Source organism: Simochromis diagramma, unplaced genomic scaffold, assembly GCF_900408965.1.
Source record: "Simochromis diagramma unplaced genomic scaffold, fSimDia1.1 OVJJ01000371.1, whole genome shotgun sequence".
NCBI lineage: Eukaryota > Metazoa > Chordata > Actinopteri > Cichliformes > Cichlidae > Simochromis > Simochromis diagramma.
In genome coordinates, this window is record NW_024386920.1 from 2969233 (window position 1) to 3076646 (window position 107414).

At 41.6% G+C, this 107414-nt stretch overlaps 8 protein-coding genes across 15 annotated transcripts; 3 read left to right on the forward strand and 5 right to left on the reverse strand.

Moving 5' to 3' along the window:
• The first annotated feature begins 1059 nt into the window (after positions 1–1059).
• unc13d (unc-13 homolog D (C. elegans)) lies at positions 1060–18252 on the forward strand. The gene is made up of 35 exons (XM_040036729.1): positions 1060–1217; positions 2261–2451; positions 3302–3328; positions 5286–5339; positions 5453–5509; positions 5598–5705; positions 5799–5858; positions 6071–6137; positions 7404–7584; positions 7665–7709; positions 8200–8271; positions 8352–8421; positions 8510–8614; positions 8880–8972; positions 10272–10372; positions 10792–10909; positions 11190–11311; positions 11400–11490; positions 11580–11636; positions 11725–11822; positions 11920–11971; positions 12069–12199; positions 12621–12738; positions 12828–12980; positions 13069–13164; positions 13246–13452; positions 13538–13612; positions 13893–13972; positions 14090–14204; positions 14923–14994; positions 15083–15166; positions 15247–15367; positions 15456–15579; positions 15671–15891; positions 17178–18252. Exons 2-35 carry the CDS (start codon positions 2392–2394, stop codon positions 17288–17290), a joined length of 3348 nt encoding a protein of 1115 aa, XP_039892663.1. The 5' UTR covers positions 1060–1217; positions 2261–2391; the 3' UTR covers positions 17291–18252.
• unk (unk zinc finger) lies at positions 17312–27902 on the reverse strand. Of its 2 annotated transcripts, none has more exons than XM_040036731.1 (15): positions 27516–27902; positions 26785–26994; positions 25162–25338; positions 24936–25066; positions 23570–23705; positions 23340–23457; positions 23163–23247; positions 22775–23070; positions 22571–22636; positions 22272–22455; positions 22095–22196; positions 21799–21984; positions 21538–21719; positions 21144–21404; positions 17312–18828 (listed from the first exon to the last, which is right to left on the reverse strand). In XM_040036731.1, exons 1-15 carry the CDS (start codon positions 27662–27664, stop codon positions 18673–18675), a joined length of 2439 nt encoding a protein of 812 aa, XP_039892665.1. In that variant the 5' UTR covers positions 27665–27902; the 3' UTR covers positions 17312–18672. The 2 variants fall into 2 exon arrangements, with proteins under 2 accessions (XP_039892665.1, XP_039892664.1); XM_040036730.1 differs by having other exon boundaries at positions 22571–22651.
• A 142-nt stretch (positions 27903–28044) lies between these two features.
• Positions 28045–30469, forward strand: LOC120736531 (histone H3.3A). 2 transcript variants are annotated; one of them, XM_040036744.1, is made up of 4 exons: positions 28045–28159; positions 28890–29027; positions 29111–29264; positions 29353–30469. In XM_040036744.1, exons 2-4 carry the CDS (start codon positions 28900–28902, stop codon positions 29479–29481), a joined length of 411 nt encoding a protein of 136 aa, XP_039892678.1. In that variant the 5' UTR covers positions 28045–28159; positions 28890–28899; the 3' UTR covers positions 29482–30469. The 2 variants fall into 2 exon arrangements, with proteins under 2 accessions (XP_039892678.1, XP_039892679.1); XM_040036745.1 differs by having other exon boundaries at positions 28075–28164.
• On the reverse strand, positions 29571–34831 carry si:ch211-250n8.1. Of its 2 annotated transcripts, XM_040036737.1 has the most exons (16): positions 34024–34831; positions 33610–33717; positions 33448–33523; positions 33177–33333; positions 33009–33054; positions 32867–32925; positions 32755–32790; positions 32577–32629; positions 32361–32493; positions 31605–31819; positions 31464–31509; positions 31317–31382; positions 31185–31244; positions 31024–31109; positions 30694–30788; positions 29573–30607 (listed from the first exon to the last, which is right to left on the reverse strand). In XM_040036737.1, exons 1-16 carry the CDS (start codon positions 34058–34060, stop codon positions 30573–30575), a joined length of 1308 nt encoding a protein of 435 aa, XP_039892671.1. In that variant the 5' UTR covers positions 34061–34831; the 3' UTR covers positions 29573–30572. The 2 variants fall into 2 exon arrangements, with proteins under 2 accessions (XP_039892670.1, XP_039892671.1); XM_040036736.1 differs by having other exon boundaries at positions 29571–30788.
• A 148-nt stretch (positions 34832–34979) lies between these two features.
• On the forward strand, positions 34980–45310 carry LOC120736525 (E3 ubiquitin-protein ligase TRIM69-like). Its single transcript, XM_040036738.1, has 10 exons — positions 34980–35109; positions 36592–36683; positions 36780–36878; positions 36960–37067; positions 37145–37303; positions 37478–37618; positions 37897–37948; positions 41704–41730; positions 43082–43108; positions 43188–45310. Exons 2-10 carry the CDS (start codon positions 36621–36623, stop codon positions 43745–43747), a joined length of 1236 nt encoding a protein of 411 aa, XP_039892672.1. The 5' UTR covers positions 34980–35109; positions 36592–36620; the 3' UTR covers positions 43748–45310.
• itgb4 (integrin, beta 4) lies at positions 44807–68206 on the reverse strand. 5 transcript variants are annotated; one of them, XM_040036728.1, is made up of 44 exons: positions 67833–67886; positions 66920–66982; positions 65927–66009; positions 65384–65466; positions 64754–64855; positions 64433–64637; positions 64262–64358; positions 63993–64164; positions 62498–62761; positions 62307–62396; positions 62098–62220; positions 61073–61240; positions 60909–60985; positions 60581–60789; positions 60014–60117; positions 59826–59921; positions 59596–59728; positions 59375–59500; positions 58287–58405; positions 58163–58196; positions 57877–58071; positions 57670–57773; positions 57534–57592; positions 57396–57419; positions 57141–57289; positions 56854–57033; positions 56607–56755; positions 55704–55911; positions 55283–55600; positions 54958–55130; positions 54431–54611; positions 54094–54231; positions 53826–54008; positions 53614–53742; positions 52826–52981; positions 50703–50867; positions 50459–50605; positions 49938–50072; positions 48731–48880; positions 48414–48602; positions 48148–48303; positions 47890–48054; positions 46135–46254; positions 44807–46045 (listed from the first exon to the last, which is right to left on the reverse strand). In XM_040036728.1, exons 3-44 carry the CDS (start codon positions 66000–66002, stop codon positions 45915–45917), a joined length of 5982 nt encoding a protein of 1993 aa, XP_039892662.1. In that variant the 5' UTR covers positions 66003–66009; positions 66920–66982; positions 67833–67886; the 3' UTR covers positions 44807–45914. The 5 variants fall into 5 exon arrangements, with proteins under 5 accessions (XP_039892662.1, XP_039892658.1, XP_039892660.1 ...); XM_040036724.1 differs by lacking the exon at positions 66920–66982 and having other exon boundaries at positions 67833–68206; XM_040036726.1 differs by lacking the exons at positions 52826–52981; positions 66920–66982 and having other exon boundaries at positions 67833–68205.
• A 5201-nt stretch (positions 68207–73407) lies between these two features.
• Positions 73408–94478, reverse strand: LOC120736526 (SAP30 binding protein). The gene is made up of 10 exons (XM_040036739.1): positions 94315–94478; positions 92648–92757; positions 88112–88156; positions 83491–83530; positions 78231–78319; positions 75655–75746; positions 75427–75539; positions 75293–75351; positions 74533–74620; positions 73408–74139 (listed from the first exon to the last, which is right to left on the reverse strand). Exons 1-10 carry the CDS (start codon positions 94424–94426, stop codon positions 73961–73963), a joined length of 927 nt encoding a protein of 308 aa, XP_039892673.1. The 5' UTR covers positions 94427–94478; the 3' UTR covers positions 73408–73960.
• Positions 94479–96726: 2248 nt separating this feature from the next.
• smim5 (small integral membrane protein 5) lies at positions 96727–101869 on the reverse strand (the record flags this gene model as incomplete). Its single annotated transcript, XM_040036746.1, has 4 exons — positions 96727–97481; positions 99079–99198; positions 101344–101423; positions 101679–101869. Coding segments are annotated over 4 exons (492 nt in total), but the record flags the coding sequence as incomplete, so codon positions are not given.
• Between the last annotated feature and the right edge of the window lie 5545 nt (positions 101870–107414).

Below are 107414 nucleotides of genomic sequence, written 5' to 3' on the forward strand. Positions count from 1 at the left end.
TCCTTGTAAAAGATGCAACAAGTGGTGTGTGTTGGCTAACAATAGTTGACATCTATGTCTGACCCTCTAAATTCCATGCACAAAGCTATTATATGAGCCAGAAAAACAAGGAACAGATAATAGATTATACAAAGTTGTTAAATGAAACAGATGGGTCAAATGTCACTTTTCACTCCAATGTGCTAATACACGGGAGGTGATGTAACTACCCTTACTGTCAAAGTTTACTGCTATCACATGAAGCTCTAGGATGCCATCATGGAACATGTCATACCTGGATTGCAGCTCATATCACTTCAGTGCTACCATAGAGGTAAACTCTCAATGCCTACACAAGCAGCTGTGTGGAAACACCTGGCTGATGATTGAAATTTACTCTAAAATGATTGTATAAGAATTTTGAATAATTATAAGAACTCCATCACCTCAACATCAACATAAATAAGTTTTTAATTCAAATAATTTTCAACTAAAATTCCCAAATATTCATTAGCTGTGTTTTTTAATATGCTGCACACATGCTAATAGATTTGTATATTGCTTCTATATTATTAGTCTAATAAAATCAAAAGTCCTTAAGAATTTTATTTGATTGAACATTTTATAAACCAAAGATTTTGAGATTTCATTGAAAAAAGTCATCAGATGGACTGTAAAACTTGATATACTGTCACCTTAACTGGTGTGTAGAATGCAAAATTTAGCTAGTTAGCTATAAGCTAAACTCGCTTTTTTAATCTAGCTAATTTAAAAACGATGTAGCCAGTTGAAAATAGAGAATATATAATATAGTGAAAGCAATTACTGAAACAGTTTAAGAAAGGGTACCTTAAAGTAAAGACTGAGATATGGTTTTGTATAGAATGTGATGTCTTTGTGATTGATAGTGTTAGAAATAAGGTTTCTTTTTAACATTAGTTGCAATTGTATGCTCATAATAGAGTTGATACACTCTTCATTAGAAGTATACAAGCTTTACTAATCTCAAGCTGTGAAGGGTTAACAAAGAGGCATGGAAGGAGTTGAGTGTTGAAAGTAAATTGCTTCACCTTTACACAACACAGTTTCAGACAGGACAGGCTGCTTGGCTTTGGGTGTCTGACAACAGGTGGTTCTAGTCGACAAGACATGGAGACTTTATTGTGACAGGACAAGATCCCTGAGTGGAGGACAATGACCGCTGCCATCCAGAAGGACTTCAAGAAGAACAAATCAGGGTATGTTGAGTCTAAACCGTGGCATCTCTCCATCAATAGCTAATCACAAATATTTCTTGTTTCCATGTGTCTAAGTATATACTTTGAATTAGGAATTGTGCTTCACTTCTCCGTGTGCAGACTGCCCGAATAGAGGTCCACAGCTATGCAAGCCAAATCTTTAACTGCCTGATAATAAAATACTGCAAATAGTGTCTCCTGAACTTCTCTCAATTTAAAAAAAAAACACCAACTCATTAGCCAGTCTAGCATTGTGTGCTATATAGATGCGTCTGGACAGGCACCACTCTGTATTTCTTAGGGAAATGCCATTAGAGCTGTAAATGCTAGTCTGTGAACACAGATCCCACTAAATGATCTCAGGACCTTGCCCCATACTCATGGAGTCTGATCAGAAATATGTAGACCAGACAGTGTCCAGCTCTCGCTATTTAATTTTCTGGTACCTCCTCAACATTCTTCAGATTGCATTAAATGTGCCCTCCTGGAGAAACTAGATTACCTGTGCAACCAAAATAGCCTGCAGATACTGTCTTATGCTACAAGTAGTGACAAGGACACTAGCAAGAAGCAAAACAAGAGAATAATATCACAGGTTTAGTCGGCTGTACCATTTTTTGGAGCAGCATATATGAACTCATAGTGGAGTAGTATAATGGAGTAAGTCAACATCCTAAATAAACACAGGTAAAACTAACCACAGACAGGCTGCACTGTGTCATGTTACACGCAGTTTCATTATTTAATTCATCATGTGTCAAGTTATGGAAAATTTGCTCCCAGGACATAAAATTTTATTTCATAACGTGAACAGTGAATGTAACCTTTAAAGCTTGATTTACAACAAATCTCATGTTCTGAGATGTAAAACACTGTGTGTGTGTGTGTGTGTGTGTGTGTGTGTGTGTGTGTGTGTGTGTTGATGTTTGTATATGCAAAGGTGACAGGGAGCCAGACCAGTATTTTGTATTCAAACAAAATGTAGGGCACTAGATGAAGAAGAAGTCATAAGTCACAGTCATTGACGTTACCACCTTCAACAGGAAGTGATGACTTCCGGCTGCTGTGTGACAGTTCATCGAAACACACCAAAGCACTCAGCTTCCCTATATCGCGCACACTAGACTCAGCAGCTCACGAGGCAGGAGGCTGATGATCTTAGATTCGCATCAATATGTCAAGTCAAAGTGAGCCCACGAACAAAGGAGACAATCTACTGCAAACACCTGAACAGGTAAGGACTACAGTGCATTTCAATATGTTGGCATGATTGTAGGCTACACAATAATTATTTAAATTTGATTCTCCTTAAGTTATTAAGCACTTATGTTACACGGTGATCGGGCAACAAGCAAACTGATGATCCCTTCAAATATTTCTGCTCTGGGTTTGAAAGATTTTCCTGGTTTGGTTTTCAGTGGCTTGTTATACTAGCAAAGCTTTTTTGCATTTTAGGGTAATTATATAAAAATTAAAAGAAAAAAAAAACATAAAATGGCAGCTACAACAGTGTTGTTGCATCCGAAGTTGAGTCACTGTCTCCAAATGGCTATTTCGAGATGCTGTGACTATGATTCATTATTATTTTAGGGGGGGAAAAACATCAGATCATGAAGAATTAAACATATTTTTCACAAAAGTGTTTTGCAATCATTTACTTTTGAAGGGTTTGCTACATTGGTACATAATGAAAATGCTGTACTCGTGTGCATGTGCGTTTGTTGAGGTTGGGTACGTGTGTATCTGCATAATTATTTTCAGACTATGTTTATAACGATTCCCTTTCAAGTGAATTTCCTGGATTGTTGGTTTGCTTTTGCTTCCAAGTCAGTTTCATTATCAGCGACAGAGGAAGTCTCTTGCATAGGCAGGCCTTATCAGAAACTTTAAAGTAGCACTCGCATTTCTTCAGACCAGCATTGATGTACTTTTTGCACAGGAAGAACTTGTAGCGAAGGCTGTAGTGACTTGAGATCACATTTAAATTCCTGTTAGTTTCAGTTTGATTCAACTGAAGTAGTTGCTTTTTTTTTTTACATCCATTTAAATGTCCAACATAAGCACCTTTCCCCTGTTTTTTCCAGGAGCATGGCTTACCAAGACTCAAACAGGTAAAAAACACAAACAATTGGCTTGGCTGTGATGAACTAAAACAGTGTGTGTTTTTGTGTGTGTGTTCGGGGGGGGTTAAATTTAACTAAACCAAACTAGCCAAACTGAAAGACCAGAGCCTAAAGACTCTGTATCACTGTTCTCAGCATGTTGACACTGTCATATTTATAGATAGTTAGATGTGTAATGGTTAGCAGGTTTATTGCTAATTACCACTCAAGGCTAAATAATGGAATGGATTTATATAGTTCCTTTCTAGTCTGACCACTGAAAGTGCTTAGACTACATTAAGTATACACTGCAACTACACAATTTACCTTTCTGTTATACATGATCACCATTTTTAGAAGTCATGTGATGCAAGATCTATTGATCAGTAAAAAGAACAATAACTTGTTGAGTTACTATTGAGATGTCTCTCTCGCTTTCTCAAAGCTTAGCTGCTGCTTTTGTTCCAAGAGGAAAAATAATCCCATCGCAAGTCATTATGCTACACTTGGTACAAAATGTACCCAAGTTATTTTACTAGTGGAGATTTCATCCTCTTGTGACAAAAACTGTTGTACTAAATTTTAAGTTAATCCCTCTGATAGCGGTCAAGAAATTTTATTGCAGATCAGCTTGGTTGCACTGGCTGAGAAAAAGTCAGATATCCCCCCCAGAATCATTACGATAAATCCTTTAAGAATAGCCATTTCGTTCTGCTTATCCAATGCGGGAAGGGTTGGAGCATATCCCAACTCCAAGAAGGAAAAGTCAAGGAACACATGGGACAGGTTGCCAGTTTATTGCAAACTTACAAACCAGAATTGCCAAAGAGAAATTAACCCACATAAGTCTGGACTGGTGGAGGAAGCTCGAGTAGAGGCAACGTGAAGAATATGCACTTTTCACTTAACATCTGCAGACCTTGTGCAAGTCTGTCCTGTAGATATTGGGAGAAATTGCTAAATTACGTTATGGTGATACTAGAGAATAAATCTGTAAAATTCATCTTTTGAGGACCATGAACATCTGTGCACAATTTCATTTCAATCCTTCCAGTCTTTGTCAGGACAGCACCTTCAAAAGTCCTCAAAGTCATTAGCAAATGTCTTCTGTGGACAATGTCAAAATGTACAAAATCTCAGGAATTTTTATAGGGAATTTGCTCAAAGACCTGCCAATGTGACAAGTAGATATTGGACTATTTTACTGAATATGTTAAAGCCAGGAGGTCTCGTTATCAGAAGACTTTGAATATGTGGACAATCCTTCCCATAGTTATTGTACTGGCTTTGGTACAGGAAAGTCCCCTCATGAACAGGGGAACAGTTACTAGGACATATCCTCTTCGAACAATGAATGTCACAACATGGACAATCTTGTATAAGTCTGTGAATAGATGTTGGATTATTTTACTAAATAGGTTAATGCTTTGACATTGCACACAATGAATGTCTGTATAAAATTTAATCTAAATCTTTCCAACAGTTGTTGAGAACTGTGTTTCAGAATTCAACCTGGAGGTATTGCTAAAGAAAAAATCAAGTTTCAGACAAACCAGAACACGTCCTATAAGAAAAGTGAATGTCAAAATATGCAGAATCTTTGTGGTAATTAGTTATGTAGATACAAATGTATCTACATAGGATACTAAGAACTAAGGTATCTACATGAGGCTAAAAAATAAAAATTTGGAAGCTTTGATATGTTGATTCTAAAGTAATATAGAGAAAGTTGCATCGTATGAGGATAATGAATGGATTTTATATGTGTGCATAATTTCATGTCAAGACCTTCAAGTTGAATCTATATTTTTCACTGTACAGAAATGATGACGTTTTAGAACGTAGATACGATACCTTCACAAATTTGAAACTCACTGTGATCCATTGTAGTCACATATCACTGATATAGTTTTAAAATGTTCCTTTCATGTCTGCTTTTTGACGTTTTCTGTGTTTCCCTTTCCAGTTTTCACCCGTGCATACACGTAAACTGGGGTTGACAAGGAAACTGAGAGGGAGGGTCAGTCACCCTGCATGTGTTTTAAATGCTTAAATTTCAGGTTAAAATTATGCATGATTCCCATATTTATCAAACAGAATCATGGAAACATAGTTTTCCCGTGTCTCCTTTAGGATTTTAAAGAAGATGAAAATCCAGAAGAGAAAGCAAGGAGACACAAGGAGATGGAGGTATAATCACTTCCAGTGTATGACTATGTTCAGCACATAAAATGGCATTTTCAAACAACGTTCTCAATGTGATTATGTCTGTTAAAAGCTCAAGCCTCTGTATAAGGAGCTACTGTACACCATCGCACACAAAATGGGGAAACCTTCTTCAAATGAGATTTTCACAGATGACCAGCTTCGACGGTACATCCGAGAGGTAAAAACGTACACGCGTGTATAACGGCACTCATAACTTTCCAACTGCGTTGGTGTGCAACTAGATGATTGTTCAATCCATCCTATCTACCAGGCTTTCACTATGACAGAATCAGAGCACGACAGTCTGCTGGAGAAAGTACAGAGCACAGAGGTGAGAAAAGGAAGTCTGCATACTTGTTCCAATAAATGCGATGCTGAAGACCACCAACATCTATTAATAGTAGTCATAAGAATTCTATTTTCCACTGTCTTTACTGTGGCAGAAATGATGTCATCAGTATGTTTAATGCTGCAAACAGTATTACATTAAACAGTTAATGCTGTTTAATGTTGTTTTATTATCTAACCCTCTTATCCATCCAGCCCCCAGTATATTGTCTGATGGCCACTGTCAAGGAAGCCAAGGGAATTCTGGGAAAAGACATCAGTGGTGAGTTCTTGCCTTTCCCGTACAGAGAGGGGGTTATCACTTTTCCGTGATGTGATGATTGAGACTCCTTTTAATGTGTTTCTTTTTTAGCCAGAGATTCTATATCGATGTTGATTTCAGCTAGGCTAGACTTGACTAGACTGCACATCATCTTACTATTTTTTGTTTGGGGTTTTTCTTTCTTTCTTTTCTTTCTTTCTTTTTTTTAAACAAAGAAATAGAAATTATACTATGAAAGTTATTAATCAATCAAATTTACTGTGTGTGATCACCTAAAAAATCAAACACAGAAAGTGCCTAAAAAACACGATCATATACATTTAATGCAAAAGCAGACATAGCTTCCAAATGGTAATGGATGGATTGACATTAAAAAGTGCAACTTTGGGTATTTCAGATTTTCCCTTTTGAGCTGGAATGTTTTAGAAAAGCTGAACATTGTGCCTCTTTGCTGCCATCTTTCCAGTACTGTGGATTATAACTAAAAGCCCCAAAACTCTTGATATAAAATGATGATTGATGTCTAAAAATGTGATTAAATACTAGCAACTTAATGCTGAAGAATTGTCGTGTTTCCATTGTCATTGTTACCTTTTTAGCATGTTAAATTAGCATTTAGCTTGTAAGCTACAATTGAAGTTTCTTACATGATGGTGGGGGGGATTGTTGTGTGCCATGTTCTTGATACAACCATGCTAGAGAAAAACGTGTATGACCTGATTGGTTAGCGGTAGTTCCTGGAGAATTCTGGTTAATTTCGTAAATAGACTGCTATTTATATAGTATCTTTTTCCTCAGTTAAGTCTCATCCAATGGGGTTCTGCATCTTACCCAAGGAAAACTTTGGGATGTGGACTGGAAGAATCAGGGATCGATTTGATTTGATTTATTTTGTAGACAACCCTAAACTGCCAGATGATTATGCAGCAGTCTCCAGCCCTGTGTGACTGGGGTCTGATTCATTGTCGCCATGATTGTCACAAATCCGAAATGCCAGACTAGTTAATGTCGTATGGTTAGTGTTCCTCTGTTTGCAAATCCTGAATAGGTTAATAGTCTATAGTTTATAATGTGCATGTTTTCTCAAAATGATTATCCTCAGAAAAAAAGAAGTGAAGATCTTGTGCCTTCCTTCTAAGAATCTTTAGTCATTCTCCTCTGCCAAACGTGATTCATATTTGCATTTACTGAGTTTACATTTTTATGATTGGTTAATCTCTTTTTGGAGATGACTTGAGTTAATCAAAAACTGTTTGTTTTGAACAGGTTTCAGTGATCCATACTGTTTGCTCACTATAATGGAGGATGAGGAGGAGAGTCGGACTCGCCAGTCCAGAGCCAAACCCCTTAAATCTGTCGTAAAGGATGCAGTATCACATGATAAAATCTACCAAACAGACATTAAAAAGCAAACTCTTAACCCCATCTGGAACCAAACGTTCATACTGTGAGTCACAATTCTTGATCATTTCTGCTGAAGTAGATTGAAACGCCCACATTACCTTCTACTGTTTCTCTTCCTTTCAGAGAATTTGGACATTTTGCAGGTGCCAGCTTCCACCTTGAGATGTGGTGAGAAAACAGAAACCTTCACTTTGTTTGTTTTAAAGTTAATTAATTATGCTTTTCCTTATCTTCTGTCAAATATATGGAGTTACAATAATTAAATTAAATGTGGTCAAAGTCTCAAATGATGGGTGAACAAGAGATTGTGCTACAAGTGAGCCCAAAGCGCGGGCTTGAGACTACTGTCCTCTCATGCATACAGAGCTCTGGCTGTGAGAACAGATGCCCCACCCACCTGCTGTTCCTAATATTTGTTTGTGAGAGGCAGCCAATCAGAACAAAGTGTGCTTGAAGGGGGCAAGAATGAGCTAAAACAGTTTATTTCACAAAGACGGCTAGCTGAAAGGATTAATAAGGATTAGCTTGAACTGCTCATCATGCAAAGCTGCTCTAGTAGGGTGCAAAAACAATAATATGGCATTTGAGATGAGCATATTAGATTCCCTATAAAATGGTCTTTTCACTTTTCCCCTGTGCTGTGCCTTTTCTGCTACAGGGACAAAGATGAAGAGGTGTCACTCACACAGAAACTAGAGGAGTTCACAACCAACCTAAATAATTTAAGAAGGTATTCTACTTTCTCTGTGACTTACACATAAAAAGTTGATTATGCAAAACAGCTAAGTGTTTCTACTCATACCTGTTTAGGATGATCAAGGAGGCCAAAAAAGAAAAAGGAACAGACGACTTTTTGGGAAAAATCGTTATAAAACTGAAGGTATTAAATGATCTTATTTTTGTATCGTCTGTTTTTGCTCAGCGCTCTCTTTCCAGTCTAGTAACCATTTTCTATCCTCACACTACAGGAGCTCCACTGTACTGAAGACAACTGGTACACTCTGGAGCCCAGAACAGAGACTTACCCTAATCGTGGCCAGTGCCACCTTAACCTCAAGTTCATCCACAAAGGGGTAAAAAGATGCCCTCTTTGCAGTCTCCATGTAGTTTTACAGAGCGTAGTTTTACAGAGCGTCTCTGTTAGAATAAATGAAGAAATGGGCACTCATGAAACCTCTTTGATGTCTAAACTTACTCAAGAAAGAGGAAGTGGACTCAATAACAGTGAAGTTAATGACACAATACTCTAATAGGAGAGACTTGCGCTCCTTCACAACAGAGAACATAGCATTTATATGTCTAACAGAAAATACTTTCTATGTGTTGTGTGACTGACAGAGAGATGGGACCCTGAGCGCCGGCCGAAGCGCATACGTCAACTACTGTGGCATTCTGCAGCAGTTTGTCCAGGCTTACATCTCAAAGCAACAGGTTAGGCAAACATCCTCTCAGCTCTTCTCAAAATCCTTCATCAGTCTCTCATTTCTCTCTCTTCGTGCTGTCTTTTTCTTCTTTAAAGGGACAGTTCACCAGAAAATAAACGTAAAGATGTGTACTTTTGCTTAATTACGTAGTTAACCCTAACCACTTCCCCTCTAATGCTCAAAGCACGAAAAGTTAATTTGAAAAACTCAATAAGTTTCTTTTTCTGTCCATGAAGCATAATAGATAATAGAAACAAAGTTCACTTGAAAAGTTCACAAACCTTCTTATGACCGTTTCATGTAGGAACTTTTTCCTTTACACCCAACTGCATCGAATGTGGAGCTAGCTAACATTACCCATCAGCCAAGGGGGGCACCATCAGTGCTCGCATCTTGTCACAAGAGCAAGCCTCAAATTCTTTTGTAAAGTATTACGGTTGGTGGTTGTTGCGAAGAAAATAGTGCTTGCATGAAACTTCTCACTATTTGTTTCTGGATTTCTGGGTTATGCTTTCTGGAAAGACAGTGATGGTGACCTTTTTATTTATTTTGTTTTATTGGATTGGATTTAGCCATTCTGTTCAGAAGAAGACAACTAATTTTACAGCTGGGATCTCCAAAAGTCGGCAACTCACAACAAAGAATATTTAGAGGAATAAAGCTTACTGTAGTACCGGAAATGTCTGTCTGTCTGTCTGCAAACTACACGTTCAAGAGTTGCTCAACCAAACTTGGCACCCTTCATCTAAGTCCACTTAGAGATATCAGATATGTTGATACCATTATGATGTTATTATCCTTTCTGATGATGTCAATGAGCCTTTATCCACCAGCAACACCTTATAAAAGCGTTTTATCATTTTAAGAACATGACAAAAACGTCTGATTTACATCTGAAAAAAGCTGAATTACGCACGTCATATCATGATGCTATCCCATTACTCGGAAACCACTTATCAGCAGGCTAAAATGACCTGTTTTGAGTATTTATGCACCTATCACGCCTTAATAAAAGCGTCATATCATTTTAATTTGACAGGATCTCATTTATATCTACAAAAGTTGAATTATGCAGGATATGTCAGGATGCCATCACATTGCCTTTACAACCACCTTTTTAGCCCTTATGCACCTGCAACACCTTATAAAAGAATCATGACATTCATCTTTATATTTAAACAATTGCACGGATGGACAATCGAAACAATACTGAAGCACAGGCCTGTAGTAGTACTAAAAAATGTCTGGATTTGATTTTAGGGTGAACTCTGCCTTTAACCTTCTGATCTTGTTTTGTGTCTCTCAGAGTTCTGCCCCGTGGAAAGGGGAGTTGTGCGGCGAGGCCCAGACTCTGCTCGAACTGTACGCTACGCAGAACGACCTCTCACCTTTTCTTCAGGACCTGGCGTAAGCACCATATTTAACATGTTGTAAATTTCATATGAGAAGAAGATAAAACAAGCCCTGCGTTAGCTGAAGGGAATCATAAACTCTAGATCTATCGATCTATTGCTAAGTTTTTATCATTTATCAGCTTCCAGTGATATTGCATCAGAGGTATGATGAACATATTGTAAGTCAGTGTGATCCAAGTCAAAGAATCCCCACAAAATGTAACTGAAACCTAATTACATTCGTCATTTTGGGATTTTACCAATACACATCAGTTAAAGACAAAAATTAAAAGACTGTGTGTCAAAAACAAATTCACTTTAAAAATGGTCTTTCGAGTACATTAGTGCGGCTGTTAACCTTAGTTACTGTTACTGCTGTGCCAGCTTTCAGTTGTGCTTCTGAATAAATGTGGATGTGTGTGCCCCTGACAGGAAATGGGTGGCGTACAGTAAGTTGTACCAGAGCTTAGAAGTGGACTCGTCTGTGCTGTTACAGCAGCTCACGAGTATAGAATACCACTGGCACCAGCAGGAGCTGCCCTACCAACAGGTATAAGTGCTCAACTCACTGTCACACAGCTGCATAATTCAGAAGCAAATGTGCTTTACTGTGAGAATTTCTGAAAAGAGGTGAAGAGCTTTAACAGCGCAGGGACCTGCATACTTTCACTGCTAATACAACCTAACTATGTCACCTACTTTTACTCGTCATCTCGGTTTAATGATGATTTTTCTGTCCTGTGATAGTCATTAATAAAAAAGTTAAAAGAAGCCAGGAGCTGACTTTCAATGCCAGAAGTGTTGAGGAAGGTGTTGCACTCTGTTATCAGAAACAGGAACTTGGAGACTCTCTTCACGGCTTCCTACAGTACGGCCTGTGTCTGGTGGCCAAATACAGAGACATCTTCCCTCCAACACCCAGCGCTACTCCGAAACTACACAGACTGCTCAGGTACACGTGGTTATAAGTGTTTACAGACTCGGCGGCAGAGCTGCTGTAGCTGAGGACTTTGATTATGAAGTACTTGTGCTTTTTTTAGGATATTAGTCCAGATCTGTAAGACACAGGCTTTTCAGAAATTAAATCCAGCTCAGTTTGACCTGCATGATGAGGTCACCGATGCTATGCAGGTCAGTCATCATACTTGGGAGATTATTGCCATCCTAATGTTTAGTACATCATATAACTGTAAGTACTCATCACATTACTCTTATATCAGAAAGGTACAGAGGACTGGTTCGTGATCAAAAAGGGTTTGCATCAGCCGATGACTAAGGTAAAGTCATTCACATCATGAAAATCTTACCTGGCATCTCCATTTTATTGCACTACACTTACTATTTTTGCACTATGCTGTCACACAGGACCTCTCAGAGATTGGGAGCGCCCTCTCTAGGTTGATTGGGGAGGTGCAGGAAGACATAAAACACAACAAAGACGTTTGGAACAGAGTATTTGTGAGGTAAGAAGGCAATTAAATGTTATTTTTTTACTTGGCTTACAGTAGCTTGAAATGAATGAAAACCTCCCCTGTTCTCATGATGTTTTTATCACAACAGTGCTGTGCAAGTTGATGTGTTCACTGTCACCTATAAGAGGTTTGACTCCCTGGTAAGTAGAAATGGAACAGTCCCTTCAAGCCCCGTCAACCTTCTTCTTAATGAATCTGGTCATTTCTTGCCACATTGTTCTCTCCTTTCCTCCACAGATTGCAAAAGAAATGAGGGAAACCTTGTCGTTAATGGAGGATCAGATGGAGCAGAAACTAGCCAACAGCCTGTTCCCAGTTTATCTGAGCTTGCAGGCCATCTACAAAGACAAAGCTTTCTTACAGAAAAGGTCAGAAATCATCACACTCAGTGATCTGTCTTATATGGCAGCCCTTCACTTGTCCCATCGCTCCAAATGTACCACCCTGTTTCTAAAACAGCTGCTGGAAAACCTCACAATTAGTCATATAAACTGTTTCCTTATCAAAAACCGTAAAGATTTTGTCAATTACATTGTGTTGGATACAAATGATTCCAATCACTGCCTTTTAATTGTATTAACATTACACGTGTGGGCCCAAATTTGCACAGAAACCGGGTTGTATTCATGTTTTTTAAAGTGGTGCTGACACTTCAGTTAAGCGTTCGATCCATTTTTTAATCTATTTATTTTTTGTTTGTTCAGCTGAAGTTTAAATTCCTTCTGTCAGTACTTTGGAGTTTAATGCAAGTAATGTAATAGGAGCTCAAGAGCTTGTTTGCCTTTTCAGGGGAGTGCTAGAGCTGTCAGACTTTCATGAGGGTTTCCGAGAGGCTCTGCCTTACTGGCTGAACCAGGCATTCAGCACCACTCAGGACAGGGTGGAGAGGGCTGTCCAGGTGGACCAGGTAAATGACAGAAGACTCTTATTGTAATGTAAATTTCTTCCACAAAGAAAAATGTCAATATATATTTTTAAACCCTTTCTTCTTCTCAGCTCCAACCACTGCAAACTGGTGTTGTACCAATAAAACACAGCTCCTCAGCAGTGGACCTGGTGGCGTGCATCCAGCCCATCTGCCAGCTGTGGGAACAGCTGTCCTGGCCTGACCCCGAGGAGGCTTTCATGCTCATGGTCAAAATCACCGAGGTGCATATATCAGACTATAAACTGGTTACATTACGTGATTGTTGGAAAGATTGTTGGTTGTATATCCCGGCTTTCTGTGTGTTTTCAGGATGTTTGTAAGATTGTGGTGAACTATTGTAAAATCCTAAAGGAGAGAGTCAGGGTGCTGTCTAAGAACTCTGACCACGGCTCTGCTATTAACATGGTAAGAAGAAGAAAACAACAAAAATAATCTTTAGGAGCAAATTAATGCTACAACCAGATTGTCCTCCTCCTCTCTGTGCAGTTGTGCGTGGTTGTGAATGACCTGGAGCACTTGCGGACTGTGTTGACCCGACTTCCCACGCAGCTGAACTGGGCAGGGCTTCGAGACAGGACTCACGATGTGATAGGAGAAAGCCAGTTCAAAAACACGCTGCCCTCACAGCTCCAGCAGGCCCAGAGCACCTTGGGCCGAGAGATCCGATCAGCTTTAGACACTCTTGGGAAGAAGGTATCGAAGACCAGAATGGAAAACTGGACAGTTTTTTAAAAAAAAACGCTATATTTCACACATTTAAAATGAAATATCTCTTCAGTTAAACACAGACATTGAAACACACGTCAGAAACATGTCGACCAGACGGAGGATTCCTTCCAAATCCACAGAGGATGTGAGTCATGCCTGCTCTCTTCCAGTCTTTTGTCCAGTTTTCTCACCTCATCCCCAGTTGGTCACAGCAGACGGCTGCTCCTCCTCTGCCTAAGGTTTCTTCCTGTTAAAAGGGAGTTTTTCCTTCCCACAGTCACCAAGTGCTTGCTGATAGTGGGTCTGATTGTTTGGCTTTTCTCTTTAACTCACAACATAAATCACCTTGAGGGGACTGAATTGAATCGAGTCTATGTGAACTGAATTTCTGTTTGCCTAACATTTAGCCTCTTTTCTGTTCTTAGGCTGCAGCCCCTCTTATGCGCTACATAGAGCAGGAGCTGCAGTACATGAATGAAAACTTAGTTCAAGAGAACTTCAACAGGTACTGAGCCTAATGTCTGATAGCTCTGCTTGTGTTGTGTATTTTCCAGTAGTTTGTTTTCAGTGTCTCAAGAAAGTTTTCTAAAGAGTGTCAACTTATTTTATCTTCTATATCCAGTCTCCTGACTCCTCTGTGGAATAACTCAGTGAAAATCATCCACCAGGTGGCTAATCAGCATCAACTGCAAGAGGGGCTAATGGTGTTCTCCCAGAGGTTGCTATATACACTGCAGGTTGGTCCACAGCCACAGAAAACTGTCTGGCTGTCTTGTTATTTCTTTAAGCACTCTTCAGGAACAGTTCTCCAATCTTCTTAAAGGACATTCCAAGCTCCTCTTTGAATGTTGGCTCCGTTCTTCTGTGATGTTGAGACTGTTATATCTCTCATGACCTCCTCTGTATATACTGATGAGAATTTATACCAAAAATATCGAATATCGATCCATCACTCAATAAGGCCTGTTGTCACTGATTTTCAGGAAGGTTCTTATGTAGTTTGGCATACCTCAGCATTTTTTCCTACCTTGAATATGGCATCTTAACAGCTACCCTTCCACTAAGAACATTTCTCATGAGGTTTTGGTGAAGTGTATATTAACCAAGGCATTCTAAAATGATCTCTAAGCTCCTGTAAGATCTTTGCTGGATTTTGTCCTCTTTCTTAAGGACGTGGCTTTGAGATACTGTTCATCTGCTATTCTTTATCAACCTTTTTGACTTAAATGGGGACCACTATTTACCAAATGAACATCATGTTGTTTCAGTTAGACTTTAAATTAGTAATTGAAACTCATTAGTAAGGTTACTGCAGTGTACCCAGGTTACAGATCAATGAAGCAGACGAGCTGTGACTGCTGGTCATTAGAACGACCATTTTGAGCGGACGTCATCAAAATAAAAAAAAACGTAAAAAGCGTAATAATTTATTTTTGCATTTCTTGAAAATGTCAGTGCCTTGAGCAGTGCTTCCACGCAGAGGGAAACGGACTTCCTCTGAATAAACTTCACTCTGATGAGTACAAGGTGAGTCTCTGCAGAAGAAGAAACTATTCATTTCACCGAAGAGTGTAAAACGATTTGACTTTATTATTTCACTCTTGTGTCTGTCGAGGCCCTCAAAAGCCACCTCACTCACCACTCCCTGAATAGCCAGCAGCTTGTGGAAAAGTACCTTGAAGGGAAAGTGTTTGAGCAGGTGAGTTTTGCAATAAACACTTATCACACAAATTTCTTTTGCAGCTCTTTTAGACTGTCACTGTCTCTGCTGATTTACAGAAAGCATACAGTGGGGAGAAATACGGCGCTGTCACCCTCCTAGCATCCTACAGAAGATCAGACCAAAGACTCAGAATTGAAGTGCTGAATGCAGTCAACCTCCTACCAATGGATTCTAATGGTGAGAACAGTTACAAACACATCCTGTTGATACAAACAGGCGCTCTAGATCCATGATAAGTATACAGTGACGTGTGCATTGACGGCAGGTCTCAGTGATCCATTCGTGCATCTGTGTCTGGAGCCTTACCACATCTTTCCCGAGGTAGAACCTCGCTGCACTCAGATCAAAAACTGCGATCTCAATCCCCTTTTTGACGAGGCATTTGAATTGTAAGTAGTTCACTCTCATACGTGAGCCTGTGCGGCTGTCTTCTTTCTACGTGTTTCATCTCATGTATCTGCCTCCCCTCCTCTGTCGTAGTCTGGTTTCACTGGAACAGTGTCAGGCCCACAGCGCTTGCCTGGTGATCACAGTCCTGGACCACGACACCTTGAGGTCAGACGACTTTGAAGGCGAGGCCTTTCTGTCCCTCAGATCAATACCGGGAGTCGCTAAAGAATCCAAAGGAGATGAACTCAGCTTACAGCAAAATAACGTTCCTGCTCAAATCCGCCTGCCTCTGATGCATCCTAAGCCTAACGGTACGTCAGTATGTTAAAGTTACATCACAACAACAGATGCCTCAAGGCGCTTCATATTGTAAGCACTTGCCTATGCCAGAAGGTTTGGCATAGGCAGTCTCAAAAGCATGAACATGCCGTTGAACAGCCGTCCCCAGCCTTTTTTGCGCCACGGACCGGCCTTTAAGGTGTCGCAGATAAATACAACAAAATAAAACCAGTACTGGTACCAAAAAAAGAAGGTTTGTTTCCTAACACGTGAGAAAAGACCAAGGGAAACCTAACAATAAAAACGATTAAAAAATAAAGCTAAAAAACGATTAAAAACCCTGAAAACCGTAAATTTGACACTCTCGCGGCCCGGTACCAAACGACTCACGGACCTGGGCACCGCTGCCATAGAAGGTCTTTAACCTATCAGCAGGGCCAGTATCTGCTCCTTCATGGAAGGAGGAACAGGATGAGCACTGCCAGAGCTACAAAATGATCTCCAGCAGGCCACTGGTGTGAATGTTGATGACAAACAGACTTATTGAGGTTGGCATGAAGTCACCACTGGCTTTTCATAGATGAGAGCAGGTTAACCCTGAGCACATGTGACGTCCGGAGATGTCGTGGAGAATGTCTAACATTGTTAAAGGTGACCAGTTTGGTGGTGAGTCAGTGATGGTTTGGGAAGGCATATACGTGGGTAGATACATAGACCAAGCAACAGCAACCTGCCTGCCATTAGGTATCAGGATGAAATCCTTGGCTCCATTGTTAGACCCTACGCTGGTGCAGTAGGTCCTACGTTCCTCTTTGTGCACGGCTTCATAAGATAAGAGCGTGCAGGCAGTTCCTCAAGGATGATGAAATTAATTGCACTGATTGGCCCGCACACTTGCCTGATCTAAGTCCAACACAGCACCCCTGGGACGTTATGCCGCCAGGTTGCGCCTCAAACTGTCGAGGAGCTCATTGATGCTCCGGTCCAGATCTGGGAGGAGATCCCTCAGGACACCATCTGTCAGCTCATTAGGAGCATGCCCTAACTTCCGAGTATCATTTTAACTTGCTGCAATGAAATTTATACTAGCCTGCTATATCACTGTTTCACTTTGAAATCAGCCCTCTGTAGGTTTATAAGTTTCATTTCATTCTCACAATGTGGCATCCCTTTCCTCCCTAACCCATTAACCATATCACTATAGACATCACCATCACTTTTTTTTCCATTGAGATCTGACGTGTTTTTAAAGTGTTCCTTAAATTGTAAATCATCAGTGGCACTCAAGCCTAACCCGTGTTTGTGTGCACTTCTGTAGACAACAACATCCTGCGGTTACTGGAGTCCAGGAAAGGAGACCGGGAGGCGCAGGCTTTTGCAAAGAAGCGAAGACAGAGAGAGAAACAGTCACAGGAGGCCATTCAGTCATAATGAACACACAGAAACAAGCTGTTCCTCCAAAAATATACAATTTGTTTTAATGATCTGTACCAAAAACAATGAAAAAAATCCACTCAGAAGGAAACACTGGTGTTGCATGAGTTGTGTGTGGACCTTATGCTGAGCATGAGTTTACTGAAGACCATCACAGTGATCATGAACACTTTGAGCCTCACACAGCTTTACATACCTGTATGCTTCCTGATGCTTTGTCTAATCAGTGCAAGAGATAAGTATGACATCACTTAACTGTGTGTGTGTGTGTGTGTGTGTGTGTGTGTGTGTGTGTGTGTGTGTGTGTGTGTGTGTGTGTGTGTGTGTGTGTGTATATATTATATTATATAAGACTACATTTGACGCTGAAATGTCAAAGATTACTACAAATGCTAAAATATTGGCAGATAAACCTGTTGCGCGTTGATTTAAACACAGCAATGGGGCCGGTTTTAATAAAAATACTTATGTCTGAGTTAACATGAAAAAGTAAAAATTAAAAATATGTCTTTTCAAAGAGTACACAAGTTGACTATGTTTGCCTCGATTGTGTTAACATGCTTACTCTTCCAGTTTATGTAGAAGAATATTAGACCTGAGTGCTTTAAACAGAGGCCATCTGTTGTAAATTCAAACAAATATTCCTACTATTGTTTTTATATTTCTGTTAACAATGACCAGTAAATAATTTTCCTTAGCTAAAGACAGGGAGAAAAAAAAATGCAGTAAAATCTATAAATGTGATATCAGTAGACTGGGATATCCTCTTTTTGACTGTAACAATATAGACTCATTGCTAGATTAAACTAACCATGCCCTTTAAGTGTTTTCATTCAGACCTCTTGATTTTTGTTAGGATGGCTCAAAAATATTAAACAATAAATAAAAAAATAAAGTCAAATAAACTGCTGACCTGTTGCACATGGATGGAAAACACTCTGTTTAGAGTAAAAAAAAAACATAATTGAGAACTATTTGTGTAAATGTTTCATAGCTAGGGTTACACAAGAAATGACAGCAGGTCTTAAAGTGATTTTCACAACTCAGGGGCAGGTGGAAAGAACAGTGTTGCTGGTCAAAAGCATCATCTAGTTAAAAAAAAAAAAAGAAAGAAAAGAAATTGTTCCACTGGTAACACTGGAAACATCATTCAAAGTTCCACATTAAGAGCTTTTACTTAGTGACTACAGCTCACCAAGCTGGCAATTTGTGAGTAAATCTCATCTTAGAAGTACACAACTAGGTCGGTGCTTGATTTGTTACCAAATAACAAAATGACCTGTGGGTAATTCTGAACTGTTGACACAATTCGAGGCTGGTGTCTGTGGAATCAGGACTGACTGGTCTGGAATCTGTGGTGGTCCCACTGAATTGTGAGGTCAAGAGAGCTGCTGTTCCAGGCTCTGTTCAGGGCACAGTGGGCAATCTGTAGAGGTGGAGCAGCCCTCACACTGTAGTCCATGGCCACAGGGCAGCGACACCGAGCCCTGCTCTCCACACGTCACGCAGCACTGTCTCTGTTTCCTGTACACCACCTTAATAAACACAAGAGGGACATGTTAACACCTCTTAAACTTAAACTGGACAAAGACATTAATACATGGTTATGTTCATATACAGTGTTAGTGAATCATCAGGTTACTGGGTGTTTGTCAGTATTAGTCATACATACATGTAAGTTACTGTCACACGTGTCAGCCACTGCAGTACCTTACAGATATGTCGTTTGTCTTGTTGTAGTAAAATGCCTTTTATCTATAGTAATTTGTATCAGTATGAATAAAGTTAAAGACAATTCTATCATTCTTTCCTTTATTTTCTGCCATATATGGATGGTTACAATAGTGGAAACTCAGGTTAAATACAGGTAAAGGTTCAAATAATGAAGCCAGCACATATAAAACAAGTTCTATAAACAAAAGCTCATGTTTAAAACCTAAATCTCTGTATCAGACACTTATTTTTTGCTCTTGGCTCTGTAGGATGTCACACAGAGACAAGATCTCTCTAATATGGTCATGTCCAGAATTGTTTCTGAGGAGCAGCCAATCAGAAAAAAGTGGGCTTAAAGGGAAGTAAATCGAGGTTGAGCCTTACTTTCAACTATGATCATACAGTTTACTCTCACAGAGCCTAAAAACACAGAGCTGAAAGTTAGTATAATAGACCAAAAACATTTTTTTTGTCTAATTTTGAAGTTGTGGGATTTGGTTTCTCCGTTGCCATACAGGACACCGGCCTGTGACGGGAACATCAGGGCATGCTCCAATCTGTTTTAGAGAGCTCTGACTTTCCAGAGGGCTTTATTTCCCCCCCCCTTACAAGTGAGATCAACATAATTACTTTGATGGGCTGCCTAATCTTGAAGAATCTGTCTCAACGTATTGAATTGGCCATAACTAGGAATGAGTCAATTCAGATCTTAGGTTATTTACGTCACCACAGCCACACCCTATTGCTGAAAGTATTCACTCACTCATTCAAATAACTGAATTCAGGTGTTAAAATCCCTTTCATGGCCACAGGTGTATAAAATCAAGCACCTGGGCATGCAGACGGCTTCTATTAACATTTGTGAATGAATCAATTCAGAAGCGGCTCAGCCACAAAGTAGCAGAAAATCACAGAGCGGGGTCAGCTGAGGTGCATAGTGCACATTGGTGTAAAGCACATCAGCATCCACCACTGGACTCTAGAGCAGTGAGGGCGTGCTCTCTGGAGTGATTAATCGTGCTTCTCCATCTGGTAATCTAATGGGTGAGTATCCAAGGAGAACAGTACTCGTCTGACTGCGCTGTGCCAAGTGTAAAGTTTGGTGGAGGGGGGATTATGGGTAATGTTTCAGGAGTTGGACTCAGCCAGTGAAAGGAACTCTTAAAGCTTAGTATACCAACACTTTCATGGTCCTAACTTTGTGGGAACAGTTTGGGGATGGCCCCTTCCTGTTCCAACATGACTGCTCCAGTTCATAAAACAAAGCCCCCAAAGACATGGGTGAGAGAGTTTGGTGTGGAAGAACTAGACTAGTCCTGACCTCAACCTTTGACCTTTGGGATTAATTATACTGGAGACTGGAGCTGTTATAGCTGCAAAGAGTGGGACAATATAACATATGGTGAAGAATGTTTGAGTTCCAGAACGTTTTCAGTTTTGATGCTACCTTCAAAAAAATGAACATTTCCCTCTTGTTTGTGTGACTTTTTTTTCTAAAACCCGGTTGCTCGTTTTCTGGTTGTGGGTGGCACTGTCCCGTTTTCATGTTTCATGCTAAAAAAACAATTTCAACACAATTTCAGAATTATATTAACGCTGCTTTCCTCGTGTAGCCAAGATTTCTAATTAAAGTCTAAGTGTGTGGTGGAAGTTTTGATAGAAAATTAGGTTAATAAAAAACATGAGCTCACTAATTAAACTACTGCACTTCTGTTGCTAAGAAGACAAACTGGAGGAATGTGGTGTGACTGTAACCCTCACTGTGCTTCGTACCATTTCAGATACTGAACAATGACCCTTCATCTACCATCTTTGAGATAGGCTGGCCAGCTTGGTGTGTTAGCCTTCTTACATGTGCTATCAGATATGAAATATCACATAACTGGGACATTTTATTTTTTTCTTTTAAGCCAGTATCAGTATCAAAACATTGATACTACTTTTTTTGACTGGTAAGATCATTTCTGAGGATTTCTGAGTAAGCTACTGCCTACTTACTTAATTAACTAAACATCTAAACTCCTTAATGTTCTATGTGGCCAAAAAGTGTTGGTTAGCTAGAACACTAGAGTGGATGCTATTCGACTTCGAAACAAGCAGTGTGAGGCTAACAGGTCGTGGAGGTTGTGGGTATTACCTGTTCCACAGCATGTAAGCAGGTACAAAGCTGAGCCTGTAAACTGAGGACCGACTCCAACGGCAGCCGGTGTAGTAGCTGGAGTTGGTGCAGTGACAGATGAGGATTATCTCCGCTCCTTAAGCTCTCCAGCGCCTCCTGCAGGAGAGTAGCTTGTCTCTGCGCCTCCTCCTCAGCCTGCCTGGCTCTTTCTGCTTCCATGGCTAACCGCGTTGCATGGGCACGTGACTCCTCTGCATCCGCTTTCAGTGCTGCAAACGACTGAGAGAAAGCAGGCGGAACAAATGACGTGCGGTCCAAATTGGGATTTGTTTCTTCTATTTCTGCAGGTCACGGCACACAAACTGCTGTTTCAGGGACACGCTCGCATTTGCATGCCCCACTACCTACCTACCTGAGCTGTGTGTCTCCAGCTGTGACCCCACTGCTTCAGTGTCCTGTGAGCTTCCTCCAGCTCCTGTTTGAGCCTGGAGGTCTCTGCACAGGGAGCAGAGGGCAGTAGGGTAGGAGGTGTACCAGGAGACCCCTGGCCTGATGGGAAGTGCTCCCAGATATTAGTACTCATACCATTCAGACCTACAAAGAAACAAATAAATATAAGCAAACTCATGTTCTGTATGAGACTATTTGATCATTTAAACAAAAATCTACAGACCTAAAGAGCTATGAGATGGTCCCAGGAAGCTGCTCTCTGATTGGCCAGGTTGGGACAGATGAGTAGAGAAGAATGGTGAAGCATGCGGCCTGACTGGGGGAGATGGTGAAGGTGAGCTAAAAGCAGCGGAGCTGCTAAAAGAGCCTGGGATGTTCACTGGGGCAGAACTCTGAAGCTGGCTACCTCCTGTGAAGGCCAAGAGAAAAAGAAATGATTTTTACATACATGTGCATAATGTTTGATGTCAGACAGATATTCGCATGTCGATAATTCTGTGTGTTCATGCTTTCAAATACCGAGCATGACTCCCACACTGGGCAGAGCAGAGCTGCTCTCCAAGCTTCTCTCCAAAGCCGACACACCAAAGTCATTCAGGTCGAGATCATCCAGGGCTGATTCTGTAACACATAAAACACCACAACTTACATATCTACTGTCACAACTGCGAGACATGTGGATTTTCTTTTACTTACCAACAACTGATTCCACCGTTTCACTAGTCGGGTAAAAGGGCAAGGCATTAGCATTCATTCCAGAGGATATGCTGGATCCTGGGGGTCCAAGAGGAGCAGGGCTAGGTGGTGTGGCTGCCAGACTAGAGGGGATACTGGAGGACAGACTCAAAGGGCTGCCAACTGGCAAAAACACCTGAAGGTCCTTATGAAGAAAAAGTTAAAAAAAAAAAAAAAAAAAAAGGGTTTTGTTACTTTAACAAATAAATAAGCAAGAAATACATTTCAAAATGTTTGATCGTATTAGAAAACAAGAAAACCTGTTTGTTCTGAGTTGATGCTAGTTCTCTGTGCCGCTGCTCTAGAGCAAAACCCCTTTGTTTGGCCTGAAAAATAGTGACCTTAAATAAGCAGGACAAATATTTTGCAGTAATGTCGTCATTCTAGAGATTATATTTCTTCAGTATATCTTAATAGGAACTCATACGACCACGTTCCCTTTTTCTTATGCGCGTCCTTCTTACCTGATCTTCCCTCTCAAAGCCAGGTGCCCTGCCGTACCCTCCCTCTCCCGCCCACGGAGACTGAGGTTCTGCAGATCCACTCATGTCCTCACACAGAGACAAAACGCTACCAAGCAAGCCCTGCTCTGCTACACATGAGCCTGCAGAAGGAGAGAAGGGGTCCGACATAGAGCAAGACCCCATGCTGTGACAACCGGGACTGGCAGAAACCTCCTGGACAGGAATAGGGTCTGGAGGCCTAGGGGGTGGAGGGGAGCTGGGGTTGGGGAATGATGGTTCCTCTGGAACAAAGGGCTCTGGAGGAGGAAGAAAAACAAAAATTACAAGTTGACTCATCAGGCGCCTTGGGTTTCTGAGACATGATCACAGGTGTTTTGTGGGGATTTACTTTCAACATGAGCAAAGGCACAGAAGGGCCCTCTGGGACAGCTGCCACACTGCTGCATGTCATTGCACTTGGTGGATTTATAGATCTGTAACCAAAAAGAGAAAAAAAAAGACACTGCTTCACATCTTGGGTGATTTCCAGTCAAGTTCTATAAAATTTCCTCTAAAGGAGACAAACCTCTGGGTGGAACTGTTGTTCTGTTCTCGTGTGGCAGTACTGACATGACTCAGCTCCCTCACATTTACTGGGATCTCCCCACTCTTCACTTTGCTTCACCGCAGGACATGGCAACGCTCTGCGGTGGTAAGAAACAAACAATTTGCTTTAACAACTGAGCCCCAATTGAGCAACAACAATAGCCTCATGTTTTAAATGCCTTCTTTCTTTGGCACAATGAAACACAGCACCTGTATTTGTGCTTGTGTGGGCTGCGTCTCCTGTCTTTGCTGTTGTGATAATACGGACAGGCATAACCTTGACGACACAGGCGAGGTGGTTTCTTACAGAGCTCTGTCTTGTAATGGGACAGCACGTAGTCATTATCTGAGGAGACATAGAGGAGAGAGGAAAGACACAGTGAGGCAGGCAGACTGTAAGGGCAGATCAAGGGAAATTAGGTAAAAATATTTGACCTTACAGCAACTGGAAATCTATATAAACAGACAATCTCAAAATACAGCCCAATATGGATGCTGATTGGACCTGAAAAGATTCAAGACTTGTTCAAACTTGTACGTTATGACGACCTTTGAAAAACTGATATATACATTTAATTAAAGCAAAAAACATGTTTTTAAATAACATTTAAGAGGTTTTGTAAAAACACAACCTAATTTACTTCACACCTGTAAGCACTGTTTAACAAACGGCATCATATCAGATTTATAAAAGGATACAACAGAGTTTTGGAAACTGAAATCTCTGCAGAGGATTAGAAATCAGTTTGTGCTGTAACTCAGACTAACACATTAGAATAGGTTCATGCAAACATGCATAACTCCAACCAAGTTGAATTGTTGCAAAAACGCTATAGCAAACATATGTTAATAAATGTACACAAGCTAAGGTAATCCTGCATTACTGTGTTTGTCAGTGTAGGAAGACTAACAATTTTTCATGTTCTTATTAGAAAAGAAATGTAGAGATCCAGCTCCTAGTAGTCCAGTTATTTGTAACTGTTAGTCTCTCTGCTTATCACTCCGGCTTATCGGTTCCACTTGCACTGATGCTACAATCAGCTAATTTCAGTTCATGTGTTGGAGGAAAGTAGTGGCACAGTCTACAGCGTGGATATTTGCATTATGCTGCTAACACAACTTCAGCTCTTTGCAACCATCTGCACAGACAGCATGCTAACGCTAAGCTAGCTAAGAACCCACAGTGACGTTAAAGCAGAGTGAGTGCTGACCCCAGCCCACCAGCCAGACCCTAAGCTTCAACAAGTAAACTGATGAGCAGTCAGGCTACAGCCTCTGTTTCTACGTCTTCATGTTTCTAGAATCACTGTGGTGATCGCTTTAAGACTCCATGTCCTGGTTTTCATCTTTGCTTTGTGTTTTATTAAGAGAGGGTTTGTGTACTACTAAGAAAACGATCTACAGCTACTAGCTACATCTCCACACACCAACGCAATCCATATCCTAATGACTACACACATATGATCTTTCTCTTAGTACTTAGGTAGGAACACAAAGCCGATAGTACATAGCAAAGATTGAGCAGTGAGCTGTTTTTCTGCCTGAATTCCTCCTGAAGTGGTGTTCCAGATGTTACCTTGCCAGCGTGGCTCCTCACTCAAGATCTTCTCTATGAGGGCTGTACTCGCTGCCTGTCCCGACTGCCCATCTCCTCCACCTCCGTCTGTGGTCCCTGAGCCTCCTTGAGACTCCATCACCTGCATTTCCCTGTGTAGCACGTAATGAGAAAAAAACTTTGTCAACACACAGCCACACACATAGAAACTACTTCAAAGATCGCTTCCATGTTTTATTTGGTGTACCTGATGTCATAAACGGGGCTGCGTAGGTCATGTGATCCGTGAGCAAATGCACAGTGGGAGCCGTTCTTGCTGCAGTGGCCTTTTGCATCAGTTTCATGGATACACGATCCAGTTTTATAGTAGCGGAGATGGTACCTGCGCTCTGTGTCACCTGCTGTTCGATGCAGAAATGGGCACCTGGAATGTAGAAAAATAAAATTCAAAAATGTTAAATTATTTATTTAAAGGCATGCAAATCATGCATACATTTCAATGTTTTTTTTTTAATTATGAACTGTTTTGTATGAATAATATTTTAAAAAAAAACAGGTAAAGAAAAACACACTTCATAATTCTTTGTTTGTGGCAACTGCTGATGTAAATAGGACTGTGAGATGTTTTAAGCACACAACATTTAAAGGACACTTTTGTATTCTGATTTGAAGCTCAAATCACAAAATATATACCCTTTGCACCTTTATCCATAGGTGCCAACCAGGACTGTACTGGTAATCAGGCATGACATGTAAATACAATTTTTTATGTTTTTTGTGTCCATATGCACACAACTTACAGGTCAGCTTGATGGGCCGCTGTGCACTCTAACACTACCCTACAAGCACTGACAGCAGCCCATTGGTTCATTTTTATTAGAATTTGGATTGCCCCATCACTGGCTCGCCCCTACCTTCCCTGTAGAACAGAGTTTAGTGTGGAAGAAGTGGTTGATAAAGATGGCTAAACAAAAGGTAAAGCATGGAACTGAAAAGCTGAGAGAGAAAAAGAAAGAGAAACAAGAAATAAATGCAACAAAATGTGCCAAAGTAAGCAATATGTTAGCAGCTGCACCGTCAGTAGTACCAGCAAAAACTAGTAAGAAGTCGCAGTCACAAACAGTTGCTGCTGCAAGCTTTGGAGAAGTGCAGGAGGAGGGACATCAGTCCCAAAAAGAGACTTATGAAGAGCCAGAAGAAGGGGTCCGTGGTAGGAAAATAGATGGAGGGACATAATTAATTAAATAAATGGGCTACTTTGACCATAACTAACCACAACTAAGATGCCATTATATGGTGGGCTGCCTGAACCAAAAATGTCACAGAACAGGAATCATGTTGCATCCTTTAGATCTCCATTTTCTTTGTTAATATTAAAATGGGTCATTGTGAGGATTGTACAGCACATTTCACTGGAGGGAGACCCTCAGAGTGAGAGTACAGGTGCTAAAGCATCTACTAGACCTCCATCCATACAGTTTTGGCCCATTTGTGTTCCGAATTACCACTTTGATGCCTTTAATGGAGATAATAAAGGTCTATTGACATTCAGAGACCTACACAATTGCACAATACGCTTCATAAAGAACTTGAATTTGACATTCTCCTGCCAGATTAAACTTGAAAGGGCTGCTAAAACAACAACAAACCTGAAAACGTGGACATTTAGTTAAATACTATGTCTTTCTGTTTAAATTAACCTTACAGAGACTATACATACCACTAATATAGACCTTCCCAGACATGGTGTGGCCAGTTATGCCATTCAAAAACAAAACTTCCCCCTTACACAAATCCCTATTTTTGTTTCTGTTGTAAGTATAATCAAGGCAAGTATCTTGTGCTAAACTGAAGCCTTTGTTACACTCACTCATCTCCGTCGGGGCAGGTGCCTGTTCCCTCATCATATTTGGTACAGTAAACATCTGGGCTGTAGTTGAAGGTTCCGTCCCGTCTGCGTATTGGCCTGCGGCGTCGCTGGTTCAGGAAGTGCCAGTGGAAACAGGAAAAAGGACGGTGCTGTGTACATTTATGTTGCACGAACAGGGGACACTGCTCCGTTCTAAACTCCTTCAGATATCTGGGAAAGAGGTGAGCAGCCAAAGAGACTGAAATATGTTGTTGTACGGTGTCACCATATTTTGAAGTGGCCTACACAAATAGGAATATATTGATATCATTGAGTTTTTCACGAAGATAATCTCATAAAAATAATTACTGTTTTAGCGCAACACAGTCTCGGCAGCAGTGAGCAAAATTTCTCACGGAGATTTTATATATATATATATATATATATATACATACACTTTCACTACACAAAGACTTAATGAATGCTGCCGTGACACACACACAACAAAGCACTTAAACGATGCTCCACCGCACAGCCTGTAAGAAATGGCTACTGTTAATGTCCAACGTTAGGCCTCTTTATGGAGACCTACAGCGCTAAATAAGCACATTATTTGCTTTGTCCATTTTACGCAGGTTTACTATTCATGGAGTTTCCTTAAATACATTTTAACAGTTGTTTTCTGTGTTTAAGTGCACGTGAGGTTGTGTACACTTGTGTACACAAGCTAATCCCGCTAACTAGCTACGTACGTGTAATGTTGAGGTTTCTCGGGCTGCACGTTCAACACGGTTGCAGGAGATGTTGACCCCCCTGCAGGCGAAGACGAAGAGGACGAAGAGTGTCCTCCGGCACTCGTCGCTACCGAAGATGACGGGGGCTGTGGATACGTTTTAGACATTGTACCCTTCTAAACCCTAACAACAAGAAGCTTGTTTTTAGCTTACTGGCTAGCTATTCTCGTTAGCTTCGAAATCCGCATTCTGTGGCGATGTGAGCCTGCGCAGGGCAAGAGGAAGTAATAGCAAAGGGACAACTAATAACACGGAACTATGGGATTTGAAGTTCAGTTATAACGTGACTAAAGCTGTGATTCAAAACTAAAGTGAAAGTCGTAAAAGATATTAACTGTCACATTGTCACAGAGTTATGGCATTTGCACAAATGTGAAACTGAAGAAAATAAGGAATCGAGGTCACGTTTATTTTTTTTATTTGCTTGCTTCCATTGGCTGTACCTTATATCCATTGACCCAATCAGTGTGTAGCATTTTACAAGTATGACGTCACGACAAAGTATTAATAGTCGGCCTCGTTGCCCTCTATCATAGAAAACGCTTTCGGAGGTTCCGGTGTTGTCTTCGTGATTAGTTTCACGCTCAACTAAAGTCGAAAAGGTAACGTGAGTATTTCTTCTTGCTAATAATACGTCTAATGATTGTATTGTCTTTGCTGTGACATGTGTTGTGATTTTTGTTTTAGGGTTTAAGTGTCGGCTTGCTAACGATAGCCTTAGCTAAAAACAGAACAATGGAGTGTCTTGCGGTTCGTCGTTTAATGTCACCATTGACTCGATAAAGTGAAGTTACAACTCACAAACGATGCTAAAATTGTTTAAATGTTACGTGAAATTTGAGCGTGATATCTTTACGAAATGGCTAACAGCTTATATGACCGTTTGTGCTAACATTTGTAGAGTTGAGTTAAAGCAATGTTGTTTGAGGTACAACGAGAAACTGAAAATGGCGAAGTCGAAAACGAGACTGGCTGGGCTGTTTTGGGCTCCCACTGTTTTGACGCCATTGTTTGCGGCTACCTTGGGCCGTTAAAAGAATTTTAATCGTTCATGTCAGTATGTTAATAACCGCGTTAAGCGAAACGTGTTAAAGGACATAATCACTAGTTCGCTTTAGTGGAAACGGTTACATAAGCTGCGGTGGCGTATAAAAGTAGCGCTGCTTATGTTGGTGTTGGCTGCCTTGGGGGAGGGGGAACCGACGGTGCTAGCCATGTAGGCTAGGCTAACACGCTAGCTTGACTAATTGGTGTCGTACCAGTTTCTGCCGAGCTGCTTTATTGATGTAGCAGTTTCTGACCTGGACTTTTGTTTTTCGTTTATCCTAAAAGCTAGTACAACATGGCCCGTACCAAGCAGACTGCTCGTAAATCTACTGGAGGAAAAGCGCCAAGGAAGCAGCTTGCGACCAAGGCCGCCAGGAAGAGTGCGCCATCCACGGGAGGCGTGAAGAAACCCCATCGTTACAGGTGTGTGGCACTCTGGTTGCCCTTAACAGAAATAAAGACTTCCTGGCCTACAGTGTTGAATATCTGCTCGATTCATCTGCTAGGCCCGGTACTGTGGCTCTGAGGGAGATCCGTCGCTACCAGAAGTCCACTGAATTGTTGATCCGCAAACTTCCCTTTCAGCGCCTGGTGAGGGAAATTGCTCAGGATTTCAAGACTGACCTGCGCTTCCAGAGTGCTGCTATTGGCGCTCTTCAGGTAAGTGAAACATTTACATTTGACCTGCAGAGTAATAGGACTGTAACGAGAAGCTTATTTAAATTTCTTTTTCTCTCTCCTTAAACAGGAGGCCAGTGAGGCCTACCTTGTGGGTCTGTTTGAGGACACAAACCTGTGCGCAATCCATGCCAAGCGTGTCACCATCATGCCCAAAGACATCCAGCTGGCACGTAGGATAAGGGGAGAGAGGGCCTAAGTGGCTAATGACTCCATTGTCATGACAAATGATCCTATTTATCATACTTAACCATTTTGTGGACTTTTATTTTCTTGGCTTTTTTAAACAGTTTTTTTTGTTTTTGTTTTTTTGTTTTTAGGGTTGACACAAATCAATCATTCCGCAAGTGCGAGCCCCTTGCAGACATACAATTGTCTATCATTAGATATGGGCTAGGTTTGCTCTAATGTCTAAGCTTCATTAATGCAAGCAATGGTTGAGAGCAAGCTGTCATGCATATAATTGTCCTCTGAGCAAAAGGGTTGTTGCCACAAATGCAGTATGAACTATCAGCATTGACAAAAGTGTAGCTACTGTTTGAAACAAGAAGTTCTCCATTGTCACAAAGGGGCAAAGCCCAACTATATCCTCCTATAGCCAATTGCTCTGCATCCTACTTCTATTCAGTTGGAGCGCATCACTAGGAATTCTCATTGTACCTTGCTGTGGTGAGATTGGGTCGCGGCATTCTTCTCGGCAGCTGAGCAAATCACAAAGATGCACAAGCAGTTGTACTCTTGTGCGCCCATCTGATCACAAAGTTCACTTTGAGAATGAGACTTGCATGTCACTACACAAACTTGTGCTCACTCAAAGTACCATCAATGGAGACAGAGTTTGTCTGAAGGGGGCTTCAGATTATCCATTGTGGGTCATATCATAAGATGTAACATCACTTGACTTTAAACTTGTTGTGGGTGCCGGGGTCCATCTTCCATGGGGGGCAGGATTTTTAATCCATTTACCACAAAATGCCAGCGTGTCATGCTCAGTAAGGCCTAGTGTCGGGGTGTTGGCTACCTCAGTTGATTCTCTATACTTGGTAACAAAGAGCATGGCAAACCCCTGCATATATCGATGGCTTTTTAACATGTTTTTTCCAACATAAAATCTTGGCAGCTACATTTAATACTATTTATGAAATGTTGTCACATGTCTTTCTATTAAAGGTCTTTATGAGTAGTAAGAGGTGTGTCCTTTTGTTTTTTTTACTATACAGACAGTGAAGAGGTCTATATGGTCAATACACATCTTTTATTTACAACACAAAGTTGGTCACAGCTGGTTTGTCATACAAACCATTCCGTATGCTTGAACCCAGTGGCTGTAGGTGGGGAAAATACAAGTGTTTAGTGTTTGAGTGACACGCCTGTAAGCACATGACTGCCTCTGAGAGCCGTGATGCCTCACCAATCCTGCAGACGATGTCTTCGCACTCCTTGATGCTGCTGGCTCGGAGCACCACACAGCAAAAGCCTGTGGACTGAGGGGTTTCTGGGGAGTCTCTGTGAACACAGCCAATCATGTGCTTAGATGGCATGGGGGCCCAGCCAATGACTAGGCTTGTATATTGCATCATGACATCCTGTCGTAGGAGGAGTGCGATCTAAACTACAAGCAGCCTAGTTTAACAGGGATGTGTGGAAAAGCCTTTAATAATAAAATAGCTTAGATTATGGTATTTTGCCAGGATGTACTGCAATATCAGTGAAGGGCTTTCATATAAAATGTGATACTTACGCCACACAGAAGGCAAATGCTGTGTAGTCTGGCTGTGCATATCTCCCTACACATGAAATCTCGGGATAATGATGCTCAAACAACTCCTGATGAGAGAAATGAAGACAAAACTTTAGGAGAATTAAAGTACAGGCAAATCTTTGTGAGAGAGATCTACTTACCAATTTACTGTTTCTGTCTGTGCACGTCAAATGCGTTTCCTTCAAATCTAAAAGCACTTCCTGCAGGGAAAATTAAATGGGTTATGCATATATAAGTGCTTTGCAGAAAATTGGGGAAACAGCTTTCATTACCTTGCTAGGTAGGTTTTTCTGCAACACCTGTGGGATTGCATGCTGGAGCACCTCCTTTCCTCCAAACTGAGAGAGGCAGACAAATGACAGTTACAGGAGGTGTGTGCAGAATGTTTGAAAATGCTGTAAAAACAAATTGTCATTTACCATTCCAATGTTTGCCTTTCCCAAGAATTGCACTATGTAAACAATCCTGTGGAACAGAGGTTGTTCAGAATGTATTTCTCAAATGTCACATCATGACGGCAGCTTGAATACAGATCGCAGCGATGGCGTGTTAACACTTGCCTTCCCTCTTTGAGACACTGTGATGGAGGAGGCTTCTGGTCTCTGCTTGCTGTCTCCTGGGAGGGAGCAGGACCCAGCTGCAGGGTGGGGTTCTCTGTCCTCAGGGCCCGCAGGAATTTGATAAGGGGTCTATACACTGTTCCATCGTGGGCCCTCCATCTTATAACACGGATGGACAAAGGGCAGCCTTTAAACCGAGACAGAACTGCACCGGCCTGGGAGTGCAAGTAAAAAAGGTCTGGTAAAGAAGTGTATATATATGCAGCACCTTTCCATCCCGCCTGGCAGCTCAGGCTTAAATACCTGCATCTATCTATATTTATCTATCACTACTCTCTTGCTGCTATCCTGTCAAAAATCCCTCCCCGACATTCATCTCTACCCACTCCACCCTGCCTGCACTGTCTTCTTCACCTCCCTTGTGCACTATTTTTCCATCTGTCTCCCTCTCATCACATGTATGTATTCTGTTTTGCTCCCACCAACTTTCATTCCTCTATAGTGCGTACCTCCATCTTTCCAGACTCTCACTATAGATCACAATGTCATCATCTGCAAAACATAATTCACGGAGACTGCCCCACCTGGATCTAAGTCATTTATCAAAATATAGATGATCCACAAACACGAAATATCCACGGATATTGCATGATATATTTAACATGAATTCGTTTTGCTGGATAATTGTGTCATGAAAATGCAATATCACAACAGCCCTAATGCAGTACGGCACTGTATATCTGAGGGATTTCTCACATGTCCACTTTTAGAATTCCTCAGCGAGGTCCCATTGATCTCATCGAGGATGTCACCAGCACAGACGAACTTGTCGACGTCAGCCTGACTGCCGGGAATCAGGTCAAGAACAAAGACGCGCCCGCTGAGATACCTAAGAAGCAGATCCATAGATGTTTTTTTACTAGCCCACGTGCTCAGTGTAATGGAAATATTTGTAGAGTGGAACATACTAACCTCAGAACCAACCCTACCTCCCGGCAGGGCACAACTTCGTATATCTCACACACCTAAAAACAAACAGCCAGCAGTCAGTCTTTCACCTCCTTAAGATTGTACTTTTTTTTCCTTCTATGGATTTATATCATATCCAAAGACAAATAACATAATAACAGTGTTACTGTGATGCTCTTACCGGCAGGAGCCAGCTCTCATCCAGAAAACTGCAATTCTGTATACAAGAAAAGAAAATTCTTATTAGATCGGAGTTCAAAGTGATTGGAAAAAATCACAGTAGCGGCTCTGACCTCCATGTCCAGTTTGAAGTCCATGTGTGAGAGCACCAGCAGCAGCGACATGAAAGGTTCTGGAAGAGGAAGAACAGCAGCTCTTAAGATTTTGTTGTTGACAAGAACTTCCTCAGTTTTGTTCAAGCTGCTGTAACCTCACCCACAAATTCCTCATTCCTGAGAATTGATAAATCTGGGCTGTACCACTGAAGGAAAGAGAAACAATGTTAATCACAACTATGCAAGTCTGTTAGAGAAACACACTTTCTAAAATCCCATTTTTGTGTGCTCAACACTGGGGAACAATGCATCTGTCCATGTATCAGACCTCCAGGAGTCTGGCAGTGTGCAGCAGGTGTGTGAAGAACTGCGGCAGGACCTTGCGGCTGAGGGCCAGCCTGAGCAGGTAGCGCCCTCGGCCCTGAGCTGAGAGCAGCTTCCTGCAAACTCTGGTCTGCTCAACTGCCAAGGACAGAGCAGACAGACTGCACGGGAGAAGACAGACAGAGAGGTGACGGGCATTAATGAGTGAAGCTGTCACTAAAAAAAACAACAAAAAAAACCTTCCCCATCTGCTAATCTAAGCAGGATGTAGTTACCTGCCACAGGCATCTTGATGGGGTAGCTGTTCGAAGCAGTGCCAGTAATCTCTGTGCACCAGACTAAGAACGGGCTCTGGAGAGAAATGAAACACACCCTGAGTGAATACTGCAGAAGTCTCCTTCAAAATTAATTCAGCTACACAAAATAATGATACTGACGCTGGAGTCCCTTCCTGAGGACCAGCTCCAGCAGCTCACAGCAGGAGGCGAGGTGAGGGTTGGAATCTGTCACCGTCTCTCCATCTGACTGCAGGTTCAGGACACACACTGAGTGGGAAGGGAAAAAAAACACGCAACACACATTGAATCTGTTGTCATCAGCATGACATAACTGCATTTTTACAAAGCATGTGATCATCGCCATTTCACTCATCAACACTAAAACAGAGACTGTGTTGATGATAAAAAAACGTAGCGGAAGCTTTTTTGGCATAAAAAAATAGCGCGCTGCAGGGTCAGAAATGAAACCCAATTCTAGTTGTACGTTTTATTATGAGTACGTCACGATCAGCTGCTTACTGAAATTGTGATCCAATAGCATCGTACCATCACTCATCTATTATTGATGCTTACCTTTGAGGGAGCCAAGGAGAGGGTCTTTGGGTGCCATGTTGATCGTCCAGCTGTGATCAGAGCCTGTCCTTGATAAGAGACGCGCCGCTTCTATCCTCCTGTCATTTAAGCACGCTCTGGGGACGCGCGCTGTGTACACACTTCCGTGAAGCTAACATATCGAGAAACACCTTCCAGTTCCACTGTACCTGCCCGAGACCGTGATCGAGGACGGGCGATGTGTTGCTGTCATTAAGTTATTATTTTAAATAAATAGCGAAGGAATATTGAACCTGCAAACACAAGCGCCTGAAATAATAACCATGTACACCTGCGCACTGACTGACAGTAAACCTGTCGTGCTGCCTTCAGAGACCCCGCCTTGTTGACCAAACAAACTGTAGGTTCGTGTTTACAACCATTCACTTCAGTAGCTAATATTTATATTTTCAAACGTGACAGAAGCTATACAGGCTACGGGAATATAAAGGAAGAAAAGAAAACAGATAAACGGAATCTTAGTCGTTAATTTAAGATTTTTATGGACACGATAATAAAGACCCAGCGAGTTTATATAGTCAAGGTCCTTCTAGAAGCGAAGCTCACCATTTGGCAGACAAGTATTAGTTATTTGGTCGGTGATCTTGCAGCCTTATCTAAGTACTTTGCGTCTCTCGCCTATAATATCTCCGTTGGTAAACAAAGGCGTGTGTTCGAGTCCACCTCAGGCTGTTTGCTGTCGCAGTGCTCTTTCTAGACTATTTAACGATGACTTACTTAAATTGGAATAAATAAATAAAATGTATTTTCGGGCTAAAAAAAAAAAAAGTAAATTAATCTTTAAATAGAAAAAACTCTGCGACGCTTCCGTTTCTGTAAAGCTAGTTGGCGGCCTCTAGCGGCCCGCCTTTGGAACTGCCGCTCAGTGGAGGCGGTGGTTGATAAGAGCACGCGCGCTGTCTCTCGTGCCGCAGTTGTGGATGGGTGAAAGAAGCGGTGAGGCTTTGGAGTATGGCGGAGCACTAAAAAATTAAACCGAGTTTCGCGAAAGCATCACAGAAAAGCCGCGTAGAGTTTTCTTCCTGAAGGAAATTTATCCGTTACAAGGTGAGATGTTATTTATTTCCCTCTAGAGCGAGGTGATAAAAAACAACTGGTAAACTGGTTGCGTTTTGCCGGTGCACAGGGCCTAATTACATGAAATAATGTGTGCGCTTGCTTTGATTATGTCCTTTTTTGTAAACATCGCTTCATGTGCAAGAGGCCTCATTTTTTTAACCTTACAACACTGGCATTTCGAAATTCTGTTCTATTTATTATTAAGAATAATATTTTACAAATTGGGAACAAATAATTAAATTCGGTGTGTATGGATACACTGTTGTACGGTAACGTGAGCCTGTTGTTGTGCAGTGTGTTTGTTCTGATGCCAGCTTGCATGCAGTGATTTGTCACTCACTCCCAATATAGAAAGTCACTACCTGCGTTTGTACAGCACCGATAATCCCGGATTTCCTCTAATCTTGCAGCTCCTCTGTCACCTACACGCTCAGCCTCCGCTGCCAGAAATAAACCCACCATCCAAACATGAGTCAGTTACAGACAAGCAACGCTTTGACATCTGCTGCCCTCATATATAGTGAAAGAGAGATTAATAAATACTACAAATCAAGATGCATTAGTGTGGTTGGTGTTGGTATCAGACATGCGCAAACTCATGATGGTGTAAATAAATGTTTAAAAATTATAGAAGGGAGTTGATTGGAAGTTATAGCTGAATAACACTGTATAACTGATTCCAACCCCCTTTCCATAAAACCATTTCTAACAGTTCAGGGATGCGGGTGGAAGAAATTCATATGCATACTCAATAGGCAGAAAGCAGGCATACCTATGAATGTCAGAATTTGCTCTCTAAAAGGTCAACTCAGTCCTGAGTTTGTGCTCCTCAGTGTTTGTTGCCTCCTTTTTTCTTTTCTTTTTTTTTTTTTTTTTAGCTCTCCTGCTGCCTCTACATCACAGCAAGAACAGCAAATCCCCTCTGCTTGTCAGACTGACTGCTGATTCAACAGCAAACTGGTCCAAGGACCCCCCCACCCCTCCTCCTCCTCCTCCTCCACCCCCACCATGGCTCCACAGTGTTTTTATTAAAAGCGCTCTGCTGTGCTCACGTCTCCATGGGAATAAATTTCCACTTTCAGGATGCATTGATCCACACGCATGCAGGAAATCCTGTTACTGTGCAATATTTTTTTTAATGTTGCTACATCTCTGTTTGCCACCCACTGTGTGGTCTCATGGATATATATATATCTACGCGGAGTGAGTGGGCTGAGCGAGTGGGCTCAACACCTAATGATAGCTCGGTGGGGATCTTAATGAGCTCTCTGTGGACTCTGAGTGCAGAGCTGTGATAAAAGTTCTGCAGTGAGTGCTCCTCTCTCCGCCACCTCACCTTTTTGCCACCTTCTCGCGCGTTAGCCATTTCTGCACCCTCATCGATTTGTGTGGGCGACGGAGTGCAGTGAGCTCCAGCTCTTGACAGAATGAGTGCCAGCGTGCTAAAGCTTTTTTATTATCATACCACAGGGCATCGGCCCCGCACTCCAGCTGCCAGCATGATGAAAGAGTGCCTGCAGTTCCTCATCGAGCCAGCCAAAAAGCTCAAGATCCGACTCAAGGTATACAAATCCTCCCACAGTAATTGCTGCGGGGGCTAAATGTTCTGGAAGTCATGATGTTCTTTTCCCTTTTAATTTTCTGTTTCTTTGCTCCAGGAGTCTCGCAAAAAAGTGAAGCTTGAGAAGAAGGAGCCTCTGGTGGAAAGTCAGTTGTTTATTATGGAGCTGGCCCGGGAACTCAACAGAATCTGCCAGGTAAGCTCTTCTCCTCTCTCCCTTTTTGCTCTTTATTACTTAGAGTCTTCTGCATTTATTCGCATTGCCTTTGTACCTCAGAGATCAAATATCCTGTGTCACATCTGGACCGGAGAGGACATCTGGACAGCCAGCGTGTGCCGGGAGTTCATCGTGGAATGGGCTGCTGTGCTGGAGAAAAGAGTGCAGGTACGAGATAGCAGCCATTTACAGAAATAAATTGTGTTTTTTATGGATGTTCTTAAAAGTCTCTATTCTTTATTCAGCCAAGGACAATCACATCAGACTACCAGTATGAGAAGTCTGAGAAGAAGGACTGGAAGGGACACCTTCTTTGCATGCTGGAGGGAGGCGGCGAGTACGACATGGGCCCCCATAAACGGGTCATCATGGATTGGACCCGGAATATTAAAGGCAGACCTCAGGTGACTTTCTTACGGGACATGGATGGTTATTAAAGTCTGACCCAGTTCCGTCGTTGCATCTGATAAAGATGATTAGGCTTAATCGTGCCCTTGACAATGATCTCATGATAATCGGACTGTGCTTGAGCTCTGGCCATAAATTCAAAGCAACTGTTTCTAAACCTCTTTTTTCAGCCCACTGTGTGGCCAGGTGAGCCTGTGCTCATGATGCTGGATGACCTGGAGTTCCAGTGGAAGAGGGGCCGTCTGCCCAACCTGTTCCCGGCCATGGAGCTCGTCATGCTGGCCGTGCTGAACGCCGACAGCCCCATAAAGGTCTTGATATCTGTCGCTAAGTGATCGTCATTAAATGTTTTTGTACTCTGTGGTGTAATTTATGGGATAAGAAGCATGCTAACTTAGGTGATTCGAAACATGAACGACACTTGCATGACATTCTCACATTAGATATCTGGGCTAAGTGTGTCAAGCATGCTGCATATAGGCTGCACGACAATCATGCTAATCTGTTTATCTCTTTGTTCAGCTCACCTTGTCCTGAATGTGTCCACTGTCTACCTTGACATACTCTGCATGTGTGCGTGTCTTTGTAGGTGGATGTGACAAAGCAGTGGCTGGTGAAGAAGCAGAAAAGTCAGAAAATTGGTGAGTGGATCTCATCCAGTTTAACAATATAAAACAAAACATCCTGATCTTGCAAAATGGTCATGAGTCAGAAACCAACATTTGTACAATACCTGTTGCTGCTTCGCCAAAAAACTTGTTCTGCACATGTGAAAAAAGGGATTCTCCCCATCCTTGCCAATGAAAATAAAGTAGGGAATAAAATGACAATACATTTGGTTTAATTAATTAAATTATGAAGAATGGGGTCTTTATCTTGTTTTATATGTTATTCTGGAGGTATTGTAAAAGTATACCACAACTGAGTCAAGCAGAAAGTGAACAAATAGATAAATATGCTTGACAAATGTTAGATAAATCTGTTTTTGTTTTGTTTGTCTGAAAGAATAAAATATTGGGATATTTTTAGCCTCATGCACTAGCTCAGGTTCAACCCTCTCGTTACTTCCTCCTGTCCTTGGGCCAGTAAACAGGTCCTGGTTGCCTTTTGCCCACTCAGTGACACTTCAGAGTACCTAGTCTTCTTAGTGTGTCTGAGTGCCCCACCTGGAATCTCCATTGTACTACTAAGAGATATCAATGCTCACATGGGCAAGGACAGTGAGACTTGGAGGAGCATGACTGGGAGGAACCGCCTGTTCTCTGTTATGTTCTCTGGACAAACACCGTGTTCAAAAGGCGTTCACAAGTGCATGTGACACTCAAACAAACCTGGTCGCAGGTCAGTGATTGATGCTTGGTTCTCCTGCGGGACTCCAGAGGCAGCTGTCATGTAGTGGCACGCCAAGCAGAGTGTGGCTCTGGCAGCAGTTCGAGCAAACTCTCAGGTGTGGGAGGAGTCCGGCGAGGCCATGGAACAAGATTTTTGGTTGGCCTTGAAGCGATTCCGCTCTGCTCACACCGCTGCAGTTGAGGAATACTTTGAGGGTCTCCTCAGCAGGGCCGTGCAGAGAGGTTTAAAGGGGCGGGTGCTCAAAGTTAAAAAGGGGCACATTGAACCAGGCTGAATAACAACAACACACATTCATCAAGAATCTAATATGGGAAGGGAAGGGCTGTGTTGATCTGAGACTGTAGACATTAAAAAGTCCATAGAGATGGTAGCTGATTAAACAAGTGTCATCAGATAATAACAAAATGCAAAGATTGGTGACAGCACTTGGAACCATAAGGCAACAAAAAACTGTGAGAAATAATTTAGGCTCTGCCTGTGAATCACTCTTTGCTTCTCTTCTTCCTTCCATCCCATCATTTCATATATCACTCTCCACTTGCTGTCTATCTGAGAACAAGGCACAACTTGCTATTGCAATAAACTATAATCTAATTATCCACACCGAACAACTCCAGCACTTAATATAAAATAAAATGATGACAGAAACATGTTATAGCCCTGCCTTTAGTAGCCTCACACAGCTCCTACTGTTTCCTCCTCATGTCCTTACCAGGCATGTCTGGACAATGTTATATCATGAGTAATATTTTTTTTTATAAATCCATCTAAATAAAACACACACATGCACGCACACACAGGGACATTTTAGACCTTCTTCAGAATACTGTATATACTATGGGCATCACTGTGCTGATCCAGAATCCTTACATTATTATTTATTACTAGAGCTACAATAATAAAGCAATGAGGAGGGGGAAGTAATAAATATGAAATAATGTATTTATGATGATTCCATTTGTTTCACTATCCACTCTGTGCAGGGGCAAAGCTTATTACATTTTTAAACTGTAGAGATACAATCATTTTACTGCTGTAAAATCCAAATTTTGTCTTATTTAAAATATAAATCTAATATAATCTGCTTCTTAATGTATGTTCTTTAAAATACAGCGTGTGTTTTTTAATATATTATTATTATAATAATGCATAATTATGTGGACATGCATATTAGATCGTTTTTAGTGAAATATAATCCCCCCAGAAAGGCAGGGAAAGCCCTGTAACTTACTTTAAAACTAAATATGTTCCCTAAAACGGTGACAGAGCTACAGACCCATGACAGCCTTACACAGGTAGCCAGCAGCTATGACCAGCACTACTTGTGCAGTTAATAAAAGGACAGGTAATGTTTGTCGCGCTGTTGCACACACAGCACGCTCATTTGTTTCAGTTCATCAGTTGCAACAAGACAGCTTACCAACGTGTACGTAATAAGCTAATACTCCTGTGTGCTACACACTACAGTGTACGCTGTACACCTACTTACTGGTTTTGTCGCATCAGTCTGTGTCTCTGAGTTAACTTGTGTTTCTCCTACAGCTCCGGACCGCTAAAAATGCGCGTGCTCTTTGTGAGCTCGTTCCCGGCTCGTAACCAGCGCGTTCTGCCGTCAAGGGCGATCATTGGTTAAATGTGATCATGTGACTGATGCAAGCCAGATCCTTTTATTTAGCAAAACTGTGATTAATAGTTAAATATTATTGTTGAGGGGCACAGACAAGACTCCGCACGCACACACACATTTAAAAAAAAATATATATATATATTTTTAAAAGTTGCCTCAACAAAAGGGCACTTTGGGCACCCATCAGGAAAGGGGCGGGTGCTCAAGCCCCTCTAGCCCCCCCCCCCCTGCACGTGCCTGCTCCTCAGTCACACTGACATGCCTTCTGTAGAAGAAGCAGAGTCTGGGTAGGACTCAGCGTTATAGCCTCAAAGTTATATCACAAAGTTTCCAGAACATTTGTGATACCGACATTTCTGACAATACAGAAAAAATACTGAATGTTTCTTTGATGCTTGCAGCTTTGCAGCATTTATAAATATTAATAACTGAAGAACAGTTTCCAATGAGCTACTGTCACTAATGACACACTACCTAATTAGAAGTGTGAGTCTGCTGAAACACGCTGCAGCAGCAGCAGCATTGTATCCAGTTTCCTCAGTTTATCCAGTTTTTGCCTGAAGTGGTGAAAGAAGTCATCGGAGGCTACAGATATTATCAGTGTCTATATTATATATCACAGCCCAAGACCTTAGTAATTATTTTCCTAATAAATTTATGGGCTTAGTCACTTACTTCACATTTTAAAACAAGAAGTTCATCAAATAAATAAAGAATATTCTAGCTTTGCAGTAATTCTACCATTAGTCTAATGGTCAGTTTAAAGCTTAGACCAGTGTGAAGGTGTTCAGACCTGTTTATCACTAGTACACATTTATTATCATGGTGAGACATAAATCCTTGAGAGGTTCCAACAGGAAAGGGCCACCTGCCGTGTGACCCCATGTGAATAAAGGAGCAGCTGAAAGTGGCTTTTGTTAAATTACATATTAGCTCATAGGATTAGCATTTTTCCATGATGAGGCAGTGTTACTTTTCATAGGCTCAGTTGCCCGGGTTACAACCAGCTAAAACTGATGACCTTTTTATCTTTCTCTATGTAATTAAAATAATGCGAAAATAACATTTGATGATCATAGTTTGACTAACCCTGACTTCAGAGCTAAGGCCAAAATAAAACGTAGCCGACTAGGCTGAAGTGAGGCGCAGCTATAAAGCCTCACAGACGACTGAGTGGGTGACATACAAAATGTTGGTGTCAGCACAAAAACCACTTGGCAAAATCAGGATGTGAAACGAGTCACTCGGTGATGTGGCTGTTGTGTGTGGTAACAGAATACACTCCACTGAATATTTAATTAGAATTAATCTATAAAAATGTGATTGGAAGCATGTTTGGAAACAAGCTTGTAGGAGGGTTTGAGTTGTGAGTGGAACACTTGTCTGTCTGTAATCAGTCTTTGTTTGTTCTTTCAGACGCTGTGCGCTACATTCCCCACGGCGGTAAGTCCAGAAGCTCACTGTAATGAATAAATGAATGACCCCTTTAATTTTTCTGTATAGCTGTATACAGACATGTGGGGCTGGATTATATGATCTGAAATCTATAGTATGTAACGATAAACTTTAAACTCGATTATTAGCAAATGCAGTCTGTTTTTAATGGTTCACCACTGGATTATGCACTTGATCAATTTTACTATATGTCAGTACAGTCTGACTGTTGGGTGGTGACTGTGGAGGCCTTTGAGTACAGTGAAGCCATGCTCAAGACACAGTTTGAGATGATTTGAGCGTTTTGACATGGAGACAGTCGTCTGAAGATGGGTATACTGTAGTCATAGAGGAAGCCACCCGTCCTCAGGTTGGCAGGCTGCTTAGTTGGCACAAAGGGGCCCAAAGCGTGACAAGAAAACATTACACCACCAGTAACAACCTGAACTGTTGATACAAGGCAGGATTGATCCATCCTTTATGTTGCTTAACTCAAATTTGGAGACTTATCAGACAGGCAACATTTTCCCTTTCTTCTATTTTACAATTTTGAGCAGTCTGTGTGAACTGTAGCCTCAGCTCTTTCTGAAATCCTCAGACACATAAGATTAACTGAAAAAATGTTTATGCCAAATGTCATAAACTAGATCCAAAACTCTAGCTTATGTTCAGCAGGATTTTTTTCCTACAACCACCTTGGAGCACCTGTATCATAGAATATATATTAGTTTAAAAACTGCACCATTTTAATGTAAATATGGCACAGAATAACAGAAACAAATAATGAGAATAATAATGGTAAACCTAACAAAGTGCTGTGACAAGAAAGAGTTTTCCTTTTACCTCCATGTTGATATTGGGCTCATTTTCTAGCTGTTATTCTTCTTTTTGTTAAAAGAAATTGCACATATAGTCATATTTGAACACTCTTGCATACATTGGACTTTTCATGCTCTGTATAGTAGTTGGGGCCAATCACACTGAACAACTTTAAGCCGTGGACTAGTTTTCAAAATGTTTCCAGTGGGCACACAGAAGGCTGTGGATCACAGCGGCTGTGAGGGGAGTGGGCGTAAAATTCATTTGGTTGCATTTTTTTTTGTACAAAGCATTAATGTGTTTTTCAGCTCTTGAAATTACATGTAGTTATATTTATACTTATAAAGTAATACTTCACAAGTACTTCAGCCCCCTTTGTACTTCAGGGCTTTGAGTACAGTGGGGTGGGTGTAAGTTGCTTGTGTGTTTTTTCTGGACAAAGAAAACGTGTGTTATCGTGTCAAGGTAAATTTTGCATGCCTTCTTTAAACTACTGTACAAAACAATGAGCTAACGGAGTTTCTCTTCTTTTTCTTTGCAGTGTGGAACTGGATTTGTGATGCAGCAGGTATGAAAATCTCTTTTCTGTTTTTCACCTTACTGTGACATCATTTTGCAGTTTGTAATCCCGCCCTTTTATTCCACAGAGGACGTCACCCTGGACTCCGAATCGGCCCACTCAGGCCTGCTCATCTCAGATGATGAAAAACGAATGCGGTGCGGCCTGGAGCGCCGCGACATCCCACGATGCCCCCGACGCTTCGATGGCTGGTGGTGTGCTGTGGGCCAGGAGGGCTACGCCTCTGGACGCCACTACTGGGAGGTGGAGGTGGGCGAGCGGGACTGGCGGCTGGGAGTGGCCAAAGCCTCGGCCGTGAGGCAGGGCTTCCGCTCGCTGAACACAGATACGGGATACCTGACCCTCCGTCTGGAGAGAGGCACAGATTTGAAAGCCCTGACGGTGCCCGCTACGCCTTTACCTCAAAGCCTGGTGCCCAGGAAAGTCGGCATTTATCTGGACTATGAGCAGGGCCAGCTGTCCTTCTACGACGTGGAGAAGCGCTCCCACCTGTACACCTATACCGAGAAGTTCACAGAGGAACTGTACCCTGTTTTTGGGACTGTGGAGGTGGTCAAAGACCTGGTGATCAGGCCTGCTGATGCGAAACAGCGGTGCCTGTGCCCGGGGCCCTGCCTCTGGAACTGAAACGGATCAGTCCTAATCCTCGGCAGCTCACAGAGCTCACGCTTTTATTCTACTGATTTAGAATCGCGTGGCTGTTTCTGGACTAAAAGTCTTTCTGTGAGGTGCCTCGTCAAATCCCAAACAGGAACTGCTCTTCTTTCGACATGTCCATCTGCTAAACACTTTCCTGTTACTCTGCCTTCATAGAAACATACAGTATCTGATTCTTTATATTTTAAAAATGAGCATTTAAAGAATGAACAACGTTTTTCCCCATGGGTTTAAACTCCTCTCATACTTTAGTGGATAAAGTTGGGGATCAGTTTAAACCTGTAATGTTACATCCATTCATTTTTTTTTTTTTTTTACATTTTTTTTAATTGTTGATGACAAATAAACATTAAAAAGTTACAGCATGAGCGCACTGTGAATGATGATACTTTTAGCTTCAGTGCAGTGAAACAGTGCCGCTGACGAGGCAGATATTTGCAGAGCGGGCTGACGCATGCCTCTAGTTGAATTATAGATTATTTGATTCTTTGTCTCAAGCTTCCTGCAAACATTTTTCAGGCATGAGCTTGTTTTTGCAGCTGTGTTTTGTTTATTTGTGCTATATAAGACATGGCAATGCTTTTCTCTCTCTAGCTCAATAAATCTTACTATTAATTCCAGAAATCTCTGAAAGTCTGTTCTGTCTCTTCTTTGCTCGTGCGAGCAGCAGTGGATCTGATCTGCTTCAGACTTGGTGGGTGTGCTGCTGTGAATGCAAGCAAGTCTAGTGCTGATTTTGACCTAATTTGGATGAAGGGTTCTCAAATTTTGACTATAAGTTCTTCCCTGTTACCCACTGTTTCCTCTAGAGCAGGGGTGGGGGTACTCAAGGCGTTCAAGGGCCGGTGTCCTGCAGATTTTAGACACGTCACCTCGTCTTGAAGTTCTCCAGAGGCCTGGTAATGAATTAAGCATTTGATTCAGGTTGACCCAGGGTGAGATCTAAACCTGCAGGACTTGCATTTGTATTATTTTTGGTTCACTTATTTTTGCACAAGTTTGCACAAACCATCAGCCAGCACAAAATCCTTTCAAATCTTTATTATGTGCAATAAAATAGTTGAAAAATAAAATAATAAAAGTTCAACTGTTAAAAAGTAAGAGATACATAATTGATCGAAAGAACAGGAAAACTACTGAAAATGTTTTTTGGTGAGACGTTTATCCACTTATCCATTTTCCTACCAAGGAGCTTCCCTCAAAAATGTTTCACAAAAGCATTTTCAAAGAAAATATAAAGCCAAACATAGTAGCACTTGCAGTAGAAGCAAATACAATCTTTCTGTCTTTACACACATTTGTACGGGGGCCTGGAGACGCAAAATACAAAATAAAGCAAAAAACAACAGGCAACAGGCAGTATGGATAGTTAAAAATCTTTACCACTCTTAAATGCAACAAATACTATTTTACTGTTTATAGGGTGCACCTTGCTTTCTTACAAATGCAGATTTCCTCATGCCTCTATGCTCAGGCCTAATTCTTGATTTCAGGGTTTGAATGGTAAATATCCTTTGTGAAAATATTCCCTAATAACTGCAATATCTTCCGCTGTTTCAAGGACTAGGACTCCTTCCATTCAAAAAATGGTGTCCCAAAATTTTTAGGCAAAGTGAAATGGTTTTATTTTCTTGTTATTTTTTTGTGTGTGCATCTGTTTTGTAACTCAGGACCACCGTACACATATCTTACTGTCAAAAACTTCTTAAAATGCTAAACACACGGGGAGAAGAAAAACTTTAAGCATGAAAAATACCAACTTAATTCAAATGTATGAGATACAAAAACATGTTACATCCTGTATATTTTTGATCATGTGCCTGCAGTAGAGAATCAGGCTTTTTCCTCGTTAGCAGGAAATGTGCAACACAAAGTGAGTTCATAGACCTAGCTTGATATTTGATACGTATGGATATGTTAAAACAAACTGAACTTATAGAAGAAAATGACGGCAGATTGTAACAGACACGAGTTCTTATGTGGAATGTAATTTTGGTTGCAAAGTGAAAGCTACACCCCCTCGCACATATACAAAAACACTCTCAGCACTGTGAAGTCGACTCTTTTTAAAAGAGATTCTCAAATATGATTTCTCATTATGTCGAACATTTGGATGCCAGTTTGTCAAACGCGCCCTTTAAGATTCATAAAACATCTTCTTTGTGACAGTAGTTGCTCCCATGACGCCCCTCTGAACCACCTCCTTGGTGATCTGACGAGTCACCATGCCGCTAGTCTCTGTGTGCTGCGTAGTCATCATCATCCCATCTGTTGGACAGACAGTGGTACATAACAGTCAGTGAACACATCCTATTTTAAAAAGAAGAGAAAGGAAGCTTAGTTTATTATTTTTGTACCTGAGAAGAAGGGGTCGTCGAGCATGGTGTGGGAGATGTTAGTTCGTGTGCTGACTTCCGTTGGCATGTGGAAAACCTCCCGCCGTGTCATCGACTGGCTGCTGTGCTGGGACAAAGCACCTACAGGCAAGGAAGGACAAAAACAGATGGATGAGAAGTCTGTTATCTCCAAGAAGGAGTGACAGAAATGCGTTGAGCATTACATTATCATATAAGCTTAAGCTAATTTGCAATGCTTCATCCTACATGAGCTTTTAAAGGTATTTTAATCAAACCTTCACCACCAGGGGGGGCAGCATTCTACAAGTGGTGTTGAAATGTAGCTGAAATGTGCGCTGTTGTTTAATTTCTGACATATCAGGAGGTGTTATGTTTTGGCTGGCTGCCTTTATGCACAAAAATGTTATCTGAATGGCTTGCCTGGTTAAATAAAGGTTATAATAATTAACAGCACCATCTTGTGGTATAAAGTGATATTACACAAAAGCAAAGCCCAACTCTAGGTTCAACCTAGCTGATATCTCCACAACATAAGACATATTTATAACTTTTTTTGAAATACAGGTATTTACACTGTGTAAAAATTCATAAAACCCAAGAGCACACGCAAACCTCAAACCCCAGAACATTTGAGAAAAATGTAGACAGAAAAGTGTAAATGGCACCCAAACAGTAGTACAAAGAAGAGCATGTCTCATGCCTCTTTAAAAACAGTTTCAGCTTATATTTTAAAATAACCCAAATCAGGATCTACTTTTAGTTCCTCAAATAAGGACATCCACATGTTGATCGCCAAACAGGAAATGCTGATCAAATCTGACAGTTACCGCTGCTCTGCTCTGAAGAGACCGTCAGTGACTTCGAACAGCTACCAAAATAACGCTGCAACTTCAAGGTGAGCGACTAAAGCCAAAAACAATGAACACCTCAGAAAGTTATCTAGGCAATCTGACTCTACAATGTCCTCTAGCTAACCATCGAGCACAACAAGATGTGCAACTAGCCAACTGCTTCCTGTGTGGACGCCCTGTAACTCATTCCCCCATAAAGATGACATTTGGTGACCTCAACGGTACCTTTAATGATGGGAGGTTTTTTTGTAAAGCCTTCCAGTGGGCTGGATCGCGTTCCTCTTTTGGGTGTCATGTAAGGTTCCCTATCTGTAAGCGGAACCCTGAGGTCAACAAGCACCTGTCAATCTTCATATTTAACTCAATAACTTCTATTGTGCAAAGCAGCACAACAAAGGCTTTCTTTCTTAATGTTGAATCTAAGTTTTTAAAATTTAAAAATGCATATTAACTCATGGAAATGATAATTTCTGTCAATTTATGCTAAAAGAAAGAATCGCTGGACAAATTTCTATTAATTCTTGATGGATTACAGAGACCTCTGCACCTTTGCTGCGCCACAGTCATGCCAATATTTCTCCTTGACTGAGAGGATCATAAATTACCCCAGAGGTTTCCAGAAGATGGATCTTTTTTGGTACCAGCTTTAAAATTCATCGAGCATATTCCTGTTACATAACTCCAAAATGTTTGCTCTTGCATAGCCTCAGTCTAAAATGTCAACTCTGGACAGAAGCTGCCCTGCACTCCAATACAGACAAAGAGACTGACATTTACGCTCATCCCTCCGAGGGGATCAGCTTTTTGTCTATTTCAGCTTCTAGCAACAATCACTGGGAGTTTTTTTGTTGTATTTTTAAAATTAATATCAGACGCCAATCTGTCAGTACGGGCTTTATCTTACTTCCATCCTGAGATTCAATGGTGATGATGCCCTCCCTCTCCGGACCGAAGCCCTGTGTGGTTCGAGCCTGGACCTTAAACTTGTAGGGCATGTTCTCAGTCAGGTTGGGAACGGTCAGACTGGTTTCAGCGCCATCGCTGTTCACCTGGAAGGAACGCATATCACCTGCAGGAAACAGGAAACAGAGGTCAAACCAAATTCACACAATTTAAAATGTAACAGCTTTACAGCAAGTGACCTTTGTGCAGAAAGCCTCACCTCCGCCATGCAGCTGTTCGCAGGTGACTACATATCCCAGGATTTCTCCGTTGGGCTTGCGTGGTTTCTCCCAGCTGAGCTGCAGTGAATCAGGACTCAGAGCTGTGAACACCAGAGGTCCTGGAGCGCTGGGAGTGCTAAGAGTGAAAGGCGAACCTGGAGGAAGAAGTGACAAGCGACAGCATGAGGAAGGAGAAATATTAGATCGAGTGCCTTTGTTAAGATAAGCAGACGTTGTTTTTGTGGACTGATAAGTGAATGAGCACCTGGCACAGGGCTGAGGGGGCTCTTGGGGTCGACAGCAGACTCGATGGTGATGACGCCCTCTCTTTCCGGACCCCAGCCCTCCTGGCTCTGAGCCTTCACCTTAAACAGGTAGGAGTGATTTGGCAGCAGGTCCTGGATGATCACCGAGTTCTCTGCCGGGTTTGTCACGTTGATACGCTTCATCTCACCTACAGGGAGCAGAGCGTGGTCAGCATCACCATCGGAGAAGATGTCAACTGCCTCCATAAACAGGAAGTGAATACACGCACATCCTGTTCTCGCTCTTCCACATTAACGTTGTGCTCCTTGCACTTACCTCCGTTGAGGAGCTGGTAGAGGACGCAGTATGCGAGGATGTCTTTCTCACAGTGGGGCTCCTGCCAGCTGACTTTGAGGGCCGTTGGTCCCAGTGCAGAAAACACCAGTCTGCTCGGGGTGTCTGGAATGCCGGGGGCGAGTCGTGCATCTGAGAGATAACACACAAAAACATGAGCATCCTAACAGATGTGTAGTGCGTCTTCAGATCAGAGAGGGGACAGATGAGATTTAAATGACTTTTCTAATTTCACAAAGCCGTTTATCTCCATTACTCTGAGTGCTTTGCAGCGATGGAACTGATTTTAAGACGGTCACAGATTATATATTGCATTATACATTACAGCTCTTGCGTAGTCCTAATAGCACTGCGATTAAAGGCAGCAGGATAAACTGTATTTAACATCAAATTCCCTCACAGACCTTTTATGACATACGAGTTTTGGTGGTTTTGGCTACAAGAAAAATATAATAAAGACAATATTCATCTCCACCAACTCCTGAAACTAATTCAAGCACCAAATCACAACAACAGTCGCCTCAAGGTGCTTTATATTGTAAGGTAGACCCTATAATAATACACACAGAGAAAAACCCAACAGTCATATGACCCCTTATGAGCAGCACTTTGGCAAAAGTGGGAAGGAAAAACTCCCTTTTAACAGGAAGAAACCTCCAGCAGAACCAGGCTCAGGGAGGGGCGGGGCCATCTGCCGTGACAGGTTGGGGTGGGAGAAAGTGTAGCTGTTAAGCAAATGAATAAATTCAATAAAAAGCAAAACTGTAGTTCGTTTGACTATTAGCATCCCTGCTAGGTCTGAAAAAAGTGATGCCAAGGCACAATTCTTTCTAACGGCCAGCAGGAGGCGACTACTCTGATTGCAACAAGGAGTCAGTTTGTATGAAAATCTAAGCTCTCGATTCCCTTTGTCGGTGAGGCTGGTGATTGAATTTATGATATCAATTGCTAGCATCAAGTCTGTTTTATGAGTGTGTTCCCCTTGAAATAATGATGTGATATGTATACATGAATGAAATATTGTGTTAATCTAAAACAAAAGGGATTTCTAGTTGTTAGAACATCGGATCTCAGAGCGAGGCAAAGTTCCACACGTTTAAAGAAGCAGCGAAGACTGCAGAGGGGTGCTTTATGCATCACACCCAGCAAACCCTTCCAGTGCTTCCATGCTTGTATGCTGCAGACTTACCATGGAGAACCCTGTCCAGACTATACAAGGCTTCATTGACGTCTGAAGACTGATTCCTGGCCCTCGAGCCCTGAGACAGGCTGTAGCTGAAGTGACTCTGAGAGCTGCTCTGCATCCCAGTGTAGCCGAACCCACCTGATGGCGCATTGAGCAGGGGAAAGGAGGGAGGGGTAGAGGGGAGCAGGACACCAGGAGGTAAAGAAAATGATGGAAGCAAAACAGAAGGGGGAGGAAAAGCGCATAAGGAGGGAAGAAAAAAGAAGTAGAATAGAAACGAGGGGAGGGAGGGAGAAACAGCGATAGTCAGCTTAGCTCCTGCAAAGTCTGCTGTGCAGCCAACAGCCCCAACCCTGCTAACAGATGTCCAAACCAATGGGCTCATGCGCTTGCATAGTTTACCTGCCGAGGCATCTTGACTGTTGCACTCCAAAAAAATAGAAAAGCGTCTCTCGTGGCCAGAAGAACAGAAATAATTCATTCTCAATTTCTCTAAATTAATTCAAACCTCTGTGAAAACTTACCAAGATCTGGGAATTTGCTTGACAGGTCTCCCATGACGATAGAATCACGGATATTTTCTTCCATGTAGCCTCGGTTCTCCGAACGCTTCCTCAGGATAACGTCAGAGGTGTGGACACCTCCGATCAAATCCTGTCTGCGAGAGCCTCCTGCATGGAAGGAGAGACAGATGAAGGATAAAGACATGCGGCGTTATGAAGTTTTACTTTACTTTTTCTCAGCGCTGCTCCCACCCTCCCATCATACCTGGCCCAGACAAGTAGGTGGTGGTTGTTTCCGTGGTATAGGAGCCACCCGCCCCTCTGTAGTTTGAGCTCAGAGTGGACATGGGGGAGGACGATGCTGACAGGTTACGTGTTCCTGACCCTCCGGGGAAAAGGAAATTCTGTTCCCACTTCCCGTTCATATAATCTGTGATGCACGACAGCGAGAGCCGGGGTTGTTAATAACACAGTACACAATCTGCAACATTTAAAGCGTTCATTCACTCTCAGTGCCACTGATGGGAAGCAGCCTCAGCCAGAACGCGGAGAGTAAAGCAGCAACAGTTTCAGTCCCGCTTATGTGCAATAGGGCAGTGAACACTACAACCGCACTTTTTCATTCAATCAAGCTGAAATCACTTCTTTTTTATTGCTAGAAGACTGTATTTTTCTCCAAGTAAATCACATGTTATGCTTACTTGTATTGCAGCAGGTCATAGTGTCATATTTTAAAGGACGCTCACCTTAAACATGGCCAAAGTAACAAATAATGTCACAGTATGTACAAATAATCGATGTGAGCCAAACTCGGAGACGGCGCAGATTTCCTTATATGGTCATTGTATTGCAACACCAGTGAGTATCCAGGTGTACAACAACTTGGGGAAGCCAGGTAAGGAAGAGCCAGTCAGAAGATAGACGGCTCAAAGGAGGGGGAAATTTTTTTACAGCATAGAGATTTTACTGATTTTGTTTAAGCTGGTTAGTAAAAATAAAAACATAAAAATCACAGAAATAAAACAGCAAAATAGAACTCGGGTTAAAGGCTAGGAAGCTAACACACACTACCAAACACAGTTATTATATAATCTCGGCATCTTAGTACACATAACTTCTTAGTGTTACAACACTCCACTTAGGCTGATAAGAAATATTATTAAAGTCTTAAAGTTTAGCCATTCCCCTACGGAGCCCCCCAGGGGACATGGGAGAAAAAAAAATTAGGGAGGAAAAAAAAAAAATTAGGGAGAAAAAAAAAATTAAGACGGACTTTTGCGAGCTGAGATCTCGCAAAAGTATTGCGAGATCTCGCAAAAGTTTTAGCCGCATTCTTCGGAGGCCGCCAGCTCGAAGCCGACCAGGAGGTCGAGGCACGATGTGCCGGGAAAGCGGTGTTCCTCCCGGCTGTAGTAGGTCTCGACCTCCCGTTAGCTTCGAGCTAGTGGGTGTCAGATCTCCAAAAACGTTGGAGCACTTTTGCAAATATGTGATGTCTTGTAAACCGAGCAGGTATCTGACGTTTACACAACTACATTCACGCCTCAAAATATCTTAAAAGTGTATTTTGTGACCCAGAAAGAGTAATATTACAACTAAGTAGCTGCCGCCATTGTTGGAGTTTTGCGAGATCTCGCAATACTTTTGCGAGCGCTCGCAATACTTTTGCGAGATCTCGCAAAAGTCCGCCTTAATTTTTTTTTTCTCCCTCCCTAATTTTTTTTTCTCCCATGTCCCCTGGGGGGCTCCGTACATTCCAAATTAATGTAGTTAATATTGAGATATTTCATTGACCTGTGGATAAAGTATCCCATGATGAAACTAAAGTACTTTCTCTATAAGAAAGTAGAGAAGTGAGCATGTCTTCATCTACAGAAGCAAAACTGTAAATGCTGTTGCTTAATGTGCAGAAAACATATCAAATACTGGCAGCCTCCTCAATGTGAATAACCGAGCCGCGTATGTAAAAGCACATTCGAAAATAAAAGCAAAAACAGCTGCGAGAAAAGTGCCCCGCAGAGATGAAACTGTATTTCAATTAATAAACCCCCCAAAAAGCCTGTTTATTCTGTGCTTCTGCACACTAACTAAGCTTGTAATACAGCTTTATACCACAGGCAAGCTGCCTCCAGATCACAACCTCCCCAGTGGGACACAAAGAGAATAGACCCGATCATCAACTGGAGGTGCAGCAGTTGATGCCAGTGCTCGTCTCTGGGCAGGATAGATGGGGCAGGTGCCGACTAAGGGCAAGTGGTAACATTTGAGTATGAGTTAAACCACGAAAGCAGAGAGAAACGTTGTTGCCTTGCTGGGAGCATGACTGGCCGTGCGTAACAGCTGGCATGCCGGCTGCCTATCTGCGGGGTCGGATGGAGTGGTCTTCACCTGGCAGGGGTGTTTTGGTGTAGCTGGGGTTGGGGGTCTCATCTGAGCTCGTCTCTGTGTCTGTGCTGAGCCGACTGGGGATGACATCCACTCGCCTTTTCCACGACACCTTACGGAGATCCAGGTTGGACCCCACCAACTTGACATATTTCCAGCCTTGATTTGGTGGTTACAGTGGAGAAGCAAGCAGGCCAAGGGTGGGTTTGTTTGTTTTGCTATAGAGTACTTTACAAGACAAACTGCATGCATGTACTGTAGATGTGATTATATATCGCTTAAGTGCAAACTGTCTCGGAAGTGAGTAGCAACTTTAGCACTACTGGGGAAAAATGAGAGCAACACAATGGCTGCAAAAAGCAGGAGAGTGACAGCAGACTGAAGACATTTTGGTTTGTGATCACAGAGACATCTACTGCATATTTCTGCGGATGCAGTGGAAGCAGACTTTTGCTGCTGCTTGACTGGGGCGCTGCCTGTAGGAAAAGGCCGCCAGATGGAAGTGATATTAAAAAAGCATGACAGAGCCTTGAGAATAACACAGAGTCTCAGAGCTCTGGTGGGTCTTTTTTATGTTTTCAGACGTTTTATACTAAAAACCTGAAAAAATTTGAAAGAACCCAAAAAAGGAAAAGTATGTATGTTCCTTCTCTTTCAGAAGGGCCACACACGATGCCTCGGAGCATCAAGAGTATGAATTGAAATCACTGGATCCACGTTACAGTCACAGCTCGTTCTCTGACACTATCAGCTCTTAAGAGGAGTTTGTGCTTTTGGCTCTGGATACCCACCGTCACCAGACACACTGGGTGTCTTGGAGCCTACAGGTGACTTCAGCACCTCGTTGCTGTACATCAGGTAGCCGTCGTACTCATCTCCCGCCTCGGCATCCACAATGGGGACATCTGGAATGATGGGAACTGGGGGCAGAAAGAAAGAGAAAGGGGTAAATGATTTTTCATGGAGGCTGAGCGCTCTGGGGAAGTCTTTGTCACAGACTTACTGGACAGCGGTCTGGCTGGCTGCGATGCCAAGTTGATGGTTGCATCTCTGAAGGGACCCCAGCCCACGCTGTTCTTGGCACGGACCTTGTACTGATAGGTTTGTGCGTTCTGGAGGTTCTCGATCAACAGCATTCGCTTTTTAGGATTGTCGATCTTCACTTTCTTAGCTGGTCCTACTGGCTCTGCGAGAAGCAACGGGATAGAATCAAACTTTGGCGCTCCCAGCGCATATGGAGAACTTTTGTGTTTTACGAGCGGGTCTCTTACTCATATCGTCATCGATGGGCGTGTAGATGACCTCGTAAGCCGTAATGTTGCCGTTTGTCTCTGCAGGCTCTGCCCAGCTGAGCTGAGTGACAGTTGGACTGATGACATTGAAGGCCAAACGACCAGGTTCTCCGGGCACTACGGGAAAATGCCACAGCGGCCACTTGTGAGTTTAAATTTAGCCTTGAGACAGGTTGTTCCAAACAAACTAGCTCTAACGTGGGGGGTAAATTGTATTGTAACATCCTTATTAGCTATAAGCTGGAGGAATCTGGGCTTTAATGTTAAAAAAAAGAAGTTGCATTTAACAGAAATTGACTGGGTTTACAGTAATTACCATCCTCCAGTGTTTGACAGGCGACGACGTCAGTATTGTAGCCATCTCCCACTGAATTGTAGGCACACACTCGCATCTCATAGTCACAGTAGGGATACAGGTTGGTCAAGTCAGCATGTGGAGTCTTCACATCTAAGACCTGGGCATCTTTCTCTGGATCACCATAGATCCAATACTTGACCTAAAAGAAAACACTGACTTGATAAATATTCCAAAAATCTTCTTGATGGGATTCAGCTCTTAAACTAAAGCCCTCTACACACCGAGCGCGTTGCGAAAAAATGAAATCCTGAATTTTTTTGAACTTGACTGAAAGTCGTGCGTGATTTGCAGAAAATCTGTCCTAAAAAAAAGCTGCCAAATGCAGTGATGTGGTTGGTGAGACCTGTTTTTTTCGTGCATAACAATCAGAAAAATCAAGCGTGATTTAAAGAAATTTGTTCGCTTCTGCAGTGTGAACGGCCGATTAGGAGTCAGTGAGTTTGATAAATATTGTTTCAAGGCCTTATCAGCGATATTTCGCGTACCTTGTACCCCATGGGGTTACCAGGTGGAGGTTCCCAGTTGAGGCGGATGCTTCTGGGTCCAGTTGCTACAGCCTTAGGGTTTTCTGGGGAGAGGAGGTGACCACCAGGTGAGGCAGCTTTCCTGTTTATGAAGCCCATCTGTACCATCTGTGCTATTTCAGGAGATCTTGGAACTGTGGGGATTGGAAGGAATTACCAGATAAACAAACATGCAGTAATTCTGTTTCACAATGATTGAAACTTCTCAAATGCCATTCCAGTAAATCTTTGGATGAATGTGTTTGTGGAACTAACAGTTCACTCAACATCACCTCAACACACTTACCTCCATCTGTGACATTGACAATGGTGGTCTTCTTGTCTCCAATAGAAGCGTTGGTACTTGGGTCAAATAGCTCAAGCTGGAAGGTCTCAGGCTGGATGGGTCCGGGGTAGGCTTTTGGATCAATCACAATGTTCTTTTCTGTCTCTCCAGGAGAAAACTTCAGAGGGCCAGATAACTCAAAGCGCTGGGCCTTCTTGGTGCGCCATTTCACTGTGGCAGGGGTCTCGGGGCTGCGAGTGCGGACCACTGGAATGGTGTAGGTTGGATCTGTTGTGGTGAAGTTCTGGGTGCCCTTCTTGAACGCCATCACACTGGGTTCTGTGTGATAAAGAGCGATAATGTGGGAAAGAGGAGCAACTTTAGTGATCAATTCTTCTCTTAGAATCAAGGCTGTGATCAGAACACTTGTGCATCCATTTACCTGGCAGGTCTGCGATGGTAACAGTGGTTCTCGGGTAGCGTCCCAGCTTGGCACCCTGCCTTGGATTACTGAGGTCCATGACAAACTGTTTGACCTGTTTGTCTTCTAGTAGACCATCTTTCTCACTCAGCTCCAGGAGACGAACAGGAACTATCTTCTGAGTCTCACCTGGACCATAGGTCAGGTCTCCTTCTACAGTCAAGTAGTCCTGAAATACATTATGGAGGAACCGTTTGGTAATGTGGAAAACCCACTGACCTATACCACACACGCTGACTGTGATTAGAAGTTGGCACAAGCCTGTAAAGGCTCTAAAGCAGGGGTCTCCAACTCTAGTCCTCGAGAGCTGCTGTCCTGCAGCTTTTAGTGTCAGCTACTCCAGCAAGCTGAATCAAATGCTCGAATTATCTCAAGTGTGGCAAAGCCGTTCATTTGATTCAGGTGTGTTGGAACAAGGATGCATCTAAAAGCTGCAGGACAGTAGCTCTCGAGGGCTGGAGTTGGAGACCCCTGCTTTCTAAATCTGGCTGAAAATAATACATTTAGTGTTTTGGTCACGTCCTTGGATTTTTAGAGGTAATTGTGACCATATTTGGATGATGGTTAACAAGCTGCATCCACCTTTGGTATATAAATAAAATAAAATCTTTTTGAATTTGAAGTCCCAACAGCATCCAAATGGATGAGTTATAAAACACTCACCCAGTGTACAGTTGTTATTAACAAGTTGTAGAGATGATACAGTTTTCGGACTGTAAACGTGTTAATGTCTTAACATGGACGTCTGTGAGTGCTTACTCACTTTTCGGAGACACCTTAATGTGGCCATGTTGGCTTCATTTTTCAGTCCCATCCATATCATACATAAAAAGCCGCACATGCTACCAGTACGCAGCAGCTCACCTTCTTATCCTTGGCAGTGAGGTCTCGTGAGCGGTATGCGACTTGTGTGCGTCCGTCCTCAATGATCTCTCTGCTGACTGGGATGTTGGCCACTCCATCCTTCCTGCTGTAGGTGTAAGACGGCTGGAGGAATGAAAAGACACTGGTGGCTGGTGGAGGAACAGAGGAAAGAATCAGTTTATACGATCAAACATCATACACTGTTCAAACCACAGGGCCTCTCGAACTTTAACTCAACATTCCTCACCGTGCTCTTTGATAATGGTGATGTTAACCAAACGTTTTCCAATCTCTGCAATCCCCAAAGGCACATCTACAGCCTCCACCAGCAGCTGTTTCTTGTCATCGTCTTCATCTTTGACAAAGAGCGGCACATGGACGTCTACTGATTCCACACCTTCTTGGAACTCTATGGCTCCAGCAGCCTCTGCAGAAGAAGAGCAGATTTATGGCAGGCAGTAATAAGAGTATAGCTTGGCTTTGCTGCAAACAAAAGATCCATTTTAACCATTTGGGCACGCAAATAACACACACCTCTATCTGTAGCTACTGTGTAGTAGCCCGGCACCACTTTCAGGTCGTGGAAGTTTCCAGACTGGACGTTCTTTTCAGTAAGTTTGACGATATCTGGGTAGCTGCTGCGAGGAGCAGACAAGACGGTGTCCATGATGGTGTAGTCCTGCCTAAAGAGCACAGCAGGGCCAGAGAAGTTAGACATGAATCACCTTAGGTTCCCTAAGAAGACAAAACCTGTACCGTTTTCTTGCATTATTACAATATTAATGATACCTTTTTCCAGCATTTCTCTGTGTTCTGCAAGGGCAAAGAAAAAGCAACAATTACTGAGAAAATCAACCATTTGTTTCCAGCTTTGATGACAAAAAAGCACACATATTTTGGTGTTACTGGACATTTAGTCCATCTTACCTGAAGGAGGTCTTCTGCACCTTCTGCGCCCCAGGAATTTGCTTGTACAACTCATTTAGCTAAATGGAAAAACAAACAGCTAAGTGAAACTGTTCCTACACTGATACATTCCCCACAAACAGTCCAAAAGACTCACATTATCTGCAACTTCCTTGCGGAGCTGGTCACCCTCTCTGGAATCGGGGTGTGTCAGGCTCTCAGAGAACAGCCTGTTCAGTCGAAGTGAGATCGGGAATGGGACTAAAAAAATTGAAAACAAAGAAAAAATGTGTGTAAAAGTTTTTTTTACTCCAAAACTCCATTTGACTTTTTCTTCAATTTTTCTGCTTTTGAAAGAACTCACTGGTCTCTTTAGGGTTTGGCTTTATTAGAGCCTGGGGGTGATTGGGTCCACGGTGGACATTGTCTGTAACCTTCCAGCGAACCACATCGGTACCTTTGGGTGGACCGGTCCGCACCATCGGTGTGTCAAGATGGTCTGAGGTAAGCAGAGACTGACGGAGCAAATATTCATCTTCTTTGAATCCAACCATGCGGCCTGAAAATAGAATTCAACATGAGGTCGCTCACCTTCAACACAAACCCCTGCTGGAAATGATGAATAATATACAACATGATAAACATCTTACCTCTCCTACAGCAAGGCAGCAGAGCCAGACAGCTCTGTGTTGAGAAAAGACAGAAACCATTACCTCCCCTGTGACTTATATAAAAAATTAATTATTTACAGTTCCAAATGTGAGTGTTTATTACCTGAAAGCAGGCCTTGCAGCAGGCGCAATACTTCCAGCAGCAAAGCAGCAGAAGAGCCAACAGCAACAAGAGGAACAGGATGAGGGGAAGCAACCACAAGAGGCTCCCAGGGGGGCAGTCTGAAGAGTCGTCAGGAGAAATTGATAAAGTTAGAAACAAAATCATAGAAAGCACAGCTGCTAGAGCTGCAGCTTTGTTGTTCTAAAGTCTGTGTGATATCATTAAATCTTTTGTTGAAAACAGTTATGGATATCGGTTTATGAGCAGTCACAGAATACTGCTGAAAATCTTTATTTCTTAACATCAAGACTGGATTACAAAGTGTGGAGTGAAGCCATCTACTCCAGGGCTCAGAGCTCATTTGCCGTAACATACTGGAGGAAGTTCTATCCAACTGCTAACTGTGATTAACCCTCTTTTTTTTAAGAAAGGACCTTATCTGGCTCGCTGCATTGGTGGGGCCATAGTGACTGCAATCCAGGAGAGGTAAAACAGGAGTTGAAAGCAGGAGTTGCTTCCTCTGAAGGTTGTACATGGTTTTCACTTTGAGACAGGGTTAAGAGCTTGGGCAATTGGGACACGCTCAGTGCCAAAGCCACTACTTTGCTACATCAAAAGGTGCTAGTTGTCATTCAGGTAACTCACTAGCTTGCCTACTGGGGGTTTCAGGAAGGAGGCCTTTGGGGCAGATCCGGGACACTCTGGAGTTTGCGTCCTGGAGCCTCGGTGTTTTACCAGAAGAGCTGGTGTGTATGCGAGGTGGTGTGTATGAGGTTCATTTTTTCAAGCCTGATAAGATTCACTGCACTTCTTAGTGTCGTTAAATACGTTTGCATAAATAAAGAGCACATAAAGTTAAAGAACAATTAATCCTAAGGTTATTATTATTAATAAGATTACAACACACGACACACTACACCTGCAGTTAATTTTCTCCAAGCTACTCTTATCACACTCATGACAAGAACTTTTAAATTAAAGAAATTTGTGTGATCATGTAGGATTCCTCCACATTCAGCAATCACATATTATAACACATAAGCTGTTGTCACAAGAGCACAGAGCAGATGTAAAATACAAACACTCACCCTTCTTCTTGAGCACCTGAACCTCCAAATCTGTCTTTTCTGAATCTTTCGCGTTGTCAACGGTGTAGTGGTACGTGCAGTCATCGTCCTCATCACGGAAACTGCATGACTCATACACTTCCTCCTCTGAAAACGCAAATCATGATCATTAAGCGTGTGTTATTACTGCTAAAAGTGTCCTAGCTGATAATCATTGTTTAAGTTAATTTGTAGGTTTTTACTTTTTTTCAGTTCGTCCACCATGATGACTTTGAACGGACACTTGTCACACTTCTCTGTTTCCTTCATCTCTCCCGTCTTCCAGGCCTGACACTGGACACAACTCCTCGTGCCCTCACACACACCTAGCTGAGCCTAGAAAAGTTACGAACACACGAAGAGAAACTCAAGCAAGACCACTCAGATGTTAACTGAGGCTAAAAAGTATTTACATATCTACTTATCCACCCACCTGGAAATTTGGCTCACAGGTTGAAGTCAACTCCATCCCAGAGTCTGAACATTCACACCGGCCGCATACACATTTACCTCGACCACCGCAGATAACCTGGCACACACAAGGACACAGTCATGCGCTTCTTATATTTAAAGATACATGATAATTCAATATAATTAACAAATATAAATGGCTCTGCTCACCCCTTTGCTGTCCAGACAGGTCTGGCTGCTCGTAGGACACTCGCAAGCATTTCCTGTCCAGCCCTCAGTGCACGCACACTGACCCTTAACGCAAGAGCCACGGTCTGATGAGAGAGGAAAGAATGAGATGTAACATTTTTGTACATTTAGAGAGTTTTGGAAGTAACACTGCTGGAAAATAAGATCGCTATTATCAATATTATCAAGGTGACAAAGCTAACAAACCCAGCAAACAAACACAATTACAATTTACTTGAGTCTTTATCTGCTAAATGTCCCTTTGACTTCTGACTGAAAAAATAAGCTAACATGAAAGTGTCAAAAATCTGCAGTTCCCCTAGTGGCCACTTGAGGCTGTCTAAAAATGTTCAAGAAGTCTGTGTTTCAGCATTAATGAGTAAATTTCCAGTATTTTATTAGCCTGCTGCCTAGCACTAATTAGTAGCGCCAAGCCGATAATTTCTAGGGTAAAATGCACAAAATGACAATGGATGTAGTCACCGTGACTACATCCATTATTCTTAGTTTGCAGTGGCAAGAGTCACAAAACATCACAGTCTGGCGTACCATTGCAGAGGAAACCTGCATGCCTTTGGCACTGGGTCTTGTCATACTCGCAGTAGGGTCCTTCAAACTGATTTGGGTTGTAGCATATGCAGGTTCCACACTCCTGACATTCTCCGCGTCCGGAACAAGGTTCATCTGTTTCCTTTGCTTTGCACTGGTTGATGTCTGCAGCTGAACCACTCCCTGAACAATTACAGAAAGGACCCACCCTGGAGAGGAGACGTGACAGCAAACTATATTAAACCAAAAAGTCTGAAATCATTTTCATATGTGCCATCCTGGTAAGTTTTTTAAAATTATTTCTATAGAATGAATAATTAAGTCTCACCAGCCACCATGGCATCGACATTTCCCACACACCAGGTCTCCTTTTCCATTGCATCGAGGTGCATTACGAATGGGTGACTGGAGGAGAGTTAAAGATAAAGTCTTTTAAAGATGATCTGCCATAAAGAAATGTGACTTTAACTAGGCTTTTTGTGTGCTTCTAACCTTCTCACAGTCACAGGTTGGACACAAAATTGTGGCATCAACCATGACGCCGGTGCTAAAGGTGGTCGGTTTGACTCTCATTACTCCCCTTTTTTCATTCGGGTTCATTTTGCAGACGTGGATTTCATCAATCATCCGTTGAGCTTTGAGCTGCATCACGAATTTGCCCTAGAAATCACACAAACACACACACACAAAATCATGTCACCAAATCCATTTAGGTAGTTCCTCCTGTTCCTGCTTCCTGTGGTTGGCTAAAAAAGTAAATCAATCCCCACAGACTGTCATGTGAAAATATCAGACTTTACAGTATTAAAATGCATTTTTTACAACCTGATTCAAAACTGTTTTGGCCTGGTTTCCTTTTATAACTCTGATTTGGATCTGGTTACATCAGTTTCATCATTCATTACTTATTAGGTTAACTGGTGACTGGCCGTGGCATGAACATGAGCACGTTTGGTTGTCTCTCTCTTGCTTTCCTGTTAAAGACTGGTGATGTATAGCTAAGTTGGATAAGCAGGAAAATAGATCTATGGATGTTTAACAGGGCAAAAATGTGTACAAAACAGTGGTTTTCTGCCAGGGCAAGCAAAACCTAACGATTTGTAAATGATTTGTACAGTGTATCCTTTTCCACTGTAACACAAATTTTCTCTTTGTAACCACTTTGGCCAAAATGTCTGGGGCTCATTGTCTCTGCTTGCCTTTCTGTAAAAGTCACCACATGCCACTAGTGAAAAATAATTATTTACTATTTGGCAACAGAGTAAAATGGTTATTACGTTTGATAGAATAGCCTCACGTTGATTTTATGACTCTTTTGTTGTTTGCTTTATCATGCAGTTAACTTTATCATGCAGTGAGTCTTAATTATGTAGATCAGTTTTTTACAGTAAAATAGGGAGTGCGGTGTTACATCATTTACATTCTGAAAATCCCAGTTGTTGCCAACAAAAATAATAATCTATTACACAAATACATTTATTAGTAAAATAATTGTTTATATCTTTTTTGGCACATACAATTTTTCCTGGCTGGAAATTAAATTCCCCGTATTTTGCAATCTGTCCACTTTCTTTCAAGAACTTCGCCTCGAAAGCCTTGGGCCTGTCCTCTGCACGGATGCTCATCTTAGCTCGGATATTCTGAAAAGACACACAGTATAAAAACCTATCAGCATGCAGAGATTGACTGAACAGAGTACAAAGTGCTAGCAACCGTAAGCTGTTACCGTAAAGGCAGTCTCCATGACTTCAAGGATATTGGATGAGTCTTCTTGCAGCAGACCAACCTCAGCAATGGGAAAATACTCTTTGAGTTTCTGCACACAATACAAAAAAATGTCATGGCATAAAAAAGGAGTTATCTATTTATCACAGACTTTCGGTATGACTTAAGTGAAATATGAAGATCTAAACCAACCTGGTAGTGCGTGTAGGAGTGGTCAGTGACAGCAAAGATTGGGATAATGTTGTTTTTTCCCAGGAGACGGACCAGCGTTGGTATTGATGGGTAATCCTGTTTTGTAGCCTCTATGTAAGAACCGTGCTCGTTGAGATGGCATTGCTCATCATTGCGTGGCAAGACGCCTGCTAGCACATTAGCGCCATCAGCTTCATAGTGGAAGGCTGACTCCGTGGAAAAGACCAGGAGATGTGTGCTGCCTTGTCGCCAGCCAATTTTATCCTAGAATAACAAAATACAATGTAGCGCAAAAGATATGTGGTAAATAAATTACAAGGGCATTTAGGGAAAACGTGCATGTTCAACCTTTGCTGGTCAGAAGCCTTTCTTTGCAAATATTCCTCAAACAGTAACTCCTTATTTCTGCCCACTTGGAAACAGAAGAAACTAAACTGTAATGGAAATAGCATCTATTTGACAGGAAAGAGCTATTGTGTTTATAAGCTACTTGGTAAAATTACCACCAGGGTTTTCAAAATATGGCCTGAAGGACCTAAATAACCTTTTGTACATGAAAAACTAGTGTTCGTTTCATTACGTCACACTTCAGTTCATATTATGACAGAGGAATGGAGCATTGTAGACATTGTTTTTCTTTTTTTAACTGCTGGGAAAAAATATGTTTACAAAAAATTATAAACTGGCACAAAAGTATAGTTATATGTGAGAATACTGAGAGTTAGTGTGAATGACACAGTGATGTGGTTCTCTTAGTTTCATCAGGTGGTGATCTCCAGCACTGGGACAGTTGAGAGCTGAGCTGGAATGAGAATGAACACCTTCATGTCTGAGGCTATAGTTCTGAGCAGGAAGAGGGTGAAGTGCCCGCTCCAGGTTGCTGCCCCAAGCGGAGGAGTTTCAGTATCTCAGGGTCTTGCTCACAAACGAGGAGAGAGGGAAAAGAGAGGGATTGACAGACCAACTTGTATCACATCTGCAGTGATGTGATGTACAGGTCCGTCGTAGTGAAGAGAGCAGAGAGTCAAAGTGAAGCTGTCAGTCTATGAACCTACCCTCAGCTGTGATTACAAGCCCTGGGAAGTAACTAGAAGGATACAATTGTGGATACAAACAGTAGAAATTAGCTTTCTCTGACAGGTGGCTTTGCCTCTTCCTGAGGAAGAAAGGAGCTAGTTGGGCATCTGACAAAGATGCCTCCTGTTTGAGGTGTTCTGGGCATTTCCTACCAGGAGAGGTAGAACAGGAGTAGGTCCTGGGGTAGATCCAGCACACAGTGGAGAGATTACATCTCTCTGCTGTCCTGGGAATGCCTGTGTTTCGGTTGATGAGCTGGAGGAGGTGATTGTTCAACAGACTGGGCTTTTCTACTTAAGCTGCTGCCCCTGCGACCTGGCCCAGACAAGCGGCAGAAAACGGACCCGGTGACAGTCTTAGACCTGTGAATTTAACACAAATGTAGGCGTAGCAACACTGGTTTAGTATTTTTATTTACCCCGCACACTGCAGCCTGCAATATGGCATCGAAGCCTCCCTCTGGGGCATCCAGGTTGCCAGAAATTCTCTCCTTCTGAAGTTTCTCGGTGAATTCACTTACGTCGCTTGTCAATTTAATGACATTTTTGAAAGCAAACGGAGGGTCGCTGTTGGGCCATGGCTGTTTAAGTCTGACAAAGAGGATGGAAAAAAGACAAAGAGGAAATTATGTTTTGACTATGTTAATGCACGTACAGACTGTGCTCAACTTTCTTAATTTTTTCTTACTTGATGGGCCTCATGTCAGTCTGGGGCTCTATCACTTTGTCCACAAACTCTCCAAATCCAATAGTGTAGTCACTTGACAGATTCCCCACCAGCAAAGCTACAGGAAATACATTCCCAGTCAGTATAACATCGACACTCATCAGGACACATCGCCTTTGCAAGGATGCTCACCCAACTGCTTCCCCATTTTTTTCAAGTTGTCCAAATCGTCCTCCATGGAATTTGAAAAGTCCATAAGAATATAAAGATCCAGAGGGCCTTTCTCTGGGGCAAACACCTCCACCGTCATGTTTTTCTCCTCCCCTGGCAGGAAGGTCATCATGGTACTCTGTGGTGACACCTGAGACTTCTCAAGATTGACGTTGATTGATTCTTTCTGCGCAGAAGGAGAGATAGAAGAAGAAGAACACGTGAAAGTTGAAATCTAGAAATTCTTTTGACTGAAAACAATTAATCTGAGGCCAAACTGGTGGAAGAGTGATCAGGACTTACCTTTAGTATCTCCTGGCTGCTTTTAACTGTAATGATGCTTGCAGCCTGGCAGCCATGGACAATTATGTTCTTATGCAGGTCACAGCGAGGGCCATTATAGGTCTGAGTGAGAAGGAAGATTGATTTGTGAAGACTGCTTTCCTGCAGAATCTTCATTTGAACACTTAGGTAAGATGATTGGAAAGGGAATACATTCAGTCTATAGACCAGGGACGTGACACTCATTATACAGAACATATACAACAGACTTAAGTGGGTCGGACCAGTGAAACTACATGATAAATGTGTAAAATCACAGAAAAGGTTTTTGCAGTTCATTGCCCAAACTGTCCTGTAATTATAAAACATAAAGTTTTCATTAATTCACAGAAAATATCCTTTGTTCTGTGAATTTACTTCAATAAAAAAAAAAACCAGACACTTCTTTAGTGTGTAGTTGAAAAACAGGAACTTTTCTGTCATTAAAACGTCATTGTTTATGTATTAGTTGTTGACTACAACCTAATAGATAAACTTCACTACTTCACATAAGGCAACAGTGTCACCTGAAATTCAAATTGCTAAGAATGAGAACACTGAGAATGAATCGTCTTTCTGCTCTTTCGTATTTCTGCAGTTTTTTACTCTCACCTCTTCAGAGCAGTAAGCGCAGCCGACCCCGGCTTGCAGACATTCTGAGCAGGAGCTGGCCCTGGAGGCAAAGCAGGAGTTCTCTGTTGGAGCAGAAAGAAAATGAAACGCTCTCAGAAGGAATCACAGAGAGGAAACGCAGTGAGAACCGAACCTGTGAACAGCAGCTCAACTGACACCAAGCACATCTTCAAATCTCTCATTTTGGTCCTGTATTCCATAAAAGTTGGCTAAACCAGCAGGTTTAATAGAGCTTTTATAAAATTAAGGTCAAATCCAACTTCTTCACTCATAAAAAAAAAAATAATACGCCAGTTATAGCTTTCAGTAATCAATTTGTAATTTAGTCGACATAATGAAATGAGTGTACAAATCTGGTGAAAATCTGCAAATGAGCACAAGACAGTTTGCAGATAGCACAGGTTCTGTCAATCTACTCCTCAGTGGCTTCAAACAAACAGCACTGAGAAATATTTCACAATAAATGTTCTCAATAAATAAATGTGTGTCTAGTTGAGGTAACATGTATCTGGTCTTTCTCACCTTCAGCATAGGAGCAGGTCAACAGGACCGCTACAAGCGCAATCCCTACCGAGAGATGTAACGTCCATCTCCCCATCTCCTTCCTGCAAGAGAAACAGAACAAATTTGAAAAAAATCAAATGTAGAAGAATTCTCAAATCCAGTTTTAGGGAAAGAAAAAAAGAAGGTCAGAGAATCTACTTTCCTCTGGTGTAATTTGAACCACCTGCACTCTCGGGGCCAGACAGAGAGACCAGGCCCAGACGCTCCCCTTACCTTCACTTCAGTTTGGGAAAACAGCAGCTTCCAAAGACAAACACTAGACCCTATTAAAATACATTCACTGATTTCTATTCTTTAAAACACTGGACACTTTTTAGGAGTGTTAGCAAAGAGAGAATATGTTAGTACAGCCAAATACAATAAATAAATCGTCATCTCTAATTCAAACTGTTAACTGACTTCTCTAGAAGAAACTTCAGCAGAAGAAAAAGCTGCTTCTGAGGTCGATCGTGCCCAATACTGGGGACCGTACATCTTGCACTACACACATTCAATACAGCTCCACTGTAACGGTGTAGGTGGAAATCTCAGATACAGATCAATAAAGAAAAAAAGGTTCCCAGCAAACTTTATCTTTGCAGCAGAGTGATGGATCGAATCCTGACATGAAAGGGCAGATGCAGGGTGGGACCTGGAAATATTCGCAGCAGCACGCTGTGCAGACTCTTCACAACAAAACCACTTTATAATTTCATTCTGGAATCTTGGATGGAAGCTGCAAAAAACACTCCACCGAACATGGCACTGAACAAAGGGCGCTGTGTGGCATGAAATGTCTCTGTAATTGCTGCAGTGGGCATATGCGATTTGAGTGCACACGCAGAAAAAAAAGGAAGAAAAGAAGGTGATTCGCGCCACGAAGATTTACAACCCTGAAAAGGAATTTCTCCTTCGGGCGAGAGAATGACCTGTGTTAAAAACACAGCCTGAAAAACACATGGGAAAGCCAACCTGGCAACTCGGTGTGAACTTGAGCTGGCTGCAGGTGTGTGCGTGAGCAATAAAGAGCTGGGCCTGAAACACAGAACAAACCAGCTCTTATCCCCAAACTTAATCATGAGTCGTCGAATATGAGCTAAAAAAAAGTGCAACTTTGCATTTTGCTCCCGCTCAGGCGAAATCAAAGGCACGCAGGCATTTATGACACTGACACTGACACAAATTACAGCTTTGAGGGGACAGAAAACAGAGCAGAGTCATTCGTGCTGTTTTTTGTTTTTTTCTTTGCTCAGAAGGAGTCCGCGGGGCATTAAGCTGGGCTTGTTTCTGCACAGACAACATCATGCCCGCCAGGTGAACATACCACCGCTGGGTGCGGGTCCGACCTCGTTTTGACATCATCAGTGAAAGGGCAGGAGGGTCTTTTGTAACGTGTTTGAAGGGTGACACCTGAAACCCGCCCCGCTATCTGCAAATTCCTCCCTTAAAACCACAAACAGCACAACACAAGCAGCAACACAACAGGCAGCAAAAGAAGAAGGATTACTCTCCCCATAGCTGATCCACTTCACCTGTGCTACACTGCAGTCTGGGTTTTGATGTGAGCAATCATGCAGAACGAGAAGCCAAATTCACAAACACACACAAAGAAAAAAGAAAATAACAAGTAAACTTAAAGCAGCTTTGTTTAAACCTCAGTCATCGGTCTTGCATGCAATTCTAAAACCATGTGGCCTGATATAAAGTTATATAACGCACGTTTCACAGCCAGACACTTCGCTCAAAAGTCATGCAAACACCAACAGGTAGAGCAGCCAGCCGATTTCTCGAAGCTCTGCGATTATCGTTTAAAGAGGACGCTGAAAACAATGGAGCCATCAGGCAATTTACAACCGCACACAAAGAGATTACTGATCAAACAAACCTGTTACTGTGTTCTCGCCCAGTCCAGGTCCAAAGGTGCAGCAATAAATAAGAAAACTATTTCCCTGTTTTTTTTCTCTGCTTTGTTTGACCCAGGAGTTTGGTGAAGAGTTTTTGTATCCACCTGTTAGCAGAAAAAGGAAAAAAACCCAAAAACTTCAAATCCTTGTGACCAAGTTGACAGTTCCCCTTACAAACAGAAACGGACGCACTTCCAGCTTCTACTTTCTTCTGTTTCTTTGTTCCTGTACAGTCCGCTCTGGTCAAATATTGACTTATTTGCCCTCAAACTGCGCTCACTCAAGTAAGAGTGAGTGTGTGTGTGTCTCAGAGAGTATGTGGGAGAGATATGAGACGCAGTGAGAGCAGCTGACTGAATATACTGCGAGGGCTGTGACTTGATCCCTCCTTTTGCTCCTGCATGCTCACGCACATGCTCACACACACACACACACACACACACACACACACACACACACACACACACACACACACACACACACACACACACACACACTTTCCTATCCAGGTGAGTAGTTCTAACAGATAGAGTTAACTCCCTTCCGCCGCCTCCATCTTCCCCACCCTGTTAAGTTAAAAGGTCCACACCTCTGTGCGTCAGCCCCCCCTCCCGCCCGTTGCATTCCACCCCAGCGGGAGTTCACCTGTGTGGGCTTGACACTCTGCAGTCAGTCCCCTCCTTCAGCTGCCTCCTCCCATGCTCTTGGGAGTGGCACACAGAGCAGCTCTGCCTGCAGGCTACGGGAAACAGTTCTGTGATTTGTGTTTACACAACCGTGTACTCATACTTGCAGGGCACATTTTCTTCTTGTACTTACATCTTCCAGTATTTCATATTAATGTACTGATTGCCACACTTCACAGTCCTCACTGTGTTTCCTTTTTTTTGTGTAGGTACATTTTAAACTGAAGGTAAAGAAAATTTAACAGTTTCAATGTTTAAATATATTCAAGTGTCATTCTCACAATTTGTTGGAACATCTTTCCAACCGAACAGCAAGAAGAAGTATATTAATGCCTGATGGGGCAGCTCTTAAGAGCTGTTCCAACTCTGCATGACATCGTTTGTGCAGTTTGTTCAAACTCATGTATGGAAGTCCTAAAGTGTGAAACAAATATTTTTTTAAAAAAGGGAACATTTTCAGTTTGATCTGTTTTCTTTTTTCTTTTCTCTTTTAGGGGGTCACGCTTTTGAATTTTATTTATTTTTTTCATGTTTGGATTTTGCAGTTCAGGACTCCTGCATGAGGACGGCAAATATTATTAAATTGACATTTTCCCAGCACGACACTGGTCAGTAAAAGAAGCATATATTTATTATTGGTTGGGTTAGCAACAGGTTAGCAACATCAGGACCAGTTGGCCAAAGTCCCAAATTGAAATTGTGTTTCTTTTGACTTGATGGCTGTGAAGGCCATCCGAGCACACAACTCATTCTCGTGTTGAAGAAACCAGTTTGAGATGAGTTCAAAATTCAATTTTATTTATACCGCGCCAAATCACAATAACAGTTGCCTCAATGCTCTTTATATTGTAAGGTAGAGCCTACAATAATACATACAGAGAAAAACCCAACAATCATATGGCCCCCTATGAGCAAGCACTTTGGCGACAGTGGGAAGGAAAAACTCCCTTTTAACAGGAAGAAACCTCTGGCAGAACCAGGCTCAGGGAGGGGCGGGGCCATCTGGCTGGTTCCTTTGGTTACTCTCACTTTCATATCAACTTCAAGATGTCTCCACTGACCTCCGGCATCAACAAGGCATTTTTTGACCTAACAGCTATGCCACGTTCAAAGTCACTCGGGTTCTATAGCGTAGGGGGCGGCCCAAAAGCAATTCGCCTGCCACCAGGCCTTGTGATGTTTATCCAGCCCTGCCTATGAGTGAGAATCATTTCCATTTTAACACTATATTGCTGCAGTGTTGAGTGATCTTCACAGGAAAGCACTTGTGCTGCTGTGTGCTCGCTTGTGTTCTGGTTGAGTTCTATGAGAACCCACATATTAGATGTCTGTTTTGGACTTTAAAACACTTCAACTATTATCTTTTACTTGCCTACATTCCTTCAAAACCCATGCCCCTCAGGCTTTTTTGTTTAGATGTCAGGATTCTCATTAATCATTGGACCGTTTTGTTGTTGAACGTTCTCAGTAAACCCTGCTCTGCCCTTTTACTGTAACTAACCCTTTAATCTTTGCTTCAGTCTAATTTTTTGCTCTTTAATAAATTTCTTGCATTGCATGAAGTTTGCAAAAGGAAGTAGCAGGAATTCCACATAGGGGCAGAGTCCGATTGAGCAATTTTATGTGTATTTATCTGGAAAGGCTTTTCCTCTGCTCTCCAGCAGACCACACATGGGGTGTTAAAGGTTATTCACAATCACTTACTGTCTCCGCATCACATCTTATCCAACGCGTGGACCAGATCTGGGATTTAAGGACTCAAACTCAAATGTGAAAACATCTCTTTTCCCTTTCACAACATGAGCAGCCTGAATGGGGACATACAGAGCCACACTCCTAGCAACCAGATCTGGTTTGAGACAATGGCTGACTCTCCAGGGGAACAAAACTTGTTAGAAACAACTCTTCTTATTCAGCACTTTTTGTATTTTGGCTAATGCTGAAGGAGAGATGCCAATCTAAACAGCCCTTTCAGATGTTGAACGAGTTAAGGGGAAGGTGTGGCACACCTGCTGTATCGTTTGTACAATCAAGCAAGGGATCATGTGAAAGCTTTGTGCTAATTATACATGTACATACATGGTTATACATATACCAGTCAGTTACCATGATTCACCCTCAGTGGGAACTAAAGGTAAAATTGATAATAAACCGTTCAAAGACCACAAATACACTGCTGGTTCCTGCGTATGCAGACATGCTGATTATGAGTTTAGACATTACTTACTGTTTACACGATGCTCCTGTAGTGAATTGGACTCATCTGCAGAATAGATGGAGCTGGTTTTCTCCCTACCGCAGGCAGCTGGAAAGAAAGGGGTAAAGTTTTGGATTCAGACAAGAAGCCCAACAAGAATGTCCCCATTTCCCAGCTCCCCTCTCCACGTTTCAGTCTGAGTCAGTGGCCCACTCTTTGCCAATTTACATGACAAAAACTGCGCTTGTTGGATCACTGAGTTCATTCACCACTTATAATGGCGTCTCCCCGTTCTTCTTCTTCCCACTAATAAATCTGCTACTACGCACACATTTCACACACAGCTTTGCAACTGCGCTTGGGAAAGTAACACAACCCCATGTATGCTACAAAACAATCATGCTAACAATTAATAACTTTGGTAAAACTGTGCGTTGAAGTGTAGCAAGAAAATTTTCCTCATGTCAAATATCTCTATAAAAGCACAAATAACTACCCTTTACATTGTAATAGAAAGCTGTGTTAATGAGGTTGACATGTAGTAACGCAGACTATGTGAATAATTACCTCAATAAAAATACAGCTACTCTGTCATTTTAGGGGTAAAATGCTATATGCTAACAGAAAAATAACACTTGTTTTAATTAGGTTTAGCTAGTATTAGGGAGTATTAGGACCACATTAAGAAAATAAACTGTAATGTTCACATTTTGACTTTTTTTTTCTCAAAATAATATTAATACTTTTTTACTTTATTGCCAAAATGGTAGATATTTTTTTCTTAATGTAGCCGTGTACTCCTTTGTAGCTATCTGTTAATTAGGGTTAGGGGGAAAAATGGAGTTTTATTAAATAGTGGCTCAGGGTTTTTTTTTTTAAATCAGGTTTAGCTACATTAACGCAAGTTTTAAAATGTATTAACATAAGGGTTTTTGTGTACACATTTTTGAGTCATATCGTGATGACAGTGGATAAATGGGGTAAAGTTGTAACCTGCTCAGCACAAGCTGTACATTGGGTGTGTCTGGCGGGCTCACCTCCAAAGTGTAGGCCCTCTCTTGTTGCTTTTGAATTATAACCCAAGGGGAAAAGGTTTAAAAAGAAAAAACAAAATAGAAATGAATAATCAACCTTACTAAGGTTTTAATTGTGTATGAAGGTTTATAAAAACACCTAAACATAAAAACAAATATACTGCTACATACATGCCCATTTTCATATGTATATTTTAACTTCTAGATGGCTGAATTAATGTGACAGTTTTCAGGAAAAAGGGGCCTTTAACTTTTCACTGTCCAAATTCTACCAGTGTTATCAGGGTTTTAGCAGTTGGATGACTGTTTGAATATTAAATGTATCAAGAGTATGGTGGTGTAAACTGTAAAAACTGAAGTAAAGCCCATGAAGCAAATAGCATAACGCTGAGTCAATGGAGAGATCTAAGACTGCAACTTCCAGCTATTAAATGCTCAGGGAGGACTTGCCAGGTGCTCCCAGGAACCTGCAAGGCATGACTATGGGACAAACAGAGCACTACAGGGCAGGCCCCGCCAAAGCACAGGGCTCAAGTTATAAGCTTTCAAGTCAGATAACATCAGCCAAACGTGATAAAACAACTATCCAATCAGCTCCAGTCTGGCTCTAATTGTATTTCCTCTATCCTCAATCAATGAAGCTCGGAGAAATCACAGTTGTGCCACCAGCAGTCTTGTTTTTCAGCCATTCATTTGCATTCCAGGCTCTGCAAAAACATGTTGAGATGCAATAAGAACACGAACATGCAACTCTACCAAATGCATGACTTCTATAAAGGCTTGTGGCCAAATGTGGGTATGATTCAACTGAATGTCATAAATGAGTCAGTGCTAAACCATAATCTGCACTTTAAACCTCCCTCAGGAGTCGCACCGACAGCTCAGATTCAGAACGCAGAGTCTTCTCCAGCCTCTAATACCAAAGGTTTAAAGAGTGAGAGCCAATTTAGGAAGTCAGCTTGTGATTGAGGACAAAGTATAAAGTTAATCGCAAAGCTGTGCACGGTATATTTACATCAGTGTAATTGCAGGCCATCGTGGATGATTATACGACAACACCATGACTGGGATCGCAGGGTGAGGTTCTGATAAACAACCGGAAAACAAGGAAGACATTTACTTTTGCATATTTCCGATATTTAGTTAGGCAAGTTAAAGGACTGCACCCACCTTCCAAGTATGAAAGGTTATGAAAAACTATGTGCAGCTTTTAAAAATAACTCAATGGGACGTGCTGCTGCTTTAAAATTCAAGGCAGCTCAGAGCCTGCTGATTCTTGCCAGCTTTAACCCACTACAGTACCTCATAATCACATAAATGTCTTGACACTCCCCTTTCCAGAGAAGTCAGATGAGGAGTGTGAGGTTAGAGTGAGCATAACCTCACCTGGAACGCAGATGCTTCGCCCTGAAAGAAAAGATAGAAACTGTTTGAATGTGTTGGCGGCATCTGCACGAAAGCCAGAGAGAGTCTTCAGTCCAGATTCAGGCCAATGTGTGCAGTCAATAAGAGCTTGTTCCTGGATAACCACGGAGCGTCCTTTCAAAGCACAAAGACGTAACGCTCTCCTAGAAGCAGCCATATGTGAAATGACAGAGGACTGAGTGATCACAGTTTGTGCAAATGACGAGAAACCAAGTGAAAAGGCAACATCTCATCCATTTATTCACCTTCTTATCAATACATACGTACAAGAGTAAAAAAACAAAAACAAACATCTCAGCTCAGAGTCATTCACTGTGCTACAGAAGAACGATTACAATCGAGTGCTACAGCAGGCATGAAAATACTGTACCACAACTATGTATAGAAAAATAAACTTCAGACATTTCAACTACATCTGTTCTGTGAGGGACCCTTTTACAGTTTCAACAATTTCCTGTCTTAAATAAACAAATGTTGCCATCAAATAAAGAAAAAGAAAAAAGCACAATGACATAGTCGCTTGTTTAGAAAGATCTGCATGCATCAGATTTACAGAGGAGTATTGTCCCCGCGCTCAGTTTGGCTTTGTGATGCCATAATTGCAGATACAATCCCAGAGATAGAAGGCAGTTTTTAGTCTTTGTGAGTCCACGAGGAGCAGAAAGAATTTGTGGGCTGGTTCTGAAAATGTGTCCATCACTTTTCACACATATAACGGCTGCAGCACAATACAGGCCGTCGGTCACGCTGCAGCCCGTTCATCATCCTCACTGCTTTGCTTTCTTTAAGATGGTACCCACTGCGGAGATGACGGTGGTCTTGGTACCGCTTGCTGTTGTTGTCACAGAGACGACGGCGGGCAGCGTGGCTGTGGTTGTGATGAGGGTGGGCTGGGCCAGGGTCACAGGGAGTGCAGAGTCCCACTTACTTTTCCTCTTCTGGGCATCTGTGACATAGTAAACACAGGGGAGGAGTCAGTAAGAGCAGGTCTGTGTTTTCTGGATTAACCGATTGGCAGGATGCATCGTTCATCTCATTTTTGTGACCGCCTGCTAGCAACAAAGCGTTTAAAAATTATATTAATTTTAAAATTGTTTATTTGCTACTGTGTCTGTTATCTGTAACAATGGCTTACCAAACAAAAAAAGCCTGAAAAAGCACAAAGAAAAAGAAGAGCCGGCTTCTTGGAAGCAAAATAGAAACAAATAAGAAGTGGCTTAAGATTTTTGGACTGTACCTCACTAACCCAATAGCCTCATTTGTTCGTGTACACCTGAGGTCCAATCTGATCACACTACTACTGGAGCAGCTGAAGCTAGCAGATGTTGCAGTGCTTTACCTGTGGATGTAGTTGTGGTGTTGCTGGTGGTGGAGGCTGCTGTGCTGGAGGGGTTGGTGCCCTTCTTAGTCCCCGTGACAAACTCAATCTGGAAAAAAACAACAACACACACACACATATTAAAACACTGGTTTAAATGGTTTGATTTATTATTGTTTAAAAAAAACAACTTGACCGCAGTCACTGAAAAGCTCAACTTAAGAATCTACAGCAGAGGTTACAATAATATGTAAGCGAAGCATTTTGCACAACTACAAATACTGTGAACAGCTCTGATGTCTCTTAGCTTGAATACTGTAGCTACATAACAGTGGGTTCATTTCACATCAGGCAGAATAGCTGCTGTGCTCTACATGTTCATTCAAGTCCAGCTCAGTGCAACAGCAGGAATGATGCTGCTGATGGCAGCAGGTATCACTATGTTTTTAAACAACATTGTCCTTGGAAACTCCCATCACCCCCAGCATTTAGCTGTCTGAAATGATGCCCAGCATAAAGTCAAAAGAATCCATAGCAAAGAAAGACATACTGGGGGGGGTGGGGGGAGCAGTTGGTTTTTATGTAGCAACCCAGAATGGGTGAAGCCGACAAGTACATCTGCCCTGGGCTGGGCCCGAGCTGCTGTTACGAGAGCTCAACTTGGCAACATTGATTTCTGTGTGTCAGACGGAGGTAAAGTAGAAATGAAGTACAGCTGGTGGAGACTTGCCCCTGATGCAGACTGACAGAGTAATCCACTCTTCTTTGTCGTTAGGCTCACCTTGGTCCGTTCCTTCTTGGCTTTCTCCAGTTTATCCATCTCCACCTTCTGAGCTTTGGCTGGAGGATTAAAAGCAATTATGAGCGCTGATATGAAATCACAAAGAACAAGTAAGCGAAAATAAAAAGACTTACCGAGAGCTTCATAGTAAGAGTCTTCCGACCAAGCATGAGGATCGAACATATCTTTTGGGTAGTTGGTTCCCAGTTCATCTATGGCGCAGAACTGAATGAGCTTCTCGTAAATACTGAAAACAAAGAGGAGCTTCATAAGAGTCAAACAGTACATCTGCTGTCACGTGTAGCTGACAGCCCATGTGCGCGTTTGACGGTGTGGGTGCATTCTCCAGCTGAGCTGCATACCTTGGGTTTCTAAATTCCTTCTTTTGCTGGATATGGGCGTTTGTGTCAAAATCTCCATGGAGTTTCCTCTCATACAGCTTGTGAATCTTCTCCTGTTACAAAACAAACAAACTGGTGAAGGAAGAGAACACACACGCCGCTGTTACAATTCACTTCACTTGTGTCACAATGCAGTGTCACTTAGGAAATAAACAACATGTTTATACCAGGAATGGAGTTACTGTATATGAGTTTCCTGAATTTGCTGAGAAATATTTCACATCCACGTTCAACTAAACCACATAGAGCTGGCACATGTACCCAGATCCACAGTGATGCATGAGGTCTTAATATAGAAAGAGAAGAAATAAGAGGATAGTGCTCTTGTTCATCCATAGAGGTATCTCTATCATCACTACATGTCTAGGTCCACTGTTACTGTGTTAACAGCAACAAAACTAATTCCTGTGCTTCTAATATTAGTGTTTTCTAAAAAGCCATCCCTATTGGCTGGATAATTTGATGTAAACAACTACAAAAAATTACTTTTGAAGACGCACTTTCTGACCTTCCTCAAGTAAACTCTTTAAATGTGCACAATAAATCCCCGACTTAATCAAAATATCTTGTGTGGATTCTTGAGATTAACAAGCACACTAATATTAAACATATCTGGACTATAATGAATTATATTTACTTTCAAGGTTCAATAAGCATCCCTCAACCACAAATAGGATGTCAATAAACAGTGAAATAAACAAGGTTAATGGCTGAAGGCCAGCAGCGAGCATGTCGCGAATAGATCAGCACCAAAATATGCAGTTTGTTCCAAGATGAGTCCATCCCTATAGACTCCCACAGAAAATGCAAAAACAAACATGCTCACAGCATTGTCACTATGGACACTCTGCACCCTTAAAGTAACTGTATGCCCCACTTAAATTGTAATTACAAGTTATGCATTTGTTATGAGAGCAACACTTAGGTGTTGTACCACTTTGGTTAGACAAATGACATTAGAAGCTTCATTGATACTTCTGCACTGATGCATGTAGATCCTATGAGATAAGCTATACAAGTATAGCTGACGACTGTCAGCATTTAAGCACTCACTGGCAGTGATGTTATTTCTCTTTTTATTAAAGAAGTAGCCAAAAATGCACAAGAGGAAACTGTGAGTGACACTTGCTGCAGACTGTCTACACCATGTTGTCACATTTTAACTTTTAAACTACAAAAGAAAACACATCTTTACAAGTCTTCCAATTTGACACTCTCTCTATAACAGGTACAATAGTCAAATATCTACTTTACACTGATGTAAAGCCCCACCAAACCTACTGGTGACTGATAAAACTATTGGAGCTGTTGCAAGTGTTTTTTTTTTTTTTTTTTTGTTTTTTATTAGGCTAACACATGATAGTGATTCTGCTGCTCTGATTTGGACCAGTCTGGACACTTCCTGCCTCTCCCTCAGAAGGTTTCACTTGAATTTCCAGCAGCAAAATTTTGTCAAATGCAGACTTATAAAAAATAAAAACAGATATTGTGGTCAGCTTTTCCTAAAACAGAAATCTTCTCCAGAGATATCCGAGTTTCAGACTGAGCTCAGTGAGTTGGCAGCCAGTGGATCGCTCTAATCTGCTCTAATCTCAAGGTCGCGGTATGATTGCAAAAGGCATTTGGAAACAGTTCACAAAGTGGCTACATTCCAGCGCTGGTGAATTGACAGGAAAAACAGAATATTTGCGAAATCCAATTAAGCCATACTGTGAGAGTACATGTGCTGCAGCTCCTCTGAGCCCAGAGGGCAGGGATATCCAGGCTGTTATGGTGAAGGTGAATCATTAGTTGTTCGTCTGATAGGTGGGGGAGTGTCAGCCCAGAGGGGATACTGCTGAGCTGTTCACTTACTAAGTCAGCTGTATGTCCTGACCTGCCTTTGCTCCTCAGAAGACAAACCTAACTGACTGAAGCTGGAAGCGCCGAAAATGCAAAGCAGCGAAAAGAAATCAGCGGCGGTGATGCTGAGCAGACTGAGGATGACACTGTGTGCCGGTTTAATTACAGGGGTGCGCCTCAGGATTTATGTCGCCACCAGAATGTATTTCTAACCCGAGAGGGAACAAGTGAAAGCTAAATGAGTCGCTTGGCGTCAACAGGAGGTTATTTTCAGTGCATAAATATCCCATATGTTTCGTGTGTGGATGAGGCAGCTTCGAACCTTTAGCGTTTCAAGTCTTGGTTTTTAAATCTGATCTTATGCCAAGGCTGTGAGCGCAGACTGTTTTCTCCCCCCATGGAACCAATTTCTTCTTTTTTAAGCTAATGACAAGTTCTTTTAGGAGGATGAATTTACTACCTGGAAAGTAGTTATCCAGCACATAAACAAGTCTACAAAACCCCAGATTATTCAATCAAGCCCTTATAAAACCCCAAACCCCAGCTTTAACCACACCCCCCCAATCTGATTAGCAGGCATAACTGTGGCCTAAGTGGTGTTACTCAAGCTGCTTGCATGATACAACAGCATTAAAGCGTGTGCTGCAAGTGAAATGTATGTGGTTAAGAGAACGTTTAATAGTGGTGTTGGGTACCTGTAGATGGCTGGAGCAGCGTCCGGGGGGTTCGGGGGGGATCTTGATCTCGTCAGGTGACATGTTTCTCACCTTTTCTGAAAACAGAGCTGGAAGGAAAGAAAAATAAACATAAGCCTAATGTGCTTTCACCTCTGTGGCTTTTCCCTGCGTGTCTTTACATGCAGGATTAGCTACGTTAGACGGCTAAAATGTAGAAGTACATCCACCAAATGAGAAATTGGAGAGAAGGTGGTGGAATACGGACATGAATTGGAGAAGAAACTCGATTAATGTGCGTCAAAGTATTACTGGAGAATTCCTGAGCACCCTTGTGTTCATCTTACTCCTAAGTGTGTGCCAGTAAGTTTTACAGGGCAGTGTGGTATGAAGAGAGCATGTCCCAGGCAGGGAGTGGCTGCTGTTGGGGCTTGTATAGAGAAGGCAGACTCCTTTCGTCTCCTTTGTTTTGCTCGACTTGTCTCCCTCTGCTCTCTCTGACTGCAGGCCAGGCATTCTTCTGTGTCACTAACTCTTAATCACACAGACACAGTCATTTAGAGCTGTCAGTACTTCGGTGAGTAGATGCTGCAAGTGTGCATGTATGTGCAGATGGAGGAACTCGTGTCTGCTGAAGTTCTATGAAGAACACTGACAAGTAAGAACCTGACTGGACATGAAAAGACCAAAAAGAATGTGCTTACTGTGTCTTGTTTAACACTTTAGCTTACAGAGCAGAGCAAAATCCCATCATCACATACGCACAACCCAATTACTTTTATTCTTATATTTAATGTTTTTATTCAATTCAAAAGAAAACATCCCACCCAGCTTTCAATCAGGGAACATAAGGGGAAAAAATCCCGTTAGACCTAAAGTCATTTATCAGAGTATATATTCAAATTCCTGACACAAGACCAAAAACCAAACCTGAGCTCCCCTTCAGGTGTTACAGGATTAAAAATAGACAATTCTCTTAGCAAGCCATCATTTAAAATGGACTTAGGCAAAGTGGAAAACCTGTGTTTGGAAATAATGGAGACTGCATCATCTTGGCTCTATGTGAGCAGAAACATTACTGCAACACAGTTAAGCAACATGTGCCAGAGCTGAACTCTGCTCGTGTGCAGACACGATGCTAATCATTTTCTATCTTCATCAGCCTGCTGATCATGATCATATGGGTCCACAGAGGCGCACATGTCTATACTGTTTTGGTGCACCGATTGCCCGCATGTCAGAAGACTAAGAGGCGGAGCACCTCTCTTTCCCTTTTGTTGGATAACTGATATGGTTATAGTTAACCTCCCCCGTTGGGGTAAAGGAGGGGCAGGGCGTTCCCTCTGTTGGCTAAACACAAAAGTAAAGCTGAGCATGCATGTGCATAGGTTCATACGCATGCCTAAGATGTGAACTAGTTTAGAGATATATAGAGATATACAGAGATATTCAGTTACGTGAACATGAACTGGTCTTGTGTAAATAGTCTGTGGCACTAAACCTCAGTTATTAGAGACAGAAAACTTCTGTAGCCCCAAACAATAAAAACCTGACAAGGCAAGTCCGATGACTCAGAGGCATTAGGTGGTAGCTTGGTATTTTATAAAACTCTCTCTACACAAAGACTTGCAAACACTGTCTAACAGTGCTGCTGCAACAAGGTTTAACAGTGTGGAAGCCTGCTAATCCACTTAAAACAACCTGAGATTTACTTGACAATTTTGTGCCCTTGTACAAACTCTAAACACTAAAGTGCGTCGGATGGTAGTAGCAGTGTAAGTGTGAATAAATCACAGCCTGTGTAATAAATACAAAAATAAATAAATCCCTGCTAATTATTCAGCTCAGCATGGGAAGGAATATTCTCAAACAACAGGAAGAATCTGAGAGTAATAAACAGACAGAGAAAAGATTATATTCTGTTTCTAAATCACCATCTGTCTTCCTAAAAACAGACAGAAAGTCAAAGTCTGTGCCCTGGGGTTTTTTTTCTGGGAAAGGCAGACAATGTCCGTCCCTTCAGTAAACAGACAAAGAGCCATCTTCAGCTTGCTGACAGAAGGCTTTTAGCCAGATGCTCTGTGACATTTACTGACAGACAAGACGGAGGAGCCGAGCTCCACTGCAGGAATGCCAAGGGTCCGGGCTCAGGCTATGAGTCACACTGACACTACAGTACACTCGTGGCAATAGCAACTGCTTTGAAAGCTTTAAAATCGCACTAGTGCATCTCCTTTTCCTCTGGGACTTGTTTTTATGCCTGAGCCAGGCTAGAAGTTTGGAAGAGGTGACGGTAGCGGGAAATTATTTGTGAGCAGCGGCCATTCCTCTCGTGGAGAGAGATGTGCTGACACCTTTTAAAATGATTTTCATCCATTTTATAAACAAATATGTTACACAACTCTTCTCACACTCATTTTCTGCGAGACATTCTTTCAAAATAAAACATTTAATCCATGAGAAATCACAATTTTGATTGTAATTATGAGTTGTCTACCCTCGTGGCAATGCATTACCACATGTCAAATGGGTGTCGCACTGCCTAATCTGTGCCATCATCCGCATCCAGCTGGGGGCTGCATTAACCAACAGCAGAGAGAGACGGTCAGTGCCAGAGGTTTACAGTCTAAGAGGTTGGTGTATAAAACGCCACTCCCTGTATCACTCATATCCTGCCTGATTTGATGTTTCCTTACACACCTGTACAGATCAGTCATTACTCACTAACCACTGCCAGGTCCTTGTTAGTCCTTCATTTATTAGTCAGTGGACAAAGAGGCTTGAATAAGTCAACTAGGTCTAGGTAGTGATTCATACACCTACTGTACCAACACCCAGCTGGCATTGCAAAAAAATCTGATTCTTTCACATATTTTTGAAAGAAATTCAACAAATGTATTATTATCCTTTTAAGCAAATAATTACAGCCATGTCTGAGGCACTCAGCTTTGAGTGCTATTAGGTTCTACAAAGGATAAGTCAGAATATATATACTGTACTTTTTCCAAAAGGTGTAATTTTCTACAACAATTGTTTTTTTTTTTTAAATATATTTTTTACACTTGACTAAAAAAAAGGCAAACTGTGGATTTCCCGGGGATTACATTCAGCTAAAGAATCACAGGTTTTCTGCAAAGATATCAAGCTCTAACGTAAATCGAATGCAATTTAGTACCTCCTGGATGATCGTAGCAGCCATCTATATATCATCACATCTTTTTAAATTCATTTCAGGTGGGCTTCATTAAGGATAAAACTAAACTATTAAAGATTACAACTTTAACCAGGCAATAACCATCTCAGCTATATGTGGCTAACCAGCAAAGCAACAAGGCTGTTGTTGGAAAACCATCTTTATAATCACTCAGTCACTGGATATTGGACAGTTTTAACATAAACTGTATATGAAATACAGTTTATGTTAAAACTGTATTTCTCTACAAAGTTTGGCTAATGTACTGGAGTATAATTATAGCCATCCACATTTCACTGCAAAGAATGCCTCCTGGTCTTGTCTGCATCTTTACATTCATTTACAGTCAGTTACATAGTTACGAGTTCAAAGGTGGCCGCTGATGTCGCTGCAAAGTCTCAGAGCCATCTTGGATACAACTTTTGTTTTTTTCCAATAGGAAGAGGGCCATGTGACACATCAAACTTATTGGTACTGTCACAAGAAAAACAATGGTGTGCTTGGTTTCAACGCAACTTTATTCTTTCATGAGTTATTTACAAGTTTCTCTTTGTTCACAGCCATTAACATGTCGAACCCATCACTTTTGTTGTTCCAACAGTCTTGGAGGGATCCATCCAATGTGGGTTAGTGTCAGACCAATAGCGGTGGTTTTGTTTGTTAACTTCACCATTCACATAAAAGTTTGCCTCATCACTGAACAAAATCTTCTGCGTGAACTGAGGGCTCCTGTTCCAATTTTTGTTTTGCCCATTTTGCAAATTCTGTGCGCCGATCTGGGTCATCCTCGTTGAGATGCTGCAGTAGCTGGAGTTTCTAAGGGTGCCATTTGTGAGTAGCTAATATCCGCCGAAGGGATGTTCGACTAATGCCAGTCTCCAGTGACATGCGGCGAGTGCTATGCTGTGGGCTCTTGCTGAACGAAGCTAGGACAGCCACTGATGTTTCTTCATTAGTGACAGTTTTCTTGCGTCCACATTTTGGCAAATCCAACACTGAACCAGTTTCACGAAACTTAGCGAGCAGTTTGCTAACTGTAGCATGGGAGATGGGTGGTCTCGTAGGGTGTCTTGCATTGAAATCTGCTGCAATGACCCGGTTACTGCGTTCACCAGATATCAACACAATTTCGATCCGCTCCTCACATGTTAACCTCTTCGACATGTTAATGGCTGTGAACAAAGAGAAACTTGTAAATAACTCATGAAAGAATAAAGTTACGTTGAAACCAAGCACACCATTGTTTTTCTTGTGACATTACCAATAAGTTTGATGTGTCACATGGCCATCTTCCTATTGAAAAAACAAAAGTTGTAGCCAAGATGGCCGACTTCCAAATGGCCACCATGGTCACCACCCGATCTTGAGGAGTTTGCCCCCTCACATATACTAATGTGCCACAAACAGGACTTTAATATCACCAACCATTCCCATGTTATTACGGTGTATCCATATAGATGGCCCACCCTGTATATACAGTGGAACCCTGACTTACGAATACCCTGTTTCACGAAAAATTCAAGTTACGAAGGCACCGAACGGCAATATTTCTGCCCGTGTTATGGCAAAATGCCCGAGTAACGAAACCGCTGGCTCTGATTGGCTCAGCCAAGCCTACAATGCCCACAATGCCTTCCGAATCATGTGACAACCCCTTGGCTTCCGTACTTGCGCTTCGCTGTTCCACTTGAACGACGCATTGTGGTTCTAGTTAGCAATTAGCCTATAGTTCAGCATCGCCTCACTCAAAACGTGCAATGGGTGCTTCGACTTACGAAAATTTTCGACTTACGAAAGACCCTTGGGAAGAAATTAATTTTGTAAGTCGGGTTCCACTAAAATAAAAAAAAAATAAAAAATAATTTTTTTATATATATATATATATATATATATATATATATATAAAATCAAGTCCATTTTAAGAGCTTGTGGACAACAGAGGGGAATATATCACAGGCTTGGGCTAATACTTCTGTGTAGGGTCAGTTTATTGTTCAAAGTTAAAGATTGAGCACAAGGATTACTTTAATCCTTTAATTGCTGCTCTATATTCTGCGTGAGCACGTGCGAGTTCATGCGTATACTCACCAACTAGCTCCTTGGGGTCCTTTTTTTCTGCTTCTGAGATCTAGAAATCACAAGAAAAGGGGTGAGAGTGGGAGGGCAGAAAAATGAAAAAACAGGGGACATTTAGGCCTCTTTTTATCATTAGTGCTCGATGGTGGGAAATAAACGCAGCATCAGTCATAGATATTATGAGACCATGATTCCTGCTAGGGTTTAGTTGGTGAGATGAATGATCTAATCAAAGGTGTTAGATAATTAAATAACTCTTTATTGTCATTGCACAGTCATACATAGTACAATGGTACAATGAAATTGGAAAACTGTACAGGTGAAAAAGAGAGAGCTAAAGACAAAAGCTCATTCTCTGTATACCTGAAACCTAAAAATCACAGAACCCAGAAGCAGACTTCACACACTACAGAGCAGTTTCTTAGCAGTAACAGAAGCCTGAACTGTAAATCTTAGAGAAGATTCCAGAGAACGCCTTGGCTCAGCAGGAGGAGGAGTCTTGTACAGCCCTTAAAATATGCCGCCTATTGTGCCAGCATTGTGGGCATAACACAGGTTCAGCACAAAAGAACAGCGCTGTTATTCACAGGAATCATGCTGTCACCTAGCAACTGCACGGGCACATCAAAGAACTGTCCTGAAGTGGGCCAAATCACAAGGTGGTGGTGGAGGAGGGAGGACGGCAGAAAGACATGTAAATACAGCAAAGAACCCCAGCAAAAAAAAAATTAGACTATTTGATACAGAGCTTAAAATTAAACGAATTAATTAATTTAACAAAAAAACAAAACAAAAAAAAAACCACTCATCACTTCACTGATCCTCCAGTTGGCACGGCTTCCCCTTTTAGCTCGCCCTCACAGTAAGGTCACAGTAAGCAGCTTTTCAGGACTTTTGTACAGAGAATATAAATTTAGCCGTCTCACAAGGCCACACCAAAAATATTACCACCCTTTCAGATCAACAACAGGCCCTTCTAATTTCAGCTAACTGTGCACATCGTCAAGCCATCTGCCTAGCATGAGTAAACACGGACTTGTAACCACACATATACCAAAAGATTATTCACTGGAGGGACGCTGATCACGTATCTACTCATTTAAGTTTTAATTACTGGAAACAGTGTAATAAAGGCCAATGCTACATTATTATAATAACAGAATATGGTGTTGAATACACCATAAGGGGGTTACTTCTAATTCTACATTTTCTTCTTTCTTGATGGGATTTATGTGAGACAGCTGTATGAAATATCAGCTGTTAGCGTTTTGTATACATCCAGCAAACTGGGAAAAAACGATTTAAGACTGACCGGATTGCTTTAATTGTATCAGCTGTATAAACAAAGCGATATGCTTCCTCGTTAAAAGGAGCACTCCACTGAACATGAGGTTCAGTCTGTTTGTCACCAGGAACAGTTCTGTGTGTGGAAGACCCACAGAAAGTGGTCTCCAAGTGGATTTGAACTCAGGCCTCTGCAGCAGCAGCATTTTAGCATGTGGGCTGCCCTCTTATAACAGACTCATTCAGCACTGCTACAATAGCAGGAATATTATTACTATTATTATTATTACTACTATTTTGTTTCCCTCTCCTTTGGGCTGCTCCCTTGAGAAGATGAAACAGTGGATCATCTGCCTCCATCTCATCCTATTACCAGCATCCTTTTTGTGTCACAAAACCTTCTTTCACTACATTCATGAATGATCTCTGTGGTTCTTTTTTCAGCGTCACTGTGTCCAAACCACACAGCTCACCATCTCAAACCTTCCCCTTTACTCTTGCTGTTATTCTTCTGTCCAAAATCATTCCTCTTCTCTTGAGAGCGAACCTCCAGCTCTCTTAAACCTGCTCACTGCTCATCTGTCATCTTTCTTGCTCATACATGTCGTGCACCACCCTCACTTCCCTTCCACTTTTACATGCAGTATCACAGTTTCTCTCTTCAAACGCCACCATTTACTTTCTTTAGACCTACAAAGACAGTGAGGCTCCTTCTGATCTGTACTCTCAACACTCTCAGAAGGAAACATTGCATCTGCAGTGCAAAAAAGCCATAATGCTGCTCACTGATTGTCACGTCTCTCCTTAGTCTAGCTTCAACAACTCCTGGTATGGTTCATTATCTTCAGAGCGTTTTTCTGGGCCAACCTCCTTTCGACCCTTCATATCTGGCCTCACCTCCTCCTTGCTAATCCTCTGCACACCTTGATTCACTAACTGTCCTCCATCTGCTCTCTCATTTTTTTCATTCATGAGATCCTCAAAGTACTCTTTTCACCTTCTCAATACACTCTCTTCTTTTGTTTATGACATTTCCATCGGTATCCTTGATCACCCTAACCTGCTGCACATCCTTTCCAGCCAAGTGCTTTTCTCCTTCCTTAGTGTTCAAGCTCCAGGATCATTAGCCTCGAAGGAACACTTAACACCTTAGTGCTACTTGTTAGCATGTTAAACTGGGAAAAACGAAACACTGGAGAGAATTGCCTGGATTCATAAAACCACATAGATTTTGGGTAACAGAATGAGAATTATAGTCGAGATAGTGGTTAAAAAATGTGTAAATGAAATAAATTGGTCACACCACATAAAAACAAAACTGACTTTTTCACCAGATGGTACTAGAAGGTGAGGATCCCAAAATTCAGAGCACTACTCTCAGATATGTTGGACAATAATATCTCTAAATATTTCAGAGCTCTGTCACTTATGACATTTAGTTTGTCTAATTATTATTTTTTTTTAAAATTAACATATCCTCCAGCAAGCTTAAAAATTATGAGCAAGATTATAGAACAATCCATTTTACTGAAAATTAAAACTTCCAGGCAATTATTAAATAAGCATTACTGGAAACATAACAGATCCCCTCTTCTCAATATCTCAGTTGGTCACCAACTAACAGAAACAGTGCTTTGAAATTAAGCGATAGGGACTCTGATGCACGCTCTTCAAGGAAACGTTCTCCTGTAGTAGGGGGCTCTGCTGCACAGCTATCACAGATCTAAAAAGAACTATCAACTTTATCGACAATACAAAGGCTTCACAATACAGATTATCCCCTTTATCTCCATTCCAGCAGACAGTTTCCCATGCCCGAATGTGTAAACTCAATGTTTTCTTAAGATCTCAGACTAGATCACAGTACAATCTAAAACATTAAAGGAGAACTTGGACATATCCAACCACAGTTCTTATCGAGCACAACAGTCTTTGTGGTTAGATGAGGCACTGCACACTCACAATTAAGACACGTATCACACCAACACCTAACAGCTGCCATTCACAGATAAGCCAACTGCAAACGACAATAAGTTTGAGGACAAAGTGAAAGCTAATATAAACATTCACTCTCTTTTTGGGTTTCTAAATCTAAACCCAAATATTAGCCTGTTGACCTAACATCTGCTTATGCAGACTACACTGCTGCTAGATTTCACCGCAGAATTTCTAGCAAAACCAAAATGAGTAGTATCCTATTGCTTTATAACAATATCTTAGTGATGGTAACAAAAGCAAGAAAACACATCGAGGCTTTAAACTCTCTCTCCCAACATAGCCAAAATTACACGACAACCTCTGCTTTTAATGCAACTGCTCACAAAAGGTATTTGCAGCAGGTTTAAATAACACTACTAAAGACATGGGACCGTTTCCAAAATAGTTGGGATGCTTTGTAAAATAAAAACTGTCCTTTGGACACAGACATTCTCCAGATTATATGAATATACTTTAAATGATCAGATATTCATTGTAATCTCTCTGAAGGTTTACTCCATTTAAATCAAACTGGTTTTCTTCTGCCTTACTTCAGTTCACTTGTGCAGATGTGAACATGGTAATCACGCTAGTAAAACAAATTGACTGCACTGAGACCCTTTGGAGGAGGTGGCCTCAGTCTTCATTTATGGTGTGAATAGGATTCTTATGTTCTATAGTGAATAAAATACGGGTTAACGAGAGCTGCAAATTGTTTTTTTGTTTTTTTAATTTTCATTTTGCACCACATCCCAACAGAAGAAAGTGAAGTATTTCCCTACAAAGTACACAGAATGTGTTTCATTAACTTTCCTGGAAATGTTTCTCTTCCATGGCAATAAAGCTCTACATGTTGATACACGCAGCACTGAGAAACCACATCATGAACCACAGTTATCATTACCATACTGCAATGTCCTTTCATTGCCATCACTTCATGATGTGGCATAACCAACAGGCAAAACTCACAAAATCCCCTCAGACAGCCATCACAGAAATGTTGTAAATCAAAGCCTCAGTCAAGCTATACATCCTCTGCCAAACAGTGCAGCAGGAAGCTGGCACACCGTCTGGCTCATACAGTTTGAAAACACATACAAAGGGTGGGGTTAGTATGGTGTGAAGGTCCTAGTAGTGTGCTTTACAGAATCAACACCGCTGGTTCGCCTCTTCACTTTAAGCCACACATGAAGATGCATCAGTGACTCATAGCGTACTTCAAATCCATGAACCCACAGCACCATCTAGTGAATATGCTCTATCGCTGCATGTTGTGGCCGCCATCGCTGTGCTTCAGGTTAGTCACAAAACAGAATGACAAACTAATCAGGCTTAATCACTAAATCTAATCAATCCCACAGTGTTCAAATACCTCAAAGTCATCTGCGTCCCTCCCCTCGTCAGATTCGTCCACTTCCTATAAAAACAAAAATGCAGAAGGTTAACACTGTAAGGGGCAAAAAGGAAAAGAGACCATAATGGGGAGCCGAGCAGCAGGACCAACAGCCAGCACTGGGCTGAAAACCTATTAGTCAACTATTTCATCTACAAGTGGGCCTTAAATAAAGCATTTCTGGGAGGTTGTAAGGCTGACTGTGATTTCTAGTAACTTAAGCAAGGCTCGCAAAATTTCAAAATCTCTGGTAGCCCTTTGAGCCGACACTCTTCAGTTTTTGGTAGCCCAAAATAAATTTAGGTAGCCCGAATAAAAAAGAGAGCAATTTTTTGATGGATGTTTTGTTTCCTGTTTTGTTTCCTGTACAATATTATACATTAAAGTATAATATTGTAACGGAAACAAAAATTAATCAAAAAAATTGTTAAAAAACAAATCACAACATTGTATAAAAATTACAATCATCAACTCAAACACTTGGTTCTCATTGAACAGAAATTTCTATGAACTTGTAAGAACTGTGTAGGACATGAATCAGTCTGTGTCAGATCCTGAATATGACATTTCCACTGGAGTCACGGGTCAGAGGTAAGTGGAACCAAGATCTAGGCCATTTGCTTTTTGAAGTTTGCAAAGACTGCTAAATTTTGCCAGTGGTAGTTCACTCTTTGCAACATAGTACGCTGTTCTAAACAGATTTTTCAGGACTTCTTCTTGTGCTTGGTTTATTTTTAGTATGTTTTTGCAATGGTCTTTCTTAAAATTACTGGTCCCAGTAACAAAGGCGCTTCTCGACTCAGAAATCGAATGAAACTCACAACACACCTGGCAGAACATCATGTTATTTAGCTTGTCATATTCCAGCCACAGAAATTCTTTTGTCCATGAAACCAAAAAAGCTGCGCTTTTTTTTGCCTCATTGTCTGATTTGTCATAACTTTTCCGTTTTGTGGTAGGCTTTTCTTTGGCTGTCCCTTCTTCACCCTGACCTGTCTTACAGTGGGGCAAAAAAGTATTTAGTCAGCCACCGATTGTGCAAGTTCCCCCACTTAAAATGATGACAGAGGTCAGTAATTTGCACCAGAGGTACACTTCAACTGTGAGAGACAGAATGTGAAAAAAAAACATCCATGAATTCACATGGTAGGATTTGTAAAGAATTTATTCGTAAATCAGGGTGGAAAATAAGTATTTGGTCACCTCAAACAAGGAAAATCTCTGGCTCTCACAGACCTGTAACGTCCTCTGTAAGAAGCTTTTCTGTCCCCCACTCGTTACCTGTATGAATGGCACCTGTTTGAACTCATCATCTGTATAAAAGGCACCTGTCCACAGCCTCAAACAGTCAGACTCCAAACGCCGCCATGGCCAAGACCAAAGAGCTTTCGAAGGACACCAGGAAAAGTATTGTAGACCTGCACCAGACTGGGAAGAGTGAATCTACAATAGGCAAGCAGCTTGGTGTGAAAAAAATCAACTGTGGGAGCAATCATCAGAAAATGGAAGACATACAAGACCACTGATAATCTCCCTCGAACTGGGGCTGCACGCAAGATCTCATCCCGTGGGGTCAAAATGATCATGAGAACGGTGAGCAAAGATCCCAGAACCACACGGGGGGACCTGGTGAATGACCTGCAGAGAGCTGGGACCAAAGTAACAAAGGTCACCATCAGTAACACACTACAACGGCAGGGAATCAAATCCCGCAGTGCCAGACGTGTTTCGCTGCTGAAGCCAGTGCATGTCCAGGCCCGTCTGAAGTTTGCCAGAGAGCACATGGATGATACAGCAGAGGATTGGGAGAATGTCATGTGGTCAGATGAAACCAAAGTAGAACTTTTTGGTATAAACTCAACTCGTCGTGTTTGGAGGAAGAAGAATACTGAGTTGCATCCCAAGAACACCATACCTACTGTGAAGCATGGGGGTGGAAACATCATGCTATGGGGCTGTTTTTCTGCCAAGGGGACAGGACGACTGATCCGTGTTAAGGACAGAATGAATGGGGCCATGTATCGTGAGATTTTGAGCCAAAACCTCCTTCCATCAGTGAGAACTTTGAAGATGAAACGAGGCTGGGTCTTCCAACATGACAATGATCCAAAACACACCGCCCGGGCAACAAAGGAGTGGCTCCGTAAGAAGCATTTGAAAGTCCTGGAGTGGCCTAGCCAGTCTCCAGACCTCAACCCCATAGAAAATCTGTGGCGGGAGTTGAAGGTCCGTGTTGCTCGGCGACAGCCCCAAAACATCACTGCTCTCGAGAAGATCTGCATGGAGGAATGGGCCAAAATACCAGCTACTGTGTGTGCAAACCTGGTAAAGACCTATAGTAAACGTTTGACCTCTGTTATTGCCAACAAAGGTTATGTTACAAAGTATTGAGTTGTATTTTTGTTATTGACCAAATACTTATTTTCCACCCTAATTTACGAATAAATTCTTTACAAATCCTACCATGTGGATTCATGGGTTTTTTTTTTTTTCACATTCTGTCTCTCACAGTTGAAGTGTACCTCTGGTGCAAATTACTGACCTCTGTCATCATTTTAGGTGGGGGAACTTGCACAATCGGTGGCTGACTAAATACTTTTTTGCCCCACTGTATTTGGCTGAGCAGAACTAAAACACCGGCGTAAATCCTGCTGCTTTTACACAGGCACTCACATAACGGTCAGCGATTCTCTGCGCAATCAACCTCTCACATGTTTAAGCTTGCTGTGGGAGATTTCACTTGTCATGTCTGAATAGTAAGCTAATCACCAATAAGACGATGTCAGAGGAATTGGTGCGCAATTAATCGTCACTCACCAATCAGTGCTGCCGCTCTCTATACACCGTTCACGCGATCGCAAAGTGAAAGCAAAAAACAAGCGCAAATTCAAACGCGATTTCAATGTGTCACATATTGACAGTGGCTCACCGATGCCAATGACATAATTGCTCAGCTACATTTTCAAAAGAATGCAAAAGCATCGACATACATTTTTCCTTCCTATGATAGCCCGACGGGCAGGGCTGAGATAGATTTTGGCAGCCTGACTGGAAAAATTTTGCGAGCCCTGTTAAGAGTGTGATACATGTGTGCCCAAAGAACACTTCAAAAATTTACAGTTTCATTTAAAGTTTGATGCAAATTAAAACATTTGCAAAGGTGGCTACAGCAATAGTATGGAGGGAAAAAAGTAAAGCACTAATACCCGCTCTCATAATAATGCTTGTATACGTGCTTGGGTCTGTATGGCTGCTCTGCACCCGCTCTCAGCCTAACAACATTGTCTATATTGCGACTTTGGTGAGCTAATGTAATCTGCACAAAGATGCCAGAGAAAACAAACAGCATTGTAACGGAGCGCTTTAAGAATAAGCTCTAAAACTAACAAGTAACTAAAGGATAATTTATTGTCCCAAAAATGTGCCAGTCTGCGTTCTGGTTTGCTTTTGGACAGAGCACAGACGGAAGTTTTCACCCATCACAAACTTGCCACCGCAAAATCCCAAATACACGTCACTGGATGTGAATGTTGATTGGTTGACAAGTGAATAGGGAGGGGTGTGACAGCAGAGATTACCGGGAATAGGAGAAGCGTGGAAAAATCTAAGATTGTAAAAACAGTAAAAGTACAGACAGCGCCTGCAGTGGACACTTCATTGATTTTAAACACTGTTAATCTTCAGCTCTTTGTACATTAAAAGTTCGGTCTTTTCTGAAGCTTGCTGACAGACCAACAACAGGACAAGATAGCTCAAAGATCAGTTGTATTACAAGTTTCTTATTTTTAACCCTGGCTCCATCTGACCACAAACAGACAGGCTGTCAGTGACCACCCACAGATTGGATTCGTGCAATCCCAGGTCAAGCATAAAGCAAGCATGGATAAGACTACATATGTGGCATTCAACATCAAACAAAGGAGGAACCATGGTTTGTCTTAACCAACCGTTAGCCTTTTGATGTTGAAGATTTTGTCATTGATTAGTGGTCTTTGATCAATGGTCATGAGAATTTGCATCTTAATGATCAATGAACTGATCTCCCAGTCCACTGCTCCTTCGGGCGTGCTAGTTTCAGTCATTATGCAAATGTACTGAAACCTGCAGTCAGCCAAGACTGAAGAAGTCACTTGGATAAGTGACGAAACGTTTCTCCCACTGAAAACGCTACATCCAGATAAACAGAATCAACTTTTGGGGATGTTGAAGATTGCATTTATGCTTATAAGAAATCAAATAATGTGAACCTAAAACTAAAGAAAAGAGGAAAAAAAAAAGTACTTTGGTGATGCTGATTTTGTAGTGGGGAGATCCTGATTATGATGCAGATCCAACCAAGCAATCAGCCTTCCAAACCCCTCTGTACTCAGTGAAGATTCAATGTCTCAAAACACACCACATACTCCGAGAGCACACAACACGTGAACTGTTTTTCTGTCAGCTAGAGACATCAGTGGAATGGAACTGATTGATGAGTAAAAATCAAATCTAGAAAGCTCAGAATTCAAAACTGACCGAGTTGTTTTCTCTGCTGTCTTCATCTGCAGACTCTTTTTCTTCTGGGTCCACGGTTTGGTTCAGGTCATCCTCATCATAGCGATATACAAGGCTTCCTACACGCCCCCCTATTGATGCGAGATGGGGGGGGGGGGGGGGTCACAAAGACACAGAAGTAAAAGAAATCAATTAGGCAGCAAAATCATTCTTTTATTTCACACATAACTAATTTTGAGTGATAACATTCTAACTATTGAAACCTCAAAGTAAGCCAGCCTATGAGACAACAGGAAATAGCCAAAGAAAGAGTTCGTCCTCAGTTTTAAATTATCTGTTCTAGCCCTCATTGCCTAGACTAAAGCTCAGCAACACTGGGACCTCACTAATGGTCACTATACTCTGAAAACTTTACCGACTCCCTAAATTGGCACTTACTCATGAATCCCTGCTCTGAAAGCTTCTGTGCCAACTAACAACCACATGTCATATTTCTCTCGCTCTCAAGAAATTTACTTTAAGCTTTAAAATTAGAAGAGCTCAGTGGACAAAAAGGTCCCCTTATACTGATGTATATTTTATCAATGGGTTATTAATGTAAAGCGGTTTTACTACTGGTGTAGTTGCTTCCAGTGGAGTACATTATGCACATCCATCTGTAGCTAATGACTACTTAATTTGAGATTAATCTGATAATTATTCTGTCCATTAACAAATTGAAATATGGGTTAGTAAAATTAGGATTACAATGATTTTATGTCACAAGTCATAATCCAGCAGTCCAGAAACAAATCAGTATATTTGTTCCTTGTGTGCCAACAGACAGGCTTTGGCTCTTTAAGAAAGGACGATATGAGAAATAAACATAATAAGGCCAACATGAAAACTGCCAGTGGATCACAACTATGGGAAAATATACTGGGATATAGGGTTGTACATTTCCGGTAGCTTTATTTTGCAGTCAATTGCTACTGCGAAGGTGTACTCAAAAATCATAACCAAAATACGAAAACGGAAAGATTGCGTTAAATTACAAAGAGCAGAGGGTGGGAACATTCACCATTGCTGTGTCATAAAAAAAATCAAATGATCAATTTTGATGTTTGAAGAGCGTAGATCGATTGTTTGTTTACATCACTCAACACAAGCAGAACTGTATTACTGCATGCAGAAGACACATCGTCCACATTCAGAAGCACATCTCTGTGTAGTGACAGTTCTTATGATTTAAACAGGCAAAGGGACGGCAGTAAAAACTCCGGACCTGTGACAGCATCAAGTACGCTGGTGTTCCAATTGTACAAATCGCGAATCCGTGCTCGTGCTCTCGGCAAGTCCGGACTCGCGTACTTGAGAATTGAGTAAGGGCCTATCTCACCAGTGAACAAGGTTATCTCGGAGTCAAGAACACAACCCGGTATCCTGACACAAAACGCACCCTCCTCCGTTAACTAAAGACGCATGTTAATTTCCGTTTGACAACAGTTTCTCTCAATAAAAAACACCATCCAGCGAAATATGCGCATATTATCTTTTACGAACAAAACAACATGAACATGAAGATCGTCTAACTAGCTACATGCTAAAGTTAGCTCCCACATGAAGTTCCGCAGTAAGGCTGGCGGACCTACAGCAAAGTATTTCATAGTCGTTAAACGTATGAAAGGAATTTAAATACTTTTATATACCTGATTCTTCTTGTTCAGGGTCAGAGTCGGGCTCCGAATCATCTCCATAGACCGCTAAAGACGACAGCAGCGTACTCTTTTTACCGCTCGCCATTTCTGTGTAGTATCGCATAAACGGTGGGTCGCAGAATATTGACGTCAATAAAAAGGTAACACATCGAAGGAACTGGTCTGCCACTGGGAAATGTAGTCATTTTGTTGGCCAGCGTTCATTCTTCTTCCTCTTCTTCTTCTTCTTCAGTCAAGTTTAACGGCAGCTTGCATCTAAAACTGTTGCATTACTGCCATCTCCTGGCTGTTAACCGTCCGTCACTCTTCAATCCTCAGATCCTCTTGATGAGACCAGTACTTCTCAAAAAACGAAAAACCACCACTTTCCCTTCACCATGACTTAACTTATTAACCACTTGTTCAAATGTAAGTTCCCTTCCACCACTCATTTCACCCTACATCACCCTCCTGTGACTTACATACTTCCTACAACTAAGGAGTACATGCTCAACCGTCTCCATATCAGTGCACCCATCACACAACCCAGTCGGATATTTCCCTATCCGAAAAAGAGTACCATTTAAAAAGCAGTGGCCCGTTCATATTTGACTGATAACAACCTCCTCACGTCTCTGCAATCCGCTACTCCTCTTAGCTTCTATTGTGTTTTGCACCCTATATAAATGTCTCCCTTTTGTTTCATTATCCCATGCCATTTGCCATAAGTTCTGACTTTCTGCCCAAACTACACTTTTCCCTTCAGATTTTCACAATGGTAACTGTACATCTATGTCCAGCGTTCATTCTATTGTTGTACCAGGTATTTCTAGGTATTGTTTCACTTACAGGTATTGTTTCTTTAAGTTCACTTTGCATTTTATTTTGAAGGTTAGTTTCTCACAGGGCTGTGTTTTTACTTCCCTCCACTGTTCTTTTACCTTCCTTCCTTAATACCTGGATTGAATTCATGTGTGTCTTATTATCTGTCAACCTGGTTTCATGTGTAATCACACTGAAATCACATCGAAACAGTCACTTTTTACTGTGTGAGCCTAAAAAGTTCACTAGATAAACATATGAATTTACACAAACATTTGTGTATCTTGACAGAATGGTTGTGGATCATTTCAAATCACAAATGCTAGTCAAACTTGGAATAAATTAGAAGAAAAAGTTTAATAGTTATTAGTGTAATAGGGTTATGATATTAGTGGCCATTTTTCTTACAACTGCAATATTTAAATATTTTCTTCTTGTAGTGAAAAGTACTTTGAGTGCTCAGAGTAGAAAATGCAGGCCATTCACCATTTTACAATTCTTACAATCAGCTGCTTGGCAATGACGCGTTACGAAGTGGAACAATGGTTTGGCGTCTGTGATGTGGTCCGGCCATTTTTGCAGATACTGAAAAAAATATATGGGCATTTTAATTTCATTCAAATTTTGGTTGAAGAAACCTTTAAAAAAAAAAAAAAAAAAAGAGTCCTATACTATGTAGCAAAGAAATTCAAAAGTGGAAAAGTGTACATTTTCTCTTTTATCTGAACACACTTAAATGACTCTGTCCTTTGAATTCTTCTGCCTTCTCTTTGTCTTCTCGTCTCCTGAGCTGCAGCAGCATCCATACAGCAGAGCAAAGATGACCAGAGAGAGAATTACCAGGACAAACACTCCAATGACGGCAATACCACCCAGTGCCCACGGCTCCTGATGCATACGATGAAGGAACCACTCCACCCAGTCCTCAGGTGACCCTGTGGGTTTCTGCTGGTCTAGTACACTGTATAGAGAATGATCAACCAGATGAAAACCAGGTAAACCTGCCCTGATATTTACCAACTCACACAATCTTATTAATACCATTATTTGGCACTAAGAGCTGAAAGAAGCACATTATCTGCCAACTAAAAAAAGCTATTTCACACTCCAAATAACTAAGCAACAGAGGTTATATTTTTATTGGCACGGCCCATTAATCTGCAGGTGTTAAGGCCTTTCGTCACCTAGCATATTCATTTTCAGAAACTCACCTCTCCACCGCCATGTCCTGCCAAGTGAACGGCTCACTGAGTCTTAACAGAACGTGAAAACACAGCAGAGTATGACAACAGAAAACTTCGACTCTTTAGCTGCTTTTCTGATCCACAAGCCGAACTGGAAGTTTTTTTTAAATAGTCCAAAATAACAGTTTACTTTCACTTCGAGCGCAGGAGTGGTGTTCTGAATATGCAAACGTAGCACAGTTCCTGTTTGCATTTCCAGGTGACTGCCATTTCAAAGTAAAAGCAACAGCTCATGGTTAATGTTTAAACTCACAATGGCAAAGAGGAATTCTGCTGATAAGGAATGTGCACGATGGAGCAACGAGTCACTGATGACATTTTGATCCTCGCTCTTATAGACTGTGGTGACTACATTAGGTATAAGAACAAAGAAATGTTTATTTAATTAAAGTATTTAACATCTGATACATTTACAAAAGCAAGAAGAAGCAAAAACACATAAAAGTGGTGTCTCAGAAACACTTTCCTGTATGTCACACTACTATTTTACAATATAACGGGAATACATTTAAAACTGTTGCATCAAACAATGAATAGTTCACATTTTCCATTGGCACGATTTGCTTCACTGAGCCAGCAGGGGGCGCTTTGTTTTTGAACAAAGCTATGTTTCTGCTGAACTTCGTGCCCAGAGCACACATACATGTTGGAATGTACACTGTCCGTGTTGTTTCCCACATTCCTCCTGAATGTGAACATCATCGCAAACCACATTTGTAATAACTGAGTCACTGTGACATTTCAGGACATATCAGCTTTGTTGTTGTGTCTCTTTGCCAATGAAACTCTGCCACACAGTGTTACATTGTTCTGGTTTATAATGAATCTTGATGAGTTGTGCCTCTCAGCTGCATTGCAGTGGTGTGGCTCTCTGGATGATAATCGAGTACTGGAAATATCATGGCACCAACTTCCCATCCTTGCCTGTTTTTGATACCCACTTAATTCTTCCAGAGAAGCACGAAGAAGGATGGAGATGATGTTTCTAGGTGTGTTCTGTCCTGTCTCTTCCTCAGATGTTGTGCAAGGGTTGAACTCTTGAGGGCTGGTGCTTTGGCTTCGTAAAACAACAGCAGTGGATGCACGAGAGTAATATCATGAAGAGAACCGTGGCTGTGAGGAGAAAAACAAGACAGGAGGGAGAAAAACAAAACAAAACAGAGTCATGGGGTGGGGTCAGCACAAGCTGGGAGAGAATTTTGAGTCTAGAAATTTTCTACACAATTACTGGGTCCTATACTGTGAAGCAAGAACAGCATACTCAGGCAAGCTCAGTGTACCTGGGCACATGAAGGAGGTTATCAACTCCACAAGCCAACCCACAGTTTATCAATCTAGCTACAAGCATGTTCTTTTAAAGTGGATAAGTCTACTGGCAGCAGAGTGACTGATTTTTACAGAAGAACATAAAACTATATTATTAAATGCAAGCACAAAACACAGCTGCTGCAGGCAAACCAGCGTGGACGTGTGTGTTATTAAAAAAGCACTGTTGTGTGCTTTAAGTGGTCAGTAAGACTTGAAAAGACCTACTGTATGGAATAACTGACTGCTGATTTTACACCTAATGGTTTCTTATCTCCAACCGTGCATATGCCCCACCTTTTATGTAAACCACCTTCATATTACTGAATAACCCACGATTAACCCTAAAATTATCTGGATAAATCCAAAACCTAGTGATATAGATGTCAGGGTCATTTTGAGTTTTCTCTAGTTTTGTACTCTTATTTATCTTTATGACTCTGTATTCTTTAGTGTTGACATTTAGCTTCCTATTATTCGTTCCTATTATTCGTTCCTTTGATTCCTGCTTATGGTGTTATCTTTACTCTCCGTGTGCTTACAAGTTTCCTGATCTTCTTTGCCATTAGTTCCCTGTCTGCTTTAGTTGATGATAGGTTTGTTAATCCCCTTCTGTAATCCCATTTTGCTCCTTCTATCTTGTCCATGTGTTTATCATCTGTCTCTGTGTCAAATTGGTAATCTCCATAATCACGAGGTGTGTTTTTATCGTCTCCTTCTGTTATTTGTTGCGTTCTCCCCTTGTGGCAGTGTGTTCCCTGCGTGTGTGTTTCCTCCAAGTCAATTCCCTGTTCACCTTACGTGTTGTTTTTTCCCCTGTATGGACACGGTTCAGCATTAAAAGCTGTTTCTGAGTTCAAGTCCTGTCTCCTGAGTCCTGCATTGAGGTCGACTTCAACAGTACCAAACTGTGACAACAGGTCTCTGGTTTAGATGGCCGTGTATGATAAAGTTACATGTAAACTCCCCACCTGCCACATTTAAGTACCTTTTATTTTACTGGCTTATTTGTGAGGCCTGCAGCTATACTGCTTTGGTTTACTTTTACTAGTAATGGCAAAATGTCTAAGCATAGCTACATCGCTGCCAACCCACTGCTGAAATGCTCCTGATGTCATCCATGTTAGCAACAATGAGCTTTCAGCCATGGACCCCTATGATTGGATCGACTTCACTTCTTTACTTTATATCCACTCCACACTCCAATATCAAGAGGGAGGTGGAAGTGAAATAACTACTCAGCATTTATCATACACAGGTGAAGTTCAAACCAGAGGATTTACATAATGAATAAATAAATGATTTTTTGTAATTCCACTTACATATTCAGTTCAATACTTTATTGTCCCACTAATTTCGCCTTGTGTGGCATATTTTGAATGATGGATCAGTGCTTAAAACTCACCAATAAAGAGGAGGAGGACGGCAAAGGCTCCCACCTCCACTGGAGTTGCTTCTGGGAGAGCCTGTAGTTTGGTCCACACCCTGCGAAAAATATCCTGCAGTTGCTGGTCCATGCTGACTTCTGGGTGCAGGAGTTGAAAAAATGATATGAATGATTTTCCAAAAGAAAAAGGCCTCAGTAGAGCTCTAAATGTAGAAATGAAAAAAAAAAAAAGAGGTTCAGCTCCACCCTGGACTGCTCCGATTTTACTCTTCCACCCTGCAATTACACCTCAAGCCTGATTTTTTTTTTTTTTTTTAATTCTTTCAATCTCTAAATCCTCTATGCTTTCCAAGTACTCACTCATTATATATCAGCACCACTAATTAGTCTACTGTATGTGTAGTGAGATTTGGCACTCACTCACCACATGTCTAGGCTATACGTGTTTGTGAACAGACTGTGTGCGAGGCTTGTGTCAGGCCTGGTGCGTTTGTATCCACAGACAGGAGAAACCTTCCTGCGTGTGCAGTTTAATTATAAACAAGGCTAACTATTTCAGGCCTGGCATTTCAAAACTGAGGCCTGTCATCAGCACTGGAGCAGCTGTGTGTGGCGAGAAGCTGCAGAGGCGATAAGGGCACAGGAACACGACAGGACACTGAAGACATCACCGATAAATTCTGAATGGACTAAAAAAAAACTGCCGACTAACCTGTGTGGAACCAAGTCTGTACTGATTGAGTCCAGTCTCTTTAACACAGTGCCAAAACACGTCACATAGTAATTTCAAAGCCCTGGATTTTCATATAATGTTAAAATAGTTGTTAAATAAATAAATTGTGATAAATCTAGAAACAAAAGGCGTCCTTCCGGCTTTATCCATTTTTGTTGTAAAGCTAGCATTTTTTAATGTAAAAAAGCAAAACAGTTAAAAAAAAAAGATTTACATTTACTTTTTGATTGGCCAAACTCTCTAATTTAGTTGTTTTGATTAAGTTTACGAAATTAATTTTTACTTTTTTTTGTCTTTGTCTTAACCCTCTCCCATATTTAAGAGACTTGCATTGAGTAAGTTTAGCTAATGCTAGTTTTTTCGCCTACCAAGCTAATGTAATGCTATATATATATAATGCTAACTAGCAGTTAACTGATCTTGCTGAAGCGCAGCAGGACTGGTGTATAAAATTGACACTGGTTACACTGGGACACTCTCCAAGTAAAAACATTTAAAACACTGTTTTTGATTTAGTTGAACAGTTAATATCAAGCTATTAAATATAACATTAAAAGTACGATACCCAAGACGCCCTGCTGTTTGTTGCTAGGCAACATAGTCACAAAAATGTTTAAAAAAAAGTTTGTCATGGATTACTGGATTTATCAATTTATCTATTTTACCATTTGACTATTTTATGTATGGATGCAGTGTTTTGTATATCCGTGTTGTTTCTTTTAGTTTCAACTGTTTGCTCTGGTGCTTTTCTGTCTTTGTGTTGTGTATTACACCATATATCTTGGTGTATGTTCATTTCCAAGGATGACTAATTAACTACTGATTTAGAATGGCCTTTCAGTAACTGTTCAGCCACATAGTGGTGTACACAGTGATTTTAGATATATTTAATATACTAATATCCCCTTTTTTCATTGGCATAAACAAATTCAGTACCTATGCAGATTTAACATGTCATTTTCAACCATTTCATATATTAGACACTGCACTTATATCATTAATATACTAAATAATGAATTTTTGATCCAATGCAGAACCCTGTGGAACACCACATCTACCGTCAAAACTGATGACGATGATCTGCAAACTTTACATATTAAAGCTTAAAGCTTACTTGTTGTTTATTAGTGATGCACACACACATATGCTGTACTGTACTAATCTATTAAATCTGTTTAGTTTAATGTGTGCGTAACTCTAAGTAAAACTATGTGATTATTCAGAATTTCTACCGACTCTTATTCTTTATCAGATCAGGAAGTGCCACCACATGTACTATAGTTTTTTTTTCTTCTTTTTTTGTGGTTGTCATACTTGACATGTTCTGTTGGTTTAGTCATGAAACATCAGTCTGCAGTTCATAACGGATTTCCTGTTATATTTGTTTTTGACAGCCAGTTCCACATGACAGAGTGTGCTTTTAACACTTAATACCCCCAAACACTGCATTATTTCATCATAAGTGCCTAAATACAGATACTTTTACCCTGGGCGAATATATGTGTATATTCTTTTTGTTTATAGCAGCTCCTCCAGCTGATTCCAAGCACCTGCTGGAGTGAGGCTGAAGAATGTGAGGCCTCTGCTGCTGACCCTCTTCACACTGCAACCTCTTGTCTTTGTCCTTCCGCTGCGCTCACATTATGTTTGGCAAGGCGCAAACGAGAGTAAAACATGTAACAGAAATCAAAGAAATCACCTTCTTTGGGCTTCATGTAGACAAGTTTGCTTATTTAGTACCTGTTTTCTTTACTTTACAGCACTTAAGCATTTCCATTTGAGAATGACAAGTACAGTAAGTGTGGCCTTCAAATGTTAGTCTGTATAAACTTGGCATAAAGCACAGTAAAAGCTGACATGTGCAAAGACAAGAAAAAGCTCTTACCTCTTTAGCAAATGTGTGCCACTACTTCCACTTGCTAACTCTTCTCTGACAGCAGAGCCAAAGGCAGAAGTAAACAGTCCCCAGAACGTTTCACTGACTTTTACTCCTGCTTGTTTTCTCCCTCCCCCTCTTCTTTCTCTCTTCTCATAAGTTAGTTTGTGGTGCCTGCAGGTCTTCTGCTCTTCATCTAATTAGCCTGCTTTCAGTTCAGACTGAGAGAGAGAGAGAGCAGCACTGGATGTTTGGACGTAATATGACTCTTTGAGCAGATCAGCAGCCGTTTCTTTTTTATGACCACAACTGTTCCTCCTGTGAGAGTGTTCACTTTCTCCTGCTTTTCTCAGAGAGTTTGCGTACCTCCTCACTCTTTCCCCTCCCTTCTCCCTCCTCCAACTAGTTTCCAAATCAACTCTTTCCCTGCTTTCGCTGTGTCTCTCTCCCCCTCACCCTCTATCCTGTCTGTACATCTGAACACTCATTCACTGTTTTTTCCTCCTCCTCCTCCCTCTCTGTCTCTCTGTCGCTACAGACCAGCTGTGCCAAGGCCTCTTTTTTGTCTTCAGTCACCCTGGAGACGAGGCTGCTTCTAAAAGAAGCAGGGGGTGGTGTGTGTGTTTGTGTGTGTGGTGTGTGTGTCCATCCTTCTTGTGTCCTGCCATCTTAGCTATTACCAGCGTGTTTTTCTTTGTTTTTTGTTTTGCGTTTGCTGTTGATTCACTTAAGTGAAAAAAAGAGAAAACTCATGACTTGAGGTGCGGCTGATATCCGCCCTGGGAGTTCCTCCCGGATCAGAGGTGGGGTGTTCTTCACTGGAAGGTCTCTCCGAAAGAAGGAACAATCAGGCCATTTCTTCTGTTTTTCTGTTTATTTTCTGACCAGTCCGCCTGGCTAGGATGTGTTCTCCAGTTTGTTTAGAGAAACAAACTGGTTGTGGAGCTTTGGTGAATGTCGTTACAGGGAATTGCGTTAGAGGATATGTGGACATTCCAAGTTACGCTTATTCATCCATAAATGACCGTTAGTCATTTCCTAAAAGTTTACCAGAACGCAGCACAGAGTTCCTGAAACTGAAGACTGTTAATTTGCCTCAAACGTCAAGCCTCAGATAATGCATCTTGATCAGATCGCTGCTTTTGTTTCACAGTGAAAAATAGATTCACATGATACTTCTTGTATTTGACTTCCACTTTAGTATTTTAGCATTTTCAGTCTACTGTCCGGTACAAAGCACAGAGGGATATACTGCATATGAAAAGCAGTGCATGAACCACAGATTGCATCTAATGCGTTTTGTATTTTTCATAGAACTTACACTTAGTTAAAGTTGGCCTTGGGGCATTTGCTAATAGGATTTGTTGCAGATTAAAGCCTTTCCATCAAAGTCTTATGGCAGTGCAATTAGAAGGATTATTGTTGTGGTCTTTAGGAATAGTGTGATTGAAGATTTCTCTTAGGACATCAACTATATCCATTAAAATACTTAAATTACCTGGTTTATTTGATATTTTTTAACGATCATTTTGTTTGAATGCCTCGAGTTCATCACTTTAAGGAACAATTTTGACTTCATATTTGAGGTACTTTTTGAAGTATACGCAGTATTGATACCATTTTAATTCCTCCCTTGCCATGAGGGTGCCACATGTTTCATTTGGAGTTTTACACCGGATAAGCTTCTTGATGCAACCCCAAAGGAGATTTGTATCTGCAGCTGGAATTGGACCTACAGCACTGGAGTTTAAATTACTTAAAAATCGGGTTGATGTGATTTTCGCATCAAGCACAGGTGAAGCTGTGTTTCTGGTCTTTCCTTTGGAACAGGAGACTAACATTGCCTTTCAGCTGTCTTTTGGTAAGGGGTCAGCTACACATTCCACTATTCTCTGAAGCTGCTAACTTTGCATGCTGAAATGCTTAAATTCCAACTGTTTGTTTATCTCTTTCACTGTTACTGTAAATAAGTTAGAACAGCTTTAAATGCTGTATGATAAATGTGACACATCTAAATATTTATTTATTTATTTTTTATTCAGTATCTCCCTCCTGGCTGTGAGTAACTCATTCAGTTAAAGGACTCTTTAATATAATCATCTCCTTTACAGATACTGTGGAAGATTGATTGTGGGGATGTCATTAATACTGATTTAAAAGGTTAGTGGCTTCGGGTCAGATAGCTCAGTGTGTAACAATAGGCTGATTTGCATTGACCCCTGTGTAGGATGTGGGGAGGTTTGTGAATAAAGGCCTCTGACTGAATCAGTCTCCTTTCAGGCTTTGTTTTGGTCAAGCACAGCAAGTAATGTGATCGTATTTTAACCTTGTGACCCCGACGCTGTCAGACTCATAGTGTACTCAACATTCTTGCTTCATGAACTTTGGTGTCCTGTATAAGGAAAGAATAGCAGCTCAAATTCTTTTGATTGGATTATCAGATTAGTTAATTGATGAAGGATTAATAGGTGTGAACGTGAGTGCCTTGCCACAGGCTGGCAACCTGTCCAGGGTGCATCCTGCCTCTCACCCTTTGGTCTCACCCCCCACCCTCTAAATTCCTGCTACCTTGATAAAGATAAGCAGAAGAGAATGAATGGATTAAGAATTAATTCTGGATTTCTGCACCACTTCACACTAAACAGTGTTGGAACAGCCTGTCTTAATGTAATCAGTGATTAAGGGCTAAACATTAACATTTGCATTTAGTTTTTAGGCTTGAGTGGTTCTGAGACCTGGCTGGCTCAGCGTTTGTGTCATTTAAACCGAGTCTTTTCTGCATCACTCCTAAACATTGTGCTGACATCATATGTTTAGTACACCAGGGATTCGCTCTTGTTTCCATTAAATCAAACATTCACAGACACAAGGTAGCTTGTTATCCTGTTCCTGGAATCTTTGGGTTTATTAGTTCAAAACTGGACATCACTGTCAGTACTGAACGTCATGCGGTGAAAGGAAACGCATGGATTGGACCGTACAGGTGAGGAAGGCTGGTAAAAATCACCGACGGTGGTCATACTTTTTTAGAATAACAATTTAAAGCATGCATGGAAAAATGCATTCATGCACAGATTTATTTATACGAACATCACTCTTGCCAGTCTAATTCAGAGAACTGCAGGGCGATGTTAAGAAGCACATAAAACCTAAAACTTGTCCTCAATTTCCAACAATTCGCTGTTCGAATATAAAACTATCTTTGGTCATCTTGTTTTTTGTTTGCTGCAGTTATTAAACCTACATTTGGTAATGATTAGGCACTAGGTGTTTCTCTTTTTTTGTGCTGTGCTTTGTTCTGCAGGAGATAATTGGAGTGTAATTAGCTGAACGTGCTACCTGGGCTCATTAAAGCTCTCTTCCTCTTCTCGCTCCGTGTCTCCCAGACTCAGACTAGCTCAACAACAGCATGTGTTTTTGGTTTTATCCTGCATTCCTCATACTCTGCCACTCCTCAGTGCATGCTTTACACTGCTGACTGATACACACATATTCCTTTAGTTTATGTTTCGTGTAAATAAATGGTCTTTTTCTAAATTACCACCTCGTCTTGTCTTCGCCTTCTAGTTGGGCTGTGACATCAGGAACAGCATGTATTGAATGTTTCAAAGGAAAGGCAAACTAAAAACTTCCCTGTACTACTGCATATTTCCTCAGCTTTGTTTAGTCTGGGTTTTTTTAGTATATAACTACTTGCATTAGTTTTTAGCATGCATAAGACCACACCAGTCATCAGTAGTGCTTCAGAGATTAATGCAATGCAGCTACTTGGGGACAAAAATAGGAAACCAATTGGTAAAAAGCTTTGAAGCCACTTCTATTTCAAATTCATTCAGTTAATTCTGACTGATCTAGTATTGTGGAACCAAGGTATGCATGTGTATGTTGTCAGTTTTAGTCTAAAACCAGCTTTTTCAGTTTAATAGTTTCTGTTTTTTTTTTTATTTTGTTTTATCTCTTGGATTGCATTAACTCCAACTCCTTCCCCTTTTTCTGCTCAAACTTTTGTTATGACTTGCCTGATGTTTTTTTGCAGTGTGTGTTAGTCGATCATAACACACTAAACATTTTTTAAAGAGACTTGTGTAGAAGGCACAATAGGGCTGTGCTGCAGTTTTTAGTTGTGTGGTTTTGTGCCACACAACAGATTTTTGTGCATGTCTGGTAAAGGAAGAGAAGGCTTGTGGGTGAGAAGAAGTGTGAGATGAGTGAACATGTGAAAATGTTGTGCGACTGAATGGAAAAATAAATCATTTGGTGGGAGCAGCAGAGTTGTGATAGTCTTAATCACTTCATAAATCATGCAAAACCGGCCATGATACCTTTTTTTGTTGTTCACCAACCGCTCAAAAAGGTTGTCCATTAACTCCATAGTCGGGCTGATAATACATATGTATGGGGGTAAATAACACACTGCTTTCAGCACACAAAACATCTATTTGAATTGCAAAACTGGTTATTTTCCCTCTGTTTTCATCCAACACAAAGCGGCTCTGAATTCGGAGCAGAGGTCTGTTTTAAATCAGAACTGTTGTGTGTAGCCAGAGTTTGGCAGCTCTTCATAAATGTGTGCAATAAAGAGATTCAACTGTGGAGGATGATGACTCCTCTGTGAAGCCTTATGTTACACATTGTCATAGTGCAACAGTCACCAAAGGGGCTAGAGGTCAAATCTAACCCTTGTGTACCCAGAAAATGTCCCATTTTAGTCACCACAACAACAGCTCGTATAGATAGCCCAAGTATTCGTGTTTGCATGAGAACTGCTTGCCCAGCTGAGTTACTTAGTCACATTCCTCAGAGGACCCTCCAGCTCACAGCAGGCTGTCACAGTGTCAGAAAGCGTGAAAATGGCTCCTCTGACTGGGAGACCAGACCCAGTCTGGCGTCCATCTGTAGCTCCAGTGTCACGTCAGGGCTGTAGATGTCACTGTTATACAAATACACACGTGGGTGAGTTATGTCAGTGGATTTGAAGCACTTGAGTGAATTGACGTCAATGAAAGCGCATGCTATACATTTGACATATCATCATTAAAAATGACCAACATGTAAATCCCAATCCTGTTTCATTAGTGTTACAGCTTTAATCAGTGAAAATGGACAAGCTCAAAGGTGCAGAGGAGTCCATATAGGTCTCTCTTACAAATGAAGGAATCTCTATATGTCAGACCATGCATTCTTCATTTGTCTCTACAACCATTACACCTGGCCGGCAAGAGAGTCACTGTGGATACAAGAGAGTGAAGTCTCTTGGTGTGTTTGGGGCAATGTTGGTCTAGTTTTGGGGCTCCTCTTCCTGTTTCTCAGTCTCTAATGGCTAAGAAATAAATAATGTGCCATCCATTTTACCGGACACGATCATCAGGCTCTTATCACACCAAATGCAAAGTTGTCCCTCCCTTGAATGGTCCTCAGTAGGTCTTAGTTGGGTAGATTCAACCTCTAATAAACAACAGTGCATGACATGCTATTCCATTATTTATTTAACCAAAGCTGTGTGTGAAAAGGTGAGCACACCTCATGATTCAATAGCTTGAAAAGCCATCTTTAGCAGTAATATAAAGGAATCGTTTTCTATATGACTTTTTCAGTCTCTGTCCTGATATACAAACCATTAGAAAGTAAACGGTCTTGTGTTGCTGTTTTTTTTCCCCACAGGACTGTAAGAAAGATCCAGGATGTTGTTATGACAAGCATGAAACACCAGCTCGCCCTCTAGTGGTGCAGATAGCATGCAACATA

What these genes read in the sequence shown, in the direction of transcription:
- unc13d (XM_040036729.1), top strand. Translation starts at nt 2,392, where the DNA reads ATGTCAAGTCAAAGTGAGCCCACGAACAAAGGAGACAATCTACTGCAA. An exon ending in TGGAACCAAACGTTCATACT is followed by an intron (nt 7,585 to 7,664) that starts GTGAGTCACAAT and finishes TCTTCCTTTCAG; the next exon opens with AGAATTTGGACATTTTGCAG. An exon ending in AAAGCTTTCTTACAGAAAAG is followed by an intron (nt 12,200 to 12,620) that starts GTCAGAAATCAT and finishes TTGCCTTTTCAG; the next exon opens with GGGAGTGCTAGAGCTGTCAG.
- unk (XM_040036730.1), bottom strand. Translation starts at nt 27,664, where the DNA reads ATGTCTAAAACGTATCCACAGCCCCCGTCATCTTCGGTAGCGACGAGT. An exon ending in CATCAACTCAGAACAAACAG is followed by an intron (nt 22,456 to 22,570) that starts GTTTTCTTGTTT and finishes TTTCTTCATAAG; the next exon opens with GACCTTCAGGTGTTTTTGCC. An exon ending in ACCATCTCATAGCTCTTTAG is followed by an intron (nt 21,720 to 21,798) that starts GTCTGTAGATTT and finishes GTTTCTTTGTAG; the next exon opens with GTCTGAATGGTATGAGTACT.
- LOC120736531 (XM_040036744.1), top strand. Translation starts at nt 28,900, where the DNA reads ATGGCCCGTACCAAGCAGACTGCTCGTAAATCTACTGGAGGAAAAGCG. An exon ending in AAGAAACCCCATCGTTACAG is followed by an intron (nt 29,028 to 29,110) that starts GTGTGTGGCACT and finishes TTCATCTGCTAG; the next exon opens with GCCCGGTACTGTGGCTCTGA. An exon ending in CTGCTATTGGCGCTCTTCAG is followed by an intron (nt 29,265 to 29,352) that starts GTAAGTGAAACA and finishes CTCCTTAAACAG; the next exon opens with GAGGCCAGTGAGGCCTACCT.
- si:ch211-250n8.1 (XM_040036736.1), bottom strand. Translation starts at nt 34,060, where the DNA reads ATGGCACCCAAAGACCCTCTCCTTGGCTCCCTCAAAG. An exon ending in CATCAAGATGCCTGTGGCAG is followed by an intron (nt 33,334 to 33,447) that starts GTAACTACATCC and finishes TCTCCCGTGCAG; the next exon opens with TCTGTCTGCTCTGTCCTTGG. An exon ending in CAGTGTCTCAAAGAGGGAAG is followed by an intron (nt 31,510 to 31,604) that starts GCAAGTGTTAAC and finishes TCTGTTCCACAG; the next exon opens with GATTGTTTACATAGTGCAAT.
- LOC120736525 (XM_040036738.1), top strand. Translation starts at nt 36,621, where the DNA reads ATGATGAAAGAGTGCCTGCAGTTCCTCATCGAGCCAGCCAAAAAGCTC. An exon ending in AGCTCAAGATCCGACTCAAG is followed by an intron (nt 36,684 to 36,779) that starts GTATACAAATCC and finishes TCTTTGCTCCAG; the next exon opens with GAGTCTCGCAAAAAAGTGAA. An exon ending in TGCTGGAGAAAAGAGTGCAG is followed by an intron (nt 37,068 to 37,144) that starts GTACGAGATAGC and finishes TTCTTTATTCAG; the next exon opens with CCAAGGACAATCACATCAGA.
- itgb4 (XM_040036724.1), bottom strand. Translation starts at nt 66,002, where the DNA reads ATGGGGAGATGGACGTTACATCTCTCGGTAGGGATTGCGCTTGTAGCG. An exon ending in GGTGGACGAACTGAAAAAAA is followed by an intron (nt 59,501 to 59,595) that starts GTAAAAACCTAC and finishes TTGCGTTTTCAG; the next exon opens with AGGAGGAAGTGTATGAGTCA. An exon ending in GCAAGGAAGTTGCAGATAAT is followed by an intron (nt 57,593 to 57,669) that starts GTGAGTCTTTTG and finishes TTTTCCATTTAG; the next exon opens with CTAAATGAGTTGTACAAGCA.
- LOC120736526 (XM_040036739.1), bottom strand. Translation starts at nt 94,426, where the DNA reads ATGCGATACTACACAGAAATGGCGAGCGGTAAAAAGAGTACGCTGCTG. An exon ending in ACAGCAGAGAAAACAACTCG is followed by an intron (nt 88,157 to 92,647) that starts GTCAGTTTTGAA and finishes TTGTTTTTATAG; the next exon opens with GAAGTGGACGAATCTGACGA. An exon ending in GGGACGCAGATGACTTTGAG is followed by an intron (nt 83,531 to 88,111) that starts GTATTTGAACAC and finishes TGTGATTTCTAG; the next exon opens with ATCTCAGAAGCAGAAAAAAA.